We start from the raw sequence: 144,179 nt of genomic DNA, 5'->3' as shown, positions 1-144,179 counted from the left end.
TCTATAAAATGTCATGACATTATCAATGCTTTTGTTTTTCAAAAAATGTTTTTCAAAGCAATTATTGTTTAACAGATAGGAGATAAAATGTCAATGGATTGTCTCCAAAGTTATCTAATTAATAAAAAAGAATGCTAAATAATTAAAATGACCACAGGATATTTTTAAATCATGAGAGATTTAGATTGAAATCCGCCAGTTACCAAAAAGTCACCATTTTTACATTGAACCAGTTGATTTTATTTTTAGACCACTTCTACAGTAAATATATAACTTATAAGTATGAATTCATCCAAATATTTCTTTGGATTAATTCATCAATTCATCCAAAGAATTTTTAAAAAGTAAATACACTTACTTTCTTTAAAGGTCAGCAGTACATGGTTATCAAAGATTAATGAATACCAAATATTTAACAATCTCAGGTTAATGGTAAAATGCACCAGGTTACCATTAACCATCCTTCTCACCCATTCCCAATACAAATGTAGAGAACCATCTAAATTATGAGATGGATTATTGAATCAATCAATCCTCTGGGTATGATAGGTTATTATAATAATAATATGATATAGTCTTTCACATATGTATTTTAATTTGACCATATTCACTGTCTTTTTACTTAAACCAACATATTTAATGTGCACTGATTTTCTGAGGTGCTGTAAAGTAAATAAAAACTGATGATCAGAAGTTTGGATTTGTCGTTTGTCCTCGGCCCCCTGCACTGTAAAAGCTCATGTGCTGATCAGTGAACAACAGCACATAAACTCTTACTGTTCAGGGCAAAGAAGTATTTAGTTCCAGGGCAATCCTTCTAAAAACCAACCAAACAAATTACTTACCTGCTGGTCCTTGTTATCTCATAAACCCAGTGCTGCCCTCCATATGGCTGTTCACCGTTGAACAAACTTTCAGGTTGAAATGTTTCAGATTTTAAACTAGATCTGATTGTCCTTAAAAACAAATCTTTCAGCTTAAATCTCTCTTTTTTTAGAGAGTTGAGGTATCTTCATTGGTATTACCAATTGGCATTATCAATATCAATCTGAAATCTATAGCCATAAAGTCAAACAGTGGTTACACTTTGCAAAACACAGAGGAGGAATCACTCCCTTAAATGGCAAAGTGAACAATCAACAAAAATATGTTCACTTTCTTTTTTTTTTAATTTTTTTTAGCATTTGCTATATATTACCTAAATCAAAAACCACTAAGGCATTGAATCAAAAGCTGCAAATTAGATACTAAATCCAACCCAGGAGGGCAATGATTCCTAACACTGTGCACATTTCATGGGGGAAAACCCATTCTCATTACCAGACATCAAAACGAGGAACTGAAAACGGTTTCACGTATTACAGCATCCCACACTGTACCACCATGGGCAGACAGCCATATTGCTCAGGTCAAAAATCCACCATTGATTTATCTACAAATAACACCGAGCCATGCAAGTGGAAGGAAAGTTTCTCACCTCTCTTATCTCCTCACAACTGTCTGAAACCAACCACAATTGCACTCATATTTTTGTGTTTAGCATGAGCCAAAGCATGCCTTACTTGTTTCCACCACTGCCTGCAGTCACGATGACTAATATTTACCCTGGTATTGTCAGTCACGCACCAGCAGGACAGCCAAACCACAGCTATCCATGCCAAGGACCCTGACCATGTTCGAAAACAAGTCCAACTGAGGAGGCAAGCACACAAATGACTGCAAAGGATTTTCTACACCAGACATGGGAACGACCTAATCCATGTCCTGAATTCACCTCATCTCCCCCTTTTGGCGCCAAATCAACACAAACCCAAAGGAACGATTGCATGTGTTAAAGGGACAGAAACACTCACACTGAGTGATGAACGACACCAGGAGATCAGGTCCACTTTTAACTGTTATATGCAGTTTTTCCAGGGTATTATCTCTGTCAATGTTACTTTATTTAAAAAAAGCAGATAAAAGTTAAAAATAGGAATAGAGGCAATCATAGAATATACTTCAAGTGAAGTGTAGTCTCCTCTGTTTTAATCCAGGAGAATTTAGTTGTGAGACCTAAATGCTCTTGCTTGAGAATTGGGGAATCAGAGCTCCTTTAAATAAAGAAGGTCAAGCCTGTAGGAATTTATAGGTATTCAATAAATGCAGAAAAACATGCAAAAATTCAAACATCTATCATTTATGTGGCTGCAGGTATCTAACATAAACCTCTGAAACTGTCAACATGTGAGATAAAGAGAATGGACTAAAGTAAAGGAAAGTTCAGCGTCCACAAAAACAAGAAAACCACAGAGGAAAACCAAAACTATGTGAGAACTATAAGAAGACCAACGTTCACCAGTACAGAAGGGAAAAACACAAGCAGTCACCCACCCACATCCACACACACGCACAAATACTCTGTATGTATCATACAATGTTGATTTCTAAACCAATTTCATGCCAATAATTTATATCAGTTGACTAATGCTGCTGTTTCTTTTCTTTTAATAGAAATTCAACTGACATCTTTAAATAGGCTCCCATCTGTTCCTGCTCTTTATTTGTCAGCGCGCGCCACATGTGCCAGACACACGGCAGATCCTTCCAGCACGACCTCACAGTGTGAGGCATCTTTTCCTCTTCTGCGGTAAACTGTGCAGGCAGGCAGGCAGGCCTGTTCACAGCGAAGCCCAGTCACCCACAGAAACAGACAGAAAATAAAGAGGCATGGTTTTAATCCCATGTTAAGACTGGACACAGGCCCTAGCTCTGCAATGTCTCATCCTCTGCAGCAGCGCACAAATTCAAGTGGGTAAGTAGTCACTTAAACTAAAAGCTTTACAATGATCAGCATCCTCTTGCTGATTGTTGTAATGGTAAAGGACAATAATACAGATGAGCAGATTAAAAAATGAATTTAAATCCAAAAGTTGTTTGGCCAGTAGATTAAAAAATAAAGTCCTCAGCTGAATGGATCAAAGGTTTTATCCCAGGTAGAATGGTCAGCTTTGGTCTCATCTCCGTGTCCTGGCCCGTGGGATGACCAGGCTCTTTGGAGTTTAAGTTCAACTCTTTTATAGACACGCACGCCTCCAAATCGCCCCTCCCCTCTCTTCCATCTCCCATAACAACAAACGCTCCAAAATCAAAATAGAGCCCATCTGTGCCCCGACACACCCCTCTGGCTCCCTGCTTCAACTCCCCCGAGGCTGAAGAATGGGGGAAAAAGTGATAGCTTGGTGGTGGAGAAAACTTAAAGCGTGTCCTCGCTCTCCCCTGTTTCAGCTGCAGAGAGTGGAAGAGAGAGGCTGGGTAACTCCACCCTCATCCGTCTCTGTCTCATTCCATTATTTCCCGTCTGTTGTGCAACAGGAGGAACGGATTCCTGAGAAGAGAGTCACGGCTCTGTTGTAAAACTTACTGGCAATGGTGACCCTCTGTGTTTTTCTTTTACTGTTTCCCCTTCCCTCACTCACTCTCTCCATTGCACTCCACTTGTTATCAAAACCATGTGTACGAGTGTGTGTGCATGTGTCTTATAAGGTCTTGGAGGGACACAAGGGCCACAAGGGAACTCTGGAGAGAGTGAATATGAGTGGCTGAAAAGCTGAAAACCCCCCAGATGTGCACAGCAAATTAAATGCAAAAATAAACAAAACAAACAAAAAAAACCCAATGAAAAGTTAAGTGAGTCACTGCAGGTTTGTGAAAGACAAGAGCTAATGTGGAGCATTTATGGTGGAATTTTATGTTAACAGAGCAATTTAGGTTTATAGCTGTGTATCATAAACACAGTTGATCACAAATCAGTCTCACAAGCTTTTAAAAAAATGTTTTATAGTTTTTCAACCCATCTGGATGATGAATTCTTACCCTTTATTTCCTAAGATAAAACCAAGGATGAATTGCTGAATCTTCAATAATCACTGACTGAATAATTAAACTAATTATTGATGAAAGAAAGAGAAGCAAAAACAACCCCAAACTACTTCTCAAATTCTACTGGACGACTACAGATTAAAGGTACGTTTTGTGACAATAGATCTGCACTGAGTAAAGATCTAATATTTATGAGGAGTTTATTAGTGTTTGAGGAGTTTAATCAAACAGGTTTTGAGTTTAACATTTTTTACAATCTGAGATGGAACAGAAGGCAAAAAAGAGGCATTCCTAATCATCTCTCAACACAAAGATCTGCCACTAAAGAAACAATTCAACACCTTACAAAGATCTAGATTAAGTTGTCACTCATGATTATCAATTTCTTGGCTGGACAAGGTGTTTAAAACAACCAGAATTATCACTAAGAAGTACACAGGATTTCAGTTCTGGTGCATAATGAGTTTTTAACAATCATAGTTGTAAATCCGTCAAAAGCAATAAGCAAAATCACATCACTAATCTAAACTTTTGTCTCGTCTCAGACAGAACCTTTCACATTTGTTGACAACTATAAACAGAGTGTGCCATACAACAATCAAGCTTGTGGCTTCCTCGTTTTATGGAGATTTTTGAGAATGCCACCTGCTGTAAATAAGAACTCATTCTGAGAAGACATCTGGTGGGACATAATGAAGAAACCTGACGACAAACCGGAGCTCGTGTTAGAAATGTAGGAAACGTATGCTTCAGTTAAATGTGTACGGAACAAGACAGAGAATGATGCTGAGGAAGAATCTGAGATGAGATGAAAGAAAAGGAGAGCGAGGTCGAGAGGAGGGAGACAGAGAAAGCACACATCTGGAAACAATTGAAAGAGAGGAGCCTGACGTGCACATGCTTCAGCTACAAAAGAACAACACGTACTTGAACCCTGTGTAGTTTCTGCCTCTCCACAAACCTGTCTGTGTGTGTGTGTAAGCTCTTCATTCATCAACTAAAGTCACAGAATCATTCCTGTAATTCTCAGGATGTGTGCCAAAGTCAGGCTGTGCAGAGTCAAACCTAATAAACCAGGGTTTCGACTTTGGTTGTGATAAAGATCCGTCAGCACTTTTCAACAATTGTGCTGCAACTGTTAGCAAAAAATAAATAAAATAAAAAATTCAGGGGGTGTCATGTGGTTTTTATAAACAAGAGAAGATGTGACTAAAAGCTTAAAGGAAAAAAAAACCCACTTATGATTCCAGAGTAACTCTGCTGCTGAAAAGGCTGAGTGGATGTTTGAAACGGATCATTTTAGGGATTATTGTTTTTTAGTCAATTCCACAATAATCCCTAAAATAATCCTTGAAATGTAAAAATAAATTAAAAAAATAACTTTGAAACCATCAATATATAGAAAAACCAAAATGCTTTAGAAAAAATGTTCAGACTATTAATTTTTACCTGTCATTTACAAGACAGATCAATTTGATGGAGAGTGTTTTCAAATCTTGCCAGACTTTCTCTGCTTTAAATTATGTTTCATCGGATGGTGAGTCTCTGACCCAGTCAAGTCTTCAACATCTTGTAACAACTAGATTTATCTCCATCCAGTTTCTCACCAACTTTGACCAGCTTCCTGCTGATGCAAAGCATTCCCACAGCATGATATTACCTCCACTATGTTCATCATTTACTAGTGTTCAGGTTAATTAGTGAAGGATACTTTTTTGTTTAGCTTTTGTTGAGTATTTTTTATAATTATGTGTCATCATATTAATCTTTTTACCACAAACTACAGAAATACAGTTGAATACCTTAAAGTTCCCATACATTTAAACACCATTTTAATTTAATTTCAAATACTTTAGGTATGCATGTATTTATATTAATAGAAACGATTGAAAATCCTCACACAAGCAGACCTTAATAATCTTAAATAATCTTTTTTATTGCTCTTTACATTAGATTTTCCCTGAGCAAGTTTACATTGAGGTTACACCTGACAGCTGATCTTATTCTTTTAGATTTATAAGACAAAAGAATGTAAAAAGGTCCAGATCCAGATCCAATCTGTGTCTGGACCTAGTTCTACCAGTGATTCAGTTTTTATTCTGTTGCAGCATCTGACAGAAAATCAGTGATTATGTTGTCTTACTGGAACCTCTTCAGAAAGTCCTGATACATTTGCCTGTGAGCAGCTGCAGCAGGAACAAAATGGCCTCCAGGATGTATGAGGACCTGAGGGTCCTGGAAGCAAGGGAGAAGATCCCTGCTCATGCTGTCAGGAATGACCCTGTCCTCCAGTCCGAACACGTGCAGAGACGGAATTTGGAGCGGCACCTCGTAAAACTTCTGATGCTCCTCACAAGCACTGCGAAAACCGGCAACAAGGATGGCAAAGCGGAAGTTGAATTCCAGCTCCAGTTTTTGCTCCTGGAGTGAACACAGCATGGCAACAAAAGCTGCTCCCTGACTGAATCCCAGGACGCCATCAAACGGGCCCTGGGTCTTCACGGCTTCTCTCACTGCCGATATGCTGTCGTCGAGGCCCGAGCTTTTCTCACATTGCTGCTGAGCGCTGAAGCTCCGAGCCTGAATGTCAGAAAACCACCAGCCCCTGGGCTCTTCGTCGCCCCCTGCTGTTGGAACTGAATTATTCTCCACGTTAGAAACCTCTTAAAAAAAAAGAAAAGAAAAAGAAGAAATTCACATTACTGTAACAGTCCACAGAAAAGTAATAAATAATGAGACAGTTTTCTTTGATTTATAGTAAAGAAGCAAGAAAACATCTTTAAAAATGTATTAATTTTAAAGCTTTGACTTCTGTACGAAAACAAACGTGTATCAGTAGTGCTACAACTACTTTATTTGCAACTAAATTTTTTTATGTATTATATTAATATGCTTTGCTGCATTTAAGAAAAAAACAAACATTTTATTTAAATTTATTTCACATCTTTACTTAATTTCCAAACTATTTGATAACTGACATATTTTTGCCTTACACTGATAGCCACATAATAGTGTTGAGTGGAGACAACATTTTACAAATGCACGTACCACTTTGGCTATTTTATGTGACAGATCAACACAAAATAATCCATTACATATTGAAAATGTTATGTGTGACATGTTTTTTTATTCAGCCCAATTCAAACGTTCTCTGCAGCAGCTACAAGTCTTTTGGGGTATATCTACCAGCTTTCCTCCTCTGGAGAAGTAAATCTTTGCCCCCTCTTTTTGCAAAATAACTCAAGCTCAGTTGAAGTGGATGGAAATCTTCTGTGAGCATTCAACAGATTCTCAGTTGGATTTGACTGACCCATTTTTACACATGGAAAAGTTGTTTGGCTCCTATTTGACGTGGGAGAGAGGGTTAAATTAACATCTTTAAAAGAAGCGAAGGGACTGTTTGTTATTCTTTAGGACAAATTATCAATGGAAAATGTAGATATTTCTAGATGGAAAATGTTAGGTACAAGACAAAGTATTCTTTTTTATTTCACTTCCAGTTTAACTTTATAGGTTTTATTACCACAAACATCAAGGGACAAATTAAACTGATAAATACAGGACAGATTTTCGAAGAACGCTCTTGTTTTTATTGCTGCAAATAAAGTCAAAACACTTTCTACATCAATAATGTGAAAAATATTTGACTCACAATGTTAGGAAACCATACACTTTTCTTTTATTAAGCCAAGTGTCTGAGTAGTTTTTTGTACTTTACTTTATTAAAATATCGAATGTTTAAGCAGTTTTGGCCTGAGGTGAGAAAAGTTTGGACTTCCTTGTGCTCAATCATTCTATTGTAGCTTTGGCTGCATGTTTAGGGTTTCTTTCCTACAGTAAAGTGAACCTCTGTCCATATTTTTAACAACTTTCACTGATGATAAAAACAGATGCTGCCTCCATCATGGTTTACTGTGGGTATGGTGAGTTCACGGTAATGTTGCAGCGTTAGTTTTCTGCAGTGCGTAGGATTCCTCTCTGCCATAAGAACCTGAATATGGGCCAAAAAGTTCTGTTTTGGTTTCATTTAGCTTATTTTCATTCAGCTTCCATATATCACATACTGTGTGTTGGTCTGTCACATAAAATCGCAAGAAAATAGAGTGAAGTTTGTGGTTGTAACGTAACAAAACGAGAAGTATTTGGAATAGAGTGGTTCAGTTGGCATGTTGAGTTTCTTGTTCTGTAATGTTTCCTTTAAAAATGACCCACCTTCTGTAGCAGCTGTCCGCACGGTGAGCGGTGCGGTGATGTAAACCAGCTCCAGCTGCTTCTTCAGCAGCTTCCGCAGAGCCCCGGTTTTCTCCCGGAACGAGCTCCCGTTCTGACGGTAACCGTGAATGCACAGGACCCGGAGAGGAGCCATGAAAAGCCGCTTCTGCACCTTGGTTTCGGCTCTCCTATCCGCGGAGGGATATTAACCCAACACTTAACAATTACAAATTACAGGCGCAACCGTAACTGGTCAATTTAATGCACAGAATAATAAACAAAAGCAACGAAGCAGTACTTAAATTCCTGAATTTAATAAAACTTAGGAACTACGGGGAACTGAAACTTACAGGACATCAACCGGAAACAGCAAGTGCTTCCGTTTGGAATTTTCAGAGTAAAATATCTTTTTTTCCCCCAGCCTGTATTCTTGAAAACACGTACTGTATTGCCAAAGATCCATCCATCCATCCATTTTCTGTTCACCCTTGTCCCTAATGGGGTCGGGAGGGTTGCTGGTGCCCATCTCCAGCTACGTTCCGGGCGAGAGGCGGGGTACACCCTGGACAGGTCGCCAGTCTGTCGCAGGGCAACACAGAGACATACAGGACAAACAACCATGCACACACACACTCACACCTAGGGAGAATTTAGAGAAACCAATTGACCTGACAGTCATGTTTTTGGACTGTGGGAGGAAGCCGGAGTACCCGGAGAGAACCCACGCATGCACAGGGAGAACATGCAACCGGTCTTTCTCCATGCAGAAAGACCCCGGCCGGGAATCGAACCCAGGACCTTCTTGCTGCAAGGCAACAGTGCTACCAACTGCGCCACTGTGCAGCCCGTATTGCCAAAGATTTTTGACCGAATAATTTGGTAATAATTTGCATATTATTTAAAAGTTATCTTAAATTCAACCAGCGTTTAGCCAACGTGTGGGCTCTAATTGACATAACCGGCTGCGCCCACATGCAGAAGTAGATCAAACAAAAAATAGTTATATTGATATATTGCTACCATTCAGTAAAGAAGAAATCAAATCTATTATTAAACAAAAGGTTAAGGAAAGATGGCAGAAGCAGTGGGAAAAAGATAGAACTGGTAGGTGGCTTTACAGCATTCAAAGAAAAGTTGGTGCAATGAGGAGAACAGGACGAAACAGAAAAGAGGAAACCATAATGTCCAGATTACGGTTTGGTCATAAAGGGTTAAATTGTACATTAATTAAAATGGGAAAACATCCAACAGGAAATTGTGATTTTTGTCTTCAAGAAAAGACAGTAAAACATGTTTTGTTGTTCTGTTCTAAATATTCTGTTGAGAGAAGGGAATTAGTATGTCAATTACAAGAAAATAAATTACAGTTAAATATACAAGATATTTTGGACAAAATTTCTACTTCTGACTATGTTTGTTATTTAATAAATTACCTCAAGAAAACTAAATTGATAGAAAGGATATAAGTTTTATTTATTTATTTTTGTTTTTTTTGTTTTTTGTGGGACAACATGTAGCGTCCCGATCCACACTCCATTCCAGTAGATGGCGGTATTGCACATCAGTAAGTTCTAAGTTGCTTATCAACCGGCATAAAAAAAGAAGAAGAAGTAGAGCAACTCTTCGACAAACAAACGGTGTTGGTGGAACTCAAGTCTTACCACAGACATGTTTCCCCTCAAAAATCAACACTGAGGCAAAGAAGTTTCTTGTCATTGGACAAGAATCTTCTCCAATGAGTCTGTAAGGTTATTTGCAGAGAAATCAAAGGTAAAGCCCAAGTATTTCGCCGCCAGAGGAAGAATGAGGGGCACAAAGTCTCAATGGGTGAGTATGAAAGCTGTGTCAGACGCATTTTGCACTTACAAAGCGGGTGAGTAATGACTTAAATGATACCAGTTTGTGAAAATCTGCCTTAAGGAAAATGCATAAAAATAAACAGTAGCATAGAAAAGTGCCTAAGTGTAAATGTTTTTGTACTGCCATACAGCTAAAATTGGAATTTACACACAAAATCAAGCATCTACCTTCACCTATTGAATGCCATAACAAACAGGGATAGTTTACTACCAGTTACCATCCTGTGGTAGTTGTTGTTGATCACAGTTTGATTCCAGAGGTCGGCTGTAGGGCCTGATTGATTTATTGTGTTATTCCAGACTCTGTTTGGGTTTTGGAAATGTAATAAATTGTATTCTGTCCTCCAAACACTCTGGGTGACAGCTGTGAAGATTCCTTGTTACCTACTGACTACAGTGATTTCTAGGGGTGCACCAATTGCCATTTTCTGGCCTATCGCTGATTACTGATCTTTACAAAGCCTGACTTGCTGATCATGATTTTGACAGATACCAATTTTTTTGTCTGAAATGTTGCTAAATATAGCAAGAAAGTCACTGACAAATGCATGCACACAAAAAATCTTAATTTGAAATATTTTGTATCCACATAAGGACTACTGATTCCAGTGTCATATAGCTCCTGTAATAAAGGAGGAAATTATTTTTAAAGGTGCCAGTTATTGTGAAGGGTGCTATAGGTGTAAATCTAGATTTAATTAAAAGAAAATATATTGTGTGTTATGTGTGATTGTCATTGTTGAAGTAGTTGTGACCTTGAGTCTTCATTTTCTCATTTATAATATGTGTTTTTCAACTACTATTGATTCTCATGATCCATGATGATGAGAGATTGTCCTATTTGATCTTGATGGCATTTCCGTATTTGGATTGGCCCTTTATACCTCCTCTGACAATTAGATTTGTTAAATGTGCTTTGTTGCAGGGGAAGCACAGGTGTTGCCTTGCTGTGACGCACATGATAATTAGGAAGAATGAAAAACACCCTCACTGTCTCACACACACACGCACGCACACACTCAAACCCAGAGGGATAAGGCTGCTGTTGTTCTTCTGCAGTGCTGGTCTAGAAGAGCCGAGTGCTGATACCACAGGAGGAAAACTGTTGAAGGGGAGAGGCGATCCTCCCTCATTAAACAAACAGATTCCCTATTTCAGTATACTTTCATTCCTTTATGTAACAACTGCAGTTCCAACCTCAACTTTAAACTTGTGTTTCCTAAAAATGTGGTAGAGACCTAAGTATACTGTGTTTTGAATGTACACGGTATTCTATCTGAAATTGCCTAGACTACATATTTAATAGATATGTGGGTGGGACAATAGACATGTTTAATGCAGTCAGGTAAAAGTAAATAATAACCTTTATAAGAGGCATTAATTTGAGAATTGGCATAGATGCGACTCGGCTGCGGAGAAGCACAGCTCAGATGGAGGAATGTGTTGGCAGGACTGCAAGTAGTTGTGCACTCTTCAAATCTGGCCTTTATTCCAGAGAAGCAAGAAGAAAGCTATTGTTGAGTGGAAGTCAGATTCCACAAATCATGCAGGAAACCAAACTAAAAGAACAAACTAATGCTGCTAAGCACTGGTATGGGTACCATACAGTCATTATCCATCTGAGTTCACAAATAACTCAACATGCCAATATACCCCTAAAAAAAGAAACAATGCATGATAAAAACTGATCATCAATAATATTATGGCTGTTAAGAGATTAAATCAATGGCCTTGTTCATCTAGTTGCAATATAGATATCTGCAGAAACATTGTTTTCTATTTTTCTCCACACTCATTTGATTATTATTACCAAGCCAAACAATTTTGTTTGACCAGTCACCCATGTTAATTGGACACAGAACCTCTGGCTACAATATTTTTCACCTAGATCAAACTTGTAAGGTTAAAAAAAATGACAAAAAAGCAACCTCAATAATTCTTCTTCATAACTGTCCACAAGGGGGCAGTGTTGTATCTTTGGTAAAATATTATTCCAGGCCGGAAAGCCGAGTGTCATGCTAAAACACAAACCCTTAGCAAGTGTATTTGTGGAAAAATTATCCAAAGTTGAGTCAAATAAATTTTAAAGGAAATTCACTTCAAAGTAACGAAAATTAGTGAATATTAGAGCCGGTCCAAGCTACACATTCAGGAAAATAGCACTGCTGAAACAAAAAGAGCAAGTCATGTTTAGGGAGGTCAAATTAACCTCCAGGTTGAGTCCTCCAGCTGATGAACTGTCCCAGAGTCATCTGCAGCAAGATTATTAGAGACACTGCCATCCTGCAGTGTGATTCTTCAAGTCTGAGGGCACTTAAAGGAGGACAAGGAAAGTATGACGAATCTCCTGTCACTCACTGGGACTGGCAATGTAGGGCATGGAAAATAAAGATGGATAATGGAATAGGGGAATGGGGGGTGGGATCTCTGTGTCTATTCAATGTGTTTATAGTCAATTGTAACCTTCCATTCAGGGAGACACCACTGTTCTTATCCAGACAGGCTTATAGGGCAAAAACACAGTGATAAGACTGTTTTGTTGCTGTAATGTTGACAGCTGACAGATGCTATCATGGGGTTGGACACAGGTGACAGATGAGGCTGCAGAAGTTGCAGACCTGTCAATTCTCATAGCTGGAAATGTCAGCTCCTCCATTTTTGACACTATTATCATTCTTCAGCTGAGTATCGTCTCAGGCACCTTCTTGATTCTGCAGTCACTCGTTCTCTGAACAAAAAGACATTTCCTCCATCATTTGGAATATTCAGTAGCTGTTGTCTGTGAGGAAATCTTGGCTCCAGAAATCGTATTGTCTCTATTTTTATTAAAATAACAAGAATACCCTGTTTGGATTATTACTAACATGTAGTGAATGAAAAGACAGATTGTGGTGTTTCTACTTTAGGCTAATTATAATATTTCAGTAAAATCTGTCACAGTCTAATCTGCACAAACATGCAATAAAGTGTCTTGAGTGAGTTTCAGCTCAGATAATGTTCCTGCCATGCAGTGTTTGAATCTACCTACCCTCTCACCTTTTCCTCTTACCTGCCTGGAAGTCTGAGAGCTAGTTTAAGCAGACAATTCAGACTGACTCATACAGACGCGACTCTTCGTGAACCCAGCTGTTGGTGTTTGTCAACACTTTACCAACAAGATATATAGGTATGAAAACCTTCCCATCAGTCATGTGCATGGGAAAAAAACAAACAGAAAAAACAGTTAACATTTTATTTTTGCTTGCTTGATTCATAGAAATACTCTGCCAGGATGACAGGTACCCAAAACAAAACAAAAAAATCAGTACATTTATTTGTGACTGGATGCATCATTCAGTATTTTTGAAGTGCCTTTTAAGAGATAACTGTTAAAACGTGACAGCATGTCTACATGAAAAGATCATTTTTTGCTATTCTAAAATACATGGGTATAAAAACATACACAAGGATTTAAAACAAAAATGTACAGCTTCATTAAATTGCTTTTCTTTAAATCATAAGTGCAATTAGTCAGAAAGAATGTTTAAAATCCTATTTCTAACATATTAAAACATCTTAATCCTTGTTTGTTACTATTGTACTGTGTGCTCCATACAGTTGTAGAAAAACTGTCACTCTAAAAACATTCTCTGGCATTAATAAAAAACTTTAAACCATCGTAAAAGCATGGTTTTATTTAATAATTGGCCTCTTGTAATAATTTGATTTGGAATTGAGGGTTGAACAGTGGTGCAGTTTGTAGCACTGCAAGAAGATCTAACAATGGATGAATGGATAATTGTTACTTTGCAAAACTTTTCTGAACCTTGATGTTAGTAACCAGCCTGTGAATAACTTCACAAGTGGTTATCTGTTAATATTCCCAAATATTTTAAAAAAGATTTCTCACTACAGTATTCTTATTCTTGTTCTTACCTTTAACATGCGCTTTATGTTTCACTCTTTAAGATGTGGAAGAGGAAAATCTCTACTAGCTAGGGAAATAATTTTCTTTAAAGAATACCACCCTCTGCTTTTGGTTGGGTTGTAAAAAATTTACTTACGCGTCATGATTCAGCTGTGTAATCCAGTCACTGCAGCTGCTGAGCTGGAAGATCTTATGTAAGTAACAGGCAGTCTCTTTGTGCTTGTGGTCATGTGTTTCTTGAAAATATCAATCAAAAGAGCCACATTGGCAGAACAAATTTAGTGGTAATAGTAGGAAAGATGAAAGCGTCTTCTTCACCTCATCATCCATGTCATATGCTTCACAGGTATTTATTGTGACATGCCTTTATGCTGTTCCAGCACCTTTATCAGCGCTAACACCACCAACCCCAAATCCTTTTTAATAGTACTGAGAACCTCAGTTTGAGCTTACAAGTTTGCAGCAGCAATGTGAAGTGTGCAAAGTGTCCATAAAGTCAGAATAGTAGAAGTGGTGCACTGTCAGTACAATTTCTGCAAAGCCTGCTGGTGTATTGACCCCTAAAATTTTCCTCCTTACCACGCTGACTGGTTGAGAAGCACAGCAACAAGGAAATGCTTCTGTGGAATTGAAAAAGTTCTGGTATCACAGTTTTTTCATAATCAAATAGCTTATGATAGGACACCTTAGAATAAACCACAAGACAGTTTTTTTTTTTGGCAAAACTGAGATATTTAAACTGCTAGCCATGCAGGAACAAAATAAACAACATTTAGAAAATTGCAACTAAATCAAAAAGAAAAATAATCAATGTTTACATTTAGAAATGCTGAAATGACAGCATGATTTATTTGTTTTACCTGCTGACATTAAGCGTTTGTGAGTGAAAATAGGTGGAAAACATGACGAAACACAACAGGAAACAAACTAGAGGCAAAAAGAAAAAAATATAAAATGAGATGCAACATGTAGTGGTCTACTCAGCGTCTCCTGTACAGCAGTGTGAGGTGGTTATACGAAGAGAGGCCAACCATCTTTACTGGATTGAATAGAGTGAGGCATTAGTAACCTTTATGTTTCAGTAAAGAAGTAGCAAAAAAGTCATTGTGAAATTGTTTAGGGTTGATATTCTGTCTCTCACACACCTTCCCTATCTCTGCTGAAGAAACGCATCCCCACAGCATAATGTTGCCACCACTATGCTATGTGGTGGGGATGGTGTCTTCAGGGTCATTTCTAGTGTCAATTTTTTGTATATAAGGAAAATGTTTAACTTTTGTCACAGCTGACAGGGTCAGATGGTCTTTGCTTATTTTCAGGTGATGGACCTAACGGTGCTCTATGAAGTGTACCAAGTTGTGATATTATTTTCTATTTTCACTCTGTGTCAAACCTTTTCACAAATATATCTCTGACCTTTCTGCTGTATTACTTTGTCTTTGTTTTCTAATGTTCTCTAATAAACATCTAAAGCTTCCACAGAACAGCTGGATTATACTGAGATTAAATTGCACAACCCAGACTGACATGGAATCATTTTGTAACTTCTGGATTTTATTTAGGGCTATCAGAAAAATAAGGGGTGAGAGCACAACTCACTTGCCTGATTGTTATAAATTAAAAATGTTTATAACCATGTAGCATTTCCTTTCACTTCAGACTGATGTGTTCCTGTGTGGTTTTTGCCTAAACATTCAATGTCATGCAGTGAATGTTGTGGACAAAATATGGCAGATTTCAATGGGTCTGAATACTATAGCATATGTGACAAAAAAAGAGACGTTAAATGGAGAATGAAAATTAAAATATTTCAAACAAGAAGAGGCTACAACATTTATTTTTTGAAAAAAGTTAAGAACACAGGTATGTGACCACTGAGGAGATTTCAGGAAATCATTCATTGTGCTCCATAAATATCAGATTGGTTCCTCGTCTGCAGGCTTCAAGTGGTCAGAACAGATAGTTTTGGCTTGTAAGTGTAAAAGAAGAGATCACCGGGCAGACATCTGTCCCTGCAGGCATCCGGAGCCTTGTGAGGGTTTTACACAGGTTAGTGATCAGCCAGCTGGGACCCGCTACCAAGGTGACACATTTGGTTTAATATGTGGGGTTTCTGGAATTGCTTCAAGGCAAGACTGCTCCTAAATGAGCGTTTCCAGTGTCTTGTACCAGCTTATTAACATATTCCTTCCTATTTTGTGCTGGTTTTAAATAGCTGTCACGTTCTGACTGTGCTAGTTAGTTAGACACACTAAAGGTCTTCTGTTGCTGTGAGAGCAAAAACACGGGAACTCTTGTGTCATGATGCACATGCCAATTAGAGAGAGTTAAAAAAGCCACCCAGGGGACAAGACTACTGTTGACGTTCTCCTGCACTGATGAAGAGCCATGTGTCTCTCCCTGAGGAGAAAGGGAGAGACAAAATAAGAAGAGGAGAGATAAAAAGCCAAAGCCAAGGAGTTCCTATGCTCAGGTGTGATGTGGCCTTTTCGTGTCACGGTGATTTATGAGGAACAGAAATATTATAATATTGCTGCTGCAAATCACAGAAAAGGGGAACAACAGGGAAGCTGAGAAGAAGGTTAAAAGTGTGTGTGAGCATTGTGTTTGTGTGGATCTAAGACATACGGGTCAGACAGGGGGGTGAAACACACAAAAGGCAACACTGATAGGGTAACTCTTAACACAACTGTAGATGGACACAAGCCTTAGAGAAAATGTATTATGTTCCTGATCTACAACAGTTACCAACTCTATAAGTAGTTTATCTTTTGTGCTTGTCTATGCTTATTGTGCTCCCACATACATAAACACCAGGATGTTTTAATGCATATAATGTGTTTCCCATAATGTAAAGGTAGGGATCTCGCTAATGGAGTTTTGCAGCAATGACTCAACGCAGACTTCTCTTGCATTAGAGCTGAAGTCACTTTATATTCCAGACATAACGCAGACAAAACTCTGCTTCGTTACATAAATAAATAAATCTGAGATGATGTAGCAGTTAATCATATTTCCAAAATGCCATTTTAATTACAATTATTGAGCAAAATCTTTGGTATAAAAGCAACAAATTTCAAACACAAACATTTACATTATTAAAATAAAACCAGGAGAAAAAAAGTATCTTAATCTCTGGTATTTTATTTAACTGCTAACTCATTAAATACATTTTACAAGGATTAGCACAGTGTGTTTATAAATTTCTTGTTAGATGGTCGAGTCTATAGAAAAGCTCCAATTTGAGTTTTCCTCAGCGGTCGTTTTACCATCAGCAGCCAGGGTTGAAGGGGAAAACACACTGGACGTCTGTCATATTATTTCCCTATAACGCTATTCACATTAGCAGGACCTGGTGAGCACCAAATATGATGCAATCTTTTTCAAATGTGCTCTCTTTAGAAATATTGACACTTCTGAAGCCACAACTGAAGTCCTCCAATCTCTAATGCAGTGGTTCCCAAAGATTTTCTATTTTCTTCTGGACCCCCACAGTGGTTCCCAGAGATTTTCTGGGCCCCCCTATGGGTTACAATAAAATTCCCCCCAAAACAGAAAATAAAACCAACTGGGCACACACATCGTTAAACCATAAACCTATACACATATTTTGTTTTCAAAGTCCACTGAAGTTTATTTCACGCTTCAGGTTGCAACAAAACACACTACAAACCATTTTTACAGTGAAATACTTTTGTTCAACTGTTCTTTTTAAAAAAAATTATTCATCCATACCGCTTCCCGAGGCCCCTAGGGGGCGCGCCCCACACTTTGGGAACCACTGCTCTAATGTATCAACTTACATGGAAAAGATGTTCCCAGATTGCTTTAAAAGCACCAACTGATGCCTGGAAATTAACGAGTCTTCAAGTGTGTATTCTTAAGACTCACCTGAGTTGAGAAGAACAGAAAAAAGTTTTCAAATGAAGCCTTAGCTAACAGCTAGCGATTGTGGCAACTGTTCTAATATGGATTATTAGCATCATAAGACAACTCCAAAGATTAAAAGAATCCATTGCAGAATATGCTAATTCTATTTTATAAACCTTTACATTTGTTATTTTGACAAGTTGTCATTTACACAGCAAACAGAGTTGGTACATAGTGGTATTCATTTAAAACATGTAAGGCAAAGTAGGACCAGGCTGATTAACTATGTGAATAAAAAATAATGAAATAGAAAATAGCGATTGACTGCTTAAGTTCACCTGGGTTGGTTGTTTTGTTTTTTCCTTCCAGCACCACTTGTGTTAAACACTTACTGTATCTGTTACCCACTTTCTGCCTCCTTGTACTTTCTGACTGTGACTTTTACTGCAATATTTACCTGTAATTCCTGTCATCACACTGGTCTCTCCTCTCTTTGTGCTTCCAAGACCCACCAGCCTCCCCTCTCTTGTTTACGACAACTCTATGCAAAAAACAAATATATTGCTTACGTTAACCTATTTGTCCACCTTCAGCCCTCAGCCACTGTGATTATTCACTCCTCTGAACGTATATAGCCCAAGTGAAATCAAATCCATTGGTCTCCCTATATCTTTTTTGTGTTGCTCTAAGCAACACAAATTATATCCCTAACCTTCCGAGAACATTTCCTGGTCAGCTGTGAACATTTCCTTTTCCTGGATATGCTAAAATCCACCTTTTCTAGAGGAAAAAAACAATATTATTTTAATGTATGTTCTACTTGTCAGTGTGCTTCCTTCATATTGTAAAAAAAATGCTTTAATCCTGACAGAACTGCTATAAATTTTAGGGATTTAGATCACATTACATTTGCATTCTTATAGCTGTTTTAAAAATGCGATCATAAATGTAAGTCTGTTTACTATTAAATATCTGGATTGTGTTTCTGACTCTGACTGAATCACCAGTTCAGTCAGAGTGCAATTGATGCTTTTTTCACACATGATGAAAAATTATCCAGTATTTAGCAGCTCTGACTGCAGTTGTGCGCCACAGCATTTACACAAGTGCTACTCAAATATGGCAGCTCTAACCCAATAATGAGGAATTGGTAAGGATTCACTCACCTCAGGATGCTGGATGCTTAATCTTGCAAGTGACACTGATGGCACAACCTACTTATTATACTTAGATATGGAAAAAATACAAATCTATAATGACACAACATTAATGTAACCTGTCCTGATGCAGTGTGAATTCCCCAATCTTAGTCCCAACGCACATGTAGTGTTTAAAGAAAGAGCACATCATGTTTAAATTTAGGATTAGTTACCCAGAGAAGAGATTTCTCTAGTTGATATTAATGTTTATATATTCTTCACAAATTTATTGCATATTCAACCCACATTGCCTTACAACAATGATGTTCACATCAAAATCTCTCTCACAAACCTGTTTGTTTCCAAGAATTAACCATTAAATTTAATATTTATTTAAAAAAAGAGGATGAGAAGGAGACAGAAGTCCTTGTTGATTCAAAAAGATGGGATCAGTTTTTCCTCCCTTTGATATTTTCAGTATTGATTTTTATTTTTCAGATACCTTTTATCAAAGGTTTTAGACATTAACATTTAACTCTTGATGAAATCTTGAGCTGTGGAAAAGCAGTTGATGTGATGTGAAAAACAGATCAACCATAAAAGCCATTTTCAGCTTTATGATAGAAGGGCAGTGTCTCCTGTTTTTATTGGGTCAAACCAACCAGCAGGACTTTAACATACCTCCCCGTTGCATCATCCATCACAGCTAATTCCTTTTAAATAAAACATCTACAACAATGCCTCCTGTCATTAGTGATGGATAATGGGTGATGAGAAGGGAGGAAATTCAGAGTGCACATCTCATAATGACGGCACACACAGTCAGAGAGTGGAGAGATGTTTAGAGCGATGCAGGAGCAGAGCGAGATGAAATAAAAGGGGGAAGAGAGGAGATTAGCAACAGCTATTAGCGGCTTCTAAAGTTATCACACTCATTAGCTGCTATCAGATTGGGCTGGTTATAAAACAAAAAGAGTAGTAAGATGCACACTGCTTCCAACCTACTTTGCTTTTCATTTCAGCCTACATTGAGATGTTGCATGTTAATGCTAGAGAAAATATTAATTACTAAAACAAACTTACAGTGTAATTTTATTGACTGTTTTCTATGCTTAAGCTGGTTACAGGATGCTTTGCAGGTCCTCCATCTTTTTTTGTTTTTGCAGCATTTCTTAGAATGCAAAGGTTTCACTTATTTTTCTCAATGTGCACAACAAAGATCGGTGAGCCTAAAACCTTAACAAAGGAACAGAAGTAGCAGCTGTTGTTGCGCAACACCCCCCCCTCCTTTCTGTCTCTACTCTCTCACTCTCATACTTCCTCTTCTGAGAGGGGAGATGTGCTACCAGCTCTCCGTCTAACGGGTCCGTTGAGTTTCCTAAATCTGCTGGGATTTACCCTGTCCAGAACTGAAGTAAACTCTGTTTAAGCTGGTTTCGAGAAACGATTCGCCTGGTTATCTGACGGCCTACATCCAGGTGTCCCACCCTTCTTCCCCCTGTGAATTAGCCAGACTGAGCAGCCTACAGCCAACTAGTTTCACAGAGCACACCTGTTAACGGTCGCTCGTTCTCTATTTTACAACTTGCATTTGTTATTGAACCAGGTAGGTTTTAGTAACTCGGGCGAGTCCCAAGGATGAGGTTTTAAATATGGGCTACCAGCAACCTAAAAACATTTTCCACTTTTTCCTCTCCAGAATCAAACATCACAGCTATTTTACAACCATCAAAGAACTTTAAGGTGACTCATTAACTGAATGTCCACAACATCTTTTAGATTTTCTTTATGCTAAATATTTTATTAGTAAGGCATTTTTGCAAGGGTCAGTACAGCTTAATTCAGTAGCAGAAATAATCAAATAAGTAAAATCAATCATCTAGTCTATCTTTCCCTACTGCTGACACTGAGAACTAAAAAAGGAAACCTTTGAGAGAGACGGACGGAGCCTGGCGTTTCGAACCCCAGACCTGGCTTGATGATGAAGAAGGTGTGGCAGCAGGAGGAAGATGTTGATCGGCGAAGGCCAGGATCTCCGCAGGTCTGATGAGCCTCCTCTCCGCATGGATGCTGAGGTCACACAGGACTTGGTGCTGGCAGGAAAAAAGGCACCAGTTCTTCTTCCTTGTCTTTGTCTTCATCTTTGTCTTTGGGGTCAGAACCCAGCCGATAAGAGAAGTGCGATTCGAAGCCACAGATTGTGGGCCAGACGGGTTGGTCTTCATGTGCAGGACAGTCTCCGGCTCCGTGGCCCCGGCTCTTCTTCAGCTGCAGAGTTCTTTGTCCATCTCGATCTTGGCTCGAAGCTGCCCGGAGGATCCAACGAACGGTTCCTCTTTTGCACCCACCTTATATAGGGTTCATCTGTCTGCTTAGACAGATGAACTCATATCCGTCACTGTCTTAAGAGACATCATGTCATGATGTCTGTGCCAATGTCTCAGGGCTGCTCAACCTCCTGTTTCCATATAAGGTGCTGATCATCTCTGCTCTCCTGTTAGTTCCCCTTTTTCCCTTCCTGTCACCTTTCACCTACCATCTACCTCCAACATATCAGTGATGTTTAATTGCAGTTTTACAACCTTTTACACCATTTCAAGTTCAATGTCAAAATCACATTTATATCACATTTATTTTCTTTAGCTTCTCTGATTTAGCATTCATTTATAATTTTATAACTATAACTTATTAATTATATTTATTATAATCTTAATGTGAGTTATTACAGATGTTTTTCTGAAAAGAAACCAAGAATAATACATGATTCTAATTATTTACTACTAAAGTTACAGTTACTTGTTTTTCTTGTAAGTGTTCTCACAAATGTAAGTGTAAGTATTATTACAATTAAACCAATATTAATATAAGTATTTTACTTTGAATCTTATCCAATTACTAATAATGTTTAGATTTCATTCTTTAAAACTTTCATGCTTTAAACTAAGAAATAGTCTCAGCTATTTTTATAAATCTGCAGGCTGGAAACTTCCTCTTTTTCCAGGAAACCTGCTTTTCCTGTTTAATGACTCTCTCTGACTGACTATGATTTTTTATGATTAGATAGAAAAAAGTAGAATTAAAGCAAAGTTTGCATGAGACAAAAACAACACACACAACTAGATTTATTTTATTGACACTTAAGTCTAATGTTGGGCCTTGATGTCACTTGAGTGATTCATTTTAAAGATAACTTTATTTATTATTACTGTTAAACTAACTTTATTGACACTTAAGTCTACTGCTGGGCCTTGATGTCACTTGAGTGATTCATTTTAAAGATAACTTTATTTATTATTACTGTTAAACTAAAATCTCCAGCATGGGGAAGTGGGATGAGCTCGGATTTTCTTGACACAGCTTTTGTAGGTCTGCTTACTAACGAGCAAGAAATGCTAAATGATTTGTTGTTGATGATAAAGAAAGTGTACAGACTTTTTGTGTTCACTAAGTAGTGAATTATGTCATACACTGAAAGCAAATTTTTCCTCGTAGTTTGAGATGTTTCTCATTCAGGTTGATCCTGACAGCAGCGATTTTGTATATATACATTTCTCTCGGACATCAGTTGAGAGTGTCCATATACTTTCTTTTTGTTGGTCTCGAAGCCATGGTTCATCTATGCTTTGTGCTGCGTTTACCGACCAACACAGCATGGATCACTTCCAGTTCAGACTTGTGGGAACTATGTACTGGATATAAAATCAGAAAATAAAATCCTGTACGGTAGTGCAAACTTTCAGCGAAAAAAGTAATAGTTATCTGTTTTTGATAATATTATACTTAAGAGTAAAAGAAAAATAAAGCTAAGAAGAGTAAGCGATAGAAAACAAAATATTAAATGAAAAATTTGATTAAAAGTACCTTGGTGTGTCACTGAAGTAAAGAACATGTAGGTTTAAACTAGTGGTCTAATTGCAAGCACAAAACCCCATTTGTAAAGAAATATAGATTTTTTTTTATTAGAGGTAAAGGAAAAAATATATATTTCTGCTGTATTGTGCATGCACAAGTAGCTTAGAGGTTCACAAACTTTGAGTGAAAAACATTTCATTCACATCAGCTTGTAATTGTTTGGTGTAAAATTGGTTTTTATCTTGAACCCCAGAAGAGGAACTATAAATGTTTTAAGTATGTAAATGGGTAAGTGTACAGGATGTACTATTTTGATTTTGTTGCCATGGTGCTCTTGATAATAGTAAAAACCTTTTCTGAACCATCTTTTCACCAATATCCTTGGTTGCCACCCAAAAGGAAAGTTAAAGTAACACATCAAGACAGACACAATGTGACAGATGCTTGGATTTATACAAAAAAATATTTTTGGAGGAAAAGGTCAAAAGCAGGACAGTCACCTTAACAATAATGATATTAGATTTTTTTTATGTCGCTTTCTGATAGCTGATTGGTTCAGCTGTTAATCCAGCAGCGCTGCTCGTGTATTTTCCTTTCTGATAAATGTTCAGTTCCATTCATCACTGTTTTCTCTGTTGAATTCTTGTTCTGAGAGATGATGAGTCTGAGTTCAGAGCTGGGATATGTGGAGTGACTGTGCATGATATGACTGCTTAGATGTCTTTTCATGAATATTTTTCAATTTATCCAACAGTGCGGAAAACACATGGGGACAAGGAAAATAGGTGGAATGGGAAGAAGAAATTGGAACATATTACTGTGAGCTTGTATGAATTAGGCTCCACTTTTTATTCTTTACGCTGTAACAAAGGCAATCCTTAATTACTTTATGAAATAGGTGTTTATGAAATAGGTGTCTATAGTGATGAGCTGCTGGGAAAAAAAGCAACTCTCCTGATTAGGTCACGTTTTAATTATTTTTAAAAAAATCTAATCTAAACTGTGCAACTTAACATAAGGCCTTTTAACTGATTTTCTTTTTAAATCAATGCCATTTGATTGTCTTGCAGTTTGTTGTCTAACAGGTTTGGTTCTCGTGTTGCTCATATTTAGAGGGAGGATGGGCTGCTTGTGGTCTTAAAAAAACTCAACGCCCACATGTCTTAGCAGAGGCTTACACTCTGAAGTTCCTCCAGCCATTTCTCAGTGTTACTATTTATTTAATTATATCTTTTTCACACCAGCACATGATATATTGGATTAAAACAATGCACATATTTGGTAGTATTTATGTCTGAGTTACCATTTATTTTGGGACCTTTCTAGATCGTTTTGCTTCTTATTGTAAGGTCTCAGCTAAGTGAAATGTAGATTAATTGCATCTAATTAATCTCATCTAATGAAAACACAACATTTAAGATCACATCTGACCAATAAGGTAGTTTTAATTTGACAAACAATCATCACACTCAAATTCTGATTTATTCAATATGTAGTATATATATATAGTCAAATAGAAAGTCTGGGGCCACATTTTGTCACAGTCACGAGTCAAAAGCCCAAATTTGTCACAAACAATTCTCAATAGAGCCTCTTCTTCTCCTCTGACTGAACTAAAATTGCCTAATTTTGTTCTTATAAGAGAGACAATGTAGCTGTCAGAGACAGAAGTAAGAGCGAGGATGACAGCGTTGCAGAGGAACAGAAAGGACTCAATCCTAATTCAGGAAGGGGTTGGGTAGTTTCACCACTGGAGGTTATTCTGCTCTAGAATCCAGTAGGAATGCTTCTGGTATTTATCTGTACTTACAATCTACTCCTGGCAGAAAACATAGTGTTGATTACATTAAATGCAGTACAGATCTGGGGCCGGTGCCTTTGGGTCAATACAACTGACAAAAGTGAAGACGAAAGACGGTTTGGTTAGTGCTCAGTCAGCACTCCGATCTTTTTCTCCTCACTCTTAATTACTCTGTGACAAGAGGTCCGAATGCTTCTTTCACCAATGAGTTTCTGATTGCTGTTCTCTCTTACTTCAGCTCTACTTAACCTTCTCGTTCCACTTGCTCTTATTACCTCACGTTAATCTATACTTTCTCTCATCTTTACAAGGTCACCTACTAGTTGCTACACAAGTAAGGCACTGAACTAACATCTGTTCCTGAGGACAAAAACAAAGATAGGCTTATTAAAGTATGTCACCTTAAAGTTGGAGTACGTAACTTTTATAAAAAATGTTTTTTTAAATATTTATTAAAACTGTCACTATATCTGGACAGTATAATATGAGACACATGATATAAGTCTCCAGCCATCAAACAGATAAAAAACCCCAGAAACTGGCATATTTTTCCTCAATATTTGTCACATGAGAAAAAAATGTGATCTTAAAAATGTATTTACTATCAATATTTATTTATTTTCTCTCTGACGCACATAATTTAATAATAGACATTTGTTCACACTGAGTCCCAGCCTGGAACTACATTAAAGTTATAAAATCAATGCCCTATATTTTCTTGAAAACTAGGTAGTGCAATAACACACTTCATTTCAGTCATGATTCATACTACAATATTCAAAACTTATGCAAGTTGTGTCTAAATAACTGTTTCAACACTTTAAAGATTAGCTCTTGTTTTTTGAAGTTAGCTTCTGTGAAGTTAAATCTTAAACATGTTGAGTTTAAACCACCCCCCAAAAATTTAATCTATGTTGTGATGTGGGAAAAACCAGCAACGTGGAATGGTAAAACCTTTATTTAGTGCAAATCTTCAGGTATACTTGAACAATGGTGTTCAAACATAAAGTAGATATTAGATGTAGTTAAACACTCCTTTTATGATTACTCTCCTAAATGTGGGAACACAAAGTACTTTTTCAACATCAGCTTTATGTTTGATAGTATAAAAGGAAATTAAAGAACAGAAAAATGGTGTCAAGAAATGTGTACAAATTACTAAATGCCAGTAATGTTTCATCTGTTGCGGTGGCACACAAAGTGCTGCTTACGCCTCGGGTTAAAGACTGTGTGAGACTCCAAAAATTAAGATCAAAATGTTTTAACAAAGAGAGGGATTTTAACATTTGGATCCATGAAGGACATATAATAATTGAACCATCCATGTGGTGCACCATAATAAGTATGAAATTATCACTTTTTGTGGAATAAAATATACTATGGTTTGGCAACAGTCCATAAGTTTATGTTCTTTGAAGCAATATCAAATTATCAAAACAAAACAACTAATGCATCACATTAAAATAAACCTTAATTTTTGTACATTGATACTTGTCAGTTCCTTCCATCTCTAGAAATGCTCCATTGATTACTGCTGCAAAGGAAATCTTACACGCTCTTTGGTAAGATTTTCACCCTCATAATTACAGAGACAACACCACGTTTTGGCGATATTAGGCACTTAGAGATTAGAACATTGTGGAGGAGGCTAATTACAGGAAGAGACTGGGAGTTATGTGAGTTATAGCTGTTTGCTCTACAGTGTGATATTTACGTATTTATCAGTAGAAAAATATGTGGAGCAGTTGGACACTAAATGGCACTCAGCTTTGTAAGAAGTGTTCATCCTGGTACATTATTTTAAGGGCCAGCAGTATTTAACATTAATTTTATTTTAGGTGACAATTTTACACTGAAATCCCAGTTTGCACCATACACAGTCATATGTAATAAATCAAAAACGCACTCCGATGAGGCTCATCTGTCAGATCAAAAATAACAACAGGTATTAAACATACTTTTCATTAAGCCCACACTTCTGAATTAAAATGTCTTTCTATTGATTAGACGCAATATCCTCGTCTTAAATGTCTTGTTTTCATTAGCTGTAATTGGAAAATCAAGACAATTGACAAAGGCTTTATAGCATTATGTTCAGCAGAGTCAGTAAAAACAAGACTCACAGTCACTTTGTTCTTTCTAATTCTTACATCAAGTGGAGCTTTTAATGCAGCTGATTTCTCTATTTACCTTGGAGCAGCTACTAAGTATAAAAAGTCAAAAATAGTTCAATCTTTTCTGACTTCTACTTGCGACATAAACAGTGTAATCTGTTTATGCAGGCTTCAGCAAAAAGACTGATTACAGATTTAGATATATATTTATGAGTATTTTGTTGATAGTTACTATATATAGAGTAAGTGAAGGAGCAAAACAGCTGTGTCTAATTTGGTGACAGCAGTTCAAAAATGTTTGACCTTTGAAAGAAATGAATACAGTTTCAGAGGCTGATAAAAAAAATCAGATTGATCCCAGTATTATCCCACCAACACCTTTAAGGGCAAAATACATTTTTAATATCATGGCCAAATGATAGATTTTGTAGCATAATCTAAAATTAAAATGTCCACTGCAAGTTTAAACAGTTTATTAAGAAAGTTAGAAATAGAGGTTTATGTTCTTTTCTTTTAAATAAGTGTTAGTGTTACTGGTCAGGTCCTTCATTGGTTTTGAAAAGTTTGGTTTTCAGGTTGTTCAGCACAATTTGCTTCCTTACAAACCCCTTAAACCTCTGCTGCTTGTTTCAGTGTGTGGGCAGGAGCATGTTTGTTACTATGCACACAATCCAAGGTGAAGGCCAACGGGCTCTCCCACAGGGACTCAACAGACACATATTGCTTTGGAGCGGCAAAGTAAACACAGCACTTTGTCTCCCTCTCTCCATCTCGCTCCCTCCCTCTGTATCTCATTTCCCCAAACCCTGTAAAACAAGATGGACAGGTATAAAGTACAACAGGGAGAGCGAGATAAACGATGAGACAAGAGAAAGATTGGGAAGATAAAATAACTCCTTTGTTCAGAGATTGTCCCAGAAGAATAAATGTAGGGTGTGGAGGTTGAAAATTTACTATCTATACTTAAATAATCACTCACTCTTTAAATTTGGAAGCGTTGTACTTTAACTTTCAGTTAACCATATCGCAAATGCTGAATGAACACTAACTCGGCATTGTGTTTTCTTTTATTGTTCGCAGTAACATTAAAGAAATAAGAGATATCACACTCTAATGAAAAAAAAATCACAAGGACGTGGTGCATGTAAGAGAATGCTTTTGAAGTGTGAGCAACAATAGAACCTGAAGAGTAATTGAAGAACACACTCAGGCTGGAGTCCACGATGAGGACACAGTGATTTGTGGGCGAACGCGGCTACAAATTTGCTGTGGTTAACAACATGGAGGTCGATAAGCCTCATCATGTTACCCTTCAGAAGCAAAAAGGGGAGACGGGAGATGGCCTGCTTGAGGTGGAGTGTTGCAGTCCATAGGGGTGTGTGTGTGTTGCTTGGCCGCTGCAAATGAAGGGAGTGGAAAAGACGCAGAGCAAGAACGGAACAGGCGAGCAGACCTTTATGATGAAAAGGTCGTTCAAGTAGCTTCAAATTTTCAAACTAATCAGTGAGGGACGAGCTGGACAGTAGCCGGCTGGTCAGAAGGTTGTGAAAGGTCGCTAAAAGGTTAGAAAGGTCATAACAACTCAGCACAGATCACCCGTCTATCATATCTGACTGTGACCTATCTGTGCTAGTGAGGAGGGGAGTGAGATTAAAGTCTCTGTGTTGCATAAATATTGTTAATATAAAAGGAAAAACTGTATTTACCAAACACATGTCAAAGCAGAAATTAGTTTCTTAAGAGAAAAGAACAAATTGGGCAATTTATAAAACAGAAGTAACAGAATTCTAACAGAAAAACTGTTTTCTGTTGGGGGAAACAAGCAGAACGTCATAGAGGATGCAGCCATATGCAATAATTACATGACCAAAACAAACGGCACAAATACTCTGATAAGACATCGAAATGGAAAACATCAGGAATGATGAAGATGTCTTTCTTTGTAACATTTTATATATTTCTTCCGGGTTTTATGCAACATTACCTTCCTATTTTCATCTTTTCTTGTCATTGATTCTCTTGGTTCTGTTCAGATTGTTGGGTGACTGGAGCCTGTCCAATCCATTACCATAGAAGGGGGCACAGAGAGTGGACATGTTTGAAAAGAAGGACCTAAAATAATGTTTGGACAAAACCATGCAAACTCCTCTCAGAATTTAAAATTTGAAGATTGTACAGGGGAGAGATCTGTTGTTTGGATGATTGTTTCCAAGTTTAAAGTATCCATGAATGCTTAAAATGCCTGTTTTTTTGAATATATATTATTTTTCTTCCAGATTCTGCATTGGATCAACAATGCTCTTACAACATTGGATCGCAGCACAATCCCAACCATGCTTAACACCATCCATATTTTTGAGCTGAATGTGAGTTTTCACAATTCCCCCATTCAGTAATAGATGTAGTTAACATAAACACATGATTCTGGGTGTTTAACAGAACTGAATACACAAATCCCTTTTGTGTATGTGTGCATGAATGAAGGACTGGATGCAGCATGAAGCACTCTGGGGTTGATAAAGTGTTATCCAAGTACAGGCCATTTATCATTGACCATTTTTTATTATTGACTTGCAAGATCTTTTCATACATAACACCTTATAAAATCTGAAAAAGATAAGACAAGTATAAAAAACCTACCATAGATGACATCTCACTAGGGGGAAAAATCAATGTATTCATAACTTGAGAAATGTTGGCATCTTTACGCTGTCTCTCCGTCTCTCTCTCCGATCTCTCCCATCTTCACTCATTGTATCACGGTTCTCTGTCCAAGGTCGGATCCATTCCTGCTGGGCTGTCCCCCCAGCTGCAATTCATCAGCTCATCAGGTTTCCTCAGGATGTGAAGACCAGTCAAACTAACACTCCCTGCCAGATTGCGCTTGGTTGTGACAGTTCTGGACTTTTGTAGCTATAATGGACCCCAGTTTTTGTGGAAATTAGGGGCCACAGTTGCATGCAAATATTTAATTTTTGTGATCCCATCAAAAAACAGGCATCAGTTCCCTTTTAACATCAAGTATAGCTTTAATATGCATTAACAGTGCAGTGGAAACCAATTTAGCATTGCAGCAGAACCCAAGATCTACAGATCTACCCAAGCTCCTTATCTCCGGTCTTGGTGGCTACAACCAATCAGCGCTAAGTATAACGATTAGCTGCTTTGTAGATACCAACCGATAGCACATCAAGTAGCATTGATGCGCTATTGGTCTAGTAGCTATAATACTAGAGCATCAATACTGGCGCATCGATAATATCGATGCTCTAGTATCGTAGCTAGTTTCCCTAGCTACATTTTCAGTATGTTCTACAAAAAAATTTATGAATAGGCGGATTTTCAATGAATAATTTGGAGTTACATTCAACAGAAAAATCCATGATTGGTTCTGGATAAGATGGGACAGAGCAGACTGGACTTCTTGAGGAAGATAAGATCCTTCAAGATTTGCAGCAAGGTGCTGCAGTTCTTCTATAAGTCTGTTGTTGAGAGTGTCATCTCCTGCTGTCTTCTGTTGGGGCAGCAGCATCAGAACCAGGGACCTAAAAAGGCTCCACAGCCTGGTTCTGTTCTGGGGACGACTGGAACCGCTGGAGATGATTATGCAAAGAAGGATTCTTCATAGGATCAAAACAATTGTGGACAATCCTGACCATCCTCTTCACAAGACTGTCTTGGGAAAGCAGAGTGTCTTCAGTCAGAGGCTTCTTCAGATTAATTTTTGTACAGACTGCTGCAGGAGATGTTTCCTGTCACTATCCTCAATAACTTTGATGAATCTAAATGAATGAGTTACAACAACATTTAATTTCCCTTTGGGATTAAAAAAGTATGGTACTCTACCATGGGCGTAGGTTTGGGTATGGACGGTCGTGACATGTCACGACCAATATTCAAGGGATATAAAATAGTCCCGACCAATTTTTGCCATATTAATTAAAAAAAAATAAAAACATGTATTTTTTAACAAAAACAAAATAAATAAACGAAAATCTACATTGATTAGTTTAATATTTCAATATACTACGCAGTGGTAGCATTCATTTTAAAATTCGCTGTTATGAACTATGACGACCCGCCATTGGCTCACAGGACGTGGATCTACGTTCTTTGATTAGCTGCAACAGGCGGCGGCCAGCTGGCCACACGCGGAACGGAAGCTTGGTCCATGGTGCTGACAGTGAACGCGTCTCCTTCTGAGTTTGACATTTATTATGAGTCTCCGAGACCATGTCGCCACCAAAAAAGAAAAGGACGACAGACATTAGAAGTTATTTCGCTACCTCAGCTGTAAGTACAGTGAGGGGACCCATAAGTTAGATATCTATCACGCAACGCATTTGTTGTAAAGTCCGGTGTTTAGTAAGGTCAGCACTGAATGTGAGGTAGAATAGGTCTGTTAATTATGTAATATTTTTTCACATAGGATGCTCAGACAGCAGACCAAGGGGCAGAGCAGAACGATGGAGAGGTGGGGGGTCAGTAAGTTGTAAGGTCCCACCAAAGCTTAGACCAAACCTACGCCCTTGTACTCTACAGTACAATACTCTTTAAGTTGTTGGAAACACTGAAGAAATTTATTGTAATTACAAAGTAAAGTGGCCTTATTTTATATGACGCATATTTGTTTCCCTATATCATGGTGAAAATAAAATCCTCATGTCCTAACACAGATTGATGTATTTACCCAAGGGTGTTTAAAACATTCTTGAAGCATTAATCAGCTGCTTTGGGTTGCCATTACCAATAGTTTTCCATCTAAAAGTAGAAGAAAACAACAAATTATAAATGCTATAAAACAAAGAAGGCCTCGGGCTTAATGAGATTTGTGAACTGACGGGTGCACTGGAGAATTAAAACACAAGAGGAAATTTATATCTCTTGTTTAATTATAAATATTTGTGATATTTCAAGTTCACAGTATGAGGCCCTCTTAAGTTGAACTTGAGATTAATTTCCCCAAAGTTTACGGCTGCTCACCAACATTAATCAATTTATTCTGCAACTCAAAGGAAAACAAAACATCGCTGTGCTCCAAAGCAGCTAATTTGCAAGTATTATTTGTTCCTGCAACAGTTATTTCCTTGTTGATTGAAGTGGTTTATTTGTCCACTCAAAGCTGCTTTAGCTATGGGGCATTTATTCAAAACTATATGAAATTTAAATGAATTCTGATGAAATGGGCTGATACAACGTCACTGAAGTGTTCGGGTTTTTTCCACAGATCAGAGAGGAATTAACATTTGTCTTTTGCATTCGGGGACAGATGGTGTTTTGTTGTGAGACTGAGTTAGGATTTTCTTTTACTTTCTACAATCTGTGGGTTTGTGATTCACTGTCTATTGGGTTTGGATTCTAAAGATCCACCTGTTTTGGCAAGAAATCACATTTCTGTTAGGAAAACCATTAGGATATCTATTTGAGTAAAAGAGGCAGAATTCAAAGAGCATCAGAGTTGGAAAACAAGAAGCTCAAAGAGCAGATGTAAAGAATAACAGTTGTACATTTTATTTATTGCTAACCAGTATGTATCATTGTGTGTGAATAGTTATTTCCCCTGTTCTGTTTTGGCCTTTTCATCAATTTGATCAAAGTACTTTTAATTATAGACAAAGATAGTATCAAATATCAAAACCAACATTGGCTCTATGTGCAAAAGTAGATTGCAAAAGTTGCTCCATTTGTTAAAAAAAGTAATTAATGGTGATTACCAACACTTTTTACAATCGTGAATTCAAATTGTCTTGCCTCACCTAAAACTGGTTATCGTCATATGTAGGACGAAAAGTAATCCAAACAGAACCTGTCTAACAAGATGAAGTAAACTTAAAGACCTCAAAAAGTAAGACTGTCTGGGGCTGCTTTGCTGCTTCAGGACTTGAGCAATTTGCCGTACTTAATGGGATGTTGAGGAAAATCTCCTTTCTACCACAAAATTCTGAAAATAATTCTGCAAAGTAAAAGTTGCCACAAAATTTCTCAAGTGATGTAAAAGACTTACTGTCAGTTAACGCAAACCCATGACGGCAGAAAGGTCACGCAACCAAATTAAAGTCTTCCTTTTCTATTAACTCAGTTGATCTTTGACTGATATTAAAATGCGTTTGATCTGAAGAAGCAAGTGTGACAAAAAGAAAAAAAATAGAACAAACCTTTAATAGGATGGATACTTTTTCATAGCAATCTCATCACTGCCATGATCCGCTTGTCGTAAGAGACTTTGCCGTCATTCTCACTCAATTTGCTTTTGTTGCATACCTTAGCAGATATTTGCATTTTTCTCCAGAGTTGATGGACGCCCATCAACTCTGCACCTGTAAGACAGTAAATCCCACGAGAGCAGTATTAATCCTCACTAAATCTTTGAGCTGCATGCAACCTACACCTGACTGGAGGTCTTATCAGTCAGGGTAATGGAAAACCAGTGTGTGTATTCAAGAAGGACTTGGCCCAGTGCACATTTACAAAGCAGCAATTAATGCTCTTGTGTTAACAATGACATTTCATACGCTAATCATTTATTAACTAATGAACAGATTTATGCTAAATGAATGTGATGAGATGCTGATGCTGTGTGCCAATACCTGTTTGAGAATAATCTTTCGTTCTTCAGCTCATCCTGTTTTCTTCTTGTATTTTGCTTCAGACACCAACAGCATTCATCTTCATTTTAAATGTACATCCATCCAGGTATCCAGGTGGATCTAATGTCATGTTTTCTCACACTGAATTGTGATTGAAAGAGAAGGTGAAAGATCAGCTCTATACCCTCATGCCTCCTGCAGTAGAGGCCTGAACGGTGCAAAATAACAGCATTTTTTCAAAGTTGTCTTTGTATTTGAACACAATTGGCAGGTGTAAAATTTTGCTGTCTTACATTAATGATGTCATGAGTACATAACTAATACTAAAGAAAGCAGCAGCAGTTTTATTTGTGTATTTTGGAGCAATCTAACCTTCACCATCAAGCTGGATTTTGACGAGATTAATTTATCCTGTCAAAAATTTAACAGAGTTAATTAGGTTATCTTTATTTAGCTCTTTTTTGGAACTTTTGCTTAACAACTGACTTGATGTCTTCTTTGTTTCATCACTAATAATAGGTCTAATGGATAGGCTGGTTTATTGCTGGCATGAAGCTAAAATCTTAAAAACATCTGTTGAAGATGCTCTGTTACATGTAAACTATAGTTAATTTTTTTGAGAAGCAAATTAAAGTTTCTAAATGTCTGGTGAAGCCTGATTAGCCATGACTTTGATCTTCCATTCCATAATTTCACTTCATGATCCTCATTTAAACTCTTAATTGCTGATCATTTACTTTTCTAAGATTACATAATTAATTTTAGATCTATGTCTGACATACGCTTTAAAAAAACAAGCTGTTTTTTATTTCCTGTGTGTTACAGGACACAACACATTACACCAATGTTCAACTAGCACCGGATTTTACTTGAAATTTTGCTGAAGGAACTGTTGTCAAGTTTCAGTCTTCTGTAGTCCATAGTATAAAGTCCTAGATAAAAGCCTTGCTTGATGCTGTCGACTTTCCCCATGGTTTAATTAAACGTCCCCAGTTTGATCATCCAATTCTCCACAAAAGCAGGTGGCTCTTAAAGTCATAATGGACCAGCTAACACACCTTTAATGCTATCAGCTCACAGCAACAGTTCTTCCCTGCCTTCTAAGGGAATAATGGAAAATATAAATATTTCCTTACAAAAGTCTTAAACCCAACTTGATCCCTATCACATTTTGTCATGTTGTATTTAATGATAGACACAAGACATAACTGTGACGTGGAATTTCACTTTTTGTTTTACTAAAATTTTTGTGCAAATATGAGATAGCCTGGAAAGTTGGGAGTGCAGTTGTATTCAGTTCTCTCCTGTTTACCCGCAGATAAAATCCATTACCTTTAGAGGTCAAGTGGATAATGAACAGAGTCCGCTGTGTAATTTATTCTCTGTTCAGCTAATCTGTGAAGGCCTCAGAGTTTTTTTTTTTTTTTAAGAGAACATAAGCGAACAAACTGCATCACAGCAGAAAGCTCAGGGGGAACGTAATGGGAGGGTTAAAGATGTGATAGGTTATAAAACAATATCCCAAGAAGCACTGCTCTGTTTATCATCTAAAAATGGAAAGAGAATGGCACAAACACACATCTATCAGGACATGGCCATCAATCTAAACCTGTGGTGTAAAAGTCCTTCAGGGCTGATGTCTTGCAACTTTTAGATTTGTTCCTGATCCAACACACCTGATTCAAATGGCTGAATTACCTCTTTTCTACGGAGTATGCTAATTATCTGATTCAGGTGTGTTGATTCATATGGGGAGCTAGATGTGGAGGAGGGGTAACATCTAAAAATTATGTAAATTATTAAAAACAATGCCAGTTTTCCTTAATAGTTTGTGCCTAAATGTAATCTGAATTATTTATACATTTTCACCAACTGACTCTCATTTAACAGTGAATTTCCCCTGACAAACTTTATCATTTTTCTGCTGACTATCTTCCAGAAGTGAAAATTAGTACCCGATTGAGTCTATTATTTTTCTCTAGCAACCAAACATTTGGCCAATTACCATCACTGAAATTAAAATCTTTGGGGAGCTAGAAATTTTGCCAAAGTAGGGGAAAGCTTAGACCAGATTCTCAATCTTGAATCACAATGCAGAGGATTTTTCCAGATGGCAGGTAAGCTGCAGCTTCTGTTCCTGTGTGTTTTATTAGTTTTAGCTACAGTAATGCTGCTGATCTTTGCTGATAGTCAATTATGATTGCTGCTGTGGTTTATATGATACTTCTGATACTCTGGTTAGCACAATGCTAATGCTGCTGTAAATAAATATTAAGATTTCTTTCTTTTTACAAAAAAAATACTGCTCCTGTTAGAAGGTTAATGTTTGCTTGACACAATGCTTCCTGGGTCATATGGCCGTTCTTAAGTGGTCTTTTGGAGAAGCTCATATCCTGTTTGGTGACTCCGAGGTATGAACATTCATATGTGTCAGATTTTGTTGGATAAATTCAGTGGGGTTGGTGTTGTAATGGAAGGTGATCCTATTAGATGAAACCAAACTAAACTTTTTTTTTTTTTTAAAGAATGAAAAACACTGTGTGACATTTGCAATTACCCTGAATGGCCACCCTTACAGTGAAAAATGGTGGTGAGAGAATCATGCTGTGGGAACTTCATCAGCAGGGACAGATGAGGAATAAAAGAGCGTCCAATATCAGCCCTGTCTAAACTAGTTAGCATTTTATTTCTCCTAAAATATAAAGTTTCGTCCTCTTGTGTTTTAATGTTATTCTGAACCTCTTTTAAAACTACTTTCTGTTATAGCTTAAAATATGAAATCGGAGAAAACATGAATCAGAAATGGTAATTAACTTATTGTCCATCCTGATTTCTGCAGCTCCTCCAGAGTTGTCCCTGACCTTTCACTGCCTCTCTGATTTAAGCTATTTTTGCATATTCTATTAGTAATAGATGTCATTTCTATTATTGTTCAAGGACTATTAACATAAGTGGGAAGGAAAAAAGCGCAGAAGAAAAAAGAAAACAACCTCGGATTTTAATTTCAGAGCAGTTCAATAATTGCTCCATGACCATACACGCTTCTTTCCTGTCACCCATAAAGCAGAGCCTGTTTGTATTTAGAGACAGCGGGAAGAGGAGAGTGACGCTCAGGCATTCATCAGCCACATCTCGCAGTGGGAGGGGAGAGGAACTGAAGCCTCGGAGCTCTCCGGTAACAGAGACAGTAGACGGCATTGACTCACGCAGCACGTTGTTGGACTCTTCCAGACCTGCAGCTGAAAACCCGACGGGAGAACGAGTATAGGATAAAGACACAATAAGAACTTTTATCCTGTTTTTCTTTCCTTTCGAAGGTGATATTATCTTTAAAATCCTTTCTGGACACCATCATTTTAACTCTGAGCTCTAAACAAAGTAAGAATGTGCTTTAGTTATTCATAAACACCAGATGGCGGTGATTTTAAATGTTATTTGAGAGAGTGTTGGGACGGGAGCAGGTGTTTTTCCCACTCCGTCGCTCAATTACTCCAAAAAAAAAAAAAACAAAAAACTGCAGAAGATTTTTTTTGTTTGTCCTCAATTTTGACAAATTTAATTCGCTCTAGCCGAGCCATTTCATCTCCTATTCTTCTTATTTTTCTTCCACCACCAATCGCCTCCACTTGCTTAAAACCAGCCACCGAGGGGACAAGAGTACAGTCTTCCTGCGGGCGGTCAAAGGAAATCAAAACAATCTGCTGAAGGATGCTACTTCAATAGACAGTCCGAACAGCCGCTGTCAATATGTTCAGGCGAGGTAAGACGGAGACCATTTGTTTTTCTTGCTTATAAAGGTTTGGCTGTTTGAGAGTGAGCGTGTGGTTTGAGTTTGTTTCTTTTTCGAAATTTCTGTTTATTTATATATTATTATTATTATTATTTATTTAGGTCTCAGCTGAGAGGCAGATGCGTCTTGATTGTGTCTCTAAAACTTAGCCTCCCGCTGTCCTTTATCCGCCCAGGCAGCGTCGGACTGGAAAGGAGATTAAAAATTTATTCACTTCATGTAAAAATTATTCTTAAAATAGCGAATCGCTGCCGCACTGCAGTTTGTTCAGACTTCCCCGCACGAGGGGCAACTGGATCGCTCCTGCTCGCGCCTGCGTGCGTGTTGGAGAGCGTGAGAAAAAGAGCCTAAAGCAGGAGGAAAGTTGAACATCTAGCGTTTGTTGGGGAAGCTTGTGTACTACTTTTGGTGTGGGCTCGTGTGCGCGCGCGCGTGGGAATAAATTTGCGTGACAGAAGGAGGCGCTGAGCCCAGCAGCGCGCGGGGATATATTTTGGACTCCTGTCTGCAGTGCGTGTCTGGAGACGGTGGCTTTCCCCCAGGTCCGAGGGCCATGAGAGATTATAAAGCGGAGCGTGGAGATCCGCCCGGAGAAAAGCATAAAACAAGCAGTTTACTTTGCCACGTGGTTGGTGTTTGGCTGAACAGATATCAAGTTTCCCCACAATGACCTTGCCTCTCCAGGATTTCACAGTAAAAGCCCGAGTCTGTGACAGTGAGGAGGAAAACAGCTCTGTTCTGGAGCCTTGTTCATTTGGCTTAATTCACTTGCAAAAATCATCAGAATCTTTCTAAGCCCAAGCTTGTCTGAGGCTCTAAGGACAGCTTTGTTTGATTTTCTCATTTCTTTAGCTGTAAAAACAAAAATGAAACAAAATAAAGGAAACAAAACAATAACAACAAAACAAACTATAGTGCATTTTGACATATAGGTCTGCACAATATATTGAAAATTTAACATAATGCAAATATCATTGCACACAAAAGCAATACAATAAATAACTGGTAATTAATCCATTCTTCCTATACCAGTAATGTTTTTGGTGATGATGGTTTAGCACTGCACTTTTCTTTGGAGAGCAGTAAAATGTTCAGGTAAAATAAGTTAAGAATCACATTATATATATATATATATATATATATATATATATATATATATATATATATATATATTTACAAACAAAGTAACATGGAATAAGTTAGGGGGGAACTGTTGGTCATTCCTCAGGACAAATGTAGCTATTGTATGCCCTATAAGTCACTAAATGACATCATGACCCAATTTGGACGATTGGTCTTTCTTTAGGTGGACACCAACCAGTGGCTCTGCACATAAACAAATGGGACAAGTGGAATAAAATGGGAGCTAACATATCTCTCCAAGAATAGCCCCATTATTTCTACTTAGGAATACTAAAGGATATTACAACTCACCTTGAACAGAAACATTAATAATGAATGAATAAATAAATTAATAAGTAAGTAAGAGCAGAGCAAAAGCAAATTTTGAATCTTTGGTTTTCAAACCAGTTTCAAAATGTACTGATGCAGCCTTGATTCAAAATGACCAAAATTGCAAAAGAATGAAATGGCAAAGTGGAAAAATGTTGATTAGCTGGTCAGAATTATTATTGATTCGTTTATTTTTTTGCAAAGTTAAGCAAATGAATGTTGCAAACAACAATACTCAAAAACTTCATTTAGCCTTGAACAAAAATGTGACAAATGTTCTTCTGGCAGTGTTTCTAAATACAAAACACAGAGACAAAACACTGTTTTTTAACAAGCAGAAACTAAATTTGTATGCTAAGTGTCAGTACACAGGTTGCATTCACATATCTATTAGGGAAGTGTAAACACAGACCTGACTTCAGTTTTTTATAGTAAAGCTACTATTTAATCCTCTTTTATACATATATAAATATCTAGATAATTGTTATTTTGATATGAAATTCCTTGATGATTATTAAAATCCCATAGTAAGAGCTCTGTTACATAGAAGTCTAATAACATATTCTGTTTCCTCTGCATTCTAACATCCTAAAAATGCAGAGTTAAAAAATCCCAACAACACTTCCCAAACAGGAGCTGATGGCGAGATATGTAAATGAGCCAGCTTGATGCAACAGGCACATCGCCACACATCACCTCTTTCAACATGCAATTAAAAACTGTTCAGACTTACTAGTATCCTGTTCAAAACAATGCATCTGTCATTTCTGAAGGCCTGAGGCTCAAACTTGGCACCAACACCAGTCCTGTTGTGGTGATTCGAACCCTGTAGGTCAGTTGAAGCACAGTAGTGAAAGTGCTGCACATAAAAGTAAAACTGGATGTGGGCATACTCGGAAAAATAACAGTGAAAACCCTGACTAACACACAGACATTTTGGAAGGACCTATTTGTGGTGTGGAGTGGTGACTCATCTGACAGTCTTGCCCCCCACCCCTGTCACCCCTCTGAAAGAGAAATAAAATAAATTACATTTGGGGTCTGGTGAAAGGCAACCTGTCGGAGAACTGGTTTGTGATGATTACGTAGGATCTCTGTTCAGTCCTGAGGAGAAAAACATTTTTCATAAGAAATACTGGAAGTCTGTCATTTGTCCTGTCAGAGCAGGGAAACGATACACGCACATCTGTGTACGTCACGATCTCCGGCCTTCTTGTTTGGCGCGAGCCACAAGCGAAGCGACCTCCTCATTAAGAGAGGGACCCGATCGTCTTGACGGGGAGCCGATTTGTGCCGTCATCATGTGTTTGTGCATAATGGAAAGACAGGCAAGAGTCCCACAACCTTTCTTTTTAATCTTCCTGTAATTTCAGATAGATGGCAGCCACCCACCTACACCCACAGTTAAATCAGCCACTTGTGAAGAGCTGATGCATTGCTTTGTATCTCCTCCCACAAATATGTTGCTGTCAGTCACAATAATAAAATTGAGAGTAATTGTGCAGTCAGGCTGAAATACAGTTATCTATATCTGTCACTTTTACCTGCAGTATCTCACTGCAGCGAGATTAAACAAGATCCAGAGAGTGAAGAGAAGGGAGGATAAGTGTTTTTTGTAATGAAAACTCCCCCTATCATTCTCCTCTTGTCTGTCTCTCATTTCTATCTCTGTTTCTGTGCTTGGCCAGTTCTCGCTGCCAGCATCACTCGGAGCAAAGAGAGGCCTGGCAGGCTGATTGGCCACTAACTTGGCTGATTTGGGAAGCTCCTGAAGCTTTGCTTCGTAGTTTGTTTGAAGCCAGATCGTTTTCTGTGACTTGACATTGTCTTCATCTTCCTACAATGCTGTTGTTTTACCTGACATACAGTACATGCATAGAGACAATGTTAGAACAAATATGCCCTACATTTAAGTCAAAGAAAAGACTGTGCGTGACAATATTTCAATATTTCTCTTTTATTTGGACAGCTTTTTGCCTTTCACCTTTTACTTTAACGTTGTCATTGACGTTTCTGTTTATTTAATAGTAGATTTGTGACTGTTTCTGCTGTTATTTTCCAGCATTACTCAGTCAGGACAAGCACCAGATGTCAAACAAAATGCTCTCATCCTTTGATGGTGAATACTTTGTTCTACAAAGGAGTTAAAAGTTGACTCAGTGGATGCAAGCTGTCGGCGTCGTGTAGCTGAAATTCTCACTCCTCCACAACTTCTTAATGTCTTCCTCACACCGGATTGAGATTTCATTACGATGTCAAAAGTCAACCAGGATGTGGTCGATCTTGGTCTTCAGGAAGGCATCCTCTGTCAGTTGTATTGGCAGAACTTTGCAAAAATTTGCAAAGTTTTAATTTTGACTTAGTTTTGAATGTTTACAAATGCCCCTTCTTTGCCATGTGGCAGAGTTACAGGATCGGTTGTTAGACGAAAAAGGTTTAGTCTTTCAGTCTGATCACTTTAAAAACACACAGATTTTGAGCCTTGTCTGCCCAAAGTGCTACTATACATAAATTCATATGGCACAGGCATTTCCACTATATAATGTATATTCCATAACTGTGAAAAGGTGCAAGAAAACATTATATGGTCATATATTCAGAACTAATAATTGTCATGATTGTCACGAATGTTTCCAAGGATTTCTGCTTCCCAGATTTGCTGAAAATGGTAATAGAAGTCATGGAGATTGTTGGATTATTGAAGAGACTGAATCTTAGTGTGCAGGGGAACTAAGCTGGAATTAGGCTGTGTTAATGCAACACTATTTACTCCTGCTAACCAAGACAACATTAGTTTCAGCTGCCTAGGGAACATTTTTCAGGAAGACTTTTCATTTGCTGTGACTGAACGTTGCAAACCTGAAAAATATTAGCTGGTATTACATCAAACAAGTTTTATTTGTTGAGCATTTGTGGAACTGTGCTGTTACAGTTGTTTATTTTTCCAAGACTAATTTAAGATTTCTTTTACTTAGACAATTGCACTGCTGGACCGTAGCTATGCAGTCATGGTCCAGCAGTTGCCAGTTGACTGGCAACTGTCTTGAATGCTCTTCTGTGTTTTTTTTTCTTCCTTGTGAATAATCCATTTTGCTGCTGAATGGCAGACTCTAAATTGTTTTAAAATGTCCTTTTTACCCTCTCCAGATTGATAGGCAGCGACTCCCACTTCCATAAGATCTGTTACTGATGCGTTTCCTCCTAGGGCATTGTGTTTACACACCTGAACACTCCTGAGTTGCAAACTGGCAAAACTTCTGCGTTTAAAGAGGCACTCACGCTTGCTGATGATCTGTCAGTCAAGTACACTTACCTGGAAACACTGCCCTGCTCCCTGCCATTTTTCATTCCTCTTGTAGCAGTCAGTGGATACTTTTTTACTTAGAGTCTTTGCATTCTTAAGTTGTTGTTGAATAAATGCGAACACACTTTAGGTATAGGCTTGTATATTTTACAAATAAACAATGTTTTGATGCAAAAAAAAAAATCCTTTCCTTTGAACACGGATTAAAAGTTAAACCTCTTAATCCGTGTTCAATTCAACACAATCCACCAGATTTTGATATCTGATTCAGCAACAAGGCTAACCCAGGCAGCTGAAATCAATAATAGTCACTCATGCTAACTTTAAAAACAATAAATAAATAAACAAATAAGTGTTATTTAGTGTAGCATATTAGTATAATAGCATCTAAACTGATGTTCACAGGTGTACTAATTTTCTTGTTCAGTGAAAAAACAAAGCTTTTTGAAATTTGTTGTGTTGATTGAAGTTGTTACCTTCCCTTGCACAAACTCCAAAACACTTAGTTAAGGAATGTAGGTAAGTTTTACTGAGAAGACCATAATATTCCGGTGCGGTAAATAAACGAGGACAGCTATTACTTTTAATTATTTTTGAAACAGTTGAAATATTTGCCCTGCAGAGTTCACATTTGGCGATTATGCAACGTTCAAAGCAGAAAGATTTTTTTGTGTCTTGATGACGTTATGGGTTTGGAAGTAACAATAGGTACTTTAACAGGACTATTGATTGACTGCAGGTCCTGGGGATGGCAGCATATTTTATGACACTGTTTGGTTAATCTGATTAACAGCCTTGAATATTTGTCTGTGCACTTTGTAAATTTCCAGAGTCCAGAATGCATTATTTGCCAATGGATCTAGAGAAAACAAATTACTAAATGAGGGAATGAAAGATCGAAAAATTTAATTATTGCCATATAAATTTTTCCATAGTGACTGAGCTGAGTTATGGATATTGGTGTGCAGTGACAACTGAGATAATGGCACCATTGGGAAGTTTATGTCATGCTGAATCTTCATCCATGTTTATCACTTCTGTGCATTCCAGTGAAGACAGTGGCTCAAAGATGTACAGATGTTGATCCATTTATCCCGTCCATTTCATGGATTATTTGTGTGTCTTCCACAGTTTTTTTGTTTTGTCTTCTAATCCATGCACCTCACGTGACCAAAAACTACAAATGGCATGCAAGGAATTGATGAATGAATCCCTAGAAGATGTGGTGATTTTTAATTTCGGTTATAAAGGTGTTGCAAGGCGAGTTTATTCGTACAGCAGTGCTGTGGAGGAAAATATGGGAACCGAAGTAAATTCCATTAACATGAAAATACATCAAAAGAGTAGAAAAGACTAAGCATTGCATACAATGAAAAAGGTATAGGAGGTTCAGTCAAAACATGCAAAAATAGCAAAGACCTTATATAAGTAAAGAAAGTGATGAAGAAATCTTTGATGATGGTAGAAGCATGAATAAGATTTTAAATTTGTCTCCTTTACAACTAGAAAGGATTAGAGTTTCTATGCTTAAATATTGTTTTACTAATAATTGAATCAGTTTTTCTGTATGCTGTGAAAAGATGTTCAATATTTTTTAATTTTAAGAAGTACTTGCTGAAGGCAGAAATAACTATTTATTCATATTTTAGAAGTTTGTTAATGGGTATTATCAATACATTCTGCCACAACCAGCCCATTTAAGGGCATTCATGATCTTGATATGGTCCAAAATGCAACTGAGTTTGACATCCCTCCTCTAGTGGAACCACTTTGGATAAGTTACCATTGCCTGATTGAGCTTTATGAAAATTATGGCATTACCCCCATCTAATCTGCAGTCAATAAAATCACACATCAGTTCTTCTGTGTTCAAGTTTGACAGGAAGCCCTTTTGAGAGTGTAATAGCTGGTTGAGTCCATATCAGCACCAAAGCTTCTTTGCCTGTTCTTGAGTTTTTAGCCCTATAAAGTCTAACATATTACTAATCTTTAAGTTTGCATTTGTGGACCAAAAACAATAACGTCTGTTTCTTCTGCATTAAATGATAGGTCTATTAAATCTGTGTGTCTGATACATCCGACACACAGATCATTTAGTGACAGATATGATATGGTATGCTATCATACCATATCATATGTATGCTATCACCATACATATGATACATATGCTATCAGCATACATATGATAAGTCTTGCTGTGGTTCACTTCCTTGTTAAAGGTAGCGGGAGAACATAGTTGTTGAATAAAATGAAAAACATGGCGTTCCTCGTTTGCATCCCGTGTTGTTATTCTGCCTTTGCCATTCTACTTTCCCCAAAATCTGCAGTATCTAAGAAAGTGGCCACGAGATTACTTTAAGACATGATAATCTGTTGGGAATTGTAGCCCTTTGCTGAAATCCAAGGATCAATATCAATATATACGATGGTAAAACTGGGAGTCAGTGTTCATTACTTTATCTTTGCTTAAGGGCAAGTGACTTTCTCTTGACCCAAATGTGAAAAACGTCTCAGCTGAGCGTAAAACTTTTCATCTGTGATGAACAGGTTCTCCTGATTAAAGCAATTTGACAATTGCTTTAATTTTACTTATATTTCTACATCCCACTGCTACATATACATCAATGCATGTGATTGCAATGTAACAGAAGACAAATGTCACATCCTTATTCCTCACCTCAGTGCTGACAGCTGCATTGGCACGCATACATTTTGCCTGCAGGCCATTGTCAAATCCAGACTCAAACAGGCTGCTGTTGCTTTTTTGCGTCGCCCTGAGTGTGTTTACTAGCGTCTGTGATCGCCCCGCTGGATGATAATAACATATGGATTTGTGACAGAGTGTTTATGCGGGTCATAAAACACCAAATGGTGGAGTAATTGAGTGCTGAGATTGATCCAAATTTGCTTCTGCAGTACCAACATCTCGAGGCCGTAGACAGATTTTAGGAATCAGGGCATAATATGGGAAATATGGTGCTTTGGTAGTATATAAATCAGCAAGAAAATATCATATTGGAGAGCTAAATTATGCTGGATTTGATAAGTGACATGGAATTCAGATGATAATCAGTTACCTCTAACGCAAGTCACATTGGGGAAGAGGATGCAACGCATCGCCACACACACAGCGAGTGCTCTGTGTGTCAGCTGTGCATATCAATGACCTTTGCAGCCACTCCTCCTGCTTCATTTCAAGGTTACTCACAGACTCATTCTGTGTTCTGTCTACTGTGTCCTCAGGTCAGGACGCTTTGCCTTCTCAATCCTGTTTTATTTTTTTCTTCTTTTAGCTACAAGACCAGTTTCTATTTTGCATGTACAAGTGATCCACTTGTGAAAATTAATTACTGCAAGTTACGCGTTGCAGCTCCGAGCTGCTAAACCGGTGATCGCTCACAAACACGCCGTGGAAGAAAATTAATGAGCAGAAACTGTTTTGATGCTAAATAAACAAACAGAAACTGACATAAATTATGTTGTTTAGAGCTTGAAATGAAATTTTCTTATCGTCCTAAGGTGTTGTATTACTTCTATTAAAAAAAAGAAAAGAAAAATGTAACAACTTCATTTTTAACACAGTTCAAATCTGAGGGCTTTTATGTGAAATGTATTAATTTGTTCTGTAATCCAAGACATTGGGATTAGATTGTGTCATTTTATAAATAAATAACAGCAGCGGTCCAAACTTCATGATCCAACTTGAAGTGAGCTGAAGCTTGATTGGTTTTGACACAATTGGGACAATGCTCATTGGACACACTGCATTATGAAGATTAAAGAAACACTATTGTCAATTATTTTATTAGAGCCTGTGTGAACTTTGAATATGTACGAAATACATGTGCTCTTGTGGCAGTCACCTGCAATTTAAGCTTTCTTCTTATTCATATTTAGTTTATCACTCTCATATGTTTGGTTTCATGGGTAAATTTCATTAAGATACTCGTTTAAAAATAAGTTCTTGGACTGAAACAGTCAGCAGTTATTGATGATTCACAGTTTTGGCACTGCCAAGAACATTTTTAGTTCGAGCTTTTTCAAATTGCTGCAGTCACCTAAAACACAATGCAAGTCTGACTAACCACTAGCTTCCAAAACTAAGGATAATTTTATGTCCAACAAGCTCGCAGTGATATGACATCTTTCCACATCAGGTAGGGGAACTATTACTGATAACTTTGCAGAATTTCTATTTTAAAAAGTACAAACTAAGAGCTTAGTTTAACAAAAAGGGTTTGAAACGCAGATGTGTTGCATTTACAGGTAATTAATGACATGGTAATTGCCTCTAACTTATATAAAAGTTATCTATATGATATTTTTTGCATTGCTTGCATAATTTTTGTGGACCTAAATTTTGTTTTAAGTCTAACCTCCAAACAATTTCAGTTTACTTGGTCTGAAATTAGATGAAATGTACAGGTACAAGGGATGTCTCTGAATAGCTGTATCGTTGACTACGGTTCAGTATTTTGCTCTTAAACATTTTTGTTAGATTTTTTTACATTTTTTTATTTTTATCTGTGTTTTGGGGTTTTGTCCTGTTGGCAGACGCACGGCCTGGTACTGAGACCAAACTTTCTAATTCTAGGCAGCATATCTTTCTCCAGACTGCCTCAATAGTTCATCATACTCTGCACAGATTTAAGACATCTGGTGACAGAGCTGCCCCAGAGCATAACCGAGCCTCCTCCATGTTTCACAGTAGGGATAATGTTATTTGCATCTGTGAACTGAGCTTAGGCTGAGAACTGATTTGCCTTGCCAAAAATGAAACCCAGTTTTGCCTTATTTCATCTTTCTCCTCGAAACTTTGTAGCTTGTTTTTATGCACCGGGACAAATTCCAGTCTCACTTTTTTATAATTTCATTTCAACAGAGGTGTGCTACATGGCCGTCCACTTTGGCTCAAACGCCGACGAATGGTGCAATCTGACTGATGTACCGTCATCTTGGAGTTCACCTTCAATTTCTTTGGAGGTTGTTCTGGGCTCTTTAACTACCAATCATATTATCCTTCATTTCAAGTTGTCTTTAATTTTTCTCCCACAGTCATGGAGGTTGTAGATTTTACAGCTGCACATATTCAAAAGTTAACATACTTCTCTAGAATTGTCTTTCTATTCAGCTGGGACAACTCTCTCCTTTGCTTCCTGTGGTCCATGTTCGGTGTTGTACACAGCATGTCACCAAGCAGCACAGTGGCAACTTTCACCTTTTAAATAGGCAGACTAAATGATTACATCGCCCTACAGTCAGATTATGTTCAATCTTTTCTAGAGATAACACTATTTTTATACAGGCCTTTTTCTTTAGTGTATTTTTAAATTATTCTTTTTAACCACTTTTCTAAATTTCATTGGTTAATTATCAGCAAATATTTATTTCTTACTTTTGTCAGTTTCAAGTTATTTTAGCAAAGATTTGGGCTTTTCGAGCATCAACTGAAGGGTACCAACTACAGTATTTTGTCCATGTGTGTAACTCGTACAAACAACTGTTTACATGATCATAAAATGATAAGATCACCTAAAGTAGTGATTTGAACCTTTGTTGTTGTGAATGTAGTTTTATTAATACTAACAAAAAAAATTACATTTGTGGAATTGGTACATCACACAAATAGAAGGAGCTGTTGAAAACAATGTACTCTATTTCTCTTATAACACTACACATTATACTTGCCAAATTGCTGCAGTGAAGCTGTTCCTTTTTTTTTTTTTTCATTTAAAAAATGGTTAGCTAATTTGAGTACTCTTCATGTGCTGGCTGTGAAGCCAGTAGGAAAGTCCTGTGTGAATAAAGTGCCCAATCAAAGTAGACATCTCTCCCATCGGGAACATTTCTGATTGCAGGTTCACTTAGCAACAGCTGGGGCAGTTTGTGCATTTTAACGAAGCGGGGTGTGTGTGTGTGTGCGTGTGTGTGTGTGTGTGTGTGTGTGTGTGTGTGTGAGGGAGAGGCAGAGGGTGTGGCCGCATACGTGTCGACGGTTGTCGATGAAAAGGATACAAATGTACTAGATTACATACTGTTGCCAGAACATAATGTGCATTTGTTTGTGTGCCTCAGGGATCATTAGGGTAAATGTCAGGGCTGCTGTATCTGAGAGGAGCTGCACTTTAGACCAAGCAGATGCTGTTACAGGGATGCAGGACAAAAAACGGGAGGGAACCAGCCTAAGAAAGAGACAGGAAACAGTCGCAGGAAGGAAATGAGTGATTATTTGGAGACAGACTTCACCTGGGGGGGAAAAGCTCTGCACTCTGTGGAGGCAGAGAGCCAGTGGCAGGTGACTGTAGCGGGGCTGATGGAAGCTGATAGTGTGGGTGTGTGCTTCAATCTCTGCCTCTCAAACTCAGGAACTTTAGTATTTTCTTGTCACCACAGGCGGGAGATGGTTGGATGAAGCAGTCGCTTGCAGCAGCATCCTCATCTTACGATTAAAGAGAATGAGCCTCAGACACTTTTTTCTTTTTGCTGTTTTTTGAGACGTTTTCATCTAAAAGTGACATGAGAGGATATATCTAAATTTTATATCCGTGTTTCAAGTACAGAGAAAGAGTGGCTTAGCTTAGCATTAAGAGCTGGAGGCAGCTTGGCTCTGTTTAAAGTTTAAAAATACTCCTACCCACATCTCAAGCGCCCCAAATAGCAGGTTATGGAAAAGTGCAGTTGTTGTGATTTTCAGAATGTTGATACATTTTTAAAAGCTGAATTAATTTCAGATGATAACTAAAGATTTCACAAATCCAAATATATGGTCAGCATATTTTCTTTTCAATACAATCACTTACATGCAAGCAAAACCACTGTAAAGTGTTCAATATGACAATACTGGAGATGAAACAATGGGACTAATGCCAATCTTTCTGCCACTTCATTTTATTTACTTTTTACAAAACTATAATACATCAAAGATAAACTCACAACAGATCTTTTGATGGATCAGAAAATGAAGTTATTCTAAAATTATTTCAACATGCTGCAAGCCTTCATCGAATTTTTGCTAAACTTGAAAAAGTGCATCAAGCTACATGGTGTCGGTTGGTGTGTTTACAGACTTTAAATGGTGGGAGTATTCAGGCCAGACCTGCTTAGTCCACTTTAATTGAACTCTAGTTTGTTTGCCTAAAATGTCAGGCTCGTTAGAGGAGGTGTGAGCAAAAAAACGTTCTCTGGTCCGACTAGGAAGCGAACTACAGCAGAGGGCATTCTGGGTAAATGCAACCAACACGAATATGTGCTAGTAGGGGAAATGGCTCATGATCAGATGTGGAATGAAGAGCATGTAAAAGTTTTCATTCAAATAAATCCTAAAACAGCTCAAATATGATGCCACTCCATTATTTAGTTTACTTTTCCTAATGAAGGAAGTTGTCTTGTTCTTCTTCAGAGATTTTTGTTGCTCAAAGAGTTTGATTCATGTGTGAAACCGAACCGCACCAGAAAGGAAGAGAACCTCAGACTTTGCAAAATATCTTACAACTTGATTGGACTAGTCGGTATATCAAATCTCATATGACATATTGGTTGTTTATACAGTAGATTAGCACAAAAGAGAAATGGAAAAATGCCTTTAAAAAAGAAGATTTAAATGGTTAGCATCCATCACCTACACAGGATATATGTGATCACCTCTTCTACCACATCTTCTCCCCTCTGAGGAGGCGCTGGTTCACTCTGTACCTGTTGAATAATTGATAGCTGTTTTGGTTTTCCGATAAGGCGTTTGGGGTCCACAGCTCAGAGCGGTATGGGCTTGCTGCAGCCTTTCCCACTAACCCCGCCCCTCCTTTCCGTCTCCCTCCATTTTCTTTATCTTGTCTTTTTCCTCTCCACATGCCAGTTATTCTGATATGCAGCCCTCACATTTTCTGTAACGCTTTTTTTTTTTTTTTTTTGCACAGTTGGGTTGTGGCCAACAGCAGCGGCTCCAGGTTTTATTTGTGATAAAAACTAACAATAATCTTCTTGTCCTGTTTACAAAGAAACATGCAAAACATAAATTAAAGATCCTGAGCATTGCCATGGAAACAGAACTTGTAAATGCAGAAAAAAGTTAAGGCGGGAAGCTGTTTAATATGCCTGCGTAAAAACTGGACTATGATGCAGCAGTCTTACTCTCTTACTACTTACTGTATGTTGCGGAGGACCTAAAGTGGCAAAAGAAAATCCTGACAGTGTTGCAAAATCCAACGCGGTCCAGAAGGACGTGCAAAATGTTCCAGGTTTAAGGGGCTGAAGCAGCAATACTGGGGTGCATCACCCAAAGTAACATTCTTTCTGTGGGAGGTACAAGTATTTAAAAACAAATTGTGTACAATACAGTGTCTGCACTGTAAAAAAAACAAACAAACATGGCATTACACTCATCACGTTCATATTGAACAGCAGATTTGTGGAAACACCCTCCATCCCCCTGAAATTTCTCCAAAATGTTTTATTGCTTTTTGGTTTCATGTGTCTATATAAGATACGAAAGGAGTGGCTGGATTAACAGTTGTAGAAATGTTTAATACCTCTTCAGTCCTTGTTTATTACATTTTTTAAAAATGAAAAATAAAATTTTTTAATGAGACAATGAAAATTAGAAATAGAGAATATGACACTACAATGAATCTTCTATTGCTCACTAGCTTTAAGAATAATATACATTATTTGAGACTATTTCTATAAAACAATTTTTAATAATATCAGCTCTGCTCAATTTAAAAACATATTGGTCTAAAGATTTCCAAAGTAAAAGTAAAAAAATTTAAATGAAATTCTAAAATGAGTAAAGTAGTAATTATTTATTATATGTGCTCTTTTCTATTATTGTGCTGTCGAAATGTTGTGCACCCACCAAGTTAAATTTATGAGTGACATTATTTTTATAAGAAAAAGTTAATCATTCTGTATTTTGTTTAGCAATACATCCCAAACATTGCACCCCAGTACAATGAAACATAAATTAATCACCATCCATGTGCAGAAGCTGCTTGAAACTTCATTTTTCTGTTTTTTTTTTTTAGTCTATCTTCTGTTTCCCTGCTCCATATTCTCTGCGCTCTGCATGCAGTTGGTTTGTTCTTTGGCTGCTGCCCCAGCATGGAGGGAATTGAGGGAGATGGGTTAAAGAGGGAGAAGAGTTCATCAAACCCTGGACAACAAGTCAATTCTTCCTGATTTAACACATCAATCCCCATCTGTCCCACTTTGTTCCAACACACACCACATTGGCTCCAACTTACACACGTCAGCTTACTCAGATGCTCATTTCAACCCTCTCTCGCCCTCCCATTTTCTGTCTTTCTCTGTACTGCAGTATAGGCAGAGAAGCAGCAGCAGCACTAGCAGGTCTTACATAACTACCTCACTGCATTAACGAGCCCATCTGCTTCTGACTGGTACTTAAAATTACAGTTACTGTGTCCTCTTAATATGTAAGGAAGCACCACTATGACCATTTAAAATGTGCTGAAAGCAACATGAACTGGTAGTAAGGAACTAAATGTCATTTATGTCTTTCCTCTGGAGCAAATTATTCTTAGAGTTGCACCAATCTTATTATTTTTGGTAAAGCTTTATTCTGTCAATTCTGCTGTCCAACATAAAAAACAGCTTTCAAAATATTTTTCTAGCCTTTCTGCTGTGAGTGGCCATTAATCATTTATATTAGGAGCAGACAGAACATCACCCATGAAGCTGCTGAAGAAGAAGGTTTTATGAATAAAAAACTAATTACAGACACCTATCTGTTAGTGTGCTAGCTTTCCTAAAAGTCTTCTAGAAGACATTTAACATAATCGTAAAATTAAAAACATCCAATATTTCTAAATCCAGCATGTTTTAGACAGAGGTTGAAAACACATATGTGTAAAAAAGCAGAGCTGTACTTCTTTTAACCTTCCTTGTTTCTGCTGAAAGTTTTGCTCTTTCACAACCTGAGAAAACTGCAGACATTTCTCAACATGTCTTGACATGTTGTAGAAAATGGTTTCCTTTTGAATAGTTTTTCTTTACTTGAGCTAGGTGATTTAAAAAATAGCTACGTTTACTTTTATTTTTTTACCTCTATTAAAATATCACATTTCTAAATTCTCTAGTAAACCAGCAATATGTTTACAAACTAAATAAATAAAATAAGATTTCTAGTTCAATTGTTCAAGAAAATTTGTGCTTTGCAGAACTTTATGTGCAAGTACATAAACATATTTTTTCCCAGACAAACTAAAGTTAATTTCCACAACTTTTTATATAGAGCCCAAATTTTTAATTAAAAGCTGCTTTCATCCCAAAGCTTTTACGTTCGTAAGCTCATCAGCCCAGCCACACCGACACACTGACGCACAAAATGGTTGGAATTAAAAGGAGTGCTTTGTGGGAGTCTTTGTTTGACAAGTGCTTCAGAGTGACAAGAGGAAGTAAAGATTGAGTGATGTGAAGGAACAGGAAGATGCCGGAACGTGTGAGAAAGCGTTGTTTGTTTGCTGCCACAGCTCGTTTGTGTCTTCAGTCTGAGCCTCATTATAACACCGAGGCATGGTGTACGTGTATGCATTCAGAAGTGTGTGTGTGCGCTGGGGGGTGTGTGCGTGTGTGTGTGTGTGTGTGTGTGTGTGCCGTTGCACACTTAGTCTTACGTAACAATCAGATGTTCATCTGGGAGTATTGTGAAGTAATATTAGGAAGAGAGAGGAACATGACGGAACAAAAGAGTATAGGTGAACTTGGAAGAGATGAAGTTATAAGTATGTGGTTGCATTAATATTTGAGTAGATCAGTCTCATATGATATATAATGCCTCAAAAAAAGGTGAAGTTCGATGAGGCATTACTTCACTTGACTGTTTATATTTCTACACTGACTCAGCCAATTTTCACTGTACAGTTTGCAAATTCACAACTGATTTGTACATGATGCATTGAAGGCACCAGCTTTAATCATCAAGTGTGATCCCTTTTTTATGCAAAGAGCTTTGTCTACATGTCCAAAATCATTCCAACGGTGGATTGCGGCCTTGAATGAAATGCCTCCTTTATGGCATGTTTACTGTTGTAAACTACGTTTCCTCTTGAATTATGGCGATCTTATTAGAGGCTGATCATCACTCACAGCTACACTCCATGCTGAGAGAGACAACATTTGATATAGAGAGCTTTAAATAAAACTGCCAACATGGTGTGGCCATTGCTGATGGAGCTGTTTTTTGGGTTTTTTTCTTTTTGGGGGTTTGGGGTGCTGTTGCCAAATGTAAGAGAGGCGTTTATGGATTATTTATGAATGCTTCACACGCTGTCGCAAACACACACTCACTTTTGCTACTGCACACACTGTAAAACCATGAAATGCAATGAAGGTTTGCTGTTCCACATTCTCGCCAACTTGGCTGAGATTTAACAACAAAAGTAACCTCTTTCTGTCACATAGTGAACTTTATTATAAGGAAGAGTTTCCTATCACTCCATTGCTGTTTTACACTAATCAAAAAGAGACAGAAAAGTGTTGCTCTAGTTTATTCAACTCTTGGAGGTTTGAGAAAATTAATAAAAAAAGTTAAAACAACTTACTACTGTAAGTTTATCTTTCACAAACTCACAAATTTAGGTTCAAAATCTAAAGCTTGCAAAATTTATTTGACTTAAAGAGCAGAAGATAGTAGACACAACTGAATGCGGCGCAAAGTTACATTTACCTTTTTGCATTTTGATAGTTCTGCTCATGAATATCAAACCACATAACTCACACTGTACCTGTAAATGTAAGCGACATTTTGAGTGGTCCTATAAAACAAATTTACATCTTGTCTTCACGTCAGGATCTTGGGAAATCTGATGACAAAGCGGCAGAATAAAGTACACCAGCAGACAGTTGTAGGCCGGATGAAGACATCCACATTCCCTCCTCCTCTTCTTCTCCACCTTCTTAACTAATACTGTCTTAATCTCCTTAAGCCGTCAACATGACCTAGAAGTAATGATGGGCAAGTGAGAGGAGAAGCTAGAAAAACTCCTGCCAAGAACATAGAAGCTTAGCACAGTTCATCAAGCTCTTCATGGAGTTAGGAGGGCACCGTCCGGGCTCAGTTTAACCGCGGCCATTAGGAAGGTCCAAACTTTGGTTGTTTTCTGTTCACGCTCGACTCAGTCTAACCTTTCAAGTCGAACATGTGACCGCCACATGAACCACCGTGGACCAGACCTTTTCTCCAGATGCAATGTCACAGTTGGCCTCTCTAGCCAAACAGTTAATGTCAGTGCGCCCAGTCAGTGAGCGACGTGAAATGATGCAAGTCAAATCCCTGGGCGACGAGATCGGCAGCAACACTCAGTCTTTACACTATTTTAATTATATACTCACCTAAAATAAAATTCTAACACAAAATTAATAATAAACTGTTTCCCTAAAAGCTTTTATGACCGAACTTGTTGTAAGGATACAACGCTACTGCCCTTAGGATCTGGCAATGACAGAACTACACAGCTGTCCTGAAGATGGGCCGCCTGCCCAGCTGCACCAGCTGTGCCTGTCCAACCATTGCTTAATCACCCAAAAAGGAAGAAAAAATGGGGGCTGGAAAGGGCGGAGGGTGGGGCGTAAGGATACAGAATATAAAAAGAGAAGGCTTGTGCCAAAAGTGGGAGGAAAAAACGGGTATAAAGTGCTGAAAACGATGGAGGGCGATGATGGTGACGCATTTAAGAACTGGATGGTTGATAAAACAAAGAAGTAAGTGGAGGAAATGTCCAGAAAGATGAAGACGGGGTATAAAGGTCAGAGTTTCAAACAAACGGGTGGTGGCGGTGAGGCTGATAACTCGAGGAGAAGCGATTTGTAAAAAAGGAAATAGAGCAGCTTGAGGTGAAGGAAAAATGGCCCGTTCTGAAGAATGATGAAAGGCACAGAGGGTGCTGTGTGAGAGAGATGGACTGAGTGGGAGGGGAGGATAAAGTCAAGCATGTTTCAGGTCGATTTCTGTGCTGGTCAAATCAATACAGCTGCAATCAGTCTTGTAATAGCAAGAGGAGTATGCAACCACACAAAAAGCATAATGCTATATATAACAGCCAGTTTCCTCTGTCAGATTTTCATCACCTTCTGGTCTGAGTGTAGGTCATGAGGTAAGTGTTAAAGTAAGGATGAGAATAAATGGGCCTTGACCTTTCATTTAAAGTAAACATTGTTGGCATATTTCTGTTTTTCTGTTTATTGGGCTGCATAGAGCTTAATGAAAAATTAAGCACAGGGCTTGGTTTAAAGAAAAACACTGTATTGCTTGAGGGGTTTTCTGAAAAACGTAAATTATTCAACCCAATTCAGATTTCTCTTTAAGTCTTGGCATGAGGGCACATGAAGAGAAAAGAAACACTCAAACTTTTAGATATGTTGATCATTAAACGTTGATGTATTGTATTCTAGCTAGCTAAACCATTACGGTTCTCAAGTTTGTCTGAATAAACACTTTTCTTGAGGGTGACAGTATGGGTCAGGTAAAATGGACAAGGCTGCATAGAGAACAGTTTTAAGTCGCAAAATATAATGTTTATTAAAAGGTACTGCTTAATGAGGCAACATTTGTTTGACTGCCCAGTTGTTTGTCACCCTTAAACATGACTGCATGTAACTATTCCTCAAATTTCTTTATGGTCTTTTTTGTTTCTTCTCTCTGAAAATGTGACTAACATTTTCAGTTCAGCCAACGACTCTGAGAGCGAATCATCCATCTCTCAGGCAGATTTGTGCTTCACTGCTTTAAATTCAGGGCAGAGAAGATGAGTGCATTTGTCTACATTGTTGAGGCAGGTTGTACTCTTTTTGTGCAACGCTCAGCGACAACGAGTCGACACCAAGCAGTGACTCACAGATTTGTGAATATCAAACTTGACCATCCGCGATAACACACTTGATTGCTGAGATAAATCTGTCTAATCAATTGAAGTGACTCTTTTGCTTAACCTAATCAGTCGGTGGCCATCGATCTGAACACGTAGTCCTGGAAAACTCTGGGATTTTATTGAACCTAATCAGCGTCACTTTCTTTTATTGATTTAGGTGGAAAACTCTAACTGAAGTGGACAAGTCACAGGATGTATTGCAGTGTTGTATGCCAATTTATTTACATAGAAATATGTGGCTCAGTGGACTGCGAAACGTATTATTGGCCTCTTTAGTTTATAGTTGAAGTCAGCAAAGCAATTTTGTTATTGTTAGACTAATTTGTCTTCAGTGTTGGAGTGAAATAAATGTTTATATAGAGAACAAAGAATCTGCATGAAACATTTAATTTGATTTAATAATAGATTTTAGCATCCTTTCACATGTTAAAACACATCTTCATAAAATTTGACAGTAACAAAAGAACGCCAGGGTTTCTGCCTACAGCTCTGGATGTGTTTTGGTCTGCATTTTCTTCCACCTACTCTTACCTGCCTTGCCTCTTCCCATCTGTCTCCTCCGCCGGTCTGAGGGAGCTTACACGCTCCACTCGGCAACAGATCGAGACAGCTACATCCTCGCCAAATGTCATCTCGCAAGCTTTTCCCCAGACTCCTCCATGGAGAGAGGTTTTTCATGTTCTCACATGTAAGAGAGCTGCAACATGACGGCGCCGACTCCGTTTCTAATGATGCTATTCGTTTGTCCAGATCGGTTGGAGCAATTATTTATCTACGTGCAAAACTATTTATATCCTTTGAACTTTGTTACATGTTGTTGTGTTGCAACCTAAATCTTGATTGTATTTTAAAGGGATGCATGTGATAGACCAACACAAAGCTGTGCATGATTCTAAAAATTTTTTTTTTCTCGAGTCCTTTTTAATTTTTTTTGATGAAATTAAAGCTGCAGATCTTTTGGGTTAAGTCTGTACCAGCTGTTAGACACTGAAACATTCCCTCCTTAACTTAAACCAAGTCTGTGTGAATGGAGAAGACCTCTGGACATTTTCAAGTCTTGCAACATATTCTCTATTATATTTACTTCTGGACTTTGACTAGACCATTCTAATAAGTGAATATGCTTTGATTCAAAGCATTCCTTTGGACCTCTGGCTGTATGTTCAGGGTCTTTGTCTTGCTGGAAGTTGATACTCCACCCCACCCTCTTTCCATTACGCTGACAGAATTTATTCCTGCCAACAGCATGATGCTGCCACTCCCACATGCATTCTACACTGAAGACAAAAAATGATAAGCTTTTTTCTCTTCTGATTAGCACACCTGCTTCCAAGTGATTTTGTGTTTCCTGTACAAAAAATGTAATCATGCACAGGCGGACAAATTAGGCAACTTCTGAAGGTAATTGGTTGCTCTGAATTTAATTTGGGTTATCAATGTATAAGTATATAAACATTTAAATTCTCTATACCAGAGGCGTCAAACTCATCTTCATTTTGGGCCATATCAAAAATCTGAATGTTCTTAAATTTATAAATGTTTTAAGGAATTTGTACGATATTTGCTCTAATGTATGATGTTAAATGTGACTTTTTATTACTTGCCGTATCAGTTACAGGCTGTAACTTGAAATCAAGTAAGGCTGAGGCAGCAGTCACTTAAACTCGATGTTTTACACCAATTTTGAGGAAAATTTGATGTAAAATCAGAAAAACATCTGGAGATTTGTTGATTTTGTGTGAATTTTGCAGATTTGTGAGAAACTGGAAGGAAGGACTGGAATAGATTTAATTTGGAGTCTAGAGGGCCACATAAAAAGTTACGGCGGTCCAGATTTGGCTCCCGGGCCTTGAGTTTGACAATTGTGCTCTATACATTTATATGCTATGATGTGTTGGTGTATGACATAAAATTGATGCTTGGGAATTGAACATGATGGTAAAAGATTCTAGGACATGAATACGTTTGTAACAACCTATGTTTTAACAGATATAAACACTTTACAAAGATGAAACAGATGTAGAGTTTAAAAAGACTTGACTCCTCTTTAATCACCTCAAGATGTCACCAGAAAAGACGGTAATACAATATAATCCACTTCTTCACTCCCCAGTTCTCGCTGCCAGCGTTTTTCTATTTTGAAAACAATAATGAAACTTCACAGAAGGTGAAAAATTGGATTAAAAGTTACTAAAACTGTACACGAGCTTTATTTTGTTTACACCTCCAGTATAACTCCTGCAACTGAGTTTTTTCCTGCTGCAATCCTTTTCGTTTGAACCCCCCCAAGATCCCCATGTGGTCTGCCAGCTACGGAGCACCGGCCTCTCTTAAAGAGTTAGCATGGTAATACCTTCAGGAATTGGAATCAGTCAGTGAGGCCAGAGCGGAGTTAAGTCCTCGCTCTGCTCACATCAAAGGGGACAGGCCATCCACAGTAATCTCCCAGAGAGAGCAGAGGATAAAGGGAGGGGAGAGACAGAAAGGAATGGGGACTGTCATATATTCCCTTTATCACAGGGAATTTTACAGTTCAGACCTGATTCAGCAGGGAATTTTACGGGCTGACCGTAGATGGGCAGCTTCAGTTCAAAAGCGGAGCTCTTTCTCAGCGATTCCAAAGGTGTGTGTATGTGTGTGTTTTGTGAAAAACTTAATTTAAAAAGGCATATTTTATCATCCTGACAGCTTATTGTTTATCAATCCGTCTGTGCGCGCTTATTCAAGCACTCCTGTAGCCCTCCATGCAGACTTGCACTTTTAATTGAAAGCTTCTCCACAGGAGTGGAGAAAATAGATGATCAATTAATCACTTTATTCTGGGCGACAATGTCTTTTGCAGGTTGTTTAATTTTTTTTAGATGGCAGCTTTTTCATTTTAATCATTGCACCATGTAAAAACATTTCTGTGCTTTTTTTTTTTTTTGAAGTGGTCAGTCCACAGGATCTGCTCATGGAGATGTTTCTCAGCCTGACAGATGTTGTCATCAGAGCATGACCAAGGCAAACACACGAGTTTGCTGAATTGATGAAACACGGTCTGCAGAGATTATCCATATTCTGATTTAATAGAGAGATGGTCTCACCTCGCGATAAGCCTCTTATCTGACTGAGCATCAGTTTGGGTTAAAGCGCGTGATATCCCCACTGGTCTGTCTGAACGCTGATCTGTGCTCTTACAGGACACAGAAACCAGCCTTTCATGGTATGAATTTCTCTTTGGAACTGTTTTTATATGTTAATATTGCAAAATATTCACACTGATTTGAAAGTTCTGACAACTTTCCTTTGATTTTCACAGGCAAAGTGAATAAAAAAAGAAGTCCTTTTGGTTTAAAGGTGAGTCTTTGAGATGAAAATGGGCATCAATTTATTTAGCTAGACTAAAAAAGAAAACATCACTACATTCTTAACACATGCAAAACATGTACTGTTCTGGACAATAGCTTTGAAATAAATCTAAAGTTAAGTGGACAAAAAACGTATATTATACTTTTCAAAAAAGAAAAACATCTTTCAGTTTTATCCATTCATCCACATGCACCATGAACACATTTAGGGACATAAGAGTCAAAGGAATTGGTCATTCCCTGATCACATGTTTTGTATTTTATTTATAAATAATACTTAAATCCATTGGATTATGACTGGTCTATTGCATAATATCCCAATAAAATATAATTACAATAAATGGCTGTCATCTTAAAACGTGGCTGCAGATAACTAAATATTTTCAGTTCCTCTCACTGGCCAGAGACTTTTAGTCTGGATGTTGGATACGACTCTTCATGTATAACATGAGTTTTTTATATATTGCTTAAATAAACTTGTTTGAAAAGAATATTATCACAAAGCTATTTTTAGAGCGTTAATCTCCTTATCTGATTGTAATGAGATAAAACTGATATCATCCCACCACTATAAAAAGGAGCTCCTCTCCGTCTCAGCTGGGGAAATCACATTTCTCTTTTTCTCAGAAGTTATGCTATTTCCAGTCTCCCAATAGATCTGTGGCTCTTCTTTGGCATCCAGACTGAAGAGGGTGGAGACAGTAGAAACTCAAAACTACATAGGACAATTAGGAAAATATAAAAAACTTGGTACTCACTCAGTCCAGTGTGTCTGCACAACTGGTGATCAGTTAAATAAAAGTTTAGCACATTTTCAAGTCAAATAGAACCAGTTAGTTAAATGTTTGGAACTTCAGCAACCACAAAGTTATTGTGGTTAAGCTATTTTAATTTCACATCTAGTTGATCTGGATTACGTTTGAATAAAGTTCCTACCTGCACAATACTTAAACCTTTATCTGGTAACGTCACAATGTGGAAAACAACATTCTAATAAAGTCATAAAGAGTTTTAAAGCTTTCATCCCTGATTTATCTAATACTCCTTTCAAGTTATTGTGGAGTTGCTTTGTTTCTAGGGCATATGAAAATACTCAGTTTGAATAATTCCTCAAGCATCGCCGTTCTGTGCATCTAAAATTGTCTGATGATTAATGTGATGTGATCTCCAGCTAAGCAGGGTTGTCATAGATTTTTTTTGGACACATTCATAAACAACTTGGAGTGGCCCTAATTAAGCCACAAAGGTACCACTGCAACAAAATCTATGTAAATGCTGCATGAATGAATGCTGCACTTATGAGCCTAAAGTACCATTAACTATTTCATCTGTTACTACTTACTACTTAGTGGAAAAGAAAGATTTTATATACAGCATTAAACTTTCATTCCAAGATAATAAAATCTATAAAAATTGGGGGGAAAAATGAAAGAAACATTTTATTTACCTGTAAAATTTTTACTTGTTATCCCAATGCACACAATGTACTCTCAGCAGAGACTTTATGAGGTACGTCTTGCAGGTATCTGGTTAAACCCTCCCTAATATTCAGCTTCACAACATTTCAAATGTGGTTAGATCTGTTAGCTATCAAGCCTTTGGCATGCAGTGAACTCAAACATGTTTAAGAACCCAGTTTTTGGATGATTTTAGCAGCGACATGGTGCATTTGCAGGAAGATGAGTACATCACTAAAGTTTACTGCAGTGTTTACATGACGCTCACTTTTGTGAGGTCCTCAAGGTGCTACAGTGTTCTTAGAAAACATCTCCCCCACCATCAATCTGAGTATTGCAGCTGAAACTCGGGCTCATTAGACTGAGAAAGTGTCTTGAAACATGTTTGTCCTTTTTTGTTGGAGCTGAAGCTTCAGTTTCCTGTTCCTTAAAGTGGCACCTGATGTGACCTTCTACTCCAAGGTTCAATGTTTTGTGCATTCAGGGATGATTGTGATAAGTAGTTATTTGAGTTTCTGTGTCCTTTCTATCATCTCGAACTAGTCTGCCCCTTCTCTGACCTCAGATATCAGCAAGGAATTTTTACCCACATAACTTCCACTCACTGGATATTTTCTCTTTTTGGACCATTTTCTGTAATACTGAGATAATCTCTGCAGATCAGCAGTTCCTTTTTTTTCTTTTGAAAAGCCTATACTAAGGTTCATAAATCCCCTTTCTTTCCGTTTTGGTACCTAAATACATTGAGTTTCTACCTTGTGAATGACTGATTCCCCAGTTGTGTTAAAAACCAACTCAATAGGTGTATTAATAACATACCCAGTATATTATCAATTCTTCACTTAGGTATCTTGAGTACATCGAGTATCTGCAAACGATGTGGCAGTAGCTTAAAATTTGCTCTTTTCTGTTCACAGAAAAATACATTTATGAAGCTTTAAACCACCACATTTTGGAGAAAGGAAAACAACCTAAAAACTCTGCAAATGTTCCCTAATGCGCCATTTACTGAAAGAAAACTGGGTAATGAATTGTAAATTTTATTCATGAATTTCATTAAATATCTTAATTTTATGGCAACGCTTTTATGTCTTTCACTGCAACTTTTGAAACGTACATGTGGAGCAACAATATACAGTAAAATTTAAATCTGAGGTAAAGGAGAGGTTGTCTGATCCCCAGGGAGAAAAAAATAGGGTCACATTTGCTGATACTTGCTGCTCGCCATGTGCTTCTGAAACTAATCACAATCATCACTTTTTTTTTCTTTTTTTGGGAAGATAAGTGCCAGCCTATATGCAAAGTAGTCAGTGCTATAATAAATTTTATATGTGACGAAGTGTTCCCAGGAAAGAAAAGCTTCCCTCTGCAAACCAGGAAGGACCCGACTGCATTATTTTTAGCCTTTCAAACTATCTTAGAGAGTTTGCCGGCTCAAACTTGCAGACAGGCGGCAGATTGTTGGCTTCACTGCTTAAAGTTCATCCCACTGAGTGAGCTCATTGAGTTTGTCACCATTGTATCAGAGATAAATCAATCAATTCTCCTTCATCTCCTGGGAGGCAAGAAAGAATGTCTAGGAATGTCGATGGACTAGTATCATGCATTATGGACCGACCAATTAGGAAATGGAGGAGCAGCTTCGGGTTGGGACAGGAATCTGTGGCAGATTGAAACAGGGAAGGATGACTGCACAGAGAGACAATGCATAAAGTCAGATTGATGATGTTGAAAAAAGAAGTAATGGAGGAAAAAAAAAATCATTTCTATGCATGGAAAAAGAGAGGAATCAATTTGGAAAACAGAAAGCGGTTGATGCAAATGAACAACTTTAGCTTTTTCAGTATTTTGGATAGAAAAAGGTTTTGTACAGTGAAGAGGGTGCTGTTGTTTCAAAATAGATAAGCACCATTAGCACACACAGCCACAGCACAACAGCTTAAATCCACCACATCTGCTGCTCTCTTGTCGGGTAAAAGCGGACCGTTAGAAACATACCGTAGGCGAGGGGATTAAAACATGTTTAAGGGCAGGGCAGAGGTCCCGTCCACCATGCTGCAGTGTCCATTCCATCAACGCCACCTGTAGTTCTGCTGTCCCACTTTTCCGGAGGCTTTAAACCCACAGGCACACTCACACCTGTCTCCCTGAGGGAAAGGTGAAAACAAAGGACAAGGAGACAGAGTGAGGCCGAGATGCAGAGATTGAGACGTGTAAAATGTTGACAGATGGTGAGAAGATCTTGGTCCCGAGCCACGTGTCTGTTAGTGTGTCTCAGCACAAATACGGAGGTTTGGCCTCATTAGGAGCTTGTTTGGGTTGGACCGGGTAAGGCTGCCGTGAGAGGGAGAATGAAGAGGGAGCTAGGAGCGAGCTTGAAGTGCACTGTGCATTGAAATCAGCTTGAAGGCTAATTTCTGCAAAGACTGCAAGAGAAAGACATCAAAGAAATGCGAGAAACACAAAGCTAATGGGCTCGGTCACATGTGCTTGGACTATTTGGGCAACCTTGGCTGAAAAAGATCATTTTGGAAACAACAGGGATTCGGAGGAAAAGGCTTTGTGGAATCGTGTTTTAATAAACGAATGCATGTAGGAAACGGTACAGTTTCATTTTGCATATACATCATTTAACTTCCATTTTACTGAAAATAGGAAGGATCAAAGAGCTTATGCCAGGCCACTTTTTTGGATATTGTGGCATAGCTAACTATTCTGCTAGATTCATCAGCCTTGTACTTTTGTTTGAGGTGTGCCACAGCTACTATTATGCAGGCATTAGTTACCTGTGTTAAAAGGGAGTAAATAGGTAGAATAAATGCTTGTATTACAAACAAGGTTACTGAGTTTGTCCAAGAATAACTTATTTTATTTGCCAAAGGTAAGAGATCTGTTTGGAAAGGAAGTGCTAACATCAGTCAGTATTTAACCTGCAGTGGACACAGTGGTCAGGGTTGTCTTAATCTGGAAAATAGAAAGAAGAGTGTTGAGCTAACAGCTGGAGAAACGTTAAAGTCACTTATATTTAAAAGTTTTGAACAAAGTTTGCAACAAAACCCAAACATTGAAGGTTTTTGGTCTCTTAATCTTTAAGAGACTGAGCAATATCTTTTTCTTGCATGTAAATATTCTTGAACATTAATATAGGTAATTTAAGGTTAAAAAAATATGAAACTTATTTAATAGTTTCATGAGACGTAGTTTAGTTGCTCCAGTAGCTCAACAGCTTCATTTTTTTATTGTTTCTTTTTGCCCACCTCTGCATTTGTCCTGAATACATTTAATTTCTGAAGAAAAGTAAAGAAAAAACATTTGGACACGTTAACATGAAAGACTAAAGCAACACTGCCGTACATTTGTAGATGCTACAAGGACTCTTGTGTTCAAAGGCTTTGACTTTAGGCAGTAAAGTCATTTTTTTTGTATAGAACAAAGTAAGCAGGCTGCTATTTATGCAAGTAGTGATACATAATAGTAAAATAATAGTAAATTTATATATAAAATAAATTTGAAAAACATTGCAAGTCCTGTCTGGATTTAAGAAAGCATTAAAGATTGAGTTAACTCTGATTGTCAAGATACGTACACATTTTCTTTATAAATTCAAGGCAGAGCTTATAGGTAGTAATTTTTATACACCTATGGATATTCTGTAGACTGCTATAAAGGAGACAAAGTTCATATTCTATACACACACCTGCTTTATTCACTTCCCACCTCTTTTTACGTTCCTTAGGGAGGCCTTTGAAACAGTTTGTACTTATTGGATTTCTAGGGTTTTTGCATCAATATGACCTAAAGGGCACCCTGTGGAGTTTTTGACCACTGCCAGCATTTTGTAATGCTACTTTACAAGTGGACCTGCTTTTTAAACTCCATGCACAAAGCTGCAGGTGAGGAGGCACACTCCTGCCACAGTTTTTACATTATTCAGTGCTTCACAGTTGGCGGAAATGTCACAATGTCACGCTGGCAAAGGCACGCAAAACAGATGATTTGAAGACCACATAGGAGTCTAGAAACTTTAAAAATTATTATTGGGAGGTAATGGTAAAATACCCACAAATTGGATTCTGACTGAATTGCTGCTTTTTCAAGCAAGAAACTGGAGCCTATCACAGTAGATCCAGGTTGAGACAAGTACCGAACATACAGGTCACAAGACATGCCCAAAAAACACTCCCACATTCACTGAAAAGATATATGTAAAATCTTATAATATTTGTTTTGAACTGTGGGATCACTAAGAAAACTCTGAACTGAAAGCTGCATAGATAAAATTGCACTTCAAAACCAGCAGAATCAAAATTTTTCTATTTGATTTAGCTTTACATTTCGACTGGGCAACTCCAACACATCAGTGTGCTCTGATCTAAACCCTCCATCCATCTTCCCATCTTTCCTGATCAGCTTCCTTGTCCCTGAAGAAAAGCATCATCTGAGCATATTTCTACCACCATCCATTCCACTGGTGTGTTCGGTGTGATCTGTTGTGTGTCTCAGGTGATGAACATCGTTATTTTCCTCCCTCACATCTTATACATGCTAAAAAGTTCATTTGTGGTCTCATCTGACCAGAACAACTTCGTTCAGATGTTTTCTGTGTTCCTTACGTGGTCAGGAGAAAACTAATAACCGGACTTGTTGTTTTTATTCAACAATGCATTTCTTTTTGAAAATCTTCCATAAACACCAGATTTGTTGAAGTCAAAACTAATACTTGGAGTGCCAAATTGACCTCCAGATTCAACATTGGTCTCTTTTTCTTCACCTATGTATAATGATTTAAAATAATTTTAATTATACAGAATGATTCATATTTTCCTTTTATTGCATTTCTTTTGACTGCTAACAAAGTTTCTCCTAATATTTTTAATGGTTGGAGGTAAATAGTCTTCATTGGTTTTCACATGAGCTAGGGTCCCATAACTCTTCATAACTACCACAAATCCAACCTGCAAGAAAAGCTCAGTAGTAGCTTAACAAGCCATATATTTAACTTGAAAATTCTTTAATTTTTGGAAAGGATTTGCAATTAAATCTGCAATTAGTCTCATCTTATCTAGCAACGCCGTGCAATTAATCGCAATTGGATTTTACCATCACTTGACAGCCTTATAATTGCTGGTATAAAGACAGAAGATATTATCCTTTCTGCTCCCCCCAAACGTCTCTGATTAACAGCAGAAACGGTATCAATGCTGACACTGCAATTACCCCTAATACACCCTTCCACTGCTGACATGTCAGCTGGGACTGTGGATTTCTCCACTGCATACTTTCTGCTCAGTTATGGACAATTTGGGACAAGCGGCTTATCCCACGGAGTATAAAAACCGAAGAATCAGCCTTTTATTTACAACTGTTGGTGGTTGTTGCTGCTGCAGCTGAATTTTCATTAAGGACGTTCATGTTTTATAGTCTATTTGGTGGACATGTACATTGCCTCCCAAAAGTGTTAGTAAGGCTTTTCACATTTTGCTGCTTTATCTCTGCCCATCTCAGTGTCCATTATTAGAACTTAATGAAATAAACACAAAGGGGTGCATAAATGTCAAAAGGAAGTAGAATACTAAATGGGTTTCAACATTTCTTAAATATAATTTATGGTTTTACTAAGTCATGGAATAGTCCAGGGATGTCAAACTCATTTTTATTTTGGGACATAGCAAGATTATGAATGTCCGGTTGTGGTAAAATGTATAGATGAAACTCATTAATAAACCTTTAAAATATGAATAAATACAGTAGCCGCTTCTGCATTCGATGAGTGTTTGAAACTGCTTGATAAAATATTACTTAAGCATGCAATGGTTATTTTAAAAGGTTCTATTTACATGTCCCTGTGGGCCACAGAAAACGTCATGGCGGGCCAGATTTGGCCCCCGGGCCTTGAGTTTGACACTTGTGGCATGTACTTTCAGTTGATTTTAAACCTGGACTTTGACTAGACGTGATTATGATTTCACTTTCCAGCTGGAAATTGAACCTCCACCCAGTTGGCAGTCTTTTGCAGCTGTAAATTTGTTTTCTACGAGTATCACTCTATATTTAGATCCATCATTCTTCTCATCAATTCTGTCCAGCTTCCCTGTCTTTTTGTACGGAAAAGTATCCCCATAGCATGATGCTGCCACCACCACCACTAAGGTATATCGTCTTTTCTCTCTCAGAATTTTACATTTAGACACAAAAGTTGATCTTTTGCCCCATTGTCTTCATGATGCTGCTTGTTTTCTGATGTCCACTAATAATGCTCGTGTGGTGGTGGTGTCCTGCAGCTTTTAGATGAATCTCTGCTTGAACACAGCTGAATCAGATAATGAGGACATAAATGTTAGCAGGCTTCTGTACAACTTGACAGCATGCTGAGGAGTTATTTCAGCCATTTGATTCAGGTATGTTGCACAAGAAAAGCGATCCTCAAGGACTCTAGTTTGACATGCCTGTGTCACAGAACAGCCGCATTGATACGGAAATAAAATTATACAAAGTTCTTCTGTTGGCAATTATTTGGAGTAAATGTGGTGGAATACAATTACATGCCATCTTTGTAGATTCTTATTTGCTAAAACAATTGTAAATCTATGTGTCACTTTCTCCCTGTGACTAAATGTGAACTAGTTCAAGAGATATGAATACTTTTTCAATATGCCCTGTTTGTTTAGAGAGAACAGAGTAGTTTCTATCAGAAAGCATGTTTGTTTGTACAGGGATACAAAATTCAATTCAGTGCTCTACAGCTGACTAAATATATTTTTGTATATTTTATACATGTCTATTTCAGCCAATGCTCTTGACATAAAATTCTTTGCAGATAGAAGATGGAGAACTGCCAGAGTTCTAATAGATACGCTAAGGTGAGGTGTCACGAAAGAGGCAGACGGCTGAGGCGACTAAGTTAAATACCCGAGCATATGCACAGACCTGGGTCAAAAGCACATTCAGAGAAACTTTTGAGTTCACAGAAACTTCCCGAATGGTTCCTGCTGAGAGGGGAACATTTGGGACCTACTTTTTTTGTGACCAACTCCTCAGCGGATCCGATCCGATGGTGTAAATCCCTCACATCTGGTGAGGTTAAACTGAAACCATCAGACTGTGCAGAAATGAAGTCACTTATTTTTAAAATAGGATACTTATTCTGGTCTGTTTGTAAACCTTTAAAGATGCTAACATGAGATGACAGAACAATATTCCTCAGTGAGTATTGTTTAGCTGTCCAATTCATAAGGACCAGCACCTCTGAAACACAATTTCTGTGTAATCTCTCTCTGCTTATAAATGCGAAGATCTAAATCTTTAAACTAGCTTCATGGAGCAGAAATAACTCAAAATGTATGTTGCATTTATGTCCATTTTCTAATCAAAACCAGCACTTCCGTAATACTCCAGTACTGACTGTTTAATGCCTTTGTGTGAGATGCTTTCTCATCATCTTTTAGTTTTCATCGCCTGGAGCTTCATATTAAATCGTTTACCCATATGCTGCAGACGACTGCCAACATGCACACGCAGACACACACTCCATCCTGAGACACAATCTAATCCTTCTTTATTGTTCCAGTCCACATCTTCTTTCGCAGGGCCGCAGGAGGAAGGCTTTTATGCAAAAAGGGCCCCAGTGCGCCAACACGGAGACGCATGCATTCATGCATATGTTCACATCTGTGGTAGAAAGAGCTAAGGTCCAGCTCTTTCTACCCAGTTTGTGCCCCAGATGTAAAACGTGCTAATTGCGAGAGAGATTTTGCAGAGGTTTCCGTTATAATCAGTCTTATCAACATCCCCTAATTTCTATTAATTAGACACCATTTAAAAAACATAAAATATGTGCTCACTCCTGCCAGTTTTTGCCTCAGCCACTCCTGCTCCAATGTTGCTCAGCAGCAAGAGACTAAATGGACTAAAACTTCAACAGTGACAAAATTTGAGAAGCATAATGGTGATATAAAGTCCGCTCCACCTGAAAATGATAAGACAGCTGTGGCAACATGTCGCACCTTTGCAGAGCTCTCATTTATAAATGGCCTGCGGAGACACGAGGTAAAGGGTAAAGCCTGTAAACCCAGAATATGCCTCTGCACAGGTGTATCGTGTGCTATGAAATGTGACACATGATAATAGATTCATATTTTTTACAGGAAAACAGCTTGAAGTGAAACAACAGGCTTAGAGTTCCTAATGCATGGTGAGATTAGACAAAAATGTCTAATTTTGACATATTTCATAAAGAAATTACACAAGTTGAAAAGGTTTTTATACCCTGAAGAATTATCCACATTGTGTCGCTCTGCAACCACAAAGGTAGTTTACCGGATACATATTTTATTTGTCAGACCATCAAAAGTGCATAATTGTGAGGTGGAAAGAAAGCAAAGCATGGTTTTAATCTGTTTTTTAACTACCTCTGTCCTCCCTGAGTCTAACTAGCCAAATTTTATGAGACAGTCATATTGAATTTCAAGATTTGGCTTGGAGAGAAAACGTCCGACTTCCACATTTGAAATTACAACGTCAGGGACTTTTTTGGTTAATTATTCTAACTTTAGCACATAATTAGCCGACATCCTTGAACTAATCTACCATAAAATACACTTAAGTTTGTAGTTGTGAAGTAATAAAATGTGGAAAGAGTTGAAAGGATGTGAAAACTACTGCAGGGAACTGAAATTGTAACATCCACTATGTTTATGTTTCCTGTTTAAATTGTAACTGACTGCATGTAGGGTGCAGTGGATTTACTTCATCAGTGTGACTGAGTTCAACAGACAGCCAGAATCTAGGTCTTCCACAGATGTGTTGGCACATTCGGTGTGCAACCACAAACCCACTGTGACTCGAGACGTGTACCAGGATCCTGTCATCCGTGGCAGCTCTGTCCATTTCGGGTCCATCGCTGAATCACAGTGAAGAAATCCTTTCCATTACTGCTGATAAATGTAACTCATGTCAAGATTTTTCAGACACCAAAACAGACACAGTCTCCACATTCACTCACATCCTTTCTCCTCATGTCTCTGACAAAACACTTTGATGGGAACAAAAGGAAGTCTCAGTTTTTGACCACGACAGACTGGTTTCAAAAAACTTGAGAGGACAAAATTGCTCTAAGTTTTAAACACAAAACCTGTTTTTTCTTTCAGAATCTCACAGTTGTTCATAATGGGCTTTTCCATTCAATTTGTGCCACAGGTTCTACATTTGGATGTCTTTAAAATATATTTATTGTTAAATAATAACCACTTGGCTTCTTCTATGGCATAAATCACTTTGCTAGTAAGTCAGAGGTACAACAACAGAATAGTAATAATGATGAAAATGAATTATCCTCTGTCTGCCGTGGGAGAAAAATAAACAAACAGCAGCTGTGTTTGCAATAGCTTTTTTTCTTTATAAAGAAAGATGTGTTAAATTCTGCTTTAACTTTTTCACACTTCACTGTTCTGATAAAAAATTCAACATTTAGAGTTCATAAATATATTATGCCTCTGCACTGGTTCCTTTAAAGATTCATCTTAGAAGGTCAGCCGTTACACAAAGGCGATAAGTATAGAATATGAACAGCATTCAAATATAACAACTGCAATAAAAAGCTATTTATGAAACTAAACCTAAAACTAATACTTAATTGTTTCATTGCAAACGCAGTGCTATCCTGCTCTACAATTAAGTGACAGAGAGGAAGGGTTTTGAAGAGAAGAAAATCATTTAAAAGCATTATCAATGAAACCATCCTAAAAAGTATTTTCAGATCACTTTGAAAAAAAAAACAAACTCCTGATGAAGCGTGCCCTCAGTGAGCAACAACCAGAGATCGGGGAAGCATCGAGGCTTCCTTTTCCTTATTTCTTTTTTCTGCAGAAAAAAGAAATGTCTGTAACACATGCAGAGGAAGGGTCCCCCTCAACAGATGTGATACTTTGTTAGTTTCAGGATTTTATTCTCAGAGCCAGCAGTGCATAAAGCAGAAATTCTCCAGATCATCACCTTATTATTCAGCATCTGCTCAGGCTTGTCTCATCCCACATTCGCATTCAGAAGCAAATGTTGCCACATGCTGAACTCGCAAAACTTCTGTTTATGTTTTGCAACAAAATGGTCTCAACTCCATGTTTTGGTCTGTTATCTCTATTCAGTTGGAAGCCTCACAGTTAAGCAAGATTGATGTTGTATCTTTAAACAAACATTTAAATAAACAGGCTGAAATGTGATTTCAGCTGTGCTTGAATCTTTAAAGCAGTAAAGTACAGAAAAATAAGACGAAGCTTTAAATCTGTTAGAAACGCAGGTTTTCAGTTGCAGGTTTAATTTTTAAAATTCTTCTTAAGACATTGTTTCAATTTATTACTTGATTAGGTACACCTTGCAAAGACTAGACTGGATTACATTTGGCCTGGAAAACTTTGTAACATAAATTTATCAATGAAATTTTGGCATCACACAGTTGCTGTAGATGGGTTGGCTGTCCATCCATGATTCGAATGGCTGCGGTGTTTTAATGTTACTCATTTGGTACTAAGAGCCAAAAGTGTGCCAAGAACATAACCTTCTAGCCTTTACATCACCATAAACAACCTGTACTATTGATAAAAGCAAGGACGGATCAGCGCTTTTATGTAGTTTAATCCAAATTCTTGCCGTTCTAGCTAGATTTCAGCATATCAACAACCAAATGGTCATTGAAGTAGACCCTCAGTTTCTGCGTAAAAGTTCAACATCTTTCATGTAGAGTTGTGTCCTTTTACATACCTTGCTTGTAAAAAGTGATTAATTCAATTATTGTTACCTCTACCATCTTTAAAGACTTTTTTCTTTCTTCTCTGACCTACAACATTGATGACGCATTTTCATCCAAATGGTGGAAGTTTTCTCTTCTTGGACTACTTCCTGTAAGCTGAGTGAAAACTCCAGTAGATGAGGAGTTTTTAAAATACTTAGAGAAGCCCAGGTCTGAGCAGCAGTCAAAGTCACTTAAATCTTCTTTCTTACCCATTTTCAAGCTCAATTTGAAGAAGATGCCTAAATGCACTAAGTTGCTGCCATTTAATTTGCTTTTTGTGTTAACAAGCAATTGGGTCGGCGTACTGAATGAAATGGTCAGTGACTGCATTCTCTAAACGCCAAAGAAATCCAGCAAACATTGCAGGTATTTCAATTAGATTTATACCAGCCTCAGGCTCCCTAATTGTTTTTACTCGCTGTACAAGACTGTAAAGAATTGTTTATTACTGCATGACCAAAGAAATAAATGCAGGATAATAAAGGTATCCAGCTGCCCCACTTTCATTGTGAGACTGTTAAATGCTTTTGTGTTTTTAGTCGAGTCTTGTAGAAATTGAGGATTTTGAGGATTTTTCAGCAACTAATTTTTAGTTGAACAATATAAATTTGTCCTCTTGTTATATCTTATAACAAAATATCTGTTTAGCTTGTCTTTCTTTTGCCACAAACTGATATTTGAGCCTTTTCAGCCACGTCTGCCTCTTAGTAATTCAGAGCTTTGGATTCAAGCTTGCAGTCAGATGGGGACTTTGTCTGAATTTGTTCAGTGTCTGTCAGGATTCAAGCCAGATGCTCCAGCTTCCTTGCATTCTCCAAAGACTTGCACGTTGCTTTGGATGGGAATCACACGTTAGCATGCATAGGCTGTCTCTTTATGCTAAAAAGCCCTTTTAAGTGCTGGTAATCTGCCTGGGGTTTTTGTTCCTTGGACCCGCTGGGAACGCGTCAGGCCCCAACTACCCTTTGCAATAAAGCAAGTCAACTTAATAAATGAACAGATCGATGCACCAGGCGGTGGTGAAAAGTCAAGCATTTCAAACACGATGTGTAAGTCACAAGGCACATTTTTTCAATCCATCAATGTTTGCTTTGAAAACACACCTCTGTAGAAAATAAATAAAAGCAGTCAGTGTTTTTTTTTTTTTTAATGGAAGAGATGCATTTGATTCTCAGGTGTTGGTGTTAATTGCTCAGTATCCAGGCATTGTTCGTCCTACAGGGTCACGGGGGGACTGGTCCCGATCTGCAGCAGTCACTGGGAGAGAGGCAGAGTACATACATTACACTAGTACAAGCTAACGTTAGGAGAGGCAAATGTTTTATGTTGCTGAAAACGCTGCAATGGGAAATGTTGTAATTGTTTTTATTGATGTTGTGCAATTATAGAAACATCTCATCTATAATTTAGCCTTTTATCACACTATTTTTTAAATTTTTTTTAGAGGGATCTGTTAAAACCTTGGGATATCCCCTATCCTTAATAAAAATTATTGAATTAAAGGTTAACTTTTTCTAAACTCCCAGGTTGGAGGCTATAATGTTGGAATGTAAGATTAATTTAAGACTTTCTATATATGTTTACCAGGGTTGCCAATAATTGTCAAGGGTGTCATAGATTAACTGTTATTTTTTCCAAAATATTCTCCTGTTGATATGATATTGCACACACAGTTAGTTCGTTACATCTGATTTGTCTTTATGGGGTCAAAACATTTAATATAAAATGCAACAGATCCAAGTTTACAGTCAGAGAAAGTTATAGAAATTTGAATTTTAAATTATAGATTAGATTTGAAAATGCTAAGATTCAAGACTTGAGAATTGTGTCATCCTTGACCATATTTCTGAAAGTGTTTGAAATCTCAGGCCAAAATGATTCTGCTTCAATGGCCATAGATGTAACCAAACCTACAATTGTAGAAGATACTGGAAACTTTAAGAAATTAGGTCACTCTATAAGATAATCTGAACTGTTGTTTTCAGATGAAGTCAGTGCACAGCATCACACTGTGGGCTTTGCATTAGACGGATGAGAGCAACACTTAAAGACTTGAGACGCTGAGATCCCCATGAGCAACTTTAGGATTTTTTTTTCATTGCTGTTTCCATTCAAATTTCCTTCAAAGCTTTGTGTCAAAAGCTGCTTGAAATTTTTAAGAGCTGAGTAGCGATTCTCAGCCACTGAGATGTCAAAGAGCCCTCATCCACCTCATCAGCATGTACTCTAGTTCTCTGGGAAAGGCCACTGCTGTTGGTGAACAGGAGTGGGATGGAGGCAGGCACCCCATGGACATGTTCTCTTTTTATTGCAGTGCAGCTAAAACATCTCTGAAATTCCTAATAGATCTCCCAGCAGTAGCCTACTTAGTGTGAAAAACAGACTCTTACATTAGAGGGTGAAGCAAAAGGGACCTATCAACATTTTCGAGTTGGGCCACCTTGCCAATATTGTGATCAAAAAATTGATTCTTTACACAAATGAAAGCTATGAACAGTGCATCATGCAATTACCAGAAAAAGCAGCGGAGCTTAAAGCGGACGAAGCTTTTCCTCCGCTGCCACCGTCAGTGAAATGTTGATTGCAGCACCGAAAGGTGCTGTGATGTGTGCTGCTGTCAGACGCTTGAGCTCCCTTGATCCTGTGTTCATGGTGCTGCATGCCAAGCAGTTGGAGAACATCCTATGGATTCTACCTAACCTTAAAGTGTTGGAGTGCTTCACAACATTGCAAACCCCAGATGAATACAGACCCTTCGTGGAGGGGATGATTGCAAAGAACAAAACGCTGTTCCCTTTTCAGCTCTGCTGCCGTCCCTGCTGTGGCAGATGACTGAGCTATGAAGAAGAAACCTGTTAGGTCTTGATGAGCTTTTGAAATCAAGTGTGATGCATGGAGTTGAAAGCGGGGGTTCATGACCACCTACGTGCACAGCCTTTCTTGCGGTCTCGTCCCCTGAAATAATTAAAATGATACAATTTAGTGCCGTGAGAAAAGTATCTGCTCTCTCACATACTTCTAGTCATGCTTAAGCATTTCAGATTGTGAATCACATTTTAATGTTAGCTAGAGATAGGTAGAGTAAAATACTAAATATTGTTATTATTTGTTTCCAGATTAATAATAAACATTCAAACCAACCTGACCCAATGTGAAAAAAGATCCATAAATCTTATAACAATTTGATCCAACCTTTGCAGCAACAACTGCCATGAAGCATTTGTGATAAAAGGCATCACTGTGGAAGGCGTTTTTGCAGAATTCAAGGTTCCATCAGTAAAGAAAAGTCATTCAGGCCCAAAAGCAGCAAATTAACTCCAAAACAATAAACTACTACCATGTTTTACTGTAAATATGATTTTTTATGCAGTTTTAGCTGATGCAAATCTTTCAAAAAGTTTTACTATAATTCTATGTACACCACAGGATATTTTCTCAAAAGACATTAGGAAGATGTTATTTTTTGTTGCAAATGTGAGGCATGGATGTAATTGCTGCCCAGTATCTTTTAGATTGTTGGATTTTGAACAATCCTTAATTGAGCCAAGTGAGACTTCAGACGTTCAGGATCTTTTGTTAAATCCTTGATGAGTTGTTGGTTCTTACTTGGAGTACTGTTGGTAACTCAGTTACTCCTACTGATTCTCATTTATTTGTGGGTTTTCTTGGGGTGTAATATGTTCGTCTTTTGAGATATTTTGTGACGTTGTGCTATCTTAAAGTAGTTCCTTTATTAATGAAGCCTAGTAGTAATTGGATCTGAGTGAAGGAAATTATACTGATCATGATTTAACCAGGGAACCAATTATTTATTAAACAGGATCAGGATGGTTTGGATAATTCTTTGCTATTAGTAAATTAAGTTATCATTTAAAGACAGTATTTTTTTTATTTGGGTTATGTTTGTCTATTAACAGAATTTCTTAGATGTTCTAAAACATTACACTTTTACCAAACCCCCCGAAACAAAACAAAAAGAAGAGTTGCATAAGGAGGAAAAACCTTTTCACTGCAGTTTTTAATGTCTGAATTAACGTTTCCTAATTAATGTTCTAAAACTGAAAAATACCAAAACCAAAATAAAAAAAAACATGAGCTTTCTCCCTTAAATCTGTGCTGTTAAACATGTGAAAGTATTTCAGCTCAGGTCGACATGCTCATCCAACACTGTCTTGGCACAGTGCAAACCACATGAACCAAAATAACTCTGAATTTAATTATGCATATTCTACTTATGCAAGCAAAACCACAATTACTCATCAACATGGCAGCAGAATGTTGCTTATGAATCATGTGTGTTTTGTAACTCGCTCTTTCTGATAAGCTCATCATTAACATGCATTGCGACAACAAATCTGAAGCAACCATTCCTGTTCTCAACTGGTGCACACATCATTTAGGTCACTGGTGAGTCCTGACCAGCTGATCCTAAGTAATAACACTGTGTACAGTATATAATCAAAAAGTCTTTTAGTAAGGGAACTTATGGGGATAAATTTAAAACAACTCTATAAAAATGTTTTATTTTGGCTTTTGATGGCCTAAAGTAACAGCCTCTAAAGCATTCGATGTTCTCTTTGTTACAAATGTTTTAGAAGATTGTATTTGCCCTAGTTTTTAATCTCCACCACCAAATAAGTGAATTTACAACTTGGGCTTTGGATAACTTCACCCACTACACACATTGGCGCCCGCTGTACACATTTATGTCAGAAAACCGTAAATAAGTTTTTATTTTATTGCAGCAGCATAGTCTTGCAATTAATCTAATTTAAGTGACTGTAACTCACTGGGGGAAAATACAAATTAAATAAGTAGATTTTTTTTGTTTCCTATCTTTCTTCAAAATCAATAGTGCAGCAGTTGTTGGCACCCTGTAGTTTGTACTTTGAACTCTCTTTTTCCAGCAGGACAGCACAGACATCTTCTCTTTTAATTAAAATAGAGCAAACAGATATCTTACAAAAGGTTAACTTCATTTCTGCTGGACCTTTTCTATGTCAAATCTGCTATAAGTTTATGTATCCATGTCATGCAGGATCTTTTTGGAAGTGAGGCGGTAATCCTTGAGAGGTTGCCATAATAGAGCAATAAATAGTTGCTCTATTACACAGGACAAACAACCATGCATAAATGTACAGAAACCAATTAATCAGACAGACATGTTTTTGCATTGAGAGAGGAAATTGGAAAACCCAGAAATATACTATACATTCACAGAGAAAAAAGGCAAACTCTGGGCAAAAAGACCTATCAAACACAGGACTTTCTTCTAATAACTGCCTCATCATAAAATATAAATTCAGGTTGGAAGTTTTTTACACAGTTTTACCAGGAATCCTGATAAGTGTGAAGGGAGGTGCAGTGCAATCATAATCAGAGCTGTGGTAGTGAAAATTACCGGCAAAGATTCTGATTCTGTTACGTTCCAGTATCAACATGTCTGACTTGCTCTGAGCTCATCACATGTCACCTGAAAGACTCAAAAAGATCAGCATTGACAAGTTAATGGAAAGCACCACTCACATCAACAGAAAAACAGTATGAAGTGTCAACACTCCCCAACATGTGTACTGACTATTTCTCACTGAATCTTGTGAAAGAGTTGCTTCTACTACATGTTCAGTCTGTTTCACTTGCTGATCTTTGGGGGAAAGTACTCAAAGGTGGGATTTAAAATTTAAGTCTGCAAAATAAAAGTTCAGAGGTGAAGAGGATGAGAGTTTGAGATGATGTAAAAGTAGAGTGTATAACGGAGGTAGGGTAGAGTAGGATTATGGGGGGGCTTTTCAGTACTGGGCAGGAAGGTAACAGGTCATTGTGGGATTTGAGTGATGTGCTGATCGGGTTCTGGACAGAACATGCAACAGAATTGTGGATGAGAATCTTAAAACAAGGTGTGAGAGATGGGCAAAGACCGCTGGTAATGTGCAGAATAAAGTGAATTCAGACATGTGTTTATGTAGCAACACTGAGAATTCAACAAGAGAAGAAAGATGGACAATGGCATTAATAGTAAGTTAGAGAAAAAGACACTTGAATGAATTAGACCAACTGGTCATTTGTTCTGTAATTTAAAAAAAGATCATTTATGTGTAATGAAAGTGCATTTTTTGTTACCCAATAAAAGGTAAATACTTAAAACGGAAAGAAGGGATACCAAAACTGACCCCAGAGGAGCTCCAAAAATAATTGGGAAGGGATTTTGTTAGTGTGTTTAACCAAATATTGATAATTATAAAGAATGGCAAGAAACAGTACCTAAAGCAGGAGTTAGAGAAAGGATGAAAAATATTCTGAAAACAAATAATTAGCTGCAATCACTGGGCTGTTTCTGACCTTAACTAAAGCTGTTATGGAATAAGTAAAAACTTGTTAAAAGTTGATCATGGAAGTGAAAACTGGGTGGAATAACAATGAGACATTCTGAATTCAAAACATCTTCAGATCATAGAAACATGAACAGTAGACAATAAAGGTCAATGCTTTAAGCTAAGCAACAGGCTTATTTCACTCTAACGAGGTTTAATTCAGTAAGTTTCGTTGGAGCTTTTGATCCAGCTTGATAAAATTTTAAAAATAATAAATATGTAGTTCAAAATATGTTTGATCTTTTTTTAAAAGACTAGATTTCTATGAGAATCAGCTGTAAACATGTCAAAACATCCTAAAGTTTAAATGATGAGAAGTACTTTGCTCTTTTATGAGGTTCTATTTGCAAATCACTATTCTTCACAGCTTCTTTCCTGAAAAAAGGCTTTTGCTTACTGTTGCATCACTGGGTAGTTTGACCTTCACTGTGCAGAATGATGTATGCACAGAGTTCACACATTCATCATTTACAAGCAAGTGAAGGAAGGTGGAGGGAGTGGAGCAGGGCTGGTTTTCATGCTCACCAAAAATTGATTAATTAATTAATTCAACATGTTTGCACAGGAGCATGTTCCTGACAACATAATTCGCTGGACTCTAATTATATACATTGCAACATTGTGAAAAAAATACTGCTTTTAAAATGGGCAAGTCTCAGGTTCAATTATTTATGTTTTCCAGAAAATGTAAAGCTCTTGTGTAGCGCAGTGAATTATCATTGCATAGGCCAATAAATCCTGTTATAATTAAACAAAGGACCTGTCAAAATAAGAGTCAGGAGCACGGCTCTGTATTGCTGCTGAAATGAGAGGGAGCTCTTTTATTTATGAGTTTTGCTTTTGGCACGATGGATCTTTCCACTGTCACATCTCCATCAATTACTACATCAAATGAAGGAGAAATGTGTCCTTGACACATTTCTTTGATGGGTGATTTTATGTGTGAACCTGTCGTGTTCTAGTGCTTATCAGATTTTTTTTATTGCTATTAAAACCTAACTTTTAAAGGTTTTGTCTTGAATTAGGCTGATTTAACACCAAAGCTCAAGATGTTTTATTAAAATGTGAACTGTCCTTGTGTATTTAAAGAAATGAATTGTAGAGCAGAAGTACAGCATGTAATGCTTGTTTTAGGTAGAGCACAGATAAAATACAGACTCTGAGAGTGATATTCTGTCACCTTTTTTATTCTTTTTATTTCTCATCAGGAAAAAAACTAATTTTCAATGGATTTTTGTGCTGAATTAAAATAAATTCTAAATATATCTTAGCACTAACTGTTAACACTCTTAACTTCAGAATGATTTTCATTTTCACGGTGCACAGTGATTGTGCACTTAGCACTGCCAATGCTGCCGTTTTAAATATGCTTCTGTTCAGTTCATTTGTTCCTTTGTTGCTCAGTGTGTCTCCCTCATAAAGTAGAAATGGTTTTCTCAAAATAAGCTGAACAACTACTCAACAGTTTTCTCATACCTTTGCTCACTTTGCACTTTTAAACCTCTGCTGACACACAGTTAGAGGGGTCTGATGTATTTCTGATTGTATACAGAGAAATGATAAAATGTTTCTTTCAGGGGGAAATAATTACCTGATTTTCAATTTGACTCAGACTTAAGTGGGAACAGGTCAAACGGACTCTCTTTGTTTCTGTTTGACCATATAGTAAATGTTTAATGTGTGAAATTTTAGGATTTTGTGCTAAGAGAACAAAATTTATGTTGCACTGTTAAATAAAAAGAAGACACTATTGTGTCTCATGATGTATGTTTCACTTAAAACTGCTTCCCAGCTAATTTACTTTACATACAAAATAATTACATTTTCCAGTAAATGTTTAAATATTTACTGAACTGTCTCAGTTGTCTATCAGCAGAAGATAACGATGCAGGGAGATACTTTATCTACACAAATAAAGTTCTAACTACGCTGTTCTGCAAACTGTTCTTTCCCTATTGCATGCTTTGTTTCATTCTTTTTAAACAGGTGTTTTTGTTAAAAGTATTTTTAAACAGTTATAGTGTTTTTAAGCAGATTTTGTAAATCCCCCTATGTTACAATCAAGAGATCTGAAGTTGCTTATGAAACAGCAAATGCCATTTACACATTAAGCTGAAAAAACAAGAAATGCTATTTGATGGGTGATTTTATGTGTGAACCTGTCGTGTTCTAGTGCTTATCAGATTTTTTTTATTGCTATTAAAACCTAACTTTTAAAGGTTTTGTCTTGAATTAGGCTGATTTAAAGATAATCTGTCTCAGGAGTTTTGAACATGCCACTTTAAACATTGTAATTGCATGCTGGTCTCCATGTGCCCTCCTTCCAGTCATGATGAAAATGCTATTTTTCTTCTAAGTGTTCCAAGACAAAAATGGCTCAAAGCTGATCGAGTTACTACTGTAACAGTACACAGTTCGGTGAAAAGCCCCAGTGCTACCCCCCAATGCATCCACTTCTGTTGATTTGAATGTTTCTTTTATATTTGTGACGCGTCACAACAAAAGTTGGCAGAGCACAAATAGAGAAAAAGAAGAAAAAATAGAACTTTCTGAGAAAGTGTTTATTTTTTTAATCCAAAATATACTAGTAAAAGAAATAAAGAAACCACCCATGCTTTAAATGGCAGTTTTGGAAGTTTTAATTGAATAAACGTTCAGCACAATGCTTTGTTGGAAGGGGGAAACACTAAGCCGATGAGCGATTGGCTGTTTACACATCTATTGTTGTTGGTTTCGGCCAATAAGGTAGGTAAAGTGTGGCTACTTAAGCAGATACTTTCTGGTTGAATTTCCACACCAGATTAGATGAACCAAACTCAACGCGTTGCTCACAAACTGAACTAAGGCTGCTACAGCGCGTCGCTGTGGCAATAGTTCTTTTCTGATGCTGAAGCCGATCCACCTTCAGACATCAAATCAGAACAAGATGAAGCGACTACACTACTTTGGATAACATTCCAAGCTGAAGATGAGGAAGACGAAGAAAGTTGTTGACTGGTAACAAAGGATTTGGAGCGCAACATATCAGAAGCTATCGCCACAACAACATTCAAAAAAGACCGAGGCAATGAAATGGAAAAAATCCATAATTTTGTCTGTAAATGCTACAGGAGAATAAAAGAGAGTTCTCCACTTGGGACACTGTTGTGCAGCTACCAACTTTCTCCACAGTCCTATACAGTGTATGGATGGATTCTATTGCAGCAGAAAGAGTGTGAAAGGACATGAGAGTAATAGAACATCTTGAAGCTAACTGGCCTTAAGTCTCTACTTCGGAGTTTACAAAATTTACCAAAAAGGCATCAATCAAAAGAAACAGTTAACTTTTGCAAAACATAAGAAGTAACTCTAATTCCCCAAATGGGACACATCAAATATACGACTCATAAAATAAATTTTTTACACTAAACTTTGAGTAAATTACAGAAAACGGCTTGTTGAAATTGTTTGGACTTGGCTGTTGATGTGATCAGTGTTTTGATTTAAAAAAAAAAGAATAAAGGAAATGTTTTGTACTTTGGGACTGCATAACTGTGCAGAAAAATGAGAGAATCCTTAGTGTGCCATTGCCTGAAACCCTAGCTTAACTTCTTAGAGGAACTTTGGGCCGCTGGGGAATTAAGTAGCCCTTTGCCTGTTGGTGACTTTCGAACACAGATGAAGCTGTAAAACGCTTTAGATGATGTTCCACCTACAGAGAAGCACCAGTTTTATGTTATCCACCTCCACCAAGTATTTCCTCCTGCAGAGTTTGAAATATTCAACAGGGTGAGCACATATTAGGAGATAAATTACCACTAATATGTATCATTTACTCCAAACCCTGCCTTGTAAATGTACAACTTGATCTGTTTATCTGCTTTTGTCCCTTTAACAATTTAAGCCTCCACCATTTCTGTTTATGTGACAGTGCGTCTGATTGTGCCTCATTGACCCCTGTCTGTTGTTCTGTTTTTGGCTTCATCATTTCCCTTCATCCTGCCTCTTTTTTCCTCTGTTTTTACCCTGCTCTGCTGTTTAAACCGTCACAGCAGCCCGTCAGGCTCTCAGCACACAGGTAGGCTCATTATTTTGCAAGGCCAGCTGGTAATTAGCGGTACTTTAACAACCTTGGGAATTGCTCCGAGTCCCACCCCTCTTCACCTCTTCTTTTCTCTCATCGTAGCCGCTCTCTCTCCCCTTCAGCTACACTCTTTCCACCATCCCAGCCGCTCTCTCTTGGGTTCCAGTTTCACATTGCAGCTGAAATCAGGTATCAGATAAACGCTACAGATTAACTAGCTTTGGTTGCTGAGCCCCTGCATCCTCTTCTGATTGCTCGATTATCATGCAGCCGTTGTAGGGCTGTGTCCTTTAAATAAAAACAGAGGAGGGAATTTTCACTCTATCATATCATATCTTGCTTTTGTTTGTCTCAGGCGAGCCACTCTGCGCTGTTTACTTGATGCTTTACCACCTTCCTTTTTCAATCTGATCTAATCTTATTGCCTTGTAACATTCTAGTATTCAGCTTCATCATCCCCCCTCTCCTCCTCCACCACCTCCTTGAGGCTCTGCTTGCTATGCGGCTCACACAGACCTGTCTAATTACGGTGCAATGGAAAAAACGGAGAGATGGAACAAGAAAAGAACAAGATGCATCCATCTCTCCACACCTGTCTTTAACTTTATTTAGTCTTCTATCTTTACCTCCTTTCATTGCACACACACCCCCCCGCACGCACGCACACACACACACACACACACACACACACACATGCAAACAGGCTTTGAGTTGTGTGCTGGGATCATATCATCCAGATGGGCCAGGAAGCTGACATGAGCTGTTGTCATCAGCAGATTTGAGAAAGTGCTATAAAAAAAAAAGAAAAGCGAAACAGGAAAGACAGCAAAGAGAAGTGTGCTTGTTTGGTTAGCTACGATTTATGGGATCAAATAAACAGACAGGTTACATTAGGTGAAATAAACACACCGGCTAGAAAAAGTGTTCACATTTCACACCTTTTCACATTTTATCACTCTATAATCACAAACCTCTGCTTATTTCAGGAGATTTTGGAATAAACCCAAATGTTCATATGTATTTAGAAACCTTTACTCTGAAACACCTAAATAAAATCCAATGCAATTTGCCTTAGGAACTCACCTAATTGGTATAAGAGGTCCACCTTCATGTAATTTGATCCCAGGACAAATCCAGCTGTTCCTGGACAGCCTCTGAGGTTTATTAGAGAACTTCAGAGAGCAAAGGTCATCATGTTAGCCAAGGAACACTCCTGACATTTCAGGGATACATTTAGGGAGAAGCTTAAAGCAGAATTAGGTTAAAAAAAACAACATCCCAAGCTTTGAACATCTAATGGAGCACTGTTCAATTTATCATCTAAAAGTAGAAGGGCCATGTTTGGGTGCAAGCTAACCAAAACATGACTGTCCACCAAAACTGAAAAGCTGAGCAAAGAGATCAATAAGCAGCCTAGAGGAAGTGCAGAGAGCCATATTTCAGGTGGAGAATTAACAATACACCTAATAGTTGTGCACTCCACAAATCTGACCTTTCTGGAAGAGATGCAAGAAAAAAGAAAATGGTTATTGAAAGAAATTCATAAGAAGTTCAATTTATCATTTGGCACAAGCCAGCAAATATGTGGAAGAAAGAGCTGCGGTCAGATTAGAGCAAAATAGTTCTTTTTGGACAAAGAAACCACAAAAAAATATCGAAATGTTAAAACAACCTTTGCTCTTCAGCTGCTGCCTCAGAGCAGGCTAAAGCACTATTGAAAACATATAAACTCAAAAATAGGTAAAACTAACACTGTAATTTATTAGCAAACTACATCCATAGCAAAATATGGCAGTGAAAGTGTGAGGCTGTGGGGGAGGGTCTTCTTTAGCAGAGGCTGGTCAGAGAAAGGAAGCTGGATAAAACTAAATTCAGGACCAACCAGGAAGACAATGGCTTCAAAAGATAAACATAACATGAGCTTTGTTTGAACTATTTTGAAAACAAATTAGTTTGCAAAACTATTTTGTTTCTCTAATAAGTGAACAGAAATTCATGCCACACTTTTCAGATTATAATTTTTTTAAAAGCATATATCACTTTTCAGGTAGGTGTTATGTATTTGTTAAGTACAAAGATCCCATCATTATACACTGAACTTTGCAGTTGTAAGACAATACGGATCATGCAAAGTGTGGCAGTTCGTGTTATATAAATATTTTATAATTACGTTAATTTGTTTTTTGTCTCTGTCTTTCTCTTACACATACAGCTCTGGAAAAAATGAAGAGACCACTTAAAATGATCAGTTTCTCTGATTTTACTTTGTCTAGGTAAATGTTTGAGTAAAATGAACATTGTTCTTTTATTCTATGAACTACTGGCATGTCTGAAATTCCAAGCAAAAATTTAGAGTTTATTTGCAGAAAATGAGAAATGGTCAAAATAACAAAAAAGATGCAGTGCTTTAAGACCTCAAATAATGCAAAGAAAACAAGTTCATATTCCTTTAGGAACAACAATAATAATGTTTTAACTCAGGAAAAGTTCAGAAATCAATATTTGGTGGAATAATCAGGAGGTTTTCAATGGGGTTCAGTGCAGTGGGCTCTCAGTTTTTTCCAGAGCTGTATATGCTTTTACTTAACTGTCCTTGAGCAACACACAGTGTCTTTGATAACCTCGAGGGATCCTGCTGTGTTCTCAGCTCCCTCTGCTGACCTTCAAGTGCGGAAGAGACTATGAGAAGCACAGAGAGTTTCCCTGCAGGAATGAATGAACTCCCTCTATTAACACCTTACAACTTTCTAAAGCCCTGCTAAGTGGTGTTTTCCAGTGAAGGATCCAGATGTGCGTTGAACCTGCTCCCATCGCCTTTTGAGCTCACATGACACCCGAGCAGCTCGGCTTCCTTGGCCTTTATTACAGATGGGAGACCTCAATTAATTTAGGCTGCTTGGTTGGGGCTGGTTGCCATGCCAATTGGTGATCAAATCACACCGCGCTTTTATAACCTCTGTTCCTCTCGTTGCTGCCGTTACGCTACATTTAGCCCAACAGGCAGCTGTTATTGTGTTTCTAAGCCTGTATTTGCTGCGAACAGATGACACGCACTCCTAATAATGCTGCTCATTTATTTCCGCAGAGGAGGACGTGTACTGTAAGTGAAACTAACCAACTGCTACATGAGAAACAGGAAAGACAAAAGCAAAACATTTTTCCCTAAGCTACCTTTTAGCGGTGTTCATTGGTAAACAGGCCATAGGACATTTTTTATTCTTTTCTTTTGAGTTTATTAAGATTTTGTAACATGATAGTTTGAAATACTGCAAGAAAATCCTGGGCTCATCTGGCAAATAACTTTTTAAATCAAATTTATACATCATGTTAATGCCCTGGTTTTCTTCAGGTATAATAGGTTCCTCTTAAAATGATACACGTTAGGTTCACAGGTAATTCTTAATCACCAGTAAGATCAATGTTGTCTTCCAGAGTTAAATGGACTGGACTAATTTAACACTTTTCGGGTCATAACAACTACACAATGTTTTTTACTATCACATCCACCCAGTCACACTCACACTTTCATACGCCGATCGGTAGGCTACTTACAGTTAAGGAAGCTGGAATCAAGATGGCTACTCTTTTTATATTAATGAGCTAAACGATCAGTAATGTCCTATTAATGGTTCTATACTGATGATCACAACTCTCTAGTGAGAAATGTTACATTTTGTCTGAATTTAAATAAATATGTTATGTGTTTTTGAGATGTTCTGGAAACCTATTCAGAATGTTTAACAGCAGAGTTGGATAGTAACTACTTACATTTACTCAATTATATTTAAAAGATTTACTTTTAGGAGTATCTTTACCATCCTGAACTTTTTTAAAAAATACTTTTTTTTTCTTTTTCTTCTTTTGCTCTTTCCTTTGGTTTGTTGTTTTGTTGTATTTCTTTCTAAATCATGTAAAGCACTTTGAATTGCTTTGTTGCTGAAAATGTGCTATATAAATAAGATTACCTTACTTTACTTTTTTACTTTTGCATAATTTTATTAGAACGTATCTCTACTCTTACTTGAGTAAATTTTCTGAAACCAGAACACCAAAAAGTCATCAGACACAGACACACATTTGCAGTTTGTGTTAAAATTACATGTTTTATAGTGAAAGAAAAGAAAAAAGATTTCTTTCGCATGTTATTTTTTTGTTATTTATATTAATTTTCTTCCTTAAAATACCAAAATTTCGTTAACTTTATACTTTTGTCCTTTATGCAATTTTTAAATATTAAATGATATATAATTAGATTTTTTACTCAGTAATTGAGTCGACTTTTTACCAAATATACTCTTGCGTAATTTCTTGGACGACTACTTTTTTACTTTTACTTGAGTACAATTTTTGAGTATCTCCCCACCTCTGTTTGACAGTGATGTTTTACTCATTGAAAGTAAAATATAAAGAAACTAGCTCATCAGAAAATGGATTATAACATAACCAGTAACAGCAGTGAGGTCACCACTGCCTCACTGCTGTTACTGGTGGCAGAAGGAAATGCTAAAGGTGTGTGTAGGGGTGTGTGTGTTTGTGTTTGTTTTTCACAGGGATTGCAGAAGTGCTAAAGATGGAGGTTAAGGTTGAGCTAATGGTCGTTAAAGGCTCCACTGTTTATCTTGTCCTTGTCAAAATGAAATATAATCCCCCGCACCCCCCGTGAATGTGGCAGTAGCTGTGTGTTATTGCAGCGGTCCTGGTCGTCCGCTCACCTCTGAAAGCTGAATTCCCGTGTAGCCACCGCAGCGGATCATTGGGAAATTTAATTACCCATCTGAAAGCTCTTTCAATCAGACAGATTACTCGCTCCGTGTTTGTGTGTGGGTGTGTGCATCTTTTTGCTCTGTATGCGTGTGCATCAGGGTGTGTTTTTTTGTTTTAATGGTCAATGTTTTGCGTGTGTTAGCACAAGCTGCCCACTGAGCAGCTCGCCAGGGAGCCCAGAGAGGCAACACACGAACATAAGCAGAGCTATTTTTAAAAAAAGAGGCTCTTTTCTCACACAAGTGAGAGTAAGATTAATGGAGGTTGTATATGATCGATTTTCATCATGCGGAGACACGTTTCTCACAAAGAAAATCAAAAGAATACTGAACCTTTGATAATGAAGGACTAGTTTTAGCTTGTTTAGTAGCATTGCATGGTACCCACACATATCTCACAAAGCAATATATTTTTTTAATAAGGTAAAGCAATTTATTCCTTCCTTCTTGATTTGTTTAACCCTTTTGCTAATCAAAAAATATCAAGTGGATTAATGATGTATTTATCTTAAGCAACTTTTTTAGCTTTAATTATGATAAAACACTTGCGACAGACTGGCGACTTGTCCAGGGTGACCCTGCCTCTCGCCCAGAACATTAGATGGAGATAAGCACCAGCACCCTTCACATCCCTTTAAGGGACAAGCGTGTACAGAAAATGGATGGATGCTAAAACACTGAATAGTTAAAATTTTGAGCTGGAAATGTAGAGCTTCATCAAAGCCAGATCAACACTGACATCCTATAGTTCTGTAGGCATGCATGGATTTACATCTGGTTAATACCTGCTGTTCCTGCCATCACAAAAAGATTCTTATTCCATAACCTAAGTGAACGCATTGATGAAAGACGGGTTGTTTTTGGACAACATCTTAATTTTTTGTAATTTGCGGGCTCAAGAGCCACTTACCAGTTGGTAAGAATGTAATCAACAATAAGGGATTTTTTGCTCAATAATATCTAAAAATAAATAAGATAAAGCTAATCTGTGCAGTAAAAGTTCAGGTTGCTTGATTCTACACAAGTTTTTGTACTATCAAAATAATTTTGGACAGTTTTAAAATGGATAGATAGTTTTAAATCTCTCTGTCTGTCTGTTGCAACTACAAGTTCAAAGATGAATCGAAAACTATATATTTTCCCACATACCTCAGAGGAACCCTGTAATCAGAGCAGCGCACTCTCTCTCTCTCTCAAGAAAAAAAATCTCCTTTAAGTTATTTCAGCATTTCATTCCTGTTTTTTCTCCAACTTTTTTTTTTTAAGTTTGACTGGCTAAAAATAAACAAATTATTAAATTAAGCTGCTTATGTCTAATCACCCAATTTTCTGGGACCATAAAGTGAAGAAGCAAAAGCTGAACCTGGCAGGTCTAAACTGAGTAAGCTCCAATTGCCTCATTGCCCGGGCACCAATGCATACAGTAAGCTCATGTGAGAGGAGATGGAACGGACGGCGGCTGGCAGTATGAAAATACTTTTTGCACCGTCACAGGCCGGATTACTCTCGGATGAAATTCAGGAATATGAAATCTCCTCGCCATGCCCAACTGATCCATGGTTCGCCTGCTGCTTTTGCACTCCTCAGTTGCCTTGGGCGCACGCAGAAACAGTGCAGATCAAAGGGTGAGCTAATGCGCAATGTTGCAACAAGATTTTAAACAAGATTGTTCACGACTTCTCATCTGACAGAATACCGTCATCTCATGACACAGTCAGAGGAAGAAACGCATTCACCCTTGCTGTAAAGTTTCCGATGGAGGAATAAGAACGCGTTCACATATGCTGAAGAAGTTATAAGCTCCGAGTGAAGCAAGAGATACTGGGCAGAAAAAACACATGCAAGAGAGAAAAAAAAACATTTGTGAGAAACCGATTTTTCAGCAAAGGAGATTAAATACATCAGACAGATTTTGAGAGAAAGTTGCACTCAAAATTTCTATTTAGTGATTTTTAGGATTCAATTTCTCTGGATTTTTGTAACAAGTGCTTGCTTTTAAAGATTCTCGACGTAAATGAGGATCATCCATAATATGATGCTGCACTAGACTCTTCTTTTTCATTCCTCAGGAGAGCTAAAAAACTCCTAGAGGTATGCTTACCCCAGTTTGGAAATCTTAGTATAACATGCAATATGTTCTTCAGTCAAGAAAGAGAAAGTTCTCAAAAGGGCTGGATGCCAGAGTCTTACACTCTTCAAAAAATGTAAAACTGTGAGCAATGACGTATTCTGCCAGATTTGAAAATCTCTCTTTTTAGCAATTAGAGAAAAACATTCACAGCTGGTTTGCCAATTTCACATAAACAGAACATGTTTTGGTAAAGACAGCTTCCTGTACGTACCGAGATTAAAGCCTGAATCACTGATGAAGCGATGAAGAGCATTAATTATTCACTGACATTACAGATTCACTTTCTAGTCACTTTATTTGTAGTTTTACATGCACTTAATTTCCTGTTAAAATCCAAACATTTAATCAAAAGCTATTTGTGTGGTTGACAGTTAAGACAGTGAGCATAAAGCATGAGCATCTCAGGTCAGTCTTGTCAGGTCATAAAGACAAAGCAGAAGACATTTAAGTATAAAGAATTACCTAATTTTTGTTCTACAACAGGATCTTTTGCATAATTCACAAGTGAACACTTAAAGTGTTTACCAAACTTTCACATTTACAGATGTTTATTTTTCAAACAATTACAGATTTGACATGAAAACTTTGCAATTATTATTTCTAAACTCATGGGTCTTTCCCTTTTCACTCTTTTTTTTGCCATCTGTCTGCAGCAGAACTCAACAGTAGTGAAGCGCTGTTCACAGTCTGGACAGTTGTGATGACGTGACATAACTGTTCCCACATGCTGATGTGTAGCTTCTTGTTAGTGTGCGCTGTAATAATCCACTGTTGTCCTTTCACATCTGACATCCTGTATGAGACTGCATTCATTTGCATGCTCTTGACTGTACGTTCATTTAACATATACAGTCAGGGGCTGTCATAGTTAACAAATTGAGTTTGATGTTGATAAATGAGTCACATCACTGCAGGTTTCTGTTGCTGCAAGCTTCTTCTGTGAAAACAAATGTTTGAGATTTCAACTTTTGCATGAATGGCATTTAAAAGAGTCCTTGGAGCCGAACATGAAAATGTCATACACCCCCCCCCCCCCCCCCACACACACACATATATATATAGAAATTGTTTTTAATATTTCATATAAAGATATTAAATGTATGTACATTCATATATGAAAATTCATATTTTGGCATGATTTCATTTATGAAATATGTCAGTTCCCTCTCAATATGTTGGTTTATATATGCAATACTCAGCTATGTTCATAAACATGACCAAAGAGAGATTCTTTTAGCATATTGTCTTACATAATTTGCATTCATTTTCTTTAAGTAATCCCATAAAGATTCAAGTAAAGCCATAGTTAGACTTACATAGGAGATACCTTACTTCTGGGGAGAAAAATGTCATCAGTGAAGCCTATTTTTCATATACCAATTATGTTTTTCCAACCTGGAAAGGTTTATTGCATAATATGCAGGAAGCGGCAAGATTGATTAAAACTGTGTCTAAAAAAGTGATTTTGGAGCTGGATGTTTTCCACAGTCAAAACAGCGAGAATCAAATTGTCAGTCCATTGAAGCTCTAGTGATCATGAGCCTCTCAGATCCATTGACTTTAAAGTGTTAACCAATGCTCAACTAATGTTCATTCTTCTTTCCATAAGCTCTAGATGCACATGGATGCAGATCACTGAGTACGACCTGAACATTCAGCCCTATACTGTGGAGGTGTGCAGCCCCATTAAAGAACATGTGCTTCTCAGATCCACACTGTGAAGCGCAATTATCATAATCTCTTTCCGTGTCAATGAATGAAGGCTGGAATTTGGGATTATGCTGGTAGTGCACGTCTAGTTCACAGCTCGATGCTCCACATTAACAATAATTACTGAAATGCTCATTGTAGCATATTTTCTCAAGGCAATATACCCTCCACGTCTGCAGCACTTAATTAAAGTCTCATAATAATGAGTTTATGTGACTCCTACACATTTGGCTTGGTACTGGTTGTCCTGCTTTGATACTGCGTAATAGACAAATGTTCAGGGTTTTAAGGTGCTTTGAGCTTTTGTTTTGGAACGCTGTTAGCGAGGTGTTTAGTTGGACACAAATAAAACAGGTGGACAAAAATGTAAAATACAGATCAAAATAATCAGTGGCTGTAATCCAAAAAAGACATTTGAAAAACAATGTACCCTTTTTTAGTAACCCAGAATTGATCAATTTACCATTGCCATCTTGGAAATTTTATATCAACAAGAAGCCATACTTATAGATGCACTACTGGATGAAGATAACTATGAGTTTTGCTTAATTGTATTTAAACTAGCCAGCAACATTTAAATATAAAGGAAATTTGAAAAGACGAACATTAAAAAACAAACATATTATGCATCCAATTCAAATGGGGTTTTGTAAATTACTTCAAATTGTTACTGCATTATTATTTAGATCTCAGTTTCTCACTGTTTCAAACTCCTCTTGGTTCTTAACATCTTTCTTCTCTTTTCTTTTTTCTTCTTCTTCCCTTTCTTTCCTTTTCTTTTATTTCCTTTTCTTTTCTTGCATCTTTGACCACCCAGTAACCTACGGCATGTCACACTTTATTAAACAAACATGTAGTGTGCACAGGGGCAGCTAAGTGCCAATGGGTTTCCACAGCTTATAATCTTATAATCTTTCTAAAAGCCCAGCATATTCACATGTTCATCCTTCTGTGATGCTTTCAAATAACCTTTTAGTGTCCAGAGATAAAGTTGTAATGTCAGTAATATTTACTAAAGCAAATAGAAACAACATAAGAAAACACTCCTTATTTGGAGTTGTCCTTCATATTTTACAGGAACTAATTTAAGTGCTTTAGCAGAATCAGCATAAACTCTTTATGTTCCTGGATTCCTGTTATAATAGAAGCTTTCCGCATAAACATTGAACGTAACGTTTGGTATACCAAGTAATTTTACTTCAAGATTGTCTATTATTTCCTTTCTTGTTTAAGGCTAAACATTTTCTCAAAACAATGTTCATTTTATATACTCAGCAGAAAAAATAATACGCATTTCATGAGCTGCATTTGGCTCTCCTGTTATTTTGTAACTCTTTTATGTGCTTTTCTGTGATGAGCCTGCAGCTTTTAAGGATTTATCTAATACGCTGCATTCACAAGACTTTGCACAGTTTTAATGCCACATGGAGAAACCTGGTACAAAATGACATCATTATGCTAACTACAGATTAAAAAGTGAAATATTCATTGTAAGGCTGAAAATCGTAAGTATAGCAATTTTGCGAATTCTCTTCTTCTTGATGGCTTCATATGTTTTATTGTTAGCATTGTTCCCTGCACTTCTACACGTCTACAATCTCCATTTTCAACCTGCTCTAATTTCTGCCTCTACCTTGCTGCGAGAAGAAAGCTTGCTGTACTAAATCCTATTTTCCCTCTATCGCTGATAACCTCTTACCTTGGCTAAGCCAGGAAAAAGCCCTACGAGAAATGAAACATGAAGCCGGTTATTTGATGCCTTTCTACTTATCTGTGCGCAGTAACATTCATAAAACCCCAGGGAGAAACTTGCAGACATACACATAGTGATTTAAGAACCAACCTCTACAGCTGAATGACTGCGAGATTGACCATTTAACATGAAGACGATCCTGTGACCCTGAAGTAACACATCTAGTCTTTCACACCGCTGGTCAATTCTGTATATTGATGTCTGTCTCTATCTGATGACTTTGAGGAAGGAGGGCCTGTCTGGGCAGGACCTCTGGAAGTGGACGTCTGAGATGGGGGCTCCTGTCCCTCAGGGACCTCTTCATCGGAGACAAAATGGATGGTCAGTCACATTGTGCTGCGTCGGGCAGAAATACAACACTCACTGTGATGGCAGCTCACTTACCTTTTCACAAAAGCTCATGAGCCCACCACATTCATTTACAGTTAAATGTATGATGCTAGATGGATGTAAATTTTACATTTTAATCAAGCAGGGAAATGGCCTTAAAATGACAGATGTCATATTCACCATAATGAGGAAATTAGTCATTCAGCTAAATACAAATTACCACACTTTCGTGGTTTTGTTTTCCTCCTCCATCCTATATTGAGTGACTGATTTTATGGGGCTAAAACGATGAAAGCTTAAACGATGGAACCAAAAGTAAATATTTGCAATTAAAGATAGAATTGCAACTGAATAGATTAACATTGACGCTAAAATTAATGTACTGAAAAATATGTTTTTGAAAGTGGTACAAAAACTGATAGTGAAAAAATATTAATTGAAACTAAATATGTACATTAAAGCAAGTAACTCAAACAATTTTCACACTGACATTTTTCAGTTTCAGTTCTCTGTTGCAGGCGCCCTTGAGGAGCGCAGGCTTCATTCATACAGACCAACACTAGTTATTTTTTGTGTTTAACACCAGTACTTATTGAGCCAACAGAGATGCAATCCAGTGGAACAGCAAAGAAAGATAACAAGGTTACTTCCTATTGTTCAGAGGGTCCACCTGAACTTGAAGCAGTTTACTATTTTGTTTCACATTTAATGAAAATGATTGATCACTTAAACACCAGATGAAACCTTCAAGAAGACTTGTTTGGTTATTCTCTTTATCCATTTTGCAAATTAAGTGGAAACACTACATTTAATATTGGTTGTTTGAAATATTATAAACCTGTAACAGATACAGTTAACATATCTGTAAATAACTTGGGTGTCTTTCGTTCCTTGTTTAAGTTTGCATCATTCAAAAAGAAATATGCAGAAGAATAGCATTAATATATAAGGGGCAGTATAGGTCCCCTTGGGAGAGGTCACTTGGACTTATGTGATGGCTGCATTAATGCAGGAAAGTACATTGAGATTTTAGAGCAACATATGTTGCTTTCAAAATAAAATCTTCCAAGGACATCCATGTATTTTTTAACAAGACAGTGTGAGAACGTGGCTGCAGAAGAGTACAGGCTCTGAACTGGACTGCCTGCTTCCCAGACCAGTTCCTTGTTAAGACTGAAATAAGGACAAGAAAAAGAAAATGTGAATATATATATTTATAAAGGGGAAAATATCTCCAATATTTCTTTCTTACAAAAATCACTATTGCTGTGGCACCCACAGCAATTTTAAAATGAAATTTATTTACAAAACCTGGCTGTCAATTAATATAAAGGACGCTGTGTTTAAAGGACACATGAGATAAAATAACCACTTAAAATGCTTTGAATTCATCCTGGATATTTTACTAAAGCAAAAGTGACATTAAAAAGTGAACAATTTCTACGTCACAGTTGTGGAATTAAAAGTTTGTTTTAAGTAGGAAACTGAAGTTGAGGATAATATTAACAATCATTTTGTTCCAGTTTTGAATCTTTTCCATTCTAACTCAAACAGAAAAAAAAATAATTTTCCTGAAAATTGCTTCCTTTCTTTTTCACAAACTCTGCAAATCAAAGTTTATGTTTGATTTGTCAGGCTGTCCTTGTCACCCTGTTCTTTTCCTGCCCCCCCTGCTTCCGCACCGTGTCAAATAGATAATTAATAGCCTTGCGCCGCTTTGTTCCCCTGAATACTAGATAATGGTTAGAGATGCCAGAGCACTGAACACACCTCATTAACCATGGGTTGCAGTAGTTTGGGTTTTACAGTGCAGTATTAGCCCCAGTTCACGCTTAGACTAATGTATCTGACATACGAGACAATGACACAAATATTTCAGCCCTGCTGCCAATACCTGGATGACAAGGAGCTCATCATGTTTGGTTATTAAAAACAGACAGACAGTCCTTCCTTATTTTATACCACTCTGATACTACCTGTTGTCTTTTATAGCAATAATCAAGTATAAACAGGCATACTCGTATGGTATAGATTTTTGTGCCTTTGGTGTTTGTATGTGAAATTAGTCTGCCACAAACTCATATCAAACACTGCAGCCTCATGTAAACAGACTTGCAAAGTATGCCAAAAGCCAAATGAAAACATTTATGTGGGAGGATGAATTTATAAAATGTGCAAGAGGAAAAAAAGGAAAGTTAAGAAATGTATGAGAGACAGTAATTGATGTGCAAATCATAAAAAAGGGATATAACCAAAGGATAGCTTTCAGTGGTTCTGCTTTTGTTGGTTGGGGTGTGTTTGTGTGTGTCTTTCAGTGAGACAAAGAAACCAATTTATCTACATATATGTTGGTTAAGACAAACTCAGAGGAATAAAAATCACTCACATGTGACAAAGGATCAGTGTAATGTCTCCTTTTCTGGGGGAAAAACTGAGATCCTATTAAAAGTGGAAACAAAGATTTAAAATATGGAATGTTTTATGTTCCTAGCTGTGAATGAAAAATGGAAATTCTCAGTTCTTTGTAGTGCCAACAATTTGTTAACACTGTATATTGCAAATTCATGGATCTGAAACCTCTGCAACATGGACAGTCAGGGGAAAAAATAGCAGAAGGCTCAGTACAAACAATGCAATCAACATAGAAACAGGCTATTACAAGGCAGAGTTAGCAGAATGGAACAAATAATAAGCAACTTGGGATCATGATTAGTATCCCCAGTTATCAGGATAAGTTGTGTGTATTTCTACTTGCTGTTTCGTCCTGTGCCTCATTGAGAAAAGATGACTGTAACAGAAGATATGATGAGACTGATGTGTGCGTGTGTATGGCGTGTGCGTGGGCGTGTGGGGGTGTGTTTGTGTGTGTTATTCTCTTTTGCTGCTCCAAAGCAAGATCCTAAACTATTTTACCTATATCTCATATTCCAACCCCCTTTCATTGGAGAAGCTCCCATGCTGGACTGGCTCAGAATACCTCCGGAGTGAATACACTAAGCTATTCAGTTTAATCAATGTTTTGCATGTGTTATGTGTTTCATATGTGCCATTAATTAAGGAAGCAGATTGGACTAAATATACAAAGATGTAAGGTTCCATAAAGTTCAGACAATACAAGTAATTTCCACGTTGTAGTACCTCCAAGGTCTGACATGAACAAAACGCTACTGAAATGTCTTAGGGAAACATTTTAGTGTTTCAAGAAGGAATCACATTTAAAATGACTTTGTAAAATCAGTAAGGGCTACTGATGTTTAAAACTTCTGTAGATTGAAGATGATTGTGTTGTGAATCCTGTTCTTTTCTCTGAACCCTAAAAAGTTTTTAGTGATTTTCAATCCACAGTTCTTTTAGTTTTATTTTTTAAATTATATTCCATGTTCTGAATGTGAAAACCAACTATATTTGCAACAATGCTTAAACAATCTAATTAATTAGAGAAATGTGCTGCAAAATCAGAAGGCATAATTTGCAGATTTGACCTCCTGTGACATCCTTGACCTGTTTGTTTTAATTTTGGCAGTGCCAAAAGAGCTTTTATTCCCTTTGGCTTTTCCTTCATCAATTTACCACCTGCTTTCATTAGGTGGGAATAGTTTATTTAAATGTTTGTGCTGGAAAGATTTATCAAGGAGCCCAATTTTTAACTACTTTATATCCAAATCATTTCTACCTTCAGTTCCCCAATCTAATCACCAGTACATTTCTAAAAAGGATTTTTTTTTTAATTTCCAAATTACAGGCTTCCTCTTGATAACATTTCTCAGCCTACAATCATAAATTTGAGATACTCAGTTGAATTATGCTAAAATAATTTTGAGAAATTTTAGAATAAAAATGCCTTATCAGTTTAATTGGTCCTCTGTAGGTTTATTATCACTGATTATTTAACTTATATTCATTCTGTTTCAACCTGGTGTTGCAGAGAAATTACTTGTAGGGTTTCTAGTGCAACACAATCACATCACACTGCTGCATTAAACAGATTCTGTCACTGGATATATTTTTTCATGAAACCAGTCTGCACAATGGTGACCAAGAGTAAAACATCAAAATTCATTCCAGACTTTAGAAAAGCTCTGGGGACTTCCTATGATCTACATCTGTTAAGAATGTTTCTGCTGTTGCAGTTTCACTTCCAGTGGCAATACTATAGTGATGCAATGGGCACCACACACCTGACAAATGATCGACTTCTTCTCTGAATATTACTCAATTCCTCAAAGGTTTTATTCAATTGAAATGATTTTTAAATTGTATGGTTTTAACACAGTTTGATGCCTTTATCTAGATATGCAAGTTTTTTTTCTTTTTTAAATCGATTGTAATATCACTGTATCCAATTTCACTGTCACAAAGGAGTGCTTGGTTATATGGAGGTCGATAAAATTTCAGGTGCCATGCATTAAAACTCTGCTTTTTAATAATATAGTTGACCAGAATATGTTAATGACTTGTTACCACATTTCTGCTGTTTTTTGCCCATATTTTAAAATAAATAACATTACAGCTGCCAAACTAAAGTGCTCATTGTTCAGATGCAATTAGTTTTAAAATTAGCATCTTTTAGTCAGTACATAAATGTATTGAGAATCCTGATAACCCTGTTCTATTCCTGTCATTTATTGATTGGAAATAGTTTTGCTTCTTTCTTTCAATTTAAAGTTAAACAATTCACACAACTTTAAGTTCATTAACTATGACTATCTATGCCTGACCCAACTATGTACTACACTATGTTGTCTTCTGTTCACAATCACAGTTTTATGTGAATACTTCCTGGCAATTTCTTTTGAAATGTAAAAAAAGATATTTCTTACATCTTATGTGTAATAATGAGACTGTTTGAACAAAATGTACATGAGGACGGATAGCGGAGCTGCTAGTGAAACTTTTAATGAGACACAGCTACTCCTGGAAGAATGGAACATATATATATATAATTCCCTTCTCACCCACCGCGGGTGGTTCTTATCCTCTGAGCTCGGGTCCTCTACCAGAGGCCTGGGAGCTTGAGGCCTCTGGTAGAGGATATATATATATATATATATATATATATATATATGGTAATGGCGAACCAACCAGACATTGTCGTAGTGGATAAACAACAGAGGAAAGCCATTGTGGTAGATGTAGCGATACCAAGCGACTGCAACATCAGGAAAAAGGAGCACGAGAAACTAGAGAAATACCAGGGCCTCAGGGAGGAACTGGAGAGGGCCTGGAAGGTGAAGACCACAGTGGTGCCTGTGGTCATCGGGGCCCTCGAGGCAGTCACCCCCAAACTGGACCAATGGCTACAACAGATCCCAGGAACAACATCAGACATCTCAGTCCAGAAATGTGCAGTCCTTGGCACAGCCAAGATACTGCGCAGAACCCTCAAGCTCCCAGGCCTCTGGCAGAGGACCCGAGCTCAGAGGATAAGAACCACCCGCGGTGGGTGAGAAGGGAATTTTTAATATATATATATATATATATATATATATATATATAAAGGTATATACAGGATCCCACGAGGTGGCAAACCTCATGGTTATTGCACCAAATATTGATTTCTGAACTCTTCTTGAGTTAAAACATTAATATTGTTGTTTCTAAATCAATATGAACTTGTTTTCTTTGCATTATTTGAGGTCTGAAAGCACAGCATCATTTTTGTTATTTTGACCATTTCTCATTTTCTGTAAGTTCCAAATATTTGCTTGGATTTTCGAAGATATGTTGTTCACAGAATAAAAGAGCAACGTTCATTTTACTGAAACATAAACCTACAAAGAGTAAAATCAGAGAAACTAATAATTTTTCCAGAGCTGTATATATGACGCAAACAATTGATTGACTTACAATTAATTGTCGATTAATTGTTAGATTAAAATTAGCTAGAACTTTCAATGTTCTGGTTTGGCCCCCATCCAGCAGAGGGCGCCACTGGTTATCTTTAAGCAGAGCCAGCTGATACAGGAATAAAGATGGCGGGGTCATACAAGAAAGGAAAAGAAAAACAGGTAAAGGATTCAAAATTAATCTCATGTGGTTATGACTCTCTTATGAATGCATAATTTTAATGATTGTCTATTATTTCTCAATAAAACTTTCAGCTAAATCTCATAAGTTTTTTTCCTTATAATATTTATTCCAATCTTCCTTATCTATATATATTTTTTCAACAGTATAATCAAAAAGTGCATTTCCCAGAGTTTTCTGGGTTGAATAAGTTTTTGTTTAGGTCCACCTAACAAAAGTATCACACACAACATAAAGTGGACTGACCAGAAGTCAAAGCAAATCCAATTCAAATGTAGGCCCATATATCAAAGCTCGACCCTGAAATGTCAAACACAATAATAAATTGAACATGTCTATTTTCAGCTGAACTGTGACTCTTGCATTTCATGTAAAAAAATGTGGAATACACAGTCACAAATGTAGAAAAGGAACAAAATGATAAATGAAATGATGGAGGATTCTGATGTTTTAATGTTTTTCCATCTGCAGAACAGTAGCATCTTTCATTCAGTTGTATATCAAACAATGCTGCTCTGAGCTGCTCTGCATCACATTAACTTATATAATCTGCCTCTTTGACCCTTTACATTAAATACTCCCAGAGCTGACACTGCTCAACAGACAGAGGACAAATCCTCTGATCAGTTTGCCATATAGATTATGTTAAAAGAAACAACAGAGACATCAGAGAGAGGCAGCCAGACATGAAGACTGATTGAAAAGGAGGGGAAGCACATATGGGTTCAGAGGAAATGACTAATTCGGGTTTTTATGACAGATGAGGAAGAGGAAAAGAGGTTGAAGTGGAAAAAAGAAAGCAGTTAGAGAATTACATCAAAAAAAGATTAATCTTTTATCAAATTGAAAGTTAAATATAAGGTGAATTTTAGCAACAATTACATATAATAGCAGAAATTACTACAGAGCTTTGCACAAGCTATCTTGTCTCTATTATATTGTTTTCCTGAGTCTTTTTTTGACATTGCACCAACCTCAAGCTCAGTCGCACTTTTTTTATTTTCCCTCCCCCTCTTTGGCTCTTCCTGTCTTCACCTCCCCTCCCTCCGAATGAACAAAGGTTACCTTTTCTCACTTCTGCTCAGTCTGGCAGTTTTATTTTGGCTCCACATATCGTGGTCTCCATCTGCATCAACCCCTGTTTCCACCTCCCGCACTTTGCTCTTTCTTACTACAAGCCAAATTCAATCAACGTTTTGATGCCTTTTTCTCATAAGATGGTCAGTTTATTTATTTCTCAAGTAATTTTTTCTCCTTTCATTTGCCGCCTTCCTTGATGTGACTGCTTCTCCTCGCTTTGCCCATTTTAGTGGACATTTCCTCAGCAGAAGAAGGGAATGTTTGGCAGCAGTTTCTGAGCTGGGGTCCATCAGTGCTAGAGTGCAAAGACTCAGCTTGAGAGGTTGCATTGGGGGTTACTGCAACAGAGGATCTATAATTACCTCAGCTGTCAGTCAAATGGCAGTGTGTCCACTCCTGCACACACTCACACACAAACGCAAAAACAGAGGTGGGTAGGGTACCCAAAAATTGTACTGAAGGAAGAATAAGAAGTATCCATCTAAGAATTTACTCAGGTAAAAGTAATAAAAATATTTGGTAAAAATATTGTTCACTTTCTTCTCGAGTACTTAGTAACTGATCAGAATATTCAACATTTAAAAACTGTACTTTAATCAGCAGAGTTACTTACAGTTGGTACAATATCCAGAAATTTTACTCAAGTAAGAGTACTGATACTTCATAGTAATATTGCTAAATTATAATTAAAAAGTACTGCGCTGCAAAGCTGATTCTACTTTATCTCCAGTAAAAATTACTTAACTTGTTCTTTGGTTTAAAAGACGATCACACATACTTTCAGCTGCAGTGGTGCATGAGTCAAAAACCAACCAATTATTTTTTTGTTCAGTAACTGTCTCCAGCTGAGGCACGTGCCTCAGATTATTGTTTACATTTCAGCAATGGATGCAGTCACTCTCACTGGAATATTCAGCCAGAAAATGCCTCATGTGTGAAATCTGTTGGTTTGATTTTCCTCTCTGTCCTGGGGCTTATTTGACAGCTTCAACATATCTAAGGTGTCTTAAAGTGAGAATTAGAGCTAGCATGAAAGGATCAATTAAAATCACGTCTCCGGAGCCACATCCTGAACTAACATGAACATTTTAATGTGGCAGGAAAGGCAAAACAGATGTGGCAGGAAAAAGAAAAAAGAAAACACAGTGAAAAGTTTTCCTGCATTGGTATTTTGTGTCGTAGACCCACACAAACTAGTGTATAAATGTGTTGCAGAAGGACATTGATACATGGTTAGCAAAATGTTTAAAAACTGAAAATCTGCTGTGTGGTGTGTCCTTGTGTCTCCCACCCCTGAGTCAATACTTTGCAGAAACACCTTTAGCAGCAGTTTCAGCTGTAACTCTCTTGGTGTATCAGCTTTAGAAATATAAAGTCTAAAAGTTTAGAATATTTTTCTTTGCAAAATCGCTCAAGCTCAGTCACATTGGATGAATAGAGTTTGTTAACATACATTTTTAAGTTGCAAATACTTTCAAAGTGAATTTAGGCCAGGACCTGGTCCTTCTTACACATGAATATGCTTTGATCTAAATCATTCCATCGTACCTCTGACTGTGTGGAGCAATTCAGGAAGCTGAGTACCTCATCTCAAGTTTTTTGGTCTTACAGGTTTTCCTCTTGCATATTCTTGCATTTAGCTCTCCACATCTCCCTCAACTTTGATCAGGTTCCCTGCTGCCGCCGAAGAAAAGCATTCCCACAGCATGATGCCACCATGTTTCACAGAAGAGTGATGGATGTGTAGTGTTAATTTCCACCACATATAGTGCTTTGTATGTCGTAGTTTGGTCTCATCTGATCAGAGGGACTTTTTTCTTTCTTTTTCACAAATAGCTCCCACATACTTCATCTGAAGATGAACAATCAATGCACAGTCACATGGTTTTGCACAAACCTTTCATACAAACATTCAGACCACCTGAGGGACACTTCACACTTCAGTATACATCACACCCCTACCTGCTGAGCTTCCCACTTCCTCCGGGGATCTTCTATTTTACTTTGACGAAACCGTCACAGAGAGACCGCAACACTTTTCTGCAGGCAGGTTCCTGCATGGACAACAATAATGCAATTTCCCTCCTGGAGTTTTCAGTCATTTGACGTCTTTGTAGTTATTTAATGAAGACAAATGGTAAATAGCCTGTTCTTGTAGAGGCCATTTACCTCTACTTGGGGTCCTCTGGACTTTAAGGCCTGAAGCACTTCATTACATTCCTTGAATTCACCCATTCAAGTATGCATTCAGACCCCGATGGTGGCAAGCTACTGGATTGTAGCCACAACTACCTAGGGTTCTGGTTGAAGTGTCTGGTCCAAGGACACAATGCCTAAGACATGGAGGCAACCCACCAACTCCTACTATCATTGCCATTGTCGCCAAAATGTAGGCTGCATAATTCCTCACTGTGTCAGATAAATGTTTCTCAAAAGTATTCATGTCAAAAAGAAGACAGTGGAAGTGGACTAGTTGTAGAGAAATACCAACATTGCTGTCCAAGAGCAATTTTGCATAAAACATGGCAACAAATCTCTGCCCAATAACACAACATTTCCCACAAACCTCTGTTGAAATAGTTCGACCTGGGTCTTGTGTTGACTTCAGCAAGTGGATTCCTGTCTGCAAACAAAATGATGTAATTTTCATCAGGTGTCTACGTCAATAAGAGTTGTTATCAGAACTTCACTTGTGTGTGGGAGCCTTTAATAACCACATTTGTAGGGTGAATAATACCACAATAGGTATGCTGTCCACTGTTTCCTACACCTGAACTGTGGATTTTAGGTAGCTCCTCCAGAGTTACCATGACCTTCGTATCTAAAAACCTTTTAGATTTTTATTTGTAAAGAACTGAAAGTCTGGTATCATTTTCATTCCACTTTGAAAGGTGGATTGCTTTGTACTGGTCAAAAAGCTTGATAATCTAAAATCATTCAAAATACATAGAGGTATGTTGTAGTCATGTGACAAAATGTCTGAAAGTAGTTTTACTCAATCTGTTTCAAAGACATCTTTGAAAAAAATTTACTATGAAAGCAAAATGCAGAGTTTTTCCAGCACCATTCAGAACCAGAATAACATGAATTCTGATTTTACACAACGATCTGCAACAATCCAGTGATAATTAAAAATGCACTTTTTACGTTTTTTATTAAGTTCTTGCCTGGAAGCCAGTGAACAACACAACACTGTTTGGATTGCTGCTAACGTAGAGATGCTTGTGATGCTGAGTGTAGATTCAGGGAGAGATGTGCTAAATATTTCAGGTGATGTCCTCACAGGCATTTGCTGTACTGAGAAAAGGAAAGCAAGAGAGAGAGAGAGAGACTATTCATGTGTAACAACTAAAAGATGGATGAGGACAGATCAAACTGAACCAAAATAGCAATAATAATGTGGCAACAACAGCTTCTGATCTTTGGTTTCCACAGAGGAACGATCACATTATGCTTTCGTTGAAAGTGCGAGCTGGAAAATCTCAGATAGAAAACTGAGCAGCTCCCAGAGAGACAAGTGATGCTGATACAAACTGACTTTTGCGCAACATTTAGTAAGAAAAAACAAAATCACTGCAGCTAATATTTATCTGAAGCATTCTTTTCTACAGACATTTCTTTTTATTATCTTCTTCATCTAATTTGCTTCATTTGTTTGTCTCGGTGTCTCAACTGGCCACTACGACAACAGGTGTTTGCCCAGTACTAGGACTTAAACCCACCGACAAACACAAATTCAATATTTGAAGACTGTCTTCTCCACCTTATGTCTGTCTCAACATCAAGGTGCAGTCAGCCTCAGACTGTCACACACAGAAAAAACAGAAAGATTGTAGATGCCGGGTTATTATTTACAGCTCCCCCTCATGTTGTAATATGCACAGAGCTCTGTTCTGATACATACAATGCAATCACTAGAGGAACGCCGTGGGAGGTCTGTGCAGCACTGGGAGCAGCACGGTGGGGAATGAAACTTGGGAGATTATGGACATTCAGCACAGCTGTTGCAGAACAAAGTTTCATGTAGAGCAACAATTCTGCATGTTGTTTACTGCCAAAGCGTAGTAAATCATGCCGTGCTGCTTTCATGTAACAGGTGTTTTATTAGAGACAGCGGAAGCAGAAAGGAAGAAATGAAGGAAAGGCAATTCTGGTGAACAGTAGATTGAGACTGCAAAGTTGTAGTCAGAAGTTTGCACTATTAGAATACAATGTCATTTATTTCAGGCATTAATAGGCAAATTTTACTTTTTTCCAGGTGGAATACAACATGCATTTCCAAGCATTGAAGAACAAGAACAGTGGTTTAATTTATTGCTAAAACAACTCCACTAATATGTGTGCAAACGTTTCTTAGAGAATTTTACGTCAACCACATATTTTTTTTATTGCCCTCATTAGACTCCAGGCATGATTCTGGCTGGGTATTTGACCACTCTTCTTGGCAGAAGTAGAATTGGTGGGCTTCCAGGAGCAAACATGGCTTTTAATTTAAGTAGCTAAAATGTTGAATCTGGTTGTAGCTTTGGGATCAGGGTTTGAGAAAGCATAATGTAAGCTGTGTTTAGGGTTTTGCCCTGCTAGAACTCCCTTATGTGTTCAGCTTTCCAATCCAAAGTGTTACTCTTAGATAAAAGGAAATTTTTTCAGCTTTTGGAAAAAGGCTAAAACCTATAATCTACTTAGAAGATTCTTGGACACAATTTTTACAAATTCACAGGAAAATATGTCTCAAATTAATATGGACTTAGAGGTTTCTGATAAAAAAAAACTTCCCATATGGAGTAGGGATACAAACAAATAAGCAACTTGCAATTAATTAGATAAATATTTATTCCATTTGATTAATTAATAACATAAAATTAAACTGATCTTGTTTTGTGACCACCACTCAAAAGAAGGTGCTGCTGAGAATCCTGTTGAGAGCCAGTTGATAGTTGTATGAGAAATAATCATGGGGGGAGCATCCCAGTACAGAAAACTGAAGCAGTCCAAGCAGAGTCTGGTGTGGGATGTAAAATGCACTGTATGTGTTTTTGTTTTGAAATATAAACACTCAACATATTTAATAAGCATTTTCTGTTCTGTTGTCTTTTTACAAAAATGTCTAAATTCAATGTGTGAGAAAACAATTTTTTTTTTGTTTATTCAGTCAGTATTTCATACAGCAAAGATCCAGAGGTGCACGAGGTGCTGCGACATGCTGTGCATGCGGCACGTGTTTCTGCATACCCGCTTCAACGCGCGCTGCTGAGTGCTCAATTCAACACGTCAACAATAAACAGATGCTAGCTGCTCGAGGCTCTGAGTTGAAATTGATAATGTGTCAAAATGATCCGATCGCTATCCGTGGTTCTGAACTGATTTGAATTTGTGTTGTTTCATCATTAGTGACCAGTAGTCTGATGTTTCTGTTGTTCTCTTGGTTTGTTGTACTTCATGTCAGATGGATTTCAGAATGACATAGTCGCTCTCTGTGGTGGTGAAACTTGTAAGATCCGCTGTTGCAGGCATGTCTATGTATTATCATGAGCTTTATAATTTGGGTATAAAGAGCCCAGTCATTAGCCCTGCCACCCGGCCCGACGCTGAATGGATATTTCCATCCAGAAAATGGATGGAAGTCCACCTTATGAAGGTTGGTGCAGCCTTCACCAACCTTCATAAGGTTGGTGAAGGCTACAAAAAAGCATCTGGCCTATTTCAAGCTTAGCAATTGAAGCTTGGACATTTACCAGGATGTTAAAGGGAGTGTATGTACAGTATATATTTGAGTCTTCATGCATAAGTTTGGAGGCTTATGCCTCTTGTATGGATTGGAGAAAATACACAATAACTTCAAACCAATGCACCAAGTTTCTTGCTTTTTAAAAACTTTTGCAGTAATATTATATAATCATTCCCCCAGTAAAAACAACGGCACACATGTATGGTTAAACCTATGAAGTTAAAATGGTATTTATAATGGCAGTATGTAAACTTCTGACTGAATGCTCATATCCTTTTTATATTAAAATCGACACAAATATGAAGGTTTATTTGGCTGAAATGCATCTATGGACTCCGTTGCTGTTGCTAGAAGCAGCTTGCTTATCCTCAGTCTGCTGCATCTGTTCCAATTATTGCTTCGCCTAAAAAGCCCTGAAGAGCATTAAAACATTAAGAGATGGCATTTGAGTGTCCCACAGGCTGTGGCTGTTTCTGGTGGGCATGACTAAATTGTTGACCATTTCTGAGTGGGAAAAAAATGGAGTCAGTTCGGGAGCTGAGCAGCCTCAGTTGCTGCCTTGCAAACCGATAATATGAACCCATTTCATCCCTTCATAATCACATTCCGGCTCCTCTGTCAGGTTTTGCATCTCCATGAGGGAGAGTTTGTTTAGTGAAGGTGTGATTTTGTAACCACCACAAAGCAAAAATTGTTAAAAAAAAAAAATACAGCAGAATAATCTGACTCCAGAGCAGCACTCAAAACAATGAAGAGAACAAAGTTAAATGTTAGAGAATGTCACCAGGTTTTTCTATGAGTAAGGGACTGCCCAGACCTGGAGTCATCCTGAACTTGCAAAGAGCAAAGGCATTCATGAGTCATACTTTTCTTTTCATTTTACATCTGTGTTGAGGTTTTGACTCATTACATGACTCAGAGTGTATCAAATGCAAAGATTAATCCAATTTTTTAAGGAGGATAATGATTTTGCTCTCCAAATGGCAAAGCACCCGGGTGCAGCTAAGCATAAACAGGTGCTAAATGTTTCACGCCTCAGTCTTTCCCCCATTTACACTGCTCTCTACGCTAAACCCCCACCCCCATCCTCTCCTCTCGCCCAGTTTTACATCACTCGTCCTCTAATCGGACTTTCTTTTTTTCTGTTATGAGCAGAGAAGGGAGAGCATTTCCAGGAGATTTGAGAAGCCCATAAAGTAAAGCGGCTCTCTTCCAAAGGCAGCTAAGAGGCTCAGGGGAGGATGGCAGTCACTGTCTTCTTCCAGAACATGTGCCTCAAAGCAGTGACATGGTGTCACAGTGAGAGGAGAGCACATGCGACAAGTGGAGAATGTGAAAGGAGAAACAAACGAAGGAAGAAAGAGGGAGACAGAGAGAGAAAGAGGAAGATAGAAAGAAAAAGAAGAGGAAAAAAAACTTGGTCAACTTGTCATCCATTATAGATGGCGTATTATTCATTCAGGCCCATCCAGCCATGTGCTGTGTTTCTCTGCAGCTTTCATCTTTACTCCCTTACTCAATCTCTCTGAGTGTGTATCTGTCTCTAGGCAGAAAGCTCACTGAGCTGTATTTTAGGATCTCCATAAGGGCCACTCTGCCATGCAGAGTACTGTGCAGGTCTCACATATTACACATACATCTGGCCAGAGGTTCTCACACTTAAGATTTTGAGGCCAAAGGTCAAGTACAAATGATGAGCAAGGTCAAGTACAAATGATGAACAAGGCCAAGTACAAATGATGAGCAAGCTATTTTATTTTTTTTTTGTCTGACGTTTACTTGAAACATGTTTAAAATAATTACTTTTCATGCTTAAGCAAATAAAGTTTGCACACAGAACTGATAAATAAATAAACTGATCTTTTAAGTAACATCAAAAGAACAAAGGTAAAAATGTCAGGTATAATAATTAGCAACATTCAAAATCCATGGATGTTTCAATGGGTATTTAAGGTTCTCTTGGTTTTTAATTGGGGCCCAAAAAATATGCTCAAAATGTTTCTATTTTATGTTACAGGCCTTGTCCGATTTGGCAAATATAAAAACCATAAAAACCATCCAGTTTGATGAACCTCAGCTATGTTTTATGTAGCATTTAAAAATAAATATATGTGTCAGTAAAGTAGATATTGTTTTTAACTTCTGTTTCCCAGCACTGCTGGCCTCGATAAGAGATCAGTTTGTGAAGCGTCCACAAAAATGCTTGTTAAAATGTTGGTAAATTGAGATGAAGAGCTTAGATCTAAAAAAAAAAAAAAAGATATCATGATCTGGGTAGTTAAACTCTATTTCTCCAATATGATTGTCCCAGCACAGAACAAAACAGATGGAGGATCAGTGGATGGGAGATTATACTGATGCCATGGTGTGACTGTGAGTTGGATTTCAGGCTGTGGAAAAACAAACTGGTTCTTCTGTACAACTAGTTAAGAACTGGCTTTATCCCCAGTCTGATTAAGAGCTGAATTTGCAAAGAAATCAACAGACGTGTTTCTGGTGGACGTCTTTTCCTGTCACTTTTCAACCATATTTCCATGTTGTAAAAGTACAGGATCTAAATTCCTGTTTTCCTTAAATACATTTGCAGAATTAAATCTTAAATCTTTTTTAAAGGTATATTATCAGAGTTAGCATATAAAATTTCAACTGTTCAAAAGAAAAATAAACATTTGTTTGCAATTAATATGTAAATCTCTTGAAACCAGTCATTTTTCTCTAATAATAATAAAAAGTAGCAAACATATTTTGTTTGGATGTAAACCTGTTTGACGTCATATTCTGAAATGGCTTTCAGAAGCAACAACTACTTTCAATCTCAGCAGTAATTCCAGCAGTTCTCTCTAATTAAGCAAAACAAAAGGTAGTCCTTAAAGCAGTGTTTATTTTTGTTTTTATTCACTAAGGACTTGAGGCTTTTTGTTATTCATTTGACAATTTGTGAAAGCTGCTTAGTTTATTGCTTCGAAAATGTCAACAGAAATTAAGCACATATAAAGTTGATGATGGAAGTGTTTTTGTTTTTAAAATGGGCTGTTATTACTGGGCCATGTTTTACTCTTGGATAGGTACCTGCTTTATGCAGACAAAATCATACAAAAGAAAAACATTTCCTAATGGATTAACAAATGTTTCAACACTGTCCTGGGAGGGAATGTCCATTTATTGAATTTAATTACACTTTTTGCTCTGGATAATTTTGCTGTTCCATAGCAAGAAATATGCAAAATAAGAATTTTTAAAATTCTTATTTTACTTAAATAAGACTTTTAAGTAAAATAAAATTTATTTGATCTAAGTTCTTATTTAAGTAAAATAAGATTTTTAAAAATCTTAATTTTTAAGAATTTAAAAATCAAATTCTCAAATTAGGAATTACATTTTTAAACTAAAAATATTTTAATTAGCTCTTAAGAGCTATTTTGAATGTGTAATCATTATTCTCTATGATTTGTAAAATAAGGCTCATGCACATAAATTTGTCGCCGTTCTTTTTAAACCACTCATTTTTAAATGAAATGTTTTTTATCATTTAGATGATTTCCAGTGTTTGTTTAAAAGAGTTACTCCTAAATCAGTTGAGCCATCAGCATCTGGCATGTATAAAACAGTCATGCTACATTTTCATAAATACCAATTTAGTCCTAATAGATCGCTCACATTGTGCAGGAATTTCCATCTCACATATTTACATGATTGAGCAGATTTAAAACTGCATATGGTTTTACACCATAATGCAAAAACATATGGGGTGTGGGTTTAACAGAAGACATAACTGCAAAACATTTCACATGCCAGAAATGGAAAGCATGTCTGTTTTCACTGTATATATGGCAACATAGGCATAAACAACTATTTGTTTTATGTTAGAAAAGAATTTTTAACACTTATAATAATTAAATGTTACACATAAAAATAGCTACAGTCTAAAATGTCTCAATGAAAGCTCAAAACGCTCGATGAACGTTTACTGACTTAGTCTAATTAGAGTCAGATTTATTTCTCAGCTAAAAGGTGACTGTTGTTAATTACGTTTAAGTGTGGGGGGAAAAAAACACTGACTTGGAGATCACTGACACTCACCCACACAGAAACATGTCAGCAAAAACACAGAGCAGGCAATTACCGCCTCACAAAAATAAATAAAGCATTTCCCAGTTTCTGTCAAAGTTGAAATCAGTCAGTCCTGTGGCACTTAAATCTAACAAACAGTTAAACCTCATGATAATAAAAATTACTTTGGTTTCACTCGTGCTAATTTATTCTAACACATCCAGACTGAGACACTGATACACTAAATGGATCCAGATTACCTGAACAACCTGCTTTCAAACAACAATTTCTATTAATCATGCTCTTATTTGGTCCATCAAGCAGACAAGATCTTTTACTTTAAAGTGAGCCATTAAATGTGCTTTCAGTGGGTGTTAGAGTGGTTGTTAGATTAATTATCAAAACACTTTAGTTTGATACCATTTGAGAGCTCTGGATGTCTTGATGTCTAAATGTAGTATAACAGTTGTTAGGAAAGATTTAAATGGTTTAGAGAAGTTTTACTTTCAGTTCTGAGTCTAAACTTGGACAAGATATAAGTTGTAAAAAAGTTTGATTTTCTACAAAATGTTTATAGACACTGAAGGTGCAACGTCTATAAACATTTTGAGTTACTTCTGATTTTTTACTTTCCAATATTCAGGAAGAGGTGGTGTTAGAATGTCAAAACAATAAGATCTTAACCAAGACAGGAAATGTATATAGTTTAACCATTCCTTCAACATTGGAAACTGAAATTATTATGCAAAGTGTTATACCAACCAACCTTAATAGTGCCAGCATTGTTGCACATGGCTTGATGACAAGCATTTGCAAAATTGTTGGTAGCAGCTTTTTCTATTCAAAGTGTCTTCTCATATTTCAGCTTTTTCACTCGTTTTGTGTGACAAGTGTTGCTTTTCAGTTTTGACAAACTGCGATAGCGCTGCATTTTATCAGCACTTCCTCGTCCTCTTCACCTGTTGGGAACTTAAGCTTCCTATCTGTCTGCTACAAGCTGGTTCTCCTCTCCAAACTGGAGTCCTGTTTCTGGTCTAATGATTAGAGTACTTCCATAAACTATTTATCATTCTGCCGTATTCATGTATTGTAAGACAAAACTCTGTGTTGGGGATAAACTGAGATTCTTCCCCAACCTGACGTTGTTCAGGAAACTTTGTCTTCACAATAGCAGTCATGTTTTTCTTCTCATGCTGCCCTACCACTTTTTCTTTGACTTAGAAAATAAATATTTTTGATGTTCATAACTTTCAATGCTGCCAAATAAAGGTTTGGTGAGCCAGGTGTTTGGCAAAGCTTAGGAGATGTTTCTCACTTTAGACACGGAAGATTAAATTGTTTTTTTCTCTCTCTATTTTTGTCAGATTTGCAGCACTTGGGTTTTAATAAAATATATTTGTTTTTATAATGAGTTTGGTCCATGACTGTTGGGAAAACATTCAAAGATTCGGTGTCAGATGCCAAGGCATAATTTTACCTTTAATTTCAGGCTTTTGTAATTCAAAGGGTTTTATGTTCAGTTAGTCACAAGGATGGTTTATTTTCAGTCTTCCTGTTTTTTTATATATATATATTTTAGTGGATTTTTCAGTTTTGCATTCAGTGTTATCTTAGAGATGAGTCATAATTTGCTATGATTTTATTTCCTGTTAAATTTATTTAAGGTTTCCTAATGAACTCCTGGGTTGCAGCTAAGAGGGGGTAAAATCATATTCACAAGTTCTGCAAACAGTATTCAAACTTCACAGTATTTAATGCAATTCTGTTAAAAACACATTTATTGTCAATGAGACGTATACATTTTAAATATGTAACCTCATATTCTGTTTTCTCCCTGCTATTCTGGATGTTTTGTTGTCCTGATCTGGACACTTTAAGTTTTTTTTAACTAACTAACTAAGTTAGTCCTACACACAAATTACATAAACAAAACTAAAAGAAATAAATATTAATGAAGTCATTCACTTTACTCAGGTTTTTACACTCAACAGTTAGTTTTCAGCTCATACTGTCATCATTTCAAGTTTATTGGCACTTTTTTTGTAAATACTTATCTCAAATAAATGAGGGATGGTAACAAATTAGCTATGTTTTCATATATTTGATAAGAAGAAACTAAAGGTCAAAACAGCTTGGATGGAAAAATACCATGCACTTTCATGTGTGGCTCAAAAGTCTGATATTTTGTAAGGATATAACTATTCTTTGTGTTTTCAAAACACTAGTCACACCAAAGTAAATTATAACTAAGTTTCCCAGCATTTTAAGTTAACTAGAGGAGTGGATTAGCTAATAGGTGGAAAGGGAACATTTTGCTCATAGCTGAGCATTTTGGCATGTTATTAGCCTGCACTAGCAGCTAGCAACTGCTGGTAAAATCAGCTTGTGACAGCTGTCATTTCAGACGACAACATCTGCTGTTGACGGATTATTTTGTTCTGTTCAGGGTGAATAAAAATCTGCACAGGAAACCACAGATGTACACAGCACGAATAACATGCTTGACAGGCTTGTCTGTAACTGGCCGGCTAGTCTTGCTCAGTAATTGGTTTAATTAGAACATAGCCTACAATCGTTTATGTAAAGGGTATTGTAATACACAATCTGCTTAGTAATTCCACACTACATTCACTAATTTGTGCATCTATCTATATACATATCTATATCTGTTATTGAACTTCAGCTACTCTATCATGCACTCCACATAGTCTTTGTGCAAATTTGTCTGTGTGGTTTGTCTTAGGCTCTCAGCGGAGAATAATTCTAGTTAATTGCTTTGCTGTAAAATGTTGTGAGGCCGATCCTCTGGCCTTATGGGAAGGAATGTAAACACCAACTACACACAAACGGGAGTTTTGTGGATACACCTGAAATGAGCGTGTTTGTGTGGTTGCCTGAGAAGTGTTATGCATAAAACTGTAAATGCATTTTTAGACAATTTCAGAGAAAACAGACAATGTTCTTTACTACAAGTAGTAAATCTGTGCAGTAAATGCACCCAATGGAGACATATAGTTTAATGAAAGCACAAAAAAATAAAAACATTTTCACACTGGCTCAGCATGCAGGACAAAAAATAGAAATTTTGGTCTCCGAGGACATGCATCACACTAGATTCATAAAACATTCTGACGTCAGATGGAAGACTGAAAATATTTGTGGACGTTTCATCTGAGCTCACCCTTTCTGTATGCGAACACGTCTGTGGTACAGTGAGCCTATATGGCCTTTGAATACATTAGAGGGGATTTGTGAGGGTTTTTGCCCATTCTTAGCTCTGTGCGAGCTCAATTAGGGTTTCTGAGACATTTGTTTTTTAAATCAGCTTCACTTCAAAGGGGACACATGGAGAGCTGGGAGCCTCTAGCATATGGGTTCTAATTGAAGGAGAGACAGAAGAAGAGATACAGAAAGACTAAAATTTGGAATGAAGTATGTTTGAGTTGGGAAGGTTCAGCCACATAGTTTGTCTCAACGCAATCGTCATGTCAAATTCTAGTAGCAGTTTTTACAGATTTTGTTTGTTCAAAGGTTCCATGAGGTGATTTAACGATGAGAAACTCTGCTAGCAGAAGGAAAAACAGCAAAGCTTCTTTACTACCATCAGTATTGCAATGTAGGGCCTTGCAGCATCGGTCACACCGAGCTCAGGTAAATAGAAAACACATTATGCCAGAGAGGTGGTGAAATTTGTGGAGGGGAAAGGGACTGAGAGATGGAATAACAAGGCAAGAAACAAATGACTACAATCAGAGTGTCGTCAAAATGTGAAAACAATACAAAAGAGAAAATCAAGGGCTTAAAGTGAGAGTGGATTGAGTGAACTGCATGCAAGGCATTTGGGAAGATAGTACTAGACATCCCTACATAATTCATTTCAACCTGATATGTGATTTTATATTTGTTTCAGTGAATTTTCTTCTTTTTGTCAAGAATGTGTTGGTGGGGTGGCTTGTATGTGCTTCTGATGATTAAAATTTAGTTTGGAGATTCTCCATGTCTATACTTTGGTTAAAGTAAGTAGTAGATATCTAACTTGGGAGAAATATCTGTCAATGACCATTTGTTGATGGTGTTATAATCTGGCGTGTCCTGGTCATGTCACACAGGTTGTGCCTTAAAATGATAAGGTTTAGTTTAGCATAGGATTGTTTTCAAGACAATACATATTGATGGTATTGGGCTGTTGTTAGCAAAACGTTTTCGAAAAATGACAAATTCAACAGATTTAGCTTCGACATGAGACTTCCCCAACTCATATTAATATTTATGTAATCACACAAGTTTATTATCTGGAAAAATAAAGGTCGTTGTTGGACACAGCCGTATTAATCGCAACACATCACAGAGATATTCCTCGGCTACACAATAAAGCAGAAAAACAGTTTGTAGAGAGTAAGCCTTAACAAACAGAAAAGAAGAACAATGGTAATGCATTCAAAAAAATCTCTGGATGGCTAACAGCCAAAGTTTTACAGTGGTTATATTTGTATTATAAGTTAATTGTTGTAATACAGCCAAAGCCTAATTGTTGGACCATAAATATATTAATTTAGCAATAAGGTAGAAACTAAATAAAGCTTTTCTCTCATTTCCATGTGAAATGCTATGATATTTTTTTATGAATTTGGTTTTAATGATTTATGATCACTCAACCACAGTCAGAACAAATTGCTGTAAGAAAGTTCCAATTCTTTTTAATATTTCATTGTTTCTTTAGTACTAAGAAACAATGAAATAATAACTAACTCTGCACATGGGTTCTGTTTACCTCTTGTAATTATGTGAAGCACAATGATCGAAACCTTGGTGGGGTTGATTTTGGGGATGTGGAATGTGTTTATAGTTATGACTGAAATGGGTTTCTGTGTTTTCACGTGTGTGTGCATGTGTCTGACAGTGTTGAGTGCTTCACATGTGGCCTTGAAGAAGAAAACCAGAGTGTTGATGAAGTTGAGATGAGTGCATGGTGGCCCCTGTGCTGAAAAGATCGGGGACATGCAGGACTCTGGGCACGATTCTCTGTCTTTGGAGAGGGAGAGGAATGAACCCACACTGCCGAAAATAAAACATTTCAATTTCAGTTCAGAATAATCCTTCTGAAGAACCCTCATCCTTCTGTGTTTGAGATGGTAAACATTAATGCAATTTAAGATCTGCAAAAATAAAATATAAATGTGCTAATGTTAAGCCCCACAATGCATGTCTTATCGATGTCATCCAATCACGCACTTAATTATACATATATATTTGTCATATACAGAGACTGACACATGCAGTTGTTGCTATGTGATTAACTGAGCCAATATTTGTATGAAGAAGGATTTCTGTTCATTTTGTGTTCATTTGTTGCTATGGAAGTTGGGTTGTTCTTTTCATTAATTCAGATTATTTTACCTAGCAGGTCGTTATAGATTGTGTATTCATTTAAAATGCATTTAAAGTCTTGACCTCTTCTTCAATATTCTGGTCACAAACTTTGGAGTAAGATGATGAGAGGGATAAGAAAACAGCAGCAAATACATTAATGTTTTTCTATCTGTGCAACACAGAGAAAGAAGGAAAGTTATGTGAGTTCGAACAAATAAGATTGTGACATTACAGCGAAAAGTAATGTCACAATCTTACTTTTGTGACATTACAAAAGCACGAGCTGTTCTCATGCTGTAGTGTACTTTTAACTTTTTATCCACTATCCCAGTCAATGCGGATTTCAAAAGAGGTGCATCAAAGATAATACGTATACCTCAGATAATTAATAGGATGGCTCAGAAAATGTCCTCTATATATTTTACGCTGTGATCCATTAGACATACATGGGAGGATAAGAAACGATGTGACGATTATGTAGTTCTATGAAAATATCCTATGGAAGTCTTCCATGAATAATTTGTCAACATTAATTTATCTCAAGTTATTATTAAATGAATTTTATTGGGGAAGGAACAGCACACTGTTTTTTATGTGTTTATAAAACACAAAAGTTTCACACATTTGTGTTTTTGTATCAAATGTAGTTTGCTTGTTTAATCAAATCTGAACTTTGACAAATGTGTCGCTTGGTTTTGACGATAGACTAAACAGCCTCCTGTTTCTTTATTCCTTCTGGAATTTCAGTTCTGTTTGTTGAGTTCAGTGTGAACTGTCTGCTTTCAAATTACATAAAATGAAGACTCATTAAAGAGTCCAAGCTGGGTTACCACAAAAGAAGTGATACCCAGAGGGAAGAATAGATTCAATTCAGTCTTTTTTGCCACTTAAAACCCCGCTAACGTTGTTTTGTGTCTAAGCACGGTACACTTGAAGAATTATTCTTTGCAGGCTCTATAAAAGGATTTGATTTTAAGTTTTGTTACCCATAAAATGTTTAAACATGAACACTATTTCTTTCCAAACCCCATGTCAGCATTGCTCCATCATGCTACCCTCAAAGTAAAGTGTTATATTTAGTGATTTCATGGGGAAAAGTGAGCATAAAGCTCCCCAGCAGAGATTATGATTGTGTTGCCAGAGTACTTTGAAAGGTTTCTGTAAGTGTTTTGTTATGTTTGGAGATATTCTTCATGCTGTGCCTGAGTCATCGCTGGAATCTATTGCAGCTACTGTGAATTCAAGCTGTAGAGCAACTTTCCTCACTGCAGGAGCAGGTAACAAAGTCTTCAGTCACTTTTTTAATCTTACAGATGGTGAGCGCTTTGAAACTTGGGCACAATCAAGAAGATAAAAAAAGAGAAACAAATAGGCCTAAACTTTATGTATGGAGCAAAAGATCAGACACTTAAAGGTTTGTAGAAGCTCCACAGCAGTCAGAAACCCCGACTTAATCGAGAGCTCGACCAACAACTCTTGAATTAGCCAGAAGCCAACACAATTTTCTCTGGTCATTAGTTTTTATTTTACTGATTGAAACAAAGTGTTAACCCCCTTTTGTTCTCCCAATTTGTCTTCCTTTATTGAAAGATCTCTGTCGTTTCACCCGTTTCACCCACAAGCAACGTTCAAACGTATCAACAAGAAATGGAAAGCAGAACTTGCAGTACCGTTTTCACAACTCTTGAATTTTTTTAGGCTTTCTTAAACTTCAGTTTCCTTTTTGGGGAGTTTATGTAACAGACCAAACACCTCCCCCCCCTCCAACTAATTATTGGCTTTCAGTGGTCTATAAATAAACAAAGGATTAAGTGCATTTGTTTTTATCTCCCTTCACTCTGATTCATAAAATCCTCGCCTAATTTGCAAATTTGCAAAAAGATAATTATTTTGAACCACCTGCACTGACAGAGTTTTAAATGAAGAGAACCACATCTCAAGTAAGAGAATTTTTCAACACCATAGGTATTAGCTGCGTACTTCACAAAGAAATGAAAGAGTTGGAAGAAAGTGCTGTGGTCTTGTGAAAACAAATAAATTTTGACTTTAAGGATTGTGTGTTAGTCCTGATGTGTGACAGCATAGTTCAACAATCTGGACTTTCAATGTGTTGTTCACAGATACTCTCCATTCAATCTGACTGACCTTGAAATATTTAACAAAACATAATAGAGAAAAATCAAAAAATTATACAAAATATTCAATTGATGGATGAAGTTAAATAAGAAAATGATGTATAATTTTCTTCCACTTCAGAGTTATAAAGTACTTTGAGTTGGAACATAAAATACCATCAAAATACATTATAATTTGTGGAAAATGTAAAGAAGTTCAATAGGTATGATTACTTTAGCAAGTATTTCTAGCAGAGCTCATATTATACTAATGATTTTGTAAAAGTGTCACATTAGAAACAAGCTGTCAGCGGAGATTTTGATTGAAAGTGTTGATCCAGACATTTCATTCTAGCTCAGTACACTGCTTTGGTAGTTGTGCTCCCAAGTCAATCATTTTGTTGCTTTAGGTCTCAGATTTGTCAGCTGCTGGATAATGTGATTTGGAACGTAACTGATTGCATCAACAGCTGCCAGTTCTGTAGTTGTTAAATAAACGCTCCATTGAGGGGCTGTTTAATTGGAGACCCGAAGCTGATATCTCGCAGTGGTTTTGTCCAACTGTGCTGAGACGTGGCCAGCTTCTGTCTGTGTCTGGCTCTGTCAAATCCAAGCGTCCAGTGCAAGCCTGTTAGTCTGGTGACAGATGATACCTGAAACATGTCACTACGGTGAAATGTACACATTTCAAATTCACATTCTGTATTAGCAACCCTTCATCTCTTTTCTTAAATGGGAAGCCAGCTGGTTTACAGATGTAATTTCCGTGCATGACAAAACATTTCCTGCTCCGAGAGTCTCCAAAACAAATACAGTGCAAACAAGGTGGTGCACGCAGTCACTATGAGAGAGGTCTGTAATAATAATTCCTGATATACTTTTAACAAGCTTTGTAATAGAGACAGATGGGAAACTAAACAAACAAGAGGAAGGAGAGTAGAGAAAGGGTGATTCATATCTGTAGTGTTGAGCGGATTGAAGGGAATGAGATATCTTCCTAGTGCTGGGAGACAAACAGCTATTAAGAGGAGAAGCAGTTCGCCCCCTTGCTGCACTTTCTCTTCCTCTTTTCACTGGGTTTTGGGAGGAGCTCATTTCTCATAGCTTTCCACAGAGGACATCTGCCAAAAAGCATTTCAGATCCAGTGATGGCCTGACATGGAGGGCGACCCGCGCCTTCCTACCCCTAAGCTACACCACTTGCACGTGTAGATAAAAGCACATTCAGTAAGTCTTAAAACTTTTATACACACAATATTTCTGCACACACAAATTCCCGCTGCCAGATCGGCATCAATCAGCAATGAAATTTCTCCTTTCATTCCTAGACTGGTGTGGGTAATCTGTGTCAGTGTGTGCATGTGGGCCTTCACTTCTCCTACGAGTGTGTGTGTTAACAGGCAGCCATGATAGGTGGAGTGCAGGTTGTCTGCTAATCACTGGGATGATGCTTTGATGCCAAGGTATTTTGCTTCAAAAGTCAAACTTTTCACTGAAATTCCATCATTACTGATATGTAAGTTTATACAATGCACGAATCACATGATAAGAAAGATTAGAACAAAATGCACAATGACACAAATATGTAATGTATGTACGTTTCCATGGATTTAAGAAGACTTACATGATGTTACCACAATGAGGGTTTGAGAAAAGAGCTCATATTCTAATGTCTTTCAAAATCAATATTTGTAGTAGTTTATTTTAAAGCCTTCTGCTATTTTTAAGTGTTGATTTCTGAAGAGTTTAGATTTGACTTGGCCAGAATGGGGATTGAACCTATGACCTTGGCAATATTAAACATAAATATTTAATATCAGATTATTGAATATGGTGTAAGGAATGTAAGATGTTCATTGCTAAATCCAGACACTGTCCCAACATCATAAGAATTGACTATTCAAATTTGGCATCAATACATCCATTTCTACACATCTTCTCTCCATTGATAAAATTTCAACAAAATCTTGAGAGCTTTAGAAATCAATCCCCTAATGATTAACTCAGAAAAAATATTGATAAAATATGACTGTTTGGAAGGAAAACCTAAACAAAAATATCAAGAAATGATTTGCAGTAGTTTTATGCTTTTGGAAAAGTGAATGCATTGTGTAGCTAGTTTAGGCTTTCACAATAAAAGTTCAAAAGATTTAACCCCCCAGCGGTCTTAAGAGCTGGGGTCATTTAGGCCCCATACGTTTTTTACTCTGCCCGCAGTCCGGCGTGGTTACACTCACCCTGTGTGCGCTTTTACAAAGCTTTTTTTTATGGGGGGTTTCAGAAACTGACCATCAGACAGTGGTGAAGCAGAAGGGAATAAAAATGTCACAATTGTCCCTAATTCAAAGTCATGAGGTATCTAGAATGTCTATCTCAACCCTAAACGACAATATGTCTTTATGAAAAGAACATGTACTCAAGAAAAGTTTAAGCCAATGATTTAGACCACAAGTTCTTTAAGGGAACAGGTTAAAAATTGGACATTTTGTCAAAACACTGTGCCCCAATATTAGTTGTGATCAGCACCATTATGAAAAAGCTTCAGATATTTCCAACAGTAAATATCACTACATTCTCAACATAAGGTGACCTAAGATGAATCTCAACATTTGTGCACAACACCCACGTAGATGTGGCTTATCATTGAAGGAAATATGAGAAGATGGGGCTCGTTAGAGTCCACCCTACCAAAACCAATTGGCAGCGTGATGCAGTAAGTCCTGAACTGGAACTGTTAAGGGAAAAGTCAGGTTGGAAGAAAAAGCAGGTCTGATACTGAGATTGACTGAGAGTGAGGCAGAGCAAGCTAGAAAGATGTGTGGATGTAGACCAATGCTCCCAAAGAATCTGAATACCATAGCAACTTTATTTATGAAGCACTTTATACACCGACAGGACCAAAGTGTTATACACAATCATAAAATACAATGCGATTATAAAATAGAAAAGATTGAAATGTAAAATACAGACACAATAAAACAAAGTGAAAACCTCTCAGATTGTGCCAAAAGCCAAAGAAAAAAGATGGGTCTTAAGAAGAGACTTACAAAAGGCCTGTCTTATGCCCAAAGGAAGATCATCCCATAGCTTGGGAGCTGCCACAGAAAAAGTCCGGGCCCCTCTGAGCTGCACTTTGTCTTTAGCACCTTCAGAAGCAGCTGATCAGCTGACCTGAGGGAACGGGACGGTGTGTACGAATGTAACAGCTCAGGGAGGGGCAAGCCCATTAAGAGCTTTAAAAACAAATAAAAGGATTTTAAAATGAATCCTAAAATGTACTGGTAACCAGTGTAAGGAAGCTAAAATAGGGGAAATATGGTCAAATTGTCGTGTACCAGTTAAAAGACGTGCAGCAGCATTTTGTACCCTCTGAAGCTGGGAAATGTATAAATCACTGACTCCTATGTAAAGTGCATTACAGTAATCTAGCCGTGTGGTCACAAATGCATGGATCACTGTTTCAAAGTGCTGTCTGGAGAAAATAGGTTTTACTTTGGCTATTTGTCTTAAGTGGAAAAAGCTGGATAACAAGCTAATTTTTAACTCATTTGCAAGTTCACCCAAGTCAGCATGTTTTTTCACAATTACAGAGCAGGTTGTCATTGGCTTCCTGCCTGTGTAAATATCCATTTTAGCACCATTACAAGCTGTTGCCACACCTTCTCATAATATAAAGATGTCTTTGCTTTCTATGCACAAGTCACCTTGCTGGTCCATATTTCCTCTAAGATGCAGCAAGACAGCGACTTGTGCTGCTGCCAGCTTACATTTTGCCACTAATAGGTCAAATTTAAATTGAGAAAGCTGTGACCTGCATCATTTGATTACACATCTGGTGTGTGTGTTTGTGTGCGTCTGAAGGAGAGAGAGAGAGAGAGAGAGATGAGGCGTGGGCGAAGTTTTTCTGTGTATAATTAGAACCTGATTAGTGTTGAGATAAGTTTAGCCTTTCAAATGACCCAATTACCGCATGTAAATAGGGTAGAGGTTATTTTGGCATTTGCTCTCATCTTTTCTGTCTCAGTCAAATTTACACATGGCCATACACACACATGCGCCATACATACACAGCAACATATGCAGCCATACTGGTCAGAGTTGTGTGTGTGTGGGCGTGTGTGTGTGTTTTAATGGGCCACTGTGTTAAATTTTGAAGGGATGTCAGAATGGCAGGCTGCTGGGACCAAGGGAGAACCCAGCAGAGAATCAGACCACTGAGGCTGTCACACAGTCGTAAATGGACCACACATGTCCAGTTATTAAAGGATACCTTAAAACATGGCTGTCTAGCAGGTCTTTCTGAATTTGTCAAACAAACGAGGAGCCAGAAAAGGTTCTTCATGATAATGAACATATTTATTTCACTTCTCCTTTTACCACTGAAGAGAGAAAGGTAACATTTTTGTGCTGTAGATTGCCAGATAAAAGGACCTGCTATTAAATAGAAGTATGAAAAACTTATGTCATGTACTGGATTTGAGGTTATATTCAAAAGAAGGAGGTTCCGATATGTTCATTTGTTTTATTAGGAATAAAAAAGTTGTCCACAGTAGAGGTTTGGTTGGTTGTTAAGGATTTAACAGAGGAGAAACATTAAAAAGAGAGATAGCGATCAATGGAAAATCACAGACAGCAGCTGTAAGACAACAAAATATTATTTGGTGCTCATAATTAATATAATTTTGATTCTTTGCATCAGTTAACGGCTCTGGTAAGGAAACAAACTGTTCACTACCTGTACAACTGCAAATAAAAATATTTCCTTTTACTTAAAAGCCGTCTGTCAATTTGGGCTGCAGACTAGAGCTGAATTGCTTTGAAAACACATTTTAAAAGAGGATATTATGTGAATGCTTGGGATATCCTGACAGGACACCATTCCTAGATAATACAGTTTGGTCCTTGCACAGGACACTAAAGGCTACGAAGGCAAAAAGGGTAAACTTGTGAAACAATACTGTGTTGTGTCTCCCAAGTATTCTATCTTTTAAAACAACAAAAAACATATGTATATTCCTTGATATTAGTGTTAAAGCATCCTTTAAAAATGCTAGTCCATATTGAGACAATGCATCAGGTGGTTGTGCACAATAGGACTCCAATTTGGTGACTGGGGAGGCCATTAGAGTAGAGTAGTCTTCCAACATTGTCATGAAGTAACCAGTTTGAGATGATTTGATGGTTTGTGGGATGGTGTCTTAGCTTGCTGGAGTTGTTAGAAGATGAGCACACAGTGTTAAAGACCAAAATATATCAACACAGTCAGTAACAGTTCTTAGAAAGGCTGTGGTGTTTAGATCGATGCTCAGTTGGTACTGAAGGCGTCCAAATGCCTCATTTCCACTGAGCAGTAAGGCACAGGTTGGTGCAGTGGGTTTATTCCCGCCTGCCCAGTGAGAGTCCAACTGAGAAATGTTCTTCTGAATACAATGGACCACAAAATAAACTACTATGCTGTCTTGCTCAGTGGAAATAAGGCAAGTATGCCAAAAAAAACCCCCCCACACTATTACACCACCACTAGCAGCCTCAGTTTTAAATTCCAAATTAAAATGCACAATAATTATTATATAATGAAACTTCTGCCCTGAACAGTTTTGATGATATGCTTCATAGAGTTGAAATTTGAGCCTGTCACAACTGCTTTGCTTTTACACAAGTCCAACATTTTCACTTCAGCTTTTGTTGGACTTCGTTCAGCTGCCTGTCAAAATCGCAGTGATGCACATTTCAGCAAGTATTCCTGTCAGCTGGCTGTTGACTTTTTTTCATTTTGATACAGCTAAGCTGGTTCAAATTGTCTAATTATATTTCCCCTTTTAAAACTATTGGCCCTAAATTCAAATGAGACAACTAACTGGGTGGTATTGTCAGAAATCTGGCCATTATAAACTTATCAAGATCCTATTTGATAAGGCAAACTCTGCTAAATTATGAGAATGCTGCTAAAGCAAATAATAATGATGATAGAAAGGTTTGTTTATAATTCTCATCACACAAATGACTTTTTAATCTATTAATTGTGTAATAATTCTATTATTCTGTCTCAATTTGTTTTCCAAAGGAGCCAGCGATGACATACGTAATAACCGATTCACAGCTTAACATTTCATCTTGATTAAAGTGTGACTGATGTTAATCGAGCATCTAAATATACACATTTGCGATACAGTAGATGTGAAGAAAGATCCTCAAGATAAGTGGGTCGCAATCTGGTTCTCAGGGCTCACTTGTCTTTGTTCCAGCACACTTGATTCAGATAATTATATCACCTTCTCATCATCATCAAATGCTGTAAAATACATTTAATTGCTTGTTCATTTAAGACACAGGTGTCAAACTCCAGTCCTCGAGGGCCGCTGTCCTACAGCTTTTAGATGTGCCACAGGTACAAAACACTGGAATGAAATGGCTTAATTACCTCCTCCTTGTGTAGATCAGTTCTCCAGAGCCTTGCTAATGACCTAATTATTCTATTCAGGTGTGGTGCAGCAGAGGCACATCTAAAAGTTGGAGGACACCGGCCCTTGAGGACTGGAGTTTGACACCCCTGATTTAAGATGTGTGTGTCACAGCTGCAAAATTTCTAAAAATTGCAGCAGGTCCTGTGGACTAGGATTTAACAAAATCAAATTTTTGCCAATTTAAATTTTTCCATTTATTATAATTCCTTCTTCTCATAACATGATCAAGTTTAATGACTAATCATGTTGTACTGTGAGGATTTACAAAAATAGGCAAACTGACACCTGTCATTTATTTCTAGCATGTGCAATATACACAACAAAAGTGAAAAACTGAGAAGGCTGCTTTATAATTTCTTTAATCTCAGTCCTTCATAATATTGACTTCGGAAATCACTTTATAAAAAGAAATCTTAGTGGATGAAAGGTACAAATACAGCAGAATAAATGCGCTAGCATTGGCAGGACAAAAAGTAAAACCCAAAGTGTGTGATGTCCCACATCACAACTTTACCTTCTAAGTTGCTGTAAAACAATCTAACAGAACCAAAAATGAAGACAAATTTGTTGTTTTATCTTCTCTGTAAAGAGGTTTCTTCTTTCATGAGGCTTGAATGCTTTTGTCTGGGGTCACAGGAGGAGGACTTTCAACAAAAGTAGATATGAACAACACCAAACAGTAATTTGTCGGCCCCAACAAATCAGCGATGCAGAGCTGATTTGGTATTGGTATTGACTTGATTTGTCTCCAGTATGAAGATGGATGTAAAGGTTATGTACTGTGGTACATGAGAAGGGAGGATTATTTGCTGCAGACATTTTTCAGCTGTGTCGTCGAAGCAGTGGCACCATTTAAATCTCTCATTAACTTTGCTAGAGATTTATTATCATTTGAATGAGCAACGCTAAATGATCTTAGGGATTATACTAAGCTAAATCAACCACTAACAAGAGGGAGTAGCATCTATATTGAGCATCTGAACTATAACTGCACTTCTCTCTTCTTGCATCCCAGCATATTCCATATTCATTTTTTACATCTTCTTTTTACTTATGTTTTGCTGCATTTTTTTCTTAATCATCCCACCACTGCTGCTAATTAGTGTTGATTGTCTATATCTGCTTGTGGGTGTACTAGCCTGCAGCTTGGATCTGTGGAAACCTAAAGAACACACATTTTGTTTCCATTAAATGCTTTTTTCCCTTCCTTCTGTGACAGTGCAGCTTTGCAATGACTGAGAGCTTTGCAGGTGTTTATCTGAATCACCCTGCAGAAGGTCACAGTATTAGATGCCAATTCATCGGAAGTCACAGTTGTGTTGTTCACCAAGCAGACAGACATTCACACACCTACCTATATAATGGTCTCTGCTTCACAGTACATCCCTGTCATCCTTGTCTTCTTTTTTTAGCTACAGTCTCACTCGATCTGCTCTTTTTCCCTCCCACACCGCTGCATTGTGCCTCTCTCCTCCTGCCTATGCTTTCATGTTGTAAGAGTTCCTCATTCCCTTTGAGCCTTATATTGCCTGTTCCCACTCTCTCCGGCTCCTTTCCCTTTACTTCTCCTTCCTTCTCTTACTTTCTCCTTGTGTTTACCAGAGTGAGTGGCAGGTGTCTCCTGCAGATGCCAAACTGTTCGTGGAAGGCGGTTGTGTCGACGGCCTGACAACCAGCGTGTGTGTTTGTGCTGCTTTGCCCCCCTCCCTATACTCTTCACTGTGTGTGTGTTTGTCTGAGCACATTAATGACTGGTGTGGAAGAATGAGAGTAAGTGAAAGAATGGGATCTTGTAATTGAACCCTAGCTGTGCTTGATGAAGCTTTCAGCAAACATCTTGCCAGGAAAGCTGAGATGAAAATTTAGACAAAAATGCTGAGGGGAATGGACGCTAGGATTAGAGCGAGTTAGACACATATACTATGGAAAAGAGAAAAAGACGTCATGTTTTCCTTTATTGTAAGAGGACTATGCTGAAATTTGACAAAACAGTTTTTTCTGTTCCCCTTATGCTGTGAGATTGTTTACATTTTGTCATATTACCAAAACCTGCAATACTGGGATTATATTTATCAACACAAAGTAGTGCATACTTGTGAAGTAAAGAGGGAAATGCATGTGTTTCTCAACTATCTTGTAAATAAAAACCTGAACAGTGTAGCATGTGTATTTTTTCAGTCCCATCTAACCCCTAAACAAAATCCAGTGCCACTAATTGTCCGAGAATAAATTCAAAAGTTTAAAGCATGGTTTAAAAAAGCAGTTGTAAGACTGTGGTATAACTGCATATTGCCTAAGACATAGACATGTACATGTAGGACAGTATTACTTTGGACAAATGTTTCTCCCATGTCATATACTGTATGTGCACTACTTTGTGTTAGTCTGTCACATAAAATCAATGACAATGACATAAGTGGAATTTTTGTGGTTGCAATACGACAAAATCCAAAAACAAAAACTTTTGCAATTGTGTCTGTTTTTGTGTTATTTTGATAACTCCAAACTGCTTTCAAATTTCATGCATAAAATTTCAAGTTCTTCCAGAAGGTGTAAACAAGAGTGTCATCGACTCTCCTTGTAACAAGACATGGAGTGTGAAAAATTTGCATTTTTGGAAAAAAGGCTTTTAATATAAGAACATGCCTTTTACAAATGAAACAATAATATGAAGGCTTAATGTTTTTAAAGAATATATTAAATTACTGTAGGATTGGCATAACATTAGAAATTCTGACCTTTTTATAACCAAATCTAAAGTTAACATGGCTGCTTATACAGTAATGTCAGAGATCTGCTTTATTTTTTCATCCCTTATGTTTTCAATGTTGTAGTTGCATCTGTGACAACTTAATTGAGAAAATGGTGTCAATGACACACTGTAAGGTCTGCAAAGACAAAAAAAAAGGTTTCTGAGCAGGATTGTTAACAGCTTTTGATCCAATCCAACTCCTTAGAGATGAGGTGGAGAGTTGCTCGAAAGTCCAATGAGAACATCCAACACGAGTGTCCGACCCCACTAATGCAAATCCTTGCAGCCAGGCTCATACTTCTTATGAAAAGCTTTCCAAGAATAGGGAAATCCGTTATAGCAGCAGATTATTTTCTCCCCTCCAAGTATTTTTCTGAGCATTTTAAGCTTTAATAACAGACAGCTGAGAGAACACAGTAACTGAATATGAGAAAGATGAAGCATAGCAGCAAGCTGGAGCTATTTCCTTCCTTTAGTGCCTCCCACACCTGTTTCAAGGAAACCAACTTGCAAATGATTCACAGCAAATATAAAACAATAATGTTGAATCACATAAAGCTTTTGATACAGGACTTGCTTCTGAAAATATTTTAGTTTTAAGTGATTTTCAAAATGAGCTGTCAAATGAGCATTCTTTTCTAAAACATACACTCAGATCAGAAAGTGAATCTAAAACCAAGTCATTTGGAAAATGTGCTGTTAAAACAAATGATCAAAGCTCATAATTGAGATGTTTCTCATGTTGGAGTAGCATCAGCCTAACGATTTCAGGTGCAATTAATAGTGCATCTTCAGGGTGGAAATGAAGAAAATATAAAAGTAAACAAAAATATTCAATTTATTTACAAAAGAGTTAATGTCTTCTGGGATTTTTACTGCTTGTCAAACCTCATGTGTAAAGGTAATTATTCTAGGTTGATTTTTAAATTGATATTCAGCAAACTGAGGAAAATGAAGAGCATATTGAAGCATAGTAAAAGTAAACATTAACTGCAGGAGTCTTATTGAATTGGTATGGTCTTCTCCTTTCTGATGACTGAAATTGATTTTAGATGCAATTAGGGTGCCACTAGCTGTGCAGAAAGAACACGGGAGAGAGGTTGAAAGTTATTACATTTCCATCCATAACTACCAGCTCACACATTTTGCAAGCAACAGCTGTTTTCTTGTTGTCCAGTTGGAAATTATTTATGTAAATTATGTTATTGGTTATTTAAACCAATAACATGATCTAAGGGACTGTTTCTGAATCATCATCCTCAGGGCCCACTGTTATTCGTGTTTCAGATGTGGCACTGCTCCAGCACATCTGATTTAAATGGTTGCATTACATCCTCAGCATGCTATCAAGTCCTGCAGAAGCCTGATAATCACTCACTTATTTAAGTAAGTCACGTGGCAGCTAAGGACACATGAGTCCTACAGATCAGGATAGAGAACCAATGAAGTGAGTCAAGGATGTCATGCAACTTCTTAATGTGTCCCACATCCAATACACTTGTAATAAACGATTGATTATTTTCTCATGGACTACAGAGTCCATCTAGTTAGTTTAGCTATTTATTATTTAAACATAGTTATTTATCTCAGGTGTGTTGGGAGGGAGAGACACATCTATAAGTTGCAAGATCCCAGCCCCAAAGGACTGACGTTTCACACCTGTGATTAATTTACTCTAATGGTTCTTAGTAACTTCTATTTGGATTCAACCCAAGTCTCTTCTGCTTTTATCAACTCTAATGTTAGTAATTTTGTCACATGACTACTCCACATTTCTGTTTTCTATTTTTAACCACCTTCACATCCATTGCAGACTTCCTACAGCAATTACATTTTCTGCAAGAGAAATTATTAATGAACAAATGTTTTAACAACAACATGTTGGCACTGTTCTCGATACCAGAGCCATATTCTATGAAACAGCGTCCATGACAAATATCGCAATCTCCCTTTTTCATGTTTAAACATCTGCAGTTAATTTACAAGAAGAGATGAACATCAGTCAGCAGATATTTCCTCAGATGGCACACAATAACTTTGTAATGTCAGATGAAGAAAGCAGAGAAATGTTCGATATGGAAAGAATGAGTGGGACAAAGTGGAAGTCAGATAGAAATGATGAAGAGAAAATTAAACCAAAAAAATGCATAACTGCAGGGATCAACAAACAGCAGTGAGGGACTGAAACCAATTGGAAATGCAAACTTATATTTAGAGTTCTTATAATAAGCATGTGCCAAGCAGATTTCCACTGGAGACAATTTATTTAATAATTATAATAGATACAGTGGAGAAACTGTCATCTTAGATTCAGTTTGTAAAATCAGATGACGGATGAAAAAAATGGGACAAGACTAATATAGAACGCATTCGAGAAGGGGTTTAGATTACATTTCTTACAATATATGAGTCCTTTATATAAAGCTTTTTCCATGAGAAACTGAAAGACATATGTACACAATCTATGGTTCGTAGCCTTCTGCACACAGTTCTGATACAAACAGCAGTTTTACACCTAATTAGTAGACACAGCAGGAGAGATGGAGCAGAGGATGAAGATAAAGCGGGAGAGTAAGACAACTGTTTTGGATAAAGCAGTCGTAGATGCAAAACAAACAGGCACACAGGACTGATCCGCCTAAACAAAAGAAGAGAGAGCAGAGCGATTAAATCCTGACAGCCTGCAGGGATGAATACCTGCTATATATTTATTTTTCATTGAAAGCAAATGATCACCTAGACTAATAAATATAGGTGTGTGAAACCGATAAAAGAACAGAGTAGAAGTAGATGATATGAGACGTAAATGGTGTTTCATTGATTATGTTCATTATAGTTCTATTAACTGCCTATCGGTCCGTTTTTAAGCTTTCTATTAGTCTATGACGACAAAAGCGTCATATTTGTCTTCTGATGTGTCCTCGAGGCATTTGTTTGATTTTCATGATGTACAACAATGCACAAGGCATGGCTAAGCTGCGCATCTGTGCAGAAACCATTAAGGCTAAATGATTTCTACAGGTTTTGGAGGAAGTTGTTCTACAAACCAGATGGCATCTTTTGTCTTCCATGTGAGATTGTGGTAAAGTACATCTGTAGCTATCACAACAGCAGTGTGGTTGTACTTCAGCAGCAAGAACACAAAACATATTTTACTTTCTCACGCATGAGGTGGTGATCCAGATCCTTGATGAATTTTACTTGGTAAGCAGCTATTAGACCTCTGTAGCCACTTCTGTGGTGAGATTAACAACTTCTGGTAATTTCACATTATAAGATGATTAACGAGCTATTTGAGTTTCATTGACTGGCCCACATGAACAACCAGCATGGTTTTTGTGCTAATCTCATGACAAAATGCACTAGGAAGTAGGTTTTTTTGACTTTCGATAAAGATAGATAAGGAGGACCGGTTTATCCCCACTCATTCAAACATTTTCTAACTCTGGTTAGCATTTAGACTTCTTATGAACACAAAACAAACAACAAATTGTGACTTTTTTAAGTTTTAGCTGAGATGTTTAAGGAATATTTAGACATAAAAAAGAATAATCCACTCTGGTGAGGCATTTTTTGAGTTAGGGCAATAAAAAAGTTGGTTACCCTGGAGACTAAATGAAGGCTAATGAACATTTGCTCATCACTGACTTGTTGCTGCTGGTTGAAAAACAAACCATCTGAAGATGAGAGACCATTTTGATTCACTGTAATTTTTTTATATTTATATATAAACATTGTTTGTTTATTTTATGTTTGTGTATATATAATATTTTGTTTTATGTAAACTTGAAACTGAAATATTCAGCAGATAGACAGCTGAAACTGATAAATGCTGTGCTGAAGGTTTCAAAACATTTTAGTTGTTGGAATTATTTATTGTTGACTCTAAATAATCCATTAATATTCCAGAATAAGCATGTCCAAACTCATAAATAATTAAGTAGTTGTTGTTCGACCACTCAAATAATAAATATTCATTAATTCATGCAATATAAAAGTGTTGAAAATATGTTGGCAAAAAGACATGGTAAAACAATAAGATTATGTCAAGACTGCAACTGTTGTTGTTTTTCTATTAACTTCTTCTGAGTAGTTAACAGAACTACTCAGAAGTAGTTCTGAGTACTACTTCTCACAAGTAGTGCATATGTGCAAATGCATATGTTGCATTTGTCATATGTTGACAAATGCAACATATGACAAATGCATATGTTGCATTTGTCATATGTTGCATTTGACAAATGCAACATATGCCTCGTCACAGACATACTGACAAACATTGCTACATACACATTATGTTACCAGGTCACGCATTTGTGGGATTACACTCTGGAGTCCTCTCCTGACATTTGAGAACATGTTGTTCTTTAATACTGCACCACTGTGGCATCTGTCAATCACATCTGCTGATTAGTATCACATGATCTCCTTTACTACCCTAAGAGGATGCTCATTGATATAATGCAATGGCAACTAATCTGAGTGCTATTAGAAAGACCAAACATGTATATGTTCTAGCTGTTAAAAGGATCTGTGCTATGGTTTCAAATGAAATAGGGTGGACAACATATGCCCCCACGGAGCTGGACGAATGATGTTCAGGTTGGATTTTTATCTCTGGCTCAATCCAGATCTTACTCCCAGATCAGTGTCTCTCCAATCTATGCTCTTTCCACCCACTTTTTTTTTTCTTCTCTCGCTCTCTATTTCCAGCTCTAAGAAACATCAAACACTGAAATGATCCAAGGCAGGCAAAAAAATCAAATAAATATAAAAATAAATGAGTGAGATGAGGGGAATCTGATAGCAGAAAAGTAATACCCACTTCAGAGGCCTGCTGCGGATCATTTCTACCCCCCCAAGCCTTCCCAGACCCCCTCCTTTCTTTGCCCTCCCTCCTCGTTTCTTCTTGGTTTCCCCTTATTGTGGGAACACATTACAGGTGTGCTGCGTGTTCACTTGTAAGCAGGGGAAACATCGATTTTCTGTCAGTTGTGGAGGATAACCAAAGGATATAATGCTGTGCATGTTAGGCAGCCGGGTATGCAGCGCTGTCATGACTTTTCCAGGGAATGTGAACATAGAGATGTACGCACCACACAATAAAATTGAAAGTCTGGAGCATATTTATGTTTTTCAAGGAATGCCTTGTATTTCTTTAGGATTTTATTTTTGGAAAGGTAGGCAAACCCATTGAGAATTGTTTAAATTTTGAGTGAAAATCATGTCAGTAGTATATCTTTCCTCTGCATTGTACAGTGTCCATTGAAATCCTTGCAAACCAACATTATCAAGTGTTTCATTCAAGATGCGCCTGATAATAGAATCTCTGCTGTCTGAATTTCATTAACTCTCCTCTATTTCCCTTTTGTTCACTCAGGTTATGGCGGGGTGGAGTTGCTGCTGGTGCTGTGGGGCCTGGATCTCTCTATGCCCTGCCCCCGCCACTGCATCTGCTACACTTCACCTAGCACCGTTTCCTGTCAGGCTCACAACTTCCATGAAGTGCCCGAGGGTATCCCCGCTCAGAGTGAGCGTGTCTTCTTGCAGAACAACAAGATCCAGCGGCTGCTCCGCGGCCACTTTTCGCCCACCACCACCATGCTGTGGCTTTACTCAAACAACCTCTCCTACATACAGCCATCCACGTTTCACGGCTTTGACCGGCTGGAGGAGCTCGACCTGGGGGATAACCGGCACCTGAAGGCCGTCGCCTCGGACACCTTTATGGGTCTGGGTTGGCTACACGCGCTGCATCTGTACCATTGTGGCCTCATCAGTCTGCCTCCAGGGATCTTTGCTGGTTTACATAATCTTCAGTATCTCTACCTACAGGTGCTTGGATAACTGCCAATTTTCAATCTCTACGGCTAAATGTTACATCTGCATTCCTTATACTGTAGTGTATTATGGACCTACTGCTAGAAATTTGACACTAATGAAATGCTAACAGCAGATAAGTTAATTTACTCAGACGTTTGACCATGCAAAGCAGCACCAGGAAGAAACAAGATAATCAAATACACAAATCATTGCATAATGTCCAAGATATTATGTTTTCTATTGTGTTACATTATCCTAACTACTTTTTTATGTATTTTCCAAATTTTTATGAAAATATCCATCTTTCTGTTTTAAAAATATAATTTTATCACCAACATTGTTTAGTAAAGGAAACTGCATTTTAACCTATCAAGCACCAAGCAAATAAGATTAAAGTCACAGGCTCATATGTACATGTTTACACTTTTATGCAATTGGTCATGAAATCTAAAAAAGTCAAACCAGTTTATTTGACATGACCCTATTTTTACTGATTCCTCAAACTGAAACAAGCGCATAAAGACAAGCAGCAAATTGTTTTAGTAACCTCCAACACAACACAGGATATTTTCTAGCCTCTTTGAGCTGCAGAGATTACCAGTAATCCTGTAAACCTGCAGAGTTCATCTTTTCCCTGGAATTTATGGAGTACATGTTTGTGAATGTAATCTGCATTACAAAACAAGCATTTATGTTGTGGCCTAATCTAAAAATATTATATTTATTATAACATGTGAGGTCAACAGACTGCTGAAAATAAATCTTATTTCAAAGCTTATTCCAATAAAGAATATTACTCATTACTGGAAATAACATAAAGGCTATTAAATGAAGAATTAACTATAACTAATTTCAGATCCCGTTTTGTCTTTCTTCCTTTCTTATTTTCCAGGATAACCAATTAGAGTTCTTAGAGGATGATTTATTCATCGACCTCCTGAACCTAAGTCATCTCTTCCTGCATGGGAATCGGCTTTGGAGTCTTCGCCAGAACACTTTCCGAGGATTGGGCGTCTTGGACCGGCTCCTTCTGCACCAGAACCGAATCCAGTGGGTTGATCGGCAGGCTTTCCATGACCTTCGGCGTCTCACCATGCTCTACCTGTTCAATAACTCCATCACTGAGCTATCCAGTGGCACCCTGATGCAGCTGCCGGCCTTGGAGTACCTGCGTCTAAATGACAATCCCTGGGAATGTGACTGCAAGGCGTTATCCCTCTGGGACTGGCTGCAAAGGTTTAGGGGCTCCACATCCACTCTGATCTGCGTTTCACCGCCGGAGTTGGCAGGAAAGGATATGAAGAAGGTGAAGAAGGAAGAGCTACCCAGCTGCTTGTCGAACGAGGGTCACAGAAGAGGTAACTCTGGAGGGGAGATGGAGCATGGAGACTCTTTAAATCATCTAAACCGCCACAGAATCCATCACAACCATCATCAGCGGCCGTACATGCCGCATGGGGACCAGTACAGCTTGCCTTCACCCTCACCCCTGCCGCGTCCACCGAAGGGAAGCCGCAAAAACTGTACCCGCCGGGGCCGCAAGGGAAAAGGGGGGCTCAATGAGGTACAGGTACTTCAGGAGGGGGATGAGAAGGACTACTCTCCAGATGGAGGTAAATACGATATGTCTGCATCCTCAAGAAGGAGAAACAAGTGCATCCCCAGAACTTCTGTTGGTCCACCAAGTGGAGTCCAGAGAGCTAATAACACTGGATCCCATGCAGCAGCATTTATTCCCTGTTTGTCATCAGCTCTGTTTCTGTCAATCTATTTTGTGATCCTACGCTGAAACAGAACCCAGACACTTTCGTGCTAAGGATGCAACCTTATTATTAATTCTCCTAAAAAAACATCCTATCCTGGCTATTTAAGGAGACATGTGGACAACCAAGTGTGTTGTTGATACTGTTTGGGAACATTGTGAAGTATTCCTGCGATAAAAATGCAGGGATTCTTATGTGTCAAAAGATGGAAGTCAGGGAGCGCAACTCAGCCCACTGTTTTGATGATGTCAGCATAGAAACAACAGGGAAACTTCTGTCTCTTTGGCATCAGTCACTTCATCAAATTTATGTGCTCATGAAAACTGTACAGCCTCATGAAATAATGAGCCAATTATTCATTCAAATTACAGTGAGAGCACACAGTAAGTATCAAAACAGTTAACCCTCTTGACTCAGTAGTGCTCTCACAGCACACCCTTGATCTGTCACTCACACTAGGACAAAGACAGTCATTTAAAGCTGTCTCTTTGCTCACTCAACAGCACCTTACGATCAAGAAACAAAGTACCGCAGACACTGGTGGCAGGAAAATGAGTCATTGTGAAGAGTTTCAACGGTAATAGCTGTAATTACTATCAATCCGCCAGCAAATTGGCTCTGCACCCACGTCTCACAGCAGTTTTAATGCACATCTGTACACTTTGGCATCTAAATAATACAGCTGAAATTGTCACACAACAATATAACTGTCAGTTCGTCAATGCAGTCCAGTTGAAAGCTATCATTTGTCCTCAACTTTGCATACCAACCTAAAAGCCAGTCCAAGCCAACAAATCATTTTGAAAGCCAACTGGTCTCATTCAGCATCCTAGAGTGAGTGAATATTTCTGAGAAACGGTTGTGTAACTGTGGGTGTAAAGTGGAAAAGGAAAATAAATACTCTAAAGCTGTGTGGATACGACAAAGCTAGATAAAAAGAGTGCCTAATGGGAGCCAGTTATCCTACGAACAACATCTGGAGGCGAGAGACATTTTCATTCACTCTCCAACTTCTCTTGGTTGAGCACCTCTCTGCAGGCTAAGAAAAACCAGGGGATTTAGTCTCAGTCATAAAACTTCTGATTCACTGAAAGTGATGTGCGCTTCCCTCTGTAATGCAATGGAGGTCCGTGTATCATTCAAAAGCACCATTCAGTCCAAACAGTCACAAGAAACAGATTCTGTGTCAGAGGTTTGATCAGCCTCTGTTGAGTAAAAAGTAAGGTCAGAGTGTGTGAAGAATGAACGAGCTTGTGGACTACTCTTCTCTGATTTGTTGACTTGCTGATCTTCAAGCCTGTTTGAAGAGTTGGATTTTATCGCTGCTAGATCTGAAGAGAGAAAATCCCTATGACATGTGGAGGCAATGTGCTCTTCTCCAAGAATTACCCATGAAAAAAAGAACAGTGGGATACAGCATACTCTTTGATAACAGTGCATTTCAACACTGGTCTTACCCCAGAAAATAAAAAAAGACCAACCACCTTCACAGCTCACCGCAAACTTCAAACCCGGGACTCTGATTTGGTTTTTCTCTAGACATCCTGTTTTTCTGTGCAGCTCACCTAATGTCTCCACCACTCAATTGAAATAGGTGGAAACTGATAAAACAAATCATTTCATAATTTTCTACAGCAAAACAAAGCATTGTTGTCTTTTTTTTTAACTAGCTGCTCCTCATAAGTAGAGATGCACCAAGAAATTGACACGTGACAGGAAGTGGACAATTTTCAGCTTGGATACCCCCAGTAGGCTACCAGCCATTTGGAAACTCAAATTTGGTTATTGCACTGGTTGCACTCCAAAGATCACTCAAAAGTTAGTTTAAAAATAAGACAAGAACAAAAAATAAGAAAAAGCACAAAGATCGAAGAAGCAACACTTTTTCTTTAAACACGTCTGTAATTATTTCTTTTGAAAGAGGGAGAGCTTGATTTTCAGCTGATAACAGAAAGTCTGAACAGAGTCCAGAAAAATTGCTTCATTTCATCCTTTTGAATATTCTACCCTGGTCTGTGATCTTGGCTGCCTTTTGGAAATCTCAGTTAAAGGGACAGTTTGGATTGCTTAAATTATCAGTAACAGCTGTCTTTCCTGTTGTAGACAGATGTCTTATCACCCAAGGTGAATAAATTTGAAAAGTGAGTCAAATTCACCATTTGTTGTAATTTATTTTCTGAGGTTAAAAACAATTCAAACAAGAAATGAGCGAGAGAAACCTGTCAGCAACTATATTTTCACATTACACTGTTGTTGATGATAGTGAACTGGAAAGAAGTACTTTCTCATTGACCCCTTGGTTTATGTTGCCCAGCAGTCAATAGGTAAGAGGTGGAGTCCATTGACTACTGGAGTAGAAACCCCTCAAGTGAGCCAGAGGTAGTAAGTGGGTATTGAAGATGTATAGACTGCAACCCATTATCAGTGCTTCTTCACTGGTTTGTGCTCTATGCATAAAGGAGAAGATGAAAAGGAAGAACATTACTGCAGTTTTTCTGTCCTTTTGTTCCTGAGAGATAATTTATCCACACCAGGAAAACAGCAAGTCTCTTTTCACTGTACATCTGTAAAAAATAAAATCTGGCTTTTAAAGATACCTTTGTGCTCATGATCCGAGTACCATTAAAGAAACATGAGCTGACAGTAGCATTGACTAAATTTTGGTCTAATATAAATTAGTGATCCATTCTTTGTGTTTCATAAACATGTGGAGTCGTCCACTTTTCTACTGACTCCCTTTGACACCGGTGTGCTATGCAGGGAATAACTATCTCTGTAAGGTAGTTCACATTCTCTTGCACAGAGATTTTAGTTTTTTCAGGGTAGTCATACTAATTGGTAATATCAGATGCTAAACACAGTTTAAAATGTGAACTCCATTATTATTTTGTTACTTTGGCCCTGAAGTGCAAACCACTTCAACAAATCACTACACACAATTACAAATTGAAAAACACAACAACCTATGCAAAAAACATGACATTAACTAAGCACAATTATAAATTAAGAAAACACAACAACATTAACAAAAGAGAAGATGAAAGTCTCAGTGGGAAAACTAAGACATTCCTGATTGGTTGATATCACTTTTAACTTTAGAACCGGGAATTATTCTAGCATTCACTCTCTTTGTTTAGATTAGCAGACAGAGAGTCACAGTGCTACGTATGTATTGCCCAAAATGCTAAATTCACTTTCCTCCCCCAAAGCTTCGTAGTTTGTCCCAACTCAAAATATTCTTGGATAGCGGCAGCTACGTAGACATGAAAACAAGCCTCCTGAGTATTCATATCCATGGGCAGCTATGTTATTCTTCTTTTTTTTTATAATGGCGGATCACAAACGCCTTCAAGGTGCATACTGTACTCTACTCTCTACTCTACTCTACTGTAAATGAGTGTGTAGCAGCATTATCAAACATCCATTAAATTCAGTTTTTTCCGGTATTTTGTATCATGACGATAAATCTGTAATGTTTTCAGTAGCTATATTTGCGTCATTGGTAACATTCATATTTTCAACAAATGTGCTAAAACCAGAATAATTTCCAGTTCTAAAGTCAAAAGAGGAATCGCCCAATCAGAGATGTCTTAGGTTTCCCACTGCATATCACAGGACCTATTTCTTCTGTTTTGTTAATGTTGTTATATATTTTTTAATTTGTAGTTGTATTTTTCAATTTGTGTCCTCTGGAGAAAGGTACCAGGTACCTCCTAGTTTCTCTGACCCCACAAGGGAATACACAAGGGAAAATTCTGACTGGTGCATCTCTACAAACAATAATTAAGCAAAAAATAAAACAATTATGACAGGTCATTTTTAAAAAAAAAAGCACAAAAATTGTGATCCGGTTTACAGACTACCCCAAAACAAACAGGTTCGTATTGGACTCCAGAGGCAGGGGTCATATTTGTACCCCTGCTTGTGTGTGTTTCCCGCTGAGCCCCACCTTTTCGTGTCTATCTATCTCGATGTCGGGAACATTGGGCAGCCTGTCACTATTGTGTCACTGTCCTGGCAAATAGGATTATAAGTCCCTATACCAGTGAACTTTGTTTGTGCTGCTGTAAACCAAGAGGTGATGTAAATTGTGTCCGTTTATTCCTGTGAGAATGACTTTTGTAATAAAACAAAAATGAGAAAAAAAGAGAGAAGTGGAGAAGCGAGACTGTTGTGTCTCACTTGTTCCCATGAAAAATGTACAGGGAGCTGAAGGCTGGAACTTTGTTATTTTTTTAATATTCTTATAATTGTTTTTTTTTTTCTTTTTTGGGGGGAGGGGGGAGGGGGCTTTCAGTATTTTTGATTTGCTGAATAACTCAAGATAAACAGCACACTGCAGTGTCCTATGTGCTTCCCCTTATTTTTTTCCTTACTTTCTATTCGTCATCCTCTTTCTCCATCTTTCCTCCTAGTTTCTCTTTCCCTCCTCATCTTCCTGTGCCGCCATTCTCTCTTTTCAATAAGCACACACAGACACACACACGCATATCTGTGTATTATTTTTCGCTCTTCCTTTGTGGAGCCCAAATGTTTTCTATGTGGTAATCAAACAATGCCAGACTGAAGCTGTTTATAAATAACATTAAACAGATAGTGTCCTCAAACGGCTGAGGTGGTCTCTGTTTGTTTGCCTCCTTTTGTTCGGGCAAGCGTGTGCATCTGTCCGAGCGTGTGGTTAATAGACATGCCTCTAAATGAGCCCTGAGGCTGCACGATAAGGCAATGGAAAGAAAGAAAATCATCAAAAACTAAAAGGCAATAAAAAAACCCATAATTGAATATGTGCATTCATCTGCTGCAGAGGAGGAAAAATACATCCACATTTAATAAAGATAGATGTTGCCCCCCTCATGTCCTACTTTTGGCCACACACTTAGCAGCCTCATATGAAATATGCATCAAAGCAACTGTCAGGACACACACACTCACATAATACACACGCCTGTCGAGGTGTGTCAGCTGTGACGATTAAAGGGCGGTGTCTCATGTCAGGTCAAGGTAAGGTCACATAAGGCACTGGGATGTGATTGTTTTCTCATGCTTTATATTCATGTGTTTGTCCACCATGTAGGCCCGCCTGTCGCAGCACATCCAGCCTGACAGCCGGTCGGACTGCAGAGTGGAAGTGGTCCGCCTCTGAGAAAGTATCACTGCTCCATTTGTAAAACAAAGCTGACAATGGGGAGAGAAGGAGAATGAGTGAGGACATAAAGACAGAGGGGTGCAGTTATCTGTGGAAGAAGTGTGTGAAGTAGTTATCAGTGCCAAACAGACCAGCAGCAGCTGGGGGAGAGGAAGCGAACCTAGCAGGGCAGTGCTTCGTGAGTGTCTGGGTGAGTCTCTGACCAGAACAAGGTGTGCAACTTACACACTTATAAAAATAAATAAGCATAAAAATAAATCATAATCAGCTTTAACATTTTTAAAGCACGCAGGTAATTTTATAAATAGACTTTTCCAAAAAAAAAGATAAAAAAGATGATGTAACATACTGTATGCCAGTGTCCCGTATGCAAGTTTGACTCACATTAATGTTTACAGCAGCTCTTTACTAAAGGCATAAAAAGTATTTGCCCCCCTTGAAAATTGTACTATTTATCACACCCAAATGTTTGCGTACACATTTTAAAATTAAAGATGAAACCAACAGAATGCAAAAAGGAATTTTTAAATGATTTCATTTATTAATTTAAAGTCTCACAGGAGAACAAATGACTCAACCAAGCACAGAGCATGATTCAAAACATTTATTAAAAATCAGAAGGGTCACACAAACGTCCAGGAAAGATCAAATCGAGAAAAAGAGGTTAGAGACTCAAGAGTTAAGTTCAGATTGTCACTAGGTCAGAGGTCTTCAAATCCAGGCCTTGAGGTCCAGTGTCCTGCAACCTTTAGATGTATTCCTGGTCCAACACACCTGAATTACCTCCTCAGTTCTCCAGATTCCTAATAATGACCTGATGATGTGACTCAGGTGCCTTGAAGCAGAGACACTTCTAAAAGCTGCAGGATACATGTCCTGGAGGACTGCGGTTGAAGACACCTGCTCTAAATGATGAATCAGCCGCTTGGCTTCTGAACTTATGAACCTTGTAGTTCTTAGAAGAAAGTTCCAGGATTGTTTCTATAAATCACTTGTCTAAAGACAAATCCTGTCGACAGGGCGAAGATGTGATAAGAAGGCAGGTGAGGGTCAGAAACACAGAAACAGGGAGTGCGATGACCATGCATGGAGAGAGCTGAGGGTAAAGGTCAAAATACACGCCTGTGGTCTGTGAAGGCAAAATAAAATTTTGGTAAACATTATTTTAAGCCTAAATTTACCAGATGTTTTAATCATTTTGTGCTAAACTGTAAAAGTGTTTGAATGAATGAATGAAAAACAAGTAACTTATATTGCGACTGAGTTTAGTTCAGAACATTCAGCTCCTGAACACTGTAAAAATAAAATCAATTTTAGTCTATATAAATTGAACTACAACAAACTGTTTAAAGGGTGAATCCACACAATTGTGCACAGTAGCATGGGCATTTAGAATTTGTAAACAGTATTATTGACTTACAAATAATTGCTCAAAATAAGAGTCGAAATAACATTGTGTGAACTGATTGTATTTGTATATGTACTGGTAAAGGTGTGCAGGCATCAACATTCTTTAAAATGAGCAGCTATCTCTTGGTAGACTTGGATTGACTCAACAACTTTATAGACAATGTTTCTGGCATGCTAAAAGTTTCCTTTGGAGCCAACTGTCTGAAGGCTGGAAGCCATTGATCATCAAAGAACTACTTTCTTTTTCTGTGATGCTTTGCCAGAGCTTTACTGCAGCTGTCTTCAGCATGATGGTAGAGAGTCTGCCTTTAGTTCACCTGTCTGCTGTTGCATTCTCAAAATAAACACTTGGTGCCATTGAGTGCATGATTAAGACCACCATAGAGATTATTTAATTTCCCCGGCAGAGCATTACAAAGTACCAGTAGTATAAAATCACTATATTGATGAATAAGAGATATATTTTACCTTTGCTTGATAGATGATAGTTTCCAGGTGGAAGAAAAGCATAACAGGAGCTCCCCTGTCCACAATGTTAATTATACAATGACTAAAAAATAGCTAAGCATTTCTATATATCCACTTTGGTACATTCTGAGTTAAGTACCTAATGCACTATTGATGATTCTTCTAGTGCTGGTATTATTTGTCACAGTAAATATCTAAGTTTAAGTCTTCTTTACTTAGGAACAGCCTGTACACCAACTAGTTTTGTTCTCACTGTGACCTGGCAGTGATTTGTATGGTGTGTTTACTGACAGGAAAGAATAATGGATGGCTGAGTTTCCAACTGGCTGATCACCTGCCAGGGCAGATCAAGGGAAAAATCTCCTGATTTCACTCACCAGCAGATTTCTCATGATGTTTCTAAATAAAAAGACATTATATAAAGTTCTTGTTCTGATGTTTACATGTTAAAATACCCCAGTGACAAGGAATCTGATGGTATAACTGCTCAGGCTCTGGGGAACAATATTGCTTATGGTTCCATTACTATAACAAATCATGTTAGATCAAGTAGTCTGAACATTTTGCAAAAGAATGTTTGTTCCTCTCTTTTCCTTCTGCAGATCTCCTTTAATACATCATATTAAACAGCTGATAATTCCTAAAAATAAAAATTATTGCTGTTTATATATAAGCAATAAGACTCATGAATAAGACTCAGCACTTTGAACTTTGAATGTTTTCTTATTTCCAAACATAAGTAAAATAGAATTGTTAAAGAAAGACTGACAGGGATGGAAGAAGAAAGAAAAATCTCAAAAATAGGTGATAAAAAAAGCTACATTAAAGCTGTAAGAAAAAAAGGCAATGAGGATTTGGAAGCCAGTGAGGCCATAAATGCAGAAGAAGAAAGGTAAGGAAGAAAGAAAAATAGGATGAATGTGACATATAATAAATAAAATGTTTGGACAAAGGGAATAGCAAAGTGAGTAAAGAGAGAAATAAGAACAAAGCAAAAAGGAGAGTGAGAAAAATACTAAAGATAAATGACTGGGGTGGTGAGAGGTAGAATAAATGCATAAAAAAGAAACAAACATAAAGGAAAAAAATAATACATAAACAGAAGTTGACAGGAGGAAAGGAAAATCAAAGGGTAAAAAGGCTGGTGTTAAGAGTCAGAGCACTGTGAGAGTTTACGGAAAGAAGAAATTAAAGAAGAGAGGGATGCGAGGGGAAAGTGCGAAATCATCCAGAGACGCATGTACGCAGTCTCCATGATCAAACACAAGAACAGCTCATCCAGTCCCTAAGCTGAGTATCTGAAATAGCCGCATGTGAATATTTATATATGCCTGTGTTCCCTTCCAAAGGCAAAGGGGCCAGGCAAAATTGATTTCTCTCAGTGTGAATCCCACAAGAGTTGAGGCTCAGTAAAAGAAAAGCAAAGCAGGAAAAAGGAAGGGAAATGATAGAAATGAAGCAAAGTCTGAAAAAGCAAATTGTTTGTGTTTCTGCACAATAAACTGGACCTTAGAACTATGAGACACAATATCCAAAATGTAGATGCTTGTTTTTTCCACCACACTTCTGTTGTACCCCAGAAGAATGCAGGAAATTGCCTTAGAGCAATGATTTTGTTATTATTCCCATCACTTTGCGAGCACATTGCTTGTCTCACGCACCAGCTCTCATTGCTCACAGTGCCCTCTTGTAAGCGCCATTTAACACCAACCCTCTTTTGGCTGCCATAACTCCATCAGGCTACATTACACTCATTACAGGCAGATATCTGCTTCAGATCGGAGAAAAGATCAAAGTGCGGCATCCTGCAGAGTCTGCGCATGCAGTGCATGAAACCGTGAGCTTACACTGTGCTATGTGCTTCAAAACTGTTTGAATTGCTTTATCGGACAAATTTTTCACTACATTTTGCTGTACAATTATATTTTTATGTAATATTCTGATTTATATGTTGAATTTTCTTAGGGATGTCACTATGTCAAACCATAGTATTTTCACATTATAAAATTACAACCAGAGGCAGAGCTGGGTTCAGTCCAACAAGCGGATTTTTATCATCTTGCTGAGCCAAGGCTTTGCAGCCAAAACCATCATCAATATTTTTGGATGAGTGCAGAACAGATGGATGAACTTCTGCCCCTCGCTGGCTCTCAACTGACCAGACAATGAACAGCAGCCAGAACTGCAGGTCTGACTGCAACGTTGCCTCCTGTACCACCTTCTTTCAGATGGCCATATTTGCAGAAGGAAAAGATTTAGGGCCTGTCAGTCTTGTAGTGTGTTTTTCTTTTCTAGGATATGGATGATTGGCTTATTGACTGGAGACTTGAGGGAAGGTCTTGTGAATGACTGAGTAGAAAGCCTGTTCCTTGCGAAGGTATTTACAACCCTTCAGCTTTTACACGTTTTTACACCATAACTTTTAATGTGTCTCAGTTGGAAATTATTTGACAGAACAACACAGTAGGACATAACAAGTGGTAATGGAATAGTACATGATTTAACTTTTTTTTACAGAAAAAAATATCTAAGCCCCTTATTCTCAAAGATTCTCAGCCTTAAAATGAGTCCTAGCTTAGGGGGTGATTCATTCAGCTGCTGAGAGCGACTCTGAGAAAGAAGATGATGAAATTTTGTGCTTCTTATCGTTCTACTTCTAATTTAATAGCATTTGGCAACCAACTGAATGGCGCATTACCGCCACCTACTGGTAAGGAGTAGTGACAGGTCATTGGCCTAAGAGTCTATGCTTTTGAGAAGGTTGACAATTAAGTTACTGCTTAAGAACAATTGTTGAACTAGATTTTATTTGGAATCTATATATAAAGGAACCTCTCATTTTTCAGATTATTTTTTCAAGAAAAAAAGAACACACTTTATTTTCTTCCACTTTACAGTCATGCTCTGCTTTGTGTTGGCCTATGACATAAAATCTTGATAAAATACACTGACCAGGGCAGCAGTAATGTGACACAATATGGGCAGTGGAGGTTGTGAACGGACAGTAATTTTAACATATTCAGCCTTCCCTCTCTCAAGGTTATGTAAAATGCTCAAAAAGCTGGATTTGGCTTGCTACCTCATGTCCTTGTCTACTCTGGCACAAGCTGTAGTGCAACACAGTTGGATTCATCATTCTTCATCTTGTGTGTGTAGCAAGGGAATTGGATCTCAGTAAATGGACACCAGCTTTTCTCTGTCCTCTCTGGGACCTCTCTATGTCCTTGGATGTTTTACTTGTAGGAAGAAATGTTCAGCTGTTGTTACAGTAATATATGCAGTTATAATTCTGAAATTCTGCACAGACTATTCAGGATCAAAAACTTATTTTCTGCCTTACTCTACTTCTCTACACTACTGGAATATTGAAGAACTTGATCATGGAAGGAAGGAACTGGAATACAGATGGAAATCCTAAAATAAAAAAAGACATTTAAACATTCACACAAGTTGTCTGAGAAAAAGTACACGGTTTTTCAGATTCAGATACGTTGTCACAATCAATTAAAGAATCAATTTTCATATCTTTACCTTGCTGAGTTGTGTTCTTGAAAAATACAACAAAGCAAAGTCACAAAAATTAGATATGTAAAAAAAACAACTTTTGTTGCAAAATAAATTTCCCTTTTAACTAATTATTAC

At 37.6% G+C, this 144,179-nt stretch overlaps 2 protein-coding genes and 1 long non-coding RNA gene across 4 annotated transcripts in view; 2 read left to right on the top strand and 1 right to left on the bottom strand.

Annotated features, from left to right (window-relative positions):
- LOC114153494 (uncharacterized) overlaps positions 1–693 on the top strand; it is a 5,849-nt gene extending 5,156 nt beyond the window's left edge. Inside the window, exon 2 of the long non-coding RNA XR_003597333.1 lies at positions 1–693. This exon is cut by the window's left edge and continues 1,882 nt beyond it. This is a non-coding gene — a long non-coding RNA (uncharacterized LOC114153494).
- Positions 1–8,448, bottom strand: part of ovca2 (OVCA2 serine hydrolase domain containing) — a 9,129-nt gene extending 681 nt beyond the window's left edge. Inside the window, exons 1-3 of the mRNA XM_028032078.1 lie at positions 8,424–8,448; positions 8,074–8,261; positions 2,507–6,524 (exon numbers count right to left, since the gene is read on the bottom strand). Coding sequence (XP_027887879.1) covers positions 6,001–6,524; positions 8,074–8,227 — 678 coding nt within the window. The 5' untranslated portion in view covers positions 8,228–8,261; positions 8,424–8,448 and the 3' untranslated portion in view covers positions 2,507–6,000. The remainder of the gene's footprint in view (positions 1–2,506; positions 6,525–8,073; positions 8,262–8,423) is intronic.
- Positions 8,449–36,280: 27,832 nt separating this feature from the next.
- Positions 36,281–138,120, top strand: rtn4rl1a (reticulon 4 receptor-like 1a). Of its 2 annotated transcripts, XM_028032380.1 has the most exons (4): positions 36,281–36,580; positions 36,843–36,962; positions 131,308–131,762; positions 132,643–138,120. In XM_028032380.1, the coding sequence occupies exons 2-4, from the start codon at positions 36,950–36,952 to the stop codon at positions 133,537–133,539; spliced, it is 1,365 nt and encodes a 454-aa protein (XP_027888181.1). In that variant the 5' UTR covers positions 36,281–36,580; positions 36,843–36,949; the 3' UTR covers positions 133,540–138,120. The 2 variants fall into 2 exon arrangements, with proteins under 2 accessions (XP_027888181.1, XP_027888180.1); XM_028032379.1 differs by having other exon boundaries at positions 36,281–36,962.
- Positions 138,121–144,179: the final 6,059 nt, after the last annotated feature.

This window comes from Xiphophorus couchianus, chromosome 11 (assembly GCF_001444195.1).
Source record: "Xiphophorus couchianus chromosome 11, X_couchianus-1.0, whole genome shotgun sequence".
Taxonomy (NCBI): domain Eukaryota; kingdom Metazoa; phylum Chordata; class Actinopteri; order Cyprinodontiformes; family Poeciliidae; genus Xiphophorus; species Xiphophorus couchianus.
The sequence above is the reverse complement of the archived record's forward strand: the minus strand, read 5'-3'. Positions and strand labels throughout refer to the sequence as shown.

Excerpts from the sequence above, each read along its gene's own strand:
- rtn4rl1a (XM_028032380.1), top strand. Across the intron at positions 131,763-132,642 it reads TTCAGTATCTCTACCTACAG|GATAACCAATTAGAGTTCTT; the intron begins GTGCTTGGATAA and ends CTTATTTTCCAG.